The 144179-nt window shown below is 34.5% G+C and overlaps 12 protein-coding genes, 1 non-coding gene and 3 pseudogenes across 16 annotated transcripts; 10 read left to right on the plus strand and 6 right to left on the minus strand.

Moving 5' to 3' along the window:
• Window positions 1-6390: 6390 nt before the first annotated feature.
• On the minus strand, window positions 6391-8680 carry LOC143564466 (protein CLMP1 pseudogene; annotated as a pseudogene).
• A 3473-nt stretch (window positions 8681-12153) lies between these two features.
• Window positions 12154-12280, plus strand: LOC143564480 (small nucleolar RNA snoR111). The gene has a single exon (XR_013140878.1). It is a non-coding gene; the product is annotated as a small nucleolar RNA snoR111 (small nucleolar RNA).
• Window positions 12281-26497: 14217 nt separating this feature from the next.
• LOC143564446 (uncharacterized) lies at window positions 26498-29766 on the plus strand. Its single transcript, XM_077051719.1, has 4 exons — window positions 26498-26619; window positions 28196-28645; window positions 28772-29078; window positions 29478-29766. The coding sequence occupies exons 2-4, from the start codon at window positions 28202-28204 to the stop codon at window positions 29612-29614; spliced, it is 888 nt and encodes a 295-aa protein (XP_076907834.1). The 5' UTR covers window positions 26498-26619; window positions 28196-28201; the 3' UTR covers window positions 29615-29766.
• A 6813-nt stretch (window positions 29767-36579) lies between these two features.
• On the plus strand, window positions 36580-38098 carry LOC143564447 (limonoid 7-O-acetyltransferse-like). The gene is made up of 2 exons (XM_077051720.1): window positions 36580-36957; window positions 37143-38098. The coding sequence occupies exons 1-2, from the start codon at window positions 36634-36636 to the stop codon at window positions 38052-38054; spliced, it is 1236 nt and encodes a 411-aa protein (XP_076907835.1). The 5' UTR covers window positions 36580-36633; the 3' UTR covers window positions 38055-38098.
• A 594-nt stretch (window positions 38099-38692) lies between these two features.
• LOC143564473 (carboxylesterase SOBER1-like) lies at window positions 38693-48295 on the minus strand (annotated as a pseudogene). Its single transcript, XR_013140877.1, has 12 exons — window positions 48056-48295; window positions 46082-46134; window positions 45779-45902; window positions 45535-45662; window positions 44819-44927; window positions 44651-44738; window positions 41768-41845; window positions 41057-41109; window positions 40746-40869; window positions 40527-40651; window positions 39611-39718; window positions 38693-38896 (listed from the first exon to the last, which is right to left on the minus strand). The product of XR_013140877.1 is annotated as a carboxylesterase SOBER1-like (transcript).
• Window positions 48296-51595: 3300 nt separating this feature from the next.
• Window positions 51596-54452, plus strand: LOC143564448 (mitochondrial pyruvate carrier 4-like). Its single transcript, XM_077051721.1, has 5 exons — window positions 51596-51712; window positions 53568-53666; window positions 53744-53796; window positions 53940-54013; window positions 54392-54452. Exons 1-5 carry the CDS (start codon window positions 51658-51660, stop codon window positions 54435-54437), a joined length of 327 nt encoding a protein of 108 aa, XP_076907836.1. The 5' UTR covers window positions 51596-51657; the 3' UTR covers window positions 54438-54452.
• Window positions 54453-56670: 2218 nt separating this feature from the next.
• On the plus strand, window positions 56671-59748 carry LOC143564449 (alkaline ceramidase-like). 3 transcript variants are annotated; one of them, XM_077051724.1, is made up of 3 exons: window positions 56671-56749; window positions 57784-58137; window positions 59235-59748. In XM_077051724.1, exons 2-3 carry the CDS (start codon window positions 57884-57886, stop codon window positions 59746-59748), a joined length of 768 nt encoding a protein of 255 aa, XP_076907839.1. In that variant the 5' UTR covers window positions 56671-56749; window positions 57784-57883. The 3 variants fall into 3 exon arrangements, with proteins under 3 accessions (XP_076907839.1, XP_076907838.1, XP_076907837.1); XM_077051723.1 differs by lacking the exon at window positions 56671-56749 and adding an exon at window positions 56754-56799; XM_077051722.1 differs by lacking the exon at window positions 56671-56749 and adding an exon at window positions 57240-57258.
• A 2886-nt stretch (window positions 59749-62634) lies between these two features.
• Window positions 62635-66180, plus strand: LOC143564474 (uncharacterized). The gene is made up of 6 exons (XM_077051743.1): window positions 62635-63083; window positions 64017-64128; window positions 64209-64380; window positions 64462-64643; window positions 65625-65769; window positions 65998-66180. Exons 1-5 carry the CDS (start codon window positions 62635-62637, stop codon window positions 65745-65747), a joined length of 1038 nt encoding a protein of 345 aa, XP_076907858.1. The 3' UTR covers window positions 65748-65769; window positions 65998-66180.
• Window positions 66181-74279: 8099 nt separating this feature from the next.
• On the plus strand, window positions 74280-77127 carry LOC143564450 (uncharacterized). The gene is made up of 8 exons (XM_077051725.1): window positions 74280-74431; window positions 74516-74609; window positions 75437-75556; window positions 75645-75693; window positions 75775-75874; window positions 75953-76014; window positions 76117-76175; window positions 76885-77127. Exons 1-8 carry the CDS (start codon window positions 74280-74282, stop codon window positions 76990-76992), a joined length of 744 nt encoding a protein of 247 aa, XP_076907840.1. The 3' UTR covers window positions 76993-77127.
• Window positions 77128-87959: 10832 nt separating this feature from the next.
• On the plus strand, window positions 87960-88823 carry LOC143564451 (uncharacterized). Its single transcript, XM_077051726.1, has 2 exons — window positions 87960-88069; window positions 88399-88823. Exons 1-2 carry the CDS (start codon window positions 88055-88057, stop codon window positions 88798-88800), a joined length of 417 nt encoding a protein of 138 aa, XP_076907841.1. The 5' UTR covers window positions 87960-88054; the 3' UTR covers window positions 88801-88823.
• Window positions 88824-90526: 1703 nt separating this feature from the next.
• LOC143564471 (uncharacterized) lies at window positions 90527-93246 on the minus strand. Its single transcript, XM_077051740.1, has 8 exons — window positions 92763-93246; window positions 92572-92673; window positions 92377-92458; window positions 92243-92262; window positions 92031-92091; window positions 91779-91849; window positions 91094-91198; window positions 90527-90729 (listed from the first exon to the last, which is right to left on the minus strand). The coding sequence occupies exons 1-8, from the start codon at window positions 93207-93209 to the stop codon at window positions 90664-90666; spliced, it is 954 nt and encodes a 317-aa protein (XP_076907855.1). The 5' UTR covers window positions 93210-93246; the 3' UTR covers window positions 90527-90663.
• Window positions 93247-107215: 13969 nt separating this feature from the next.
• On the minus strand, window positions 107216-112330 carry LOC143564453 (cytochrome b561 and DOMON domain-containing protein At5g47530-like). Its single transcript, XM_077051727.1, has 3 exons — window positions 111507-112330; window positions 111084-111338; window positions 107216-107605 (listed from the first exon to the last, which is right to left on the minus strand). Exons 1-3 carry the CDS (start codon window positions 112137-112139, stop codon window positions 107285-107287), a joined length of 1209 nt encoding a protein of 402 aa, XP_076907842.1. The 5' UTR covers window positions 112140-112330; the 3' UTR covers window positions 107216-107284.
• Window positions 112331-113770: 1440 nt separating this feature from the next.
• LOC143564475 (subtilisin-like protease SBT5.4) lies at window positions 113771-117038 on the plus strand (annotated as a pseudogene).
• A 1477-nt stretch (window positions 117039-118515) lies between these two features.
• LOC143564454 (inositol transporter 4-like) lies at window positions 118516-122682 on the minus strand. Its single transcript, XM_077051728.1, has 6 exons — window positions 122550-122682; window positions 122401-122471; window positions 120897-121232; window positions 120693-120800; window positions 119326-119937; window positions 118516-118989 (listed from the first exon to the last, which is right to left on the minus strand). Exons 1-6 carry the CDS (start codon window positions 122680-122682, stop codon window positions 118516-118518), a joined length of 1734 nt encoding a protein of 577 aa, XP_076907843.1.
• A 4651-nt stretch (window positions 122683-127333) lies between these two features.
• LOC143564455 (ras-related protein RABA5a-like) lies at window positions 127334-128830 on the plus strand. The gene is made up of 2 exons (XM_077051729.1): window positions 127334-127727; window positions 128396-128830. Exons 1-2 carry the CDS (start codon window positions 127391-127393, stop codon window positions 128737-128739), a joined length of 681 nt encoding a protein of 226 aa, XP_076907844.1. The 5' UTR covers window positions 127334-127390; the 3' UTR covers window positions 128740-128830.
• Window positions 128831-133272: 4442 nt separating this feature from the next.
• On the minus strand, window positions 133273-137294 carry LOC143564467 (heterogeneous nuclear ribonucleoprotein 1-like). The gene is made up of 5 exons (XM_077051738.1): window positions 137210-137294; window positions 137027-137130; window positions 136583-136805; window positions 134589-135795; window positions 133273-133530 (listed from the first exon to the last, which is right to left on the minus strand). Exons 3-5 carry the CDS (start codon window positions 136802-136804, stop codon window positions 133517-133519), a joined length of 1443 nt encoding a protein of 480 aa, XP_076907853.1. The 5' UTR covers window position 136805; window positions 137027-137130; window positions 137210-137294; the 3' UTR covers window positions 133273-133516.
• Between the last annotated feature and the right edge of the window lie 6885 nt (window positions 137295-144179).

Below are 144179 nucleotides of genomic sequence, written 5' to 3' on the forward strand. Positions count from 1 at the left end.
TCTGGTTTTGGTAAGACCTATACCCATGAATTTGGGTTAAATCACTATGATGCCTCCGTTTAAAAATCAAGCAATCTGATGGCTTTCATAAAAGAGGGGAGCGACCACATCACGACACGTAGGATTTTAGGGTTTTCTTTTATATATATTATAGATTATAGGAAAGTACGTCTTCATGTAATTTTCATTTTCTTCCTTTTTTGAGCTGTGCGTTTTGCTCTCCGGCTTGTGAAGTTGTGTTTGGGTGTTTGTTTGTGTGGTTGGTATTTGCTATTTATAAAAGTTCATGGTTTCAAAAAAAAAAAAAAAAAAAAAGAGTTTTAACTAGTCTAGGTAAGATTACTATGGTCGCAAATCAACTTTTTAAATAAAAGGTTAAAAACTCAAAATCTCCGACCACCTAGCCACCGGTTGAAAAAACTCCGACCGCCTAGCCCACCGGTTGCAAAATCTCCGACCGCCTAGCCATCGGTTGCAAAAACTCCGACCGCCTAGCCACCGGTTGCAAAAAATCCGACCGCCTAGCCATTGGTTGCAAAAATCTCCTACCGCGTAGCCACTGGTTGCAAAACTCCGATCGTCTAGCCATCGGTTGTAAAAACTCCGACCGCCTAGCCGTTGGTTGCAAAAAGTCCAACCGCGTAGCCACCGGTTGAAAAAACTCCGACTGCCTAGCCACCGAAAACAAAATGGTTGCAAAATTTTCGACCGCTTAGCCACTGTATCAAGTAATTGGCATTTTCGGTAGCAAATTTGCAAAGTCGGTCGCTAAATTTGCTACCATTTTTTTCGGTAGCAAATTTTGGTGGCAATTGCTCAATATTCTAGTAGTGATTGTTGTTACACGATTCTACTCTATAATCATGTTTTAATTATTTAATTAAACTTTGATTCCGCCTTAATGTTGTCATATCAATTCATCTTGTGAAGATTAGGGGTCCCACACGTGGTATCAGAGCTTGGAGCTCATTTGAGAGTGTTTAATCGGATTGATTTTAGAACTATTTTGATCATGGATAGATGCTTTAATGCTTGTAGATTGATGATCTCAGTATGTTTCAGTATTATTTGATTGTATGATTGAAATTCAAATTTTAAAAACTTCATCATCAATTCATTCAGAATTCAATGGATCGGTGGATGTTTGAGTTTGTAGATTGTTTCTAGTTTGATGTGGTTCAATTGTTCAGATTATTCATTATTTCTGGCCTATCGTCATCAAATTACATCACTCAGGGCCGTCTCCGAGGATTTAAATACCTCGGCCGAGCCGAAAAAAAAGGCCCATAGCCTTAACAAGTAACGAAATATATAAGCTAATTTTTTGAACGAGGTTTAATGTTATAACAATAAACATAGAAAAATATATTATTAAAATCAAATACCATAATAATTAATGATTAACCAATGATTCGTGAAACTCTTCTACGTCCTAGCATTGGAAAAAAAATAGTTTGGTCCATGGTGGCTAGCTTGGTCAACCGTGGAGGAGCCAGGTGGTTAACAACGAACCAACAGTGGTGGTCGGTTGGGTTGGTCGTTGTTCAGCATTCGCAAAGAATGAAGGAACCAAAGAGAAATTTCAATCGGCCACTATTTCTTTTATTTTGTATCGGGTTTTTATTTATTTTTTTTTAGTTTTTAGTTTTAGTTTGGACCCAATAATTTAAACTTAATTAAATGGATTATGGATAAAAAATAATTCCGGACCCAATAATTATAAGATGGTAAAGAGCAATTCATAAGTTTTATATTTTTAAATATATATACAAAAAATTTTAGCCCTTAAAAATTACGTGTCCCGGCCGACGGTCCAACCGGCGCCACCCTCCGGCCGGCCCTGACATCACTGTTGAAGAATTGGATCAGAATATGGATTATTGCGTGAGTTTTGGATTCATGTTTGCTGCACAGTGCGAAATTACATATGTTTGCGAAAACTGCCTTTGTTTTCGCTTTTATTAGTTGTCATTAGTATAGTTTTCACATTTCTAGTTGTAATCCTTAGTTTTTTGCATATTCTCTGTGCGAAAACTTATAATTGTTCGCATGTGTTTGTTTGGGAGACACGTGGCTCCAACAAAAGCATCATTATAAGCACCAAGAACATACTTTAAAAGCTTCATATACCTCTTCTATGTTGTGTATAGAATGTGCAATGAGATCAGATGAAAAATAGAAATATCTAAAGTAAAGATTCTATCTAGTTGCACAATCCTCTTGTGATTCTTAGCATGATTAGGGACTCAGGATCAAGCAAGAGTGAGAGTAACTTGGGAGCCACCTAAAAACAGCACATAATAATCTTGCTTTTATCCAAATCACCCCGACAAGTATCGATTATTGCGGTTAATTAATCCTTAATGGAGATAATATTATATATGTTGTGTTGATTAAAGTAGACTATTTTAATGATTATGTGCCCATAATTCAGTAGGTGAGAATGACAAAAGTAAAGAACCCTGCAAAGTTATGAACTTTCTATAAGGAGTGATGCTGCTTCTGCCATATCAGCAGCTAACCAAACATGTTGGCAATTCTCAAATACTAAAATGTATAAAAAACTGATCAAAAGTGGTTGTTTGGCAGGGTTGAGATGGAGAATAAGTTGTTGGTGTTAAGTTTTTAAGTGAAAAAGGACTCTAATCAATGATGAAGCCATGTGGTGTGTGGTAACTTATAGGTTTTCTCAAATGACAGGCAATAGTCATGTGCCATATGCACCTGGTTTTAATATATTATTAATTCTAGGATGTGAGGATTATGCATGATTTGATAGACCTAAACCTCTCCGAGGACATGGTTGAGGATAGGAATTCGTGGAGAAGTAGAATTAAAGTTAAGGATTTTTAGAGAGAATTGAATACCTTAGGGTTTAGACTTAACTTATTTAGGTCACATACCATAATGGTATTTCCCTTACATATATTATTATTATTATTATAATTATTATTAGCTTTTATATAACTGTTAAACTGTGATCTTATTATTAATATTATTATAATTAGTAGTAGTTTTTATATAACTGTTAAACTTTGATTTCCTTTATTTTGCTTCATACACATGTACTTAGAGCCGAGGGTCTCTCTGGAAGCCACCTCTTTATTCCTTTGGATAGAGGTACGGTGTGCCTACATTCCACCCTCCCCAGACCCTACTTATAGCTTTGCTGTCGATGGGATTTTACTGGGCATGATTGATATGATTGATTAATTCTAGGATGTAATTTTGACATAACATGAAACTTATGGAGTTATGGGTTTTAGCTTAGTCAATATAATGGTTAAAGGGTGACTAGTTTAATGCATGCTTGTGCTTCTTTATAGTAAAGGACTGAGTATTTTATGTCAAAATTTTATGATAGAAGAAAAACAGGCATTAAGTATTAGAACTTAACCACAATTGTTTATACATGTTTCTGCCTTTTATTGTAAATATAGAATTTTATAGAGTATTGATATACAATAGATAATATAAAATAAGATAAATTCAGGTTAAATGGGTTGATATCTGAGTACGGGTGTCATTATTTGGATTCTTGTGTCAGCCTTGATTTTTCGGATTCCTGTCGTGCTCAATCCATACTAGATCTGACCAACTGCCCATCCTACCTCCTCTACGTTCTTGACGTTCTTGACAGCCCGTCTTTGTCTCAGTAGAGTCTTTCAGTGGCATGTTTCGGTCCTCTTCCCCATTACTTAGAAAAAGTGAGCCACCGGTTCAGGTTCATGTATGCTTCGACCTGTCAACCCACAAACACGACTCATTTGAAAGTACATACAAACGCACATTTAAACATACATCCAAACACACTATTAATCACCTTGGCCGATCACACTACAACTTAAATGGAGATACAAGATTATCCATTGATTGGCTGATTCATTGTACTCTTAGTGACACAATCATGAAATCTCCTACTTGACCACCTTTTTCTTTTTGCTTTTAATCTCACTTGCCATAAATATATCTTTTTACACACTCACACCCTCAAATCAAAATGCAAACCTCTAGAGGTCTTCTCAAGAAGCAAAAACTTCCATATAAAGGATGCAAGACACTGTGTTGCAATTGCAGGCTTAGTGTTTCATCTTCTTCCGAAGAAGAAACCGACAGCAGGAAATCAGACAGATTTCCAACAGTCTCGAGCCTCGCACACGCGATGGTTCAAGAAAGATTAGACCAAATAATTAGAGAAAGGCAAGAAAGAAGATATGAAGAGAGGAGGAGAAGGGTGAGAGAAGAGAGTAATAGGTTGTTTGTGATGGTGGCAATGGAGAAATCTTCTTATAATCTTAGACAAGATTTTCGGGACTCCATTATGGAGATGATTACTACAAACCGGATTTCTGACCCAAAAGACCTTCGTAGGCTTTTGAATTGTTATATATCTATGAATTCTGAGGAGTTTCATAGTGTTATACTTGAGGTTTTTCATGAGGTTTGTTCAAATTTGTTCTTGTATTGTAGGTGTCGTTGAAGACCACCAACGCTCTTTGTTAATGATCGTAGATGTTAAGTTAAACGTTATTTACTTTTTTTTGGTTTCTCATATATGGTAAAATAAACACATTATGTACGTCGGGTAATATGTCAAAACGGGTTTAAGTCAAATAATTATATATATATTATAACATACACTAAACATAGTTTAAAATGTTGCAAGCATGTGAATACATTTGTAAACGACATTTGGACCGGTCAGTTAACTTCAAGTAATTTTCTAAAATAAGCACAACATGACCCCACCCTGATTCAAAGATACATACATGTCACTGCTGGTCCCAACTATTGCCTTTTGGTCACTGCTGGTCCCAACTAATGAATTGGCTATTGATGGTTCAAACTTTTAAAGTATTTGTTCCTTATGGTCCGCCATTAACAGAATCCTAACGCCGTTAGTTTCAGGTCGTCAGGAAAACGTTTTTGGCCTGAAAATTCAAATTTGTTGCCGGAAAACATCACCTGAACACCGCAACCACTGCTAATTGACTAACCGCTAACCAACTACCATCACTTGAGAACCATCAACCGATTCCGACGATGGTTCTAAGGTTTCCGGCGACCTCAATAATTGGGGCTTTTACTAGAAAAAGGTTCCTAAAGGTCCGATACGAAGTTACCAAGATGTTTGGGATGAAAATGTTGAGTTTTCAGGAAAAAAAAATTGAGTTTACCGGCCAAAACCGTTTTTCCGGCGACTTGAAACTAACGACGTTAGGATTCTGTTAGTCGCGGACCATTAGAAACAAATACTTTAAAAGTTGGGATCATTAGTAACCAATTCATTAATTGGGACCAGCAGTGACCAAAAGGCAATAGTTGGGGTAATTAAAAACCAATATATCAAAAAAAAAATTATTATAAGTTATTTCAAGAAGCTGTAATTACAATTTACAACCAAAGTATAACAACTTTTTTAACGGCCCAAGATATAGCAACTACTTGGCAAATAGGGCAGCAAAGCTTTAATTTGAAAACCCATTAATCAATTTTTTTATTTCTACTTTTTACTTTTTTATTGGTCAACTTAGTTTATAGGATTCAATTACATAGCGTAGGGGTGTGCAAGTGCGATGTTCAAATCAATTAAAACTGAAATTTTGGTTCTAGGAAACCTTTCAGTTTCGGATATTCGTTTTTTCCGTTTTACTTATAGGTTCAGTTCGGTTATGAGCCGGCTTTTGGTTTTACATTTATGCATGAAATGTGTTGGCCTAGAAAAATACAACCTGAAATAATAAGTTTGGGCCAAAAGCTTTTGACCAAAATTTACTTTAATGGATCTGGAACTAAAACTTTTGGTCTAAAAAGCATGGCATAAATCCGGTTACAAGCGCCGCTTATTCAATTGGAGCGGTTTGGTTTGGTTTGGTTTTGAACAATGTATAAACAAAGCCAAACAATAATTTCGGTTCAAAAAGTACCGCACCATCAGTTATAGTTTGGGTTATTTCTGTTCGGTTTTGAGGTTTTCATTAATCGTTTTCGCTCACTTCTTTACACAATACACGCAACTGAAATTTCAATCAGGTTTTAAAATACAAACAGATTCAATGGTCAATAACTCAATATAGCTAGACCAAATGTATACCTATTGAGTTAATTCGGGTCATAATACCAAGAACCCAATTACATGGGATGGGACATGACAGGCTTCTGCCCATAAAGTAACAATAATATAAAGAGAGAACAGGCAAATATTGTCTTGGAACAAAACTAGCAATCATAAGAAGTTAAGAAGACCAATCCAAACAACCAGCATCTTGACACTGACAAACATTGGCTTGAAAACTAGCACCAGATAAATAACAAAACTCATGATCCAAACAATGAAAAATTTTGGCCCCAAATTTAGTTCTTTAACAAACCCTTCCTCAAATCTAAAAAACACAAACACAATTTCCCAACACATAAAACTAAAAAAAAAACACAACTTTCATCAAATATTAAACTTACTCTTGTACCTTTTTCTCGCCACCTTCAACCGCCTCCGCATTAGAACAATGGTTCTTCAAAACCGTAGCTATATCAACCTCCGATGCACCCGCAAGCTTGAACCGCTCAACCGCAGTCTCCAAATTCTTCTGCCAACCGGCCAACCCCAACTTACACTCAACCTGAGACCTTTCAAACAGCATATTACCCCAAAACAGATGAATCTGAGACTTCATAACCGCCGCTTGTTCTGCTGCTTCATCACCCGACACCTCGTTGACCTTTGACTTTTTCTTCAACTGTTCTTCTTTCTTACTCACATTATTATCTTTTACTTCTTTGGCTTCTTTGGCTCTTTGTTCCTCAAGTTTTTCCCACATTTCGGTTGCGGATTTCATCTTTTGTTCCGCACTATCAAAAAGCTGAATTGTTTCAGTTGGATCCCACTTTGACAGGTCATCTTTTTTAGCAACCACAAACGACCAATACAGTTTCGCCATCTCAAACTGCTGTTGGCCTAACGCCAGTAACCCTTCGTAAAAGTCGGGCTTTATCGATAAGGCTTCTTCATACTTGTCTCTTGCTAATGTGCACTTCTCTTTAACCCAATCGTATGCTGCTTGAAGTCGACTAGCCACCATTTCTTGATCACCAGAGTCGTCAATTGGAATACGTTTACGTGCTGCACACATATGCACATTTCCCCAGTTGAAAAACGCCAAAGCCGCGACATCTTGAAACTTCGAAGCTGCTTTGTCGAATAATACTTGAGCTTCTTCGCTTGTAACGGTTTCCTCAAGCGCTTCCGAGCACATTTCCATCCCGAGCTCGTGTAAGTCAATATGCGCGTCGGGATCAATCCCGACATGAGTTCGAAACAGTTGAGCAAATTCAAACAACCAATCATCCATTTCAACTTCTTTTAACTCTGGGTCTTCGGTTGACGCCGGTTTTTGTGTTTCTTTTTCCGCCTTATTATTATTATTATCCGTCTCGGGGTTAGACTGGGGCACACTGTTGTCTACTTCAACCGGCTCAACAGACTCGATCGGTTCAATTTCAACGGGTTTCGGTTCTTCAATTTCTACTTCTTCCAGCAATGGCGGTTCTTGCTCGGGACTAACCTCGACTATATGTAGTTTTAACATCCCGAACAGATCGGTTTTTTCAATGTCTGGTTCTTTATCGGGTAGAACGGGCCCGTCTGCAATGGATTCGGCTAACCTGAGCTCGTGGGTACACGTTATGGTTACTAAATCCCCGTCATCGTCTTTGTATTTAATCAAAACCGAATTAGAAGACGGGAATCTTTTGCTAACAATCTCTCTTAACACCTTAAAGCTGCAGTTAACCGGCATTTGTGCTAAACGTATATCGTGATCATAAACGAGTTTCAAAGATCTCCATTGAATTGCAGTTTCAGTAGCAACCGGTTTTGATAATATCAACTTTTCAGCCTGCTTATTACTATTAGTATTATTTTCGCCATTAGCACTAGGTTTATTAGTGGATCCACTTGGAAGGCTTTAACACAAGCTTTGGCATTTGGGTTGTTTTGACCTCGGGGTCAACTTCAACAGGTGGGATCGGATACGTCTTATCCACCACCTTATTGTTCCCAGAAGATCCCGGCCCGGTCTTCTTTGGAACAGGCCGAGCCGGAAGACATGGCCCAAGCCCAGCAATGGGGGCTCCACGAATAGCAGAAGCTCCAAGAGCCGCCGGTGAAGGGCGGCTCTGGAGATCCTGCTGGGCCTCCTGGCGGGCCCCAATGATCGGAGCCCGTAGCCTTCTGGCAATCTCCAAAGCATCCCGGTGATTTGGGTCAGCCGATAAGAGAGTCTGCACATCCATCATCGCCATTTCATACTTCCCCACCGCTTCAAAAGCGCGGGCCCTACGAAGTAAGGCCCGCACGCACCCAGGCTGAACCTGAAGAGCCATAGAGCACTCAAACACCACCATTTTGTAATCAATGGGCTTCATTTGCATCAAGCAAGCCGCTCGATTACTATGGTAAATAGCCCGGTCCGGGTGGGTTTTCGGGGTGAGTTTAAGCGCATTCTCATATTGTTCAAGTGCACCAACAAAATCCCTAGCTTGAAACCTCTTGTTACCTTCTTCTTTAAGCTCATTAGCTCTTTTCAAGAAAATAGTTGAATCCAGTTTGACTAGGGTTTTGAGTTTGATTAACACTAGTAGCAGTACCAGACTTCTTCTTCCTACCACCAGATTTGCCCATGTTTGTTTTCTAAGTAAAAAGATAAACTTTAACCTAATTGGGGATGAAATTATTACCTGGGGTTGGATTAGAAGACTGAAGTGAAAGTGGGTTTGAAGCAATTGAGATGAAGATTGAAGATTTGGGGTTTTAGAGTGGTTGAATTGGAAACCCAAGATAACAGCAGTTGCAGTTGCAGTTGCAGTTGCAGAGGATATGAGTTTCAATATCAAGTGGAGTGAGGGGCCGACTTGTATTTGTATCATATAAATATAATTGGGGCTCCATAATTTCTATTATTTCATTTTACTATTTTAGATTTGATTAAATGTTTACACTCTACATGGGTCACGGAACAAGGGAATGAACCCTTGATTTCATATTCTATGCTCGAACCGTATTTTCACCCCGTCAAAGTTGGAATGAATTTTAGATTTTTATCTAATGTTTTTAGTTGCAAAAGTAGCTATAGATGCTATTGATAACAAAGTATTGATAGTAGAAAATAAGAATAGAAAAATAAGATGTTTTGTGAAATAAGTTTAAAAATAATTTTTTTTTGAACGACCAACTAAGTAACGTCGAGTACTCCGTACGTGGCCCCCAATGGCTAAAGGTAGCCTGAGCAGGCTACGAGTCCGGACGGATGACGATATTTTATAAACAAGTTTAATTATTTGCTAATTGATTTTCTTGATTTATTTGATTGATATTCGTAAATGACTTCCTTCCATCTGTATTGTAACTGCAATTATGTTATGGTTGTGAATTGTGATTCTTCAACAATTTGGTAGTGGAATTTCACAAATCTAATGATGTCATAGGTGGCATAGGTGGGCTCATTATAAAAAGATTAGCATTTGAACTCATCGACTCAACTCTGAATGCTCTAAGTTTTAAATGGTTAAACGTTTAAAGCTCACAACTTAACTCTAATTACTAGCAGACTTTTATAGACACTTAGATAGTGTTTGATATGAAATAATGATAGACGAAATAAAATGGATCATTCCAAATGAATAAAATAAAATAAGTTGGGCTGTCATTCATCAATTGAATGAATCTTTTTTAAATAATGCAATTCCTTCCGTATATAGCATTTTTATTCCTTAGTAAAACATGTTTTTTTTCATTCTTTCAATGAATGGAATGAATAATGATCAACAATTATTATTATTATTATTATTATAGTATAAAAAATATTAAATTATAATAATTATTATATTTTTATTATTATATCGTATTATGTTATTACCGTTCCATTAATTGATAAAAATATTATGTATGTATACTTTACTATTTAAGAAAAAAATAATAAAAAAATTATGATTCATTTCATTCCTACGTGATAACCAAACAAGACAATAAAATAATAATGATTCATGTCATTCATTTGTTCATTCCATTCCCTTGTCCATTATATTCTCCCGTTCATTCCATTACCCTATATCAGACAGAAACTTAGCTTTTCTTTGGTGCAAATTCTCAAAATAGGCTAAATTAGGAGAGAGAAACTCAAAATAGACCAATTTTTTTTTTTAAATAAAACATAATCCAACCAAAATCATCGGCGCCGATGCATTTAGTTTCCCGCCGATGGATTTCGGCCGCCACTAAAATACTGACACGTGTAAAGAGTCTGGCCACACCCGATAATTTTCTGATCAAATTCATCTCTTCCTTTATTTTTGGTGTGAAAATTGTCCCCACGAAAACCATCTCCTCCGTGATGTTTTGTCATGTTTTCATCTCCGCCGTGAGTTTTCCAAAAAAGTTGAAAACCGCGTTTTTTTGAAATTTATCTGACCAGACGAATTTCACGTGAATTTCGTCTTTTCACATAAAACCTTCCAAATCATCGTATTCGTTTTCATCTTCTTCACATAATCTACCAACAACCTCTTCTCTCTGCCGCCGCCGCTACCATCTCCTTACTTGACGAACTCCAAGACCTCATCCTTTTCCGGCGAGCAACCACCACTGCTATAAATTCATATGGATTCGAGTTATAACGACATAATGACAGAGAACTCAAAAGATTCAGCAGGACCATACGACTGGTGACTGCAAACGGTTGAACCACCACTTCATTTTTCCAACATCTTAACTTCAAGAATCGATATTTTATTCATCTAAGCTCCACTTTAGACACGATACATAGTCTACAGTCATTAAATTAAATGTATAATTATTTGTGTTCAAAGTCAGTAACAACCATATTTTCACTAATACTATGACAATATAAAAGGCTACTAAAAGAGTATATTTTATTATCCCCATTTGTGTTATAGTAATAGGATGCTTGGGTTTTCCATAGGGGTGCAAACGAGCTGAGCTGCTCGCCAGCTACTCGAGATCGGCTCGTTAAAAAGCTCGATGGAGCCAAGCTTAATCGAGCCTGAGCCCGAGCTCGAGCCTAAAAGTAAGCTCATTTAATAATCGAGCCTGAGCCCGAGCTTCACTTATCGAGCTCGAGCCGGCTCGCGAGTCTAAACGAGCCTGCCATTTATATAATTTTTTAAAATATATGTTTAATAATTATTAATTAATATATATAATGTTATGTTATGAAAAAATAAATAAAATTAACTAAATAATATATGTATTTTTATACATAAATTGTAGAATAAATATTATATAAAAATAATTATAATTATATAAAAAAATAATTGATAAATAGTAAACGAGCCGAGCCCGAGCCGAGCTCGAGCTTGAGAATCTACTCACGAGCCGAGCTCGAGCTTTGAAAATAGAGCTCGAAACAAGTCAAGCTCTATGTAAGTTAAACGAGCCGAGCTCGAGCCTAGTCGAGCTCAGACTCGGCTCGGCTCGGCTCGTTTGCACCCCTAGTTCTCCAGTAAAGACTCAAATTCGATCTCCACTTGTGGTACATTGAGTGAATATTGGCAATAAAGGATTTGAGTTATGCCTTGCGAGGTTGTCAGTTCGAATCTCTGAGCCCACCCGAGTTTTTGTCCTACCGTGTGTTATGCTTGAGAATTCTGCTCTTGTGGTGACACAACGATTGACAATTGGCGGCCGACAGTAAGGTTTCCCGGGAGAACGCCCAAGCCAAAATCTGAAGCCAGCGTAGGCCCGTTTAAGACAAAAATTTTTTTGACCAAAGTGAGATAACAGGGCAATCCAAATTAGAGAGTACGGTAACATAAAACACACCGTTTTCGAATTTTTCTTTTTAAAGGTATATTTTGTTTATTGGCAAACCTAGTAACAAGGGCAAGAAGGTAAATATCCAGCAACAAGGCAGCATCTAGGGTTTTCAGCAGGTCTCTCTCTATAAATACAAACACCTTCATCGTCTCCATTATTATTATTATCAGTCTCACTCGCCGCCTTCTTTTCCTCTTCTCTTTTAATTTAAAAGGGTTTGAGAATTTGATGATCTTAGTTTCCCTTACGTAATTTACCATTCTGATGTTTTTTTATTTCTTGTGCAACTTGAAATTAATTATATTCCTCTGTTTATATAATAATAATAATTTTGAGAGACAGTTATTGATTGTCTCATCAAATTGGAAACAGTAGGATAAAGTAAAGATGGCGAGATATCGTTTCAGTCGTCATTTATCTATTGACGGTCTGATTGTTGCTCGTCCACATTTTTTATTCATTTCGAGTCTGTTAAAATACTAACTAAATACTTGATTTCTTTGATTAAATTTCGTTATGAGTCCTAAATAAATTGCGGCTTGATTCCGGTTCTCGTATTGAATATTTCCTGTGACATTTGAATGTATCCAAGAGCTGATGAGCCAAAAATTAATAAGTGGCAACTTCATTTTATAATCAATTTGGTATAACACACAAGGTCCAAAGTTATAAACTGTAGACAAATTGTGTTTTTCCAAAGTAAAAACTGATATTTACCATGTTTTTTCTTTTGTTTCTTTGAAAGGCAAAATCTATGAACTTGAACCTAGGATTAGGAATTTTGGACGTTTAAGAGACATTTATACGGGAAAGAAATGTAGAGCTCAATAGATTTTGATAAGTTATTGTTTTTGAGTTCATTTATATGAAAAAAAACAAGGAAAAGATAGTTTTCTTTTCTTATCTTTTCTTTTTGCATCTTCTCCTTCTCTTCAAGTTATTTTCCGTCTAAATTGGGAAAGATACAAATTCTCATAATTTACTCATCATTTTCTCTTCTCTCCTCTTATTTGCTTTATTTTAATGAAACTTGGAAACACTCTTATTATATTTTCCTTCTTTTTTCTTTCTTAAATAAAACTTGAAAACATAGCATATTTTTTCCATCCCTTTTCTTTCTTTAAATGAAACTCTAAAATATAATAGCAGCAACAAAAATATAGAGTTGCCATTTTTTTTTAATTTTTTGATGAATGTCAAATAAACTTCGAGCAGAGGCCATTTTAATCACTGGATAAAAGGTTTCATAGTTATTGTCATTGTACTTTACCTTATAGATTGGCAATGCTATATAATCAATGTTACTTAAAAATTGTTGATTAGTAGGGCAAATCATTGATTGTACTATCTTTTTGAAAATGAAAGCGTTAGTGAGGGCCTAGGGATCATATAAGGAATAGTTAATATGCAAATGAGACAAGTAAAAAATGTGAGAATGATTTGTTGTAAATAAAATATTTAAAAATGATTTTTTTTTTCTAAAAACCAATAAATTGAGTTTTATTAGAAAAAAAAACGCTAGCAAGAAGCTAGACCCACCAATACACCTACAAAACAACAGATATCACCAACAAAAAGGAAAACGAAACAACATAAAGCCACTCCAAAAGTGGGCAGAATCCCCAGAACCTGTCAATCACAACCACTCGCCACATTCGAAACCAACACCAATCAATGTAAATAAAAAACAAAAAAATTTAAAGAAACTAAAATGTTGTCCCCATCATTCACGTTTCAAAATAATAATAATAAAAAATATAAAATAGCAAAAAATGTCCTTTATGTTTGATTGTTTTTTCATTGGACGTCATTTATCAAAGAATGGCAAAAAACATCCTTTACGTTTAAAAAACTTATCACATTATGTTCTTTGGCCCTAACTTAGTTATATTTTTTTGTTAAATCTGGCCATGTGCAAGACACATGAGGGCATATTTGTAACTTCACATTTTATTTAATAACTAAAAGAATTATATTAACAATTACACACTCTCTATCCCCGTCTTTTTCTCTCACCTCTATCTCTCCTATCCACCATCACCTCCTCCTGCCATCGTCACTAACACCACCATCATCAGGGCAGCCACGAAACTGGTATATAGTAACGTGGTTTAGGCATCACGAGGATGCTTGTTTGCGACGACAGCAGAGGGTATAACCCTTCTCGTTTTCTAGCGACTAGAAGGAGCCCCCTTTGCAGCTATTGCTGGTGATTGAAGGATTAGACGATGGTTAGAAGTCCTACCGGACTAGCGGCAAAATGAATAAAGGCATGGTTGTCACACCCCGACTTAGGGCCTGGGTGCAACGCCTGTTAGTTGGTATCCGGTTTTGAAAATATATCAGAGTTGCGAGTTATTAGCGGAAGTCTTTAAAATTTTATTTATAAAATGTCGGGCCAGAATACCCATTTGATATTTCAAATACTTGTCTTTTGAAAATATAATTTATTAATAATATTCTGAATAAAATACCTGAGCCATCAGATCACCTCTAATGACTATGTCTCCAATCTTCTATCTGTCTTGCCTGTCAGTTCTATCCTTTTTCAGTTTCCCTGAAATGTGGGGGAAAAATACGTCAGCACACAGCCGGTGAATGACGCTGACTCAATAATACCAGTGTGTAAACAATAACAATACCTTTGTGACAATACTCATTAGGCACCCAACTCAATTGGGTTACAATTACCCTAAGTACATGTGTAATTAATCATATACACAATATCATTTCTTTGATCAGTCCCGTAGACTACCAGAGGCGTGTTTGATGATATGCATGGCCTCGGGGAAATCCAAGTCACCATGTATGTATGGATCCAGACACATGTATACTCTTAATTTGAGTATGCCCGTTTCTCAATATTGTAACACAAAGTTTTAAGGATTCGTAAATCCCATGCAAACAGTTCAGACTCTAAAAGAGTTATAGAAGTTTAGGGCGTATTCACCTTATATGATTGTAATCAGTTTCTGACACTGATTCTTGTATATTGATCAGTTTCGGTTACTGACCCCTGTCTGTAAATCAGTTTCTGTTACTGATTCATGTTTCTGTTTTCAGCTTTCAGATTGATTGATTGGCTGTTATCTCGGACCTCGTACGGGTATTCAGAGTTAGTTATCTACAACTGATCGAGCGGTACTTCTACTCTATATCGCGTACTACACCATAAACCGTCAGAGCTTCGGAGCTTGGCACGCTTCACGAGATCTGGCACGATTCACGAGACTAAGTATGTGTGAAAATGTATGTGTTGGAGGTGTGGAATGAAATGCCGTGACCCCTTCCTTTTATAGCCGAATTTGGGATTCATCGCGTAGCGCGATGGCCCTTAGCTCAGGGCATCGCGTAGTGCGACGCCGAGATACTGCCACGTATTGACACGTGGTCGGTGATATTCAGAATCTTGTTCCCTCAGTATGCTATTAACCTAATAGGCTTTCATAAATATCTAGATGGTGTTTCTTGGTTAATCATTAGACTTTAAGTCTGTTTCAGTTTAGCAGATTCGTGTCAGCAGACTCGTGATCTGATCAGCAGATTTTTAAGCTTTACTTTATTTCAGCAGACTCTTAGTCTGATCAGCAAACTTTTATGTTTGATTTAATTCAGCAGACTCTTGGTCTGATCAGCAAACTTTTAAGTTTATTTTAGTTCAGCAGACTCCTGGTATGATCACCAGACTATTAGTCTGATTCGGTTCAGCAGACTCTTAGGTTTCACTTAACCTTAATAGAGTTTTATAGTCATTTTATATTTACATATGATGTTTGATATGTCATGTGTTGGCCTAATAAAGATAGTTCATCCAACTGGATGAATCTGTCAGATGATAAATTAAATCAGTTTCGTTATCGGTTTTAAATGTCAGTTTCCAATTTCGATTGAGCATTCTTGTGTATTGACAAGATTTGTATGCTGATATCTTATTTAGAACAGAGGGAATTAAATACCCTTTCTCAGTTTACAAAACTTGTCGTTTTCAGAACGAGTTACAACAAATGTACAGAAGTTAACTATTCTATCTAGACATTCCATATGTTTGATCTTTGACTTGATTGCTTTGTCAGATATTTCCGGTTTCTTCTGACATTAGTGTCAGTCTTGATTAGCTTTTCTTTTCGGGCAATTTGTTTTAAAGTGGCCCATTTCTCCACATATGAAACATACTCCTTGTTTCTTCCTGCATTCTTGCATCATGTGTCCTTCTCTATTGCAGTATGCACACTTATCTGTGCCTTCTCGTCGACATTTTCCAAAATGTTTTCTTCCACAAGTTTTACAAGTGGATTTTGAAGTATTTCCTTCTTTCTCTATCTTCTCGTAATCTTTCGGTTATTTGATTTCTTTTTCTTCTTTCTTTTCTTCCTCTTGATTTCTTATCATGCTATTAATCAAGTATCTGGCTACTTCCATGGCCGATTCAATTTTTTGCGGCATATTAGCTCTTACCAAGTCTCTTATCTCTCTTGGCAACCCATATATATAGCGTGTTATCTTATTATATTCCGGAGTAACTAGATGTGGGACTATTTGGCAATATTCAAGGAATTAAATATTGTATTCCCTGAGATTTGTTCCAACAACCTTGTTATTCCACAACTGAGTTTGAATTCGATCCATCTCATGAAGTGGACAATATTTCTTTATAACGAAATTTTTGAATTCTTCCCAGCTTAGATTGTACATTGTTTTTCTTCCTTTATTCCAGATCAGGGTATTCCACCATTCAAGAGCTTCTCCCTTGAACATTTGAGAAGAATATTGGATAGCTTCTTCACTTGTACACTTACTAATGTAAATGATTGCTTGTTGTTCCTCAAGCCATCTTAGAGCGATTATAGCATCTTGTCTCCATAAAATTCCTTAGGTTTATAAGCTTGGAAATTCTTAAAGTTGCATACTATTTGATGCTTCAACTTCTTTCGAGGTTTGTCCCTTGAGTTATTATCAGATGTAGAGCTATAATAAACTTCTTCCTTTCTTGAATGAACAAATTTACTTTTACTTTCCTCATCAGATTTTAGTTGACTTTGATTGATAGAATTATCTTTGATAGCTTCTTGTATTTTTTCTGAATTTCATCTTTATATTGGGCGGGAAGTTCCTTATTTTTATTATCAACATTTTCTCCGCTTCCAACTTTATTGGAAGGATTGTTCTGAGAGTTTGCACTTCCTTCTCTTGACATACTACAATAAAATTTTAAAGACAAGTTTAATATTCGGGGAATTAAAACATATCCTTTATTTATATTATTGTAGTTTACAAAAGTGCATAACATTATTTATAAATACACTTGTTATAATTACTACAGTTCTTATTTATCTATTTCTTCAAGCGGACAATCAATTTCTTGATCTTGCTGTCCTTTTTGGTATTTCCAATTGTTTCCTTTTCTTTTCCTTTTTCCTTCTCTTCTTCCATTTCTATATCGTTGAGCATTGATTCGGCTATTTTTGTAACATTGACTTCATAACATGTTGAGTCATCTCTGATGTACATTCCTTCATAATCTGTGCGCCGGCGTTCATTTTGAGGATGAGCAAAGTAAGGATCTTGGTTCATCGGATAATTGAAATATTCCTGCCCCTGAGGATTTTCTTCTTGTTCAGTCATTATCCCTTTCCCTTTGACTTTATTGATCTTTGGGACCCACTTGATCCACTTGATCTTGTTCCCTGCACATCTTGTCTTCGCATGCTATGGGCTAGTGGAATGTTGGAATTGAATGAATCTAAATTTTCCTCCATTGAGGTCTGATATGAGTCTTCACTACTAGATATAGGGATTGGAAGTAAAGTTGTCCCTATAGGCCCTTTTCCTTTACCTGACCGAGGTTGATATGATCCTTGGCTGGATTGACGATCAGACATCTGTACGATGTTAGATTGGAAATAGGATCACGTTCCTAGCTTATCTATAACAGTTTTATTATTTAGTGACTGTAATTTAGATACTTTTAGTTAAGTACCTATTTTGTTTGAATCAGTATCCGTGTAGGATTAAATCCTATCCGTATCATATTTAATCATTCAGTGATTATATCAGTTGGTATTGAATACCAATATTTTCAGCAATTTCCTTATTTCTAGTCAAAGCCTAGGTAATAAGTATACCTAATTCGCTAAGACCGATGGCTCTGATACCAACCTGTCACACCCCGACTTAGGGCCTGGGTGCGACGCCCGTTAGTTGGTATCCGGTTTTGAAAATATATCAGAGTTGCGAGTTATTAGCGGAAGTCTTTAAAATTTTATTTATAAAATGTCGGGCCAGAATACCCATTTGATATTTCAAATACTTGTCTTTTGAAAATATAATTTATTAATAATGTTCTGAATAAAATATCTGAGCCATCAGATCACCTATAATGACTATGTCTCCAACCTTCCATCTGTCTTGCATGTCAGTTCTATCCTTTTTCAGTTTCCCTGAAATGTGGGGGGGAAAATACGTCAGCACACAGCCGGTGAATGACGCTGACTCAATAATACCAGTGTGTAAACAATAACAATACCTTTGTGACAATACTCATTAGGCACCCAACTCAATTGGGTTACAATTACCCTAAGTACATGTATAATTAATCATATACACAATATCATTTCTTTGATCAGTCCCGTAGACTACCAGAGGCGTGTTTGATGATATGCATGGCCTCGGGGAAATCCAAGTCACCATGTATGTATGGATCCAGACACATGTATACTCTTAATTTGAGTATGCCCGTTTCTCAATATTGTAACACAAAGTTTTAAGGATTCGTAAATCCCATGCAAACAGTTCAGACTCTAAAAGAGTTATAGAAGTTTAGGGCGTATTCACCTTATATGATTGTAATCAGTTTCTGACACTGATTCCTGTATATTGATCAGTTTCGGTTACTGACCCCTGTCTGTAAATCAGTTTCTGTTACTGATTCCTGTTTCTGTTTTCAGCTTTCAGATTGATTGATTGGCTGTTATCTCGGACCTCGTACGGGTATTCGGAGTTAGTTATCTACAACTGATCGAGCGGTACTTCTACTCTATATCGCGTACTACACCATAAACCGTCAGAGCTTCGGAGCTTGGCACGCTTCACGAGATCTGGCACGATTCACGAGACTAAGTATGTGTGAAAATGTGTGTGTTGGAGGTGTGGAATGAAATGCCGTGACCCCTCCCTTTGATAGCCGAATTTGGGATTCATCGCGTAGCGCGATGGCCCTTAGCTAGGGGCATCACGTAGCGCGGCGCCGCAACGCCGAGATACTGCCACGTATTGACACGTGGTCGGACACGTGGCACCGGTTGCTTAATGGGGTCATCGCGTAGTGCGATGCCCCTTGAATCCTTGGTCATCGCGCAGAGTGACGCCCCCTTTTTTCTGATTTCTGGGGAAGAGCATCGCGTAGCGCGATGATGCTGTTCCTGGGCTCATCGCGTAGCGCGATGGGTCCTGGAATCAGATTTTTCACTTTTGGTCCTTCGTCTTTGATAACTTGCCACTTCTTGGTCATATATCCATCTTCCAAAAATACTAAAGCGGCCCTTGTGCAGCTCGCGGTGATGCGAGCGTGCGAAGTGCCAAGTGCGCCATCAAAAAGCCACATTACGCCCATCGCCCGAGTCCAAGTTCGTGCGCGTGCCCGTCGGGTGCTTCGCACCCTCCTCTAGGACTATGGAGAGTGGTTAGTCACATGAAAACATTTCTATGGAAACTTACTTCCTTATAAAGAGCTTCTATCTATTTGTTTGTTTCCATGTGGGATGAAAGTATCTTTTCCTTATTTATACCCATGTGGAATGCTTCCACTTTCTTCCATCTTTCCATGCGGGATGGATTTTTCTTATTTCCTTAAGATAAGAATGCTTTGTTTTTCTTTATCTCATTCTTCCCCTTACTTGCCTTTGAAATTATTTTTAATCCTTAAACTTTCAAAGTTGACATATTTGGTCCAAAATAAATATGGGTTTTTCCTAGATGTTACAATGGTAAGTGTACCAAAACCTTGATTAGGGTCCCAATTTTCAGATCTTAACGGCGTTGTGGTTGTTGTCTGCCGGAAACCCTAATTTCATACCTAATAAGCTATTCATAAACACTAATTTTAGATCTTAAGTGCGGTGGTGTTATTGTTGTTGTTTGGTGGTGGTGTGATGTGCAGGTGGTTGCTCCGATTATGTTGAATTGTTGTTGTAGGTTAATTAGGTTTTGTGGTTTGGTGGATTTGGGTTCTCGGGTTGAATTACAGATCCCACAATAGTGGTAGTGGTTACTTACGGTGGATGCAGTGGTGGTGGAGGGTGATGTTGACAGTGGTGGATGTGGATGATAGTGGTGGAGTGGGTGGCAAGTGAGGGCGATCATGGTGAAGGTGTAGTGGTGAGCAATAGCTTTGATAGTTGTTGCAAGTGGGTGGTTGCAGGTATATATAGTGGCCGGAGATGGTGGCAATGACTGCTGATGGTGTTGGCATGGTGTGTAAAGAGGGAGATGATGAAGATGCATGTTATAGAGAGAGATGAGAGATGGATTTACACAAATGGTCCTTCAAGAGTTTAATTTACACAAATGGTCCTTCAAGAGTAAAAGACGAATTTACCCTCCCTTGCACATGACCAAATTCAACGAGAAAATTTAACTAGGTTATGGCCAAAAGACATAATGTGATAGAGTTTTTAAACGTAAGGATGTTTTCTGCCATTTCTTTTGTTAAAGGGCGCCAATTGAAAAACGATCAAACATAAAGGACGTCTTTTGCTATTTTGTCTAAAAAAACCCACAAAACACAATGCTAAGAAAAAATGCAATGATGAAAATAAACAAAAAACACAATGATAAATAAAAAAAGAGTTAAGTGCCACTTTAGTACATGTGGTTTGTCCAATTACGCAACTTTAGTACCGATTTTGAATTTATTGCAAATGGTTACCTCACTTTTCTAAAACTTGCAATTTTAGTACTCTTTTCTATCCCCGTCTATTTTCTCCGTTAAGTCAGGGGAAAATTAGTAATTTCGATTATTCTGTTTATTTTCTCTTTTGAGCTAAGTGCTATTTTCATATATGTGGTTTGTTCAGTTATGCAACTTTAGTATCTTTTTTTGAATTTATTACAACTAAATACTTTTATTAGTTTTGGATATATAGAAGAATCAAAAAAGACATTACATATTACAATTAAAAGATCACCTCTAACTCTAAATGAACAGTTCAACTATCTCCCTGTGCTCATTGATCCTTCAGACCCTAACAATTGCTCGTATTCAAGTTCAATGAATTACGATATGGTATTTTGCCCATGTGATTCGTCACTGTCATTTATCTACAAGTTCAATTGATGTTATACTAAGATGTGCGAAATTGTGTGATTGTTATTTGTTTGATCCTCTGATGTGTTAAAGATCTACTGTTATCATACCCGAACTTTTGAAAAAAAATCAATGCATATAAAGAAAATGCAAGAAAAATGGCTAACATGAACTCGGATATTTAAATTGGCAATCAGAAACAAAATGCTAAAAAATATGTTATACATTATCTTTTATCATGTATTTTAGTTACCTTTTTAATTGTAATATGTAATGTATCTTTTGATTTGTCTATCTATCCAAAACTAATAGAAGTATCTAGTTGCAATAAATTTTTAAAAAAAGGTACTAAAGTTGCATAATTGAACAAACCACAGGTATGAAAATAACACTTAGCTCGAAAGAGAAAATAAATAAAATAATCAAAATTACTATTTTGCCCTTAACTTAATGGAGAAAATAAACGGGGTTAGAAAAAAGTACTAAAATTGCAAGTTTTAGAAAAGTAAGGTAGCCATTTGCAATAAATTCAAAACCGGTATTAAGGTTGCGTAATTGGACAAACCACAGGTACTAAAATGGCACGTAACTCATAAAAAAAATACAACACAATGTCGAATAAAATATAACACAATGTTGAGTAATATAACACAATATCAAGAAAAAAAGACACAATGTTAAGGAAAAAGATACAATCAATGACGAAAATAAACACAAAACACACTTATAAACAAAAGGACAAAAAATAATATTTTTACTCAACATTATTTTTTTAGAACGTGGAAGTTTGTGGAAACATTTTTGTGTTTCTACTTTTTTTCGTTTTTTTATTAAATTTTGAATTATGTTTTTTTAATTAATTTTTTATTATTTTTTAAAAGGCTATAAATCCTTCTCATTTTTGTCATCATTTGTAAAATAATCTAACCCTAGAGATAAAGTCATACAAATGTGAGAAACTGGCTTAAGAAGATGTTGTAGTAATTAGTATTTCCGGCACAACCAATAACCATTGAAATAGGAAGTCACAAAAATAGGACTCACCTATGAACACGTTGAAAAAGGCTTGTAGGAGGGGAGAATCTTTGCAAACCATGAAGAAGTAGCAGAAAGAAACATTCGATTTTTATCATCTAAACAGAAATGCAAATTTATTTTTGATAATATATAAGTTACTAGCTTTAGAACCCATGTATTACACGGAATTTATCAATGTGTAAATTAATACAATAAATTATTTGAAACAAATAAGAAAGACTAAATAGAATTTTTAGAAATAATACAAATTTTGTTATATTGAATAAATATTGGATTGATCAGCTATTAATTGTCATAAATCCTTAAATTCTTTTTTTTATGTAAATATGTTTTTTACATATGAAAAGATTTTTTTAAATTAGATAATATATTTGTATACATGTTTTTGTTGTTATGTTACAAAATATAGATATTTAAAAAAGTTAAGATATTAAGGAAAATTATTTATTTTTTAAATGTACACGTAATCTAAGAAATTGTATAAAATTATTATTAGTATATTTTTTTATATTATTATGCATGGCATTATTATATATTATAAATTAAAATTGGAGTTGGTTAAATATTTCAATTCTAATTTTAGGTTCATATTTTCACATGTAAATTGCATTAAAGCTATTTGTTTTATAAGGAATTGTCCAAGTTATTTGTTTTATAATAAATTGTTTAATTTTAAAATATATAATCTTTATTTATAATATAGAAAGTTTTTAGAATTTCAATAAATAGATATTAGGAATTTGAGCGGAAAAATTTAGCCAATAAAAAATATGAAGCTGCCACGTCATCATCATTATTTTCTTTTATTAGTATATAGGTATTCGTTCAACCAGTTAAATATATGGTAAGATAACAAAAAGATAATGATTTATATGAGAATTGAAGTTGACAAAAAAGATAGCATGCCATTTTAATTTAGGTTGTATAAATAAATATATAATCAACTTGCTTTCTTTCTTTTTTTTTCCTTTCAAACAAGCTACATCATTTTGCTTGTTAAATGTGTAACGCCCGTTGATTTCCGACTTCAGGAATTAAAGATTGTTGAGTATGTACAATTCTCGGGATTTATCCGACGTTTCTCGGAAGCCTTTACGTCACCCCGGTACGCCTAATCGCTAAACTTTTCTTTCAAGTTGCATTATTATTAAATTCCTGGGGCTAGAATGAAAATATTTCATATTATAACACTAATCAAAAAACCCTAGCCCCCATTCTTGCACCTGCAGCGATCGGCCAAGAGGCAGCCCCCCCTTCATTGCTTCGACTTTTTGATCGATTCCAAGTTCCTAGAGGTAGTTCAAGGTATGTACTACAATCCCCTACACTCTTTTTGCTCACCCCTAATCGTTTTGATGCTCAATTTTGCCGAAACTTTTCGTTGGGCAGATTTCGGCTAAAGTGCAATTGACCAACTTCCCTTGGATAAAAATTAGAGTTTCCGGTGTAGAAAGATCCCCAGGTATGGCATTACATCGTATTAAAATTTCGTGGTCATTGGAGGTGTTTAGGTCGGTCAATCGATTTTAATTCGAAAACAAGGGTTTATCGGGTGTAAAATTGCAAATTGTTGAGTTTGATGCGTTAGTTGATCGGGTAACCGACCGATTCTGTTCGTGCAGCCCTAGGGGGGGGGGGTTTAAGGGCTGTGGAAAAATTATTTTTTTGGTGCTCGGGGCTGTCGGGGTTAGTGCTTCGTCAATCGAGTCGGCGGTGCGCGAATTTTCGTTTAAATGTTAAAGTAAGTGTTGTAAAAAGGAACCGTCAAACCTATCAACTCGGGTGACATAATTATGATGAATGAAAAGATTTAAGATGGAATTTGGTCCATTCGGGGCTGATTCGGTTAACAAATGGTTTTAAGGATTATTTCACGCGCATTCGATCCGATTTAACTATCTTTGGGCCTTGGGCCAAGTTGTTGGGCCTTGGGCCAAAGTGTTGGGCTTGTACGGCCCATTAGGCTAGAGTGTTCCTACAGTCTAGTTTAGTAACGCGTTATGTATAATTTACAGGCCCTTGCTTGTGATTGTGCCCTTAGGAACTTCCTAGCTCGTTGCAAGTATTCGATCGATCTCAGGTGAGTTCATGATGCCCTTTTTACTCATTTTACTTTTGGGCTAGCATGCGCACCTAAATGTTTTCTTACTTGATGAAATGTTTTTAAAATGATTTTATATAGGCTTGCTAGTATATGGTAAGCCTTGGGATGTTATATATATATATATATATATATATATATATATATATATATATATGTGCATATACATTATTTCTTGGCCTCTATTTGGCGATGTTGTAGTCTTTTCGACTACTGATGTTGTGTATGCCTACTTTGTGTTTGCATGCACTGATGTTACGTGTTTGGGTTGTACGTTTGCTCGACCCTGATGTTATACGTGGATGTTATATACATATACTGTTATGTATATAGGGATGTTATTGAATGGATGTTTACATATACACTTGTGTATGTATGAGGATGTTTAAGTTCGGTAATGATGATTAGACGGATGTACCCTTTTACTTTTAAAAACCTTTGGTATGACTATCATGATTTTTACTACTGATATCTTTTACTTAAAACTTGAACTCACTCAGCTCAAGCTGACTTTGTGTGCATGTTAGTGTAAGTTTCAGGATTTGAAAGATGATGCCTTATTGCTTGGACGTGCACGGAGCTACTCGGATGGTGAAGGGCATACTGGAAGGAAGATTTGTTTATGAATATTTTATTTCAAGGAAACTTATAAGAGTTATACTTATTTTGGTTCTTGGGCAAAATTCCCGGGTTTCGGGAACTTATTTCATTTTTCATGTTTTCCGCAAAATTTATACTCTGATACGTTTGTTTTAATATAAGAAATGGTTTTTTAGTTTATTAAATTTTACGAGTGTTTGAATGATTACCAACTGTGGGGTTCCCGGGGTTTGGGGCCTTACAAAATGTGCCCTTAAATTAAATATAATTATTGAACCTGCTTTAATAATTTTAAAATATGATCAAGAAAAAGTCTCACAACAAACATATTTCCTCAAGTTTGTAGATTTATAAAATGAGTGTATTGATGTATTAAAACCTTGTCAACATCAATTTCATAATAATATTTCCTCAATATAAGCAAAATATTTTTTTAGTAATTTAATATCTCAAATATTGTAACAAGAATATGTTATCGATATTTCATTATGATATTTAGAAATTCAGTGATTTATTTTGAGAATTGTAAAATGAAAGAATACAAACTTTTTATACAAAAGAATAATATCTAGTATAACTAACTGAATAAGTAATAATATAAAAAGAAAATTATAAATTTGTGCAGCTGTTTATATGCACGGGAGCACAATACAAGTTTGATTCTTAAATTGATTGATATATGTCCTCGTGATTTTCCTACGCGCTTTTTTGTACCCTTTCGTCAGTTGACCGTGTATTGACTGTCAAATTTTTCATTCACCTCAAGGGATATATCACACTTTCACCTCTTAAGAACTCTGGCTGACACCACCATCTCCAACACCATGTTTTTCAGACACTTTTAATCACCAAAAACCATAAAGACGAGGTTAAAGTATTATCTGAAATTTTGATCCTAAGCCTACTTACACACGATAGGTGAAGCTCAAGTTCAAGTTTATTTAGACTTGAACATAATTCAATTTAAGCTATTAACAAACCGATCTCAAGTATTTTATAAGCAACTCGGCCTGTATACATCATGGCTTACTACTCATTAGTTCATAAATAATAGATGAAAGTGTTTAAGATGTTAGGGTGTATGGATAACTATGAAGAGACCGACAATTGAGGAGGTGTCATATCAAAAGCATAGAATTTTGTAACTATTTATAACCATGAACCCGACCCCCTGTTAAGGGTATGCTGCCGAGTGCCGAGAAGTACCTGCCCCCGAACACCCTTTAAAGTCATCTTGTATTATTATATAGCCAGTTAGCCAAACATAAGGGTCACTGGAGTAACCTTTCAAAAAGTGGTATATAATTGACGTCCACCCTTCACCTTCTTCCCTCAAATTAAGCACCCGATTCCATGGACTCTCACATACCAATCACCAAACAAAAGCCAAAGCCAAAGTCAAAGTCAACCTACTGGATCATCAACACACTCGAATCCACAGCCTTCTCGTGGATCTTCACTGACCAATCCAACCCATGGAAGTCTGCTCTCTCATGGCTTATATTCTTCATATTCTCAATCTGCGTGCCTATACTCGCACACATCGTCTACCAATGCAACACCTGCGATCACAGCCACCGACGACCCTTCGATCTAATCGTCCAGTTGTCGCTGTCCGTCTGCTCCACTCTTTCCTTCATCAGTTTGTCGTCGTTTGCTCGGAAGTATGGGCTCAGGAGGTTCTTGTTTCTCGACAAGTTGTCGGATGTTAGCGTTAAAGTTCGCGATGGGTATTCCGATCAGCTTCATGTAAGTTGCTTTCTAATGTTAATCACAATCGACTTCAGTTTAAAGTTTTAGTAGTTAGGATTATATTCTTTGTTTTGTGTGATTTTGAAGGTGAAAATACAAACCGGATCGAGTAATTTTCGCTTAATCTTATAATTATATTTATACTTCTCATAATGATTCTGGTCAAATTTTGATACTCTTTGAATTGTTTACTTGGTGTGATTTTGAAGGTTAACTTATGAATTGCATTGAATGTGTTTGAGAAGTTAGATAATATTATTAGCCGAAATTGATAACTTGTGCGTTTTACGGATCAAAATCAACAAATAGTTCGTTTGAGCAAAATCTTTCAAAATGGTCCTTGCTAAAACTAATCGATCCGTTGAGTTTTAATCATTAACTTGATAAGATTTTTAGCCAACTAGACTTTTGCCACTTGTTGTAATCTCGTCGTCCCGCAAGAAGATCTTGTAAGGCTCTTGTAAAGCTAATGATTAAAATTTGTCAAGTCGCCAGGAATTGACATGAACATTTTGAAAGTTGATTGGTGTATATTGTGTGGACGTTGACTAATAAAATGGACATTTTGACCATTTTGGGCAAGTAAGTTTTACTAACCTCTTTCGCTTCGAAATTTGGGGATTCTTATAGCTGTTTTAAAACGGAATATACATACGTGTATTACAATCATGAATTCGTGATTATGAAAGTAGGCTCTGATTTGATTGATTTACATTTTGGTCCGTAATTTCAATGAATTGCGTGATGAATTGGAATTGGTTTTGGGACACCAAGGTATCGTTTTCGTGGGGTCTAGAAGTAGACGACCCTGCTTTTTGTGTATTAAATTAAATGCAGTTGGAACCTATTTTTCAGATTTGTACTCTAGCAATTTTAAATCAAATTTCAATGCAACTTACCAATTTTAAATCAAATTTTTTGGGCATATAGATGGAACAGTAAGATAAGAGTCATTAAGGGTTTAAATGAGTTGTGTTAGCGGGTAGGAGGACAATAGGCTAACCCGACATAAACCCAGAGATTGTGTGAGACATGTGAACCCGAACATAACACAAATATTCATGGGTTGACACGAATGGACACGTTTTACCCGAAAAATGCAAATTTTTATACAAAAACTTCTATTAGGTCAATTAATATTTTAACTTTTAAACTTCCATACAAAATACTATCAATTTAATTTATTTTTATAAAACAATTAAAGAAAATAAGCAGATCAACCCGCAAACGCTACGGTTGACCCAAAACCGACCTAAACCAGTTTATACTAAACCCAGAACCCTGAATTTCGTGTTAGGTTCACGTCGCATCAGAATTTCACACTCTAGATTCATTGATGACAAAATGGATTGCAACTTTTTCATCAAACATGTGAAAGTGGGTCAAGTTAAATTTGACCCGTGATGTAAAAGCAAAAGAAATTTCACTAAAACTTTATTTGATAAAAATTACAACTTTAGATATAAACTTTATTTAATAAAACTATCAATTTATATAGAGATAAACCCATGATTACTGTTTTGACATTGGTCAAACTAACATGCTGACCACATGTTTTGTTACACACATGCAGAGTTCAATGAAGCTACTGTGTTCATTCATCATCCCATGTTTCCTTGCTGACAGTGCATACAAAATATGGTGGTTCACTTCTGGTGCAAACCAAATTCCATACATTTCCAATATCTACATAAGCCACACATTGGCTTGTGCTCTACTCTTATCTTCATGGTTATACAGAACATCACTCTTCTACCTTGTTTGTGTCTTGTTCAAGCTCACATGTTCTTTGCAAATACTAAGGCTAGAGGATTTTGCTAAAGTGTTTGAGAAACAAGCGGATGTCGGTGTCATATTAATGGAACATCTTGCTATTAGAAGAACTCTGAGGATTATAAGCCACAGGTTTCGTGCGTTTATCTTGTCTACTTTGATCCTCGTCACGGTCAGTCAGTTTGCTTCTCTACTTGTTACAACTGAGACGGGCTCGCTTGTGAATATTTCTACTGCTGGAGAACTTGCGGTAATTTTACTTTGTAATACGGTTTCTTCAAAAACACATATAATCATTATATTTTCATACTTTGAAATACAAGTACTAGTTCTTAAATTTGTGACAGAAGTGCAATACTTTATTCTTGTAATGCAGCTGTGTTCTGTGACACTTGTGAGCGGCTTATCCATATGCCTGCGTAGCGCTGCAAAGATCACACATAAAGCTCAGTCTGTGACAAGTTTAGCAGCCAAATGGCACACGTGTGCCACCATCAACTCGTTTGATGATGTGGGTCCCACTGAAGACACTCCGGTTGGTAACATATCCGATCGCGCTAATTACCACTTCAGCGCACATATGGATTCAGATATGGATGAAGGAGAAGAAGATGAGTTGGATAATACTAAAATGGTTCCAATTTATAGGGATACAATCTCATACCAAAAAAGACAAGCCTTAGGTGAGTTGCAAATTGCAATAATAAGTTTAAATTATAGTTGGAAATTTTAACTGTTTACTTATATACCGGTAGCCCAGAAAACGAGCCGAACATTCAGTGAACAGTTTGCAAACCATTGGTTGGAAGTTCGTTTATTTAATAAACGACTGAGCATGGACAAAAAAAATTGTTCATTTAGTTAAATGAACGAACGTGAATATATTTCTCATTCATTCATTTATCTGTTCATGGACAAGTTATGTGTTCATGTTTTTTCGCTTAAATAAATAAAGAAATTTATTCAAGTTCGTTCGGTTTAATAAATAAACGAACATACATTAACTTTTTGCTGCGTTCGGTTTGTTTAGTTGATGCCAGGATCATTATCAAGAATTGTGTTTTTTTTTTTTTTTTTTGCAGTGAGTTATTTTGAGAACAACCGAGCCGGGATCACTGTCTTTGGATTCATGTTGGATAGAACATCGTTGCACACCATCTTCGCAATCGAAATGTCACTCACACTTTGGCTGCTTAACAAAACAATCGGGTTCTCGTGATCATGATCTGTTTCGGTCCAAAACCGAGTTAGTTTGTTGATCAAGATTTAGCTTGAGAAATATGATGGATATCATATGGTGTGTTTCTCAAATGTGTATTAGCTTGACAGAGATCATCTTGTTACCGCATTGTCGTAGCGCCACTTGGCACCCGGTAATTGGTCCAAGTTTGGTGCTCATTCGCATGCTACTATTGCCACGTGGCTTTTCATGATTGTGGTACACTATTGTGACATGTCATTTAGGAATGAAGATTTGTGGTACACTATTGTGACTTGTGAGGAGTTGTATTTTATTAATTGTTTTATGCATATATTTGATTTCTTACTACCTTTTAAAAGAATGCATATTACTTGATGATCAAATGTTATACTAAAATGATGATTTGTGTTTTTAATTAGGAGAGTGTTTTTACAAATTAAGACGTGTTCAAATAAAGTTAAGATTAAAAGTTGCTACAACAAATATGGACAAAGGATGGTTTAGACGACTCTGGATCTTGATACCTTGAACGGTTTCTGCTAAGATGAACAACCGGTAGCTTACAGCAGGAGGGAGTGTTTTGCAATCAATCTCCGACGTTAGAATAAGTTAATATGTTTTTTGAACGTGATAAATGAGAGAGAAGAGTATGAGTGTACGTATGAGACTATGTTTTTGACGGTGTTAAGGTTTTAGACAATTTTTCTTAATACATAATCAAAGCATTAGATTTACAAGTTTTAGTAAGTGATGCTTATAGAAAGAAGAAACACTTTACCTTGGATAATGGACACTATACGTAAACGAAAGAAAACAATAACAAAATTAAAAATCCAAAATCCGTTAAATTTATAATCAATACCTATAATATCAAAACAAATATTTACGCCATATAGTTAGATTATTATATGTGAATTTATTTTCATTTAAGCTACGCGCACCTAGCGGTATCAATGCCCGTTCTTTAGTATTTGCTCTGGACCGGGCTCAGCATTTGGGTTGAGGCCCGGATTTAACAATTTCTGAGCTTAAGATGGTTTTATAGGAGAGGATATGGGTCAGGTTAGGCCCGATTGGTCGGATCTCATTTGGGCCTAGGCCCAATTGTCTAGATCTCAACTGGGCCTAGGTCAAATTGATCATGACCATATCTCATCTGGGCCTTGGCCTGATTATCCTAATCTCATATGGCCTTTTCCAGTTGATTAGATCTTATTTAGGTCTAGGCCTGATTTATCTTGGGTCTCATCTTGGCTTAGGCCCTGTTGGCTGGATGCCAACTGGGCGTAGACCCAATTCACCCGGGAGTAGGCCCTTTTGATCTGAGCTGCTCAAGGCCTAAGCATGCTAACTTCATCATTTATAACAAAGTCACAATCTCTTTGTGGTATTTGTTTAGGCTCTTGCAACTGAGTTGGCCCCAAGTGCGCGTGTTAAGGTCTAGCCCTGGCTTTGGACCTTCACACTTTGCTTCATAAATCACCAGCAATGAAACCAAGGTAAGTATCTTCTGCTACTTCAATAGTGCATATATATGTTGGACCTTTGACAAAATGTCTAAAATACTCTTCAGAGAAAGGCGTTGGAAGAAAAGAAGTTACTCAAAAGACTTGGGACGACAGAACGCATGGCTGCAGCCACTGCTTTCTTGGCTTTTGATGACGCTTCGTATATAATGGGTGAGACTGTTGTGGTTTCTGGAGGAACTCATTTCTTGGGTTACAGTCTCCGGTTCACTTAATCTATTTAATAATTGTTGGCTTTCCTTTTAATAATATGGTTATGCTACATTTTTTTTTACAAAATAAAAACTGTCCAATCTCCAAACCATGTAACCAACAATAAAACTATTTCAAATCTTCAAGAAATACTTAGACAATGCATACGACTCAGAAATTATGAAGACAGAAATAGTACAAAATTGCATTGTATTGGACGAATCAATCTATCGCAGAGAGTTCAAAGACAATCACCGATTATATAACACAATAAAGCACGAAAAATAATGAGATGATGTAAAAAATGACCTCAGTTAATAGAATTCGCAATGATTATAAGTTACAACAACTTGGGATATCTTGTAAACATAATAATAATATAAACATTATACTGATAATCTATTAATCGTCAATCTATCAGCCCCAATCGTTAGACGCTGCTCGGACCACTATAGTCAATCTATTTAATCGTCATTTATAGTTTATTTAATCGTCAATCTATCAGCCCCAATCGTCAATCTAGTTAGAATCGTCGATCTATCAGCCCCAATCTATTTAATCGTCATTTATAGTTTTATTTCTTACATTTATAGTTTATTTAATCGTCAATCTATCAGCCCCAATCGTCAATCTAGTTAGAATCGGACCACTATCGTCAATCTATCAGCCCCAATCGGCAGCCACTGCTTGGACCACCGTCGCCGTCGATCTATTAGCCCCAATCGGACCACTGCCGTCAATCTATCAGCCCCAATCGTTAGACGCTGCTCGGACCACTGCTCGTCAGCCCCCAATCGGACCACTGATCAGACCACTGCATGCTCGTCGATCTATCGGCAAACCCTAACTACTCGTCAGCCCCCTTTGCCACTTCAAACACACCGCTACAGCAAATCTGAGTTTCTCCGACTCGATTACAAGGGCCAATTAATTGATCTATATCAGTTGGTTACCTGCCCGGTCTCTTTGCAATAACTGATCTCCGCCTCTGTGGTGGTGTCTCCGACTGGAATCAGTGGGCTACAAGTCTGGTGATTTATCTTCCGCTGCGTCTCTCCTGTCTTTAGTAATCAAACATTCCTTTTTGTTGCTGCCAGAAACTGAGTTGTAGGGTTCTTATCAGAAACCCTAATTTTTCTTCGGGTCAAAGAAGATTGGGGCTTGTTGTGTTGTGTTGCTGTTATTCAGAGGTGGTAATATTATGAGATTGAAGAAATAACCCTAAAGGAAGGTTATTTGCTATTTTTTCTTCTTAATCACCCTAACTGAAGCTGATCAATATTGGTGACTTGCTAAAATCCCGGTGAGATCATTTCATATCTTTTATTTTTTTGTTGGCAATAGGCCTTGATGCTGCTAGAGTAGTCAGTCCAATTTATCTGTTACTGTGTGCCGTGTGTCTATTATTATTAGTTTTTGTTACTATTATTATTATTATTATTGATTTGGTGTTCTATTGCTTGTGTTTGTGTGATTAGTTGCAACCATAGAGCGTAGGAACCATGACTATTACTTGAGACCATGTCCTGAAACGAGGGGTGTAGGAAAGAGTAAAGATAGGGAGCGTATATTGCGTTTGGCTTCTTGGAATGTAGGAACATTAAATGGTAAGTTGCTAGAATTGGTAGATGTGCTTAAAAGACGTAGGGTTCAGATAGCATGCCTCCAGGAGACTAAGTGGAAAGGACATAGAGGGGCTGAGTGTAATGGGTATAAGTTGTGGTACTCGGGGTCTGATGGAGCTAGGAATGGAGTGGGGTTTCTAGTGGCTAAGGAAATACACACTAGTGTGGTGGAGGTGATAAGACATAATGACAGGATTATGGTGTTGAAATTAGTACTAGGAGAGGAAGTAGTGGCAGTAGTCTCCGCCTACGCGCCTCATGTAGGCCTAGGGGATCAGGAAAAGAGAGAATTTTGGGATTGCCTAGACGCAGTGGTAGGGGGCATACCTAGGGGGGAGAGGATTTGCATAGGAGGTGATTTTAATGGACACATTGGTAAGGCTAACGATGGTTTTGAAGCCGTACATGGGGGTTTCGGTTTTGGTGATAGGAATGAGACCGGAACAGATCTTCTAGAGTTTGCGGTGGCACATGACCTAGGTATTATAAATTCTTATTTTAGGAAACAAGATTCTCATTTAATCACTTTTAGCAGTGGCGGACGCGACACGCAAATTGACTACCTTTTGATGAGGCAAGGAGACCGACGTTGGTGGAAGGACTGCAAAGTCATACCTGGGGAGGCAGTTGTGACTCAATATCGACTACTAGTGACTGATATAGCCTTCAGAAATAAGCTGTCTGTTCGAGAGAAGAAAGGTACACCGAGAATTCGATAGGAAAATTTGAAGGATGAAAATCTCCTACTGTTTAAGGATAAACTCATACTGCATACGCGGGCTCGACTAAATGGGGACTCAACTCATATATGGGAAGCTATGGAGACAAAGATCATCCAAGTAGCAAAGGAGACTCTCGGGGTCACAACAGAAAAGACAAGTGGGCATAAGGAGTCTTGGTGGTGGAATGACGCAGTGCAAGACAAGATAAGGGACAAACAAGGATGTTTTAGGGAGCTAATGAGGTGCACGAATGAGGAGGAGCGAGTGGAATTGAGGGACAACTACAAAACGGCCAAGATAGAGGCGAAGAAGGCAGTGGCGGAAGCAAAGAAGGCGGCCTTTAAACGGATGTATGAAAGTCTAGAAACAAAAGAGGGGGAACATGCTATGTTTAAGATTGCCAAAGCCAGGGAGCGTAGAAGGCAAGATCTAGGACCGGTGAAGTTCATAAAGGATACAGATGGGCATGTACTGGTCAAGGAGCAGGACATCAAGCTAAGATGGCAAACCTACTTCCACAATCTTTTTAACAATGGGAGAGCTTACCAAGAAGAACATGACAACACAAACTTTCAACGACAACAATCGAATAACTGCTACTGCCGACGGATCACACGAGAAGAGGTGAAGGACGCACTTAGGAGGATGGGAAGGTCTAAGGCGGTTGGCCCAGACAACATACCCATCGAGGTGTGGAAGTGTCTGGGGGAGGAAGGAGTCATGTGGTTAACTACTCTGTTCAATAGTATTCTCAAATCAGGTAAGATGCCAGACCAGTGGAGGAGCAGCGTTGTAGTTCCTATCTATAAGAACAAAGGAGACGCCCAATGTTGTGGTAACTACCGAGGAATCAAACTACTAAGTCATACTATGAAGCTATGGGAAAGAGTGATTGAGGTTAGACTTAGACGAGAAACTCAGGTTACGGTCAACCAATTTGGCTTCATGCCGGGGAGTTCCACCACAGAGGGAATACACCTTATAAGAAGATTAATAGAAAAGTATAGGGAGAAGAAGCGTGATCTACATATGGTGTTTATTGACCTAGAAAAGGCCTACGACAGTGTGCCACGACAGGTGCTCTGGGAGTGCTTGGAGGGTAGAAGAGTGCCCAGGAAATACATAGAGATAATTATGGATATGTATACCAGGAGTGAAACAAGTGTCCGTGCGCCAGTGGGGGATACTGATTTCTTTCCTGTAGAGGTAGGTCTTCACCAGGGGTCAGCGTTGAGCCCGTTTCTTTTTGCAGTAGTCTTGGATGAGTTGTCAAAGTCGATTCAGGGGACTCTCCCGTGGTGCATGATGTTCGCAGACGATATTGTGTTACTTGCTGAGAAAAAACAAGATCTAAACATGAGGCTTGAGGAGTGGCGAACAACCTTAGAGACAAAAGGTTTAAAGATTAGCCGATCTAAGACGGAGTACCTACACTGTGATTTTGGTGGGATAAACGACAATGAAGACGCACACATCACAATTGAAGGGCAGGTGGTCCCGCAGGTAACGAAGTTCAAGTATTTAGGATCATTTGTACAGAGCGATGGGGAATTAGACAGTGATGTGACCCACCGAGTTCAGGTAGGATGGTGTAGATGGAAAGCAGCCACAGGTATATTGTGCGACAAGAGTTTCCCGACTAATCTAAAGGGAAAATTCTATAGGGTGGCAGTTAGACCTGCAATGCTATATGGAACAGATTGTTGGGCCATCAAGAAGGCACAAGTGCGGAAGATGGAGGTAGCAGAAATGAGAATGCTACGTTGGATGTGTGGGCACACAAGGCTAGACCGAATAAGAAACGTTGTGTTTCGCGAGAGATTAGGGGTGGCGAACATAGCAGACAAGATAAGAGAGTGGAGATTGAGATGGTTTGGACATGTAAAGAGAAGACAGACGACGAATCCTGTTAGATCCGTAGAAAACATTACTATAGAGGGGAGGAGGGGTAAAGGACGACCGAAATTGACTTGAGATGAGAGGATTAGGCATGATTTGATAGACCTAAACCTCTCCGAGGACATGGTTGAGGATAGGAATTCGTGGAGAAGTAGAATTAAAGTTAAGGATTTTTAGAGAGAATTGAATACCTTAGGGATTAGACTTAACTTATTTAGGTCACATACTATAATGGTATTTCCCTTACATATATTATTATTATTATTATTATTATTATTATTAGCTTTTATATTGCTGTTAAACTGTGACCTTATTATTAATATTATTATAATTAATAGTAGTTTTTATATAACTGTTAAATTTTGATTTCCTTTATTTTGCTTCATACACATGTACTTAGAGCCGAGGGTCTCTCTGGAAGCCACCTCTTTATTCCTTTGGATAGAGGTACGGTGTGCCTACATCCCACCCTCCCCAGACCCTACCTATAGCTTTGCTGTCGGTGGGATTTTACTGGGTATGATTGATTGATATACTGATAATCTATTATACATGCCATGCAGGTGACACATGCTTAATTATGATATACTGATAATCTATTATACATGCCATGCGGGTGACACATGCTTAATTCTATTTCTATTAATCATGGACAACATAATATATGTATATGATAAAAGTCAAGTTACAACAACTTGGAATATCTTTAAAATGAAAGAGTGTGTTGTGAAACCGATCATCATCAATGGACAGACAAATAAAGTCATTGTTCTCAGCTTATAAAGCAACTCAATGTTTCCTAAATTCTCAACAATATCTTCAAACGCGGTCTTCATCCTTATATTATGGTCACTTTTATAGCTCCTCATCGAACAGGTTAGAAATGACAACTTCGATCATTTTTGGTCTAACATGTATCTCAATTATAGGTTGTGGTTTGTTACCATTATTGCAGGTTGCCCGATAGTAATACGAAGGTTGATCTTGAAATAATTTCAAGGGAAACCATCAAGCCATCTTCTCCAACTCCCCGACATCTGAGAAACTTCAAGTTATCAATTTTAGACCAGTTTATGGTTGATGTCTACGTCCCCTTAGCCTTTTTTATTCCTAATACCAACAAGGATAGTGTCGCAGATGTCATGAACAAAAGATCAAAACATCTTAAAGAGACTTTATCTGAGATTCTAACAAGATTCTATCCTTTTGCTGGAAAGGTGAAGGACAACTTGCAAATTGAATGTAACGATCAAGGAATTTATTATACGGAGGCTCGAGTCAACCAGACACTCCAAGATTTTCTAAGGCATCCAGATGACGAAAAAGTGAGAGGGTTGTTGCCTGAAACCCCAAACACTGCAAACTCTTCAATAGGAAATTATATCATACGTATTCAGGTAATTTCTTGCATAATATCATAGAAAGAGGTACACGGATGGTGCCTATGGTATGCCCATATTTGGGTTTTGATCCCTAAGTACGGAAAAGTACACCACGGGTCCTAGTTTACTAATAATCTACCATACTGTTATTGTTACGATACAATTTGGTTATCAAAAGGGCTAATTTGATGTGTTGCCAGGTCAATATTTTTAATTGTGGCGGGATTGGGCTTTTGACTAGTACGTCTCACAAGATCATTGACGGACACACAAATTTAATGCTTATGAAAGCATGGGCCGTAGCTGCTAGAGGTTCACCAGAAACTATTTCACCAAGTTTTGTTGGTGCTGAGATCTTTCCTAACAATCCGTGTTTAGAATACTCGTTGCCTTCCAAGATATTGGCTACCAAAATGCTTAGCACTAAAAGATTTGTGTTCGATTCCAATGCTTTGGCTTTGCTCAAGGCACAACCGGTTGCTAGTGCCAGCTCAGCACGTCCACCAAGTCGCATGGAAGCCACAACATCAATTATTTGGAAGGCTGCAGCCCAAGCAGCAACAAAAGTAAGACAATTTGGTCCACAGTCGCCTCATGTTTTATTGTCAATGGTGGATCTCCGAAAAAGGGCATCGCCACCTTTGCCTGAAGAATCCATTGGAAACCTTGTTATAGCAGCGGGTACAATCTGCTTTCCCGGTTGCCAATTGGATTTGCCAACCCTGATGGGTCAACAAAGAGAATCAATAGCAAAGGTAAACGACGTTCACATTGAATCAATGAAAGGGGAGAAAGGGCATGAGACATTCAATGAGATTTTAAGGGCATCAAACCAACTGATGAACGTGACAGCCGAAGGAGACTGCTTAGTGGCTACAAGCTTGTTGAACACTGGAGCATATGAGTTGGATTTCGGTTGGGGAAAACCAATATGGGTTTATTTTATGAATCATGGAATTGTAAGACGTGTGGCGTTGAATGAAACGTTAAAGGGTAGTGGTGTTGAAGCTATAGTCACATTGAGTCCGGATGAAATGGAGATATTCGAGTGTAATCCTGAGCTTCTATCCTATGCCACTGTCGACCCTAGTCCTCTCCGATTTGTTCATTGAATGGCATGGATTTCATTTCCTGTTTCAGTTTAGTTACATGTGTTAAATGCATTTGTAAATATGCTTTTCCTATGATGAAAAAAGGTATAAATATCGTGCAACCCATTATTGACCCTTTTGTAACTATCAACCAACCCGTTACGGCCTGCTTAGTATGTTCACCTTTAATTACTAACCAACAGTTGAGAAACCAACATAGATATGTGCAGGTTTAGCATTCTATAACAAATTCATAAGAATATATGAAATACAGAAATAAGAAGTTAACAAGAAGCCAATGTCTATTCTTTTATTGTATATTGAAAATTTAGAATATCAGTATCAGAGAAAAACACAAGTGAAACGAATTCTTTGAATTCAATGATATATATGTTATGAAAAATAATATTATAGTAAAAGAATATTGAGAAAAATATTAAAAAAAGTTTTGAACGGCGAATTTCATTTAAACCTTGTTATATGTGGGACTTGAATCCTTGGCGTCTGAGTTGCGTATGGGGATAGATTAAAACTGAAATTAGCTAAAAGAAAATTTAACTCGATACAAAAACAAAATTGAACTGAAAAGATAAGAATTATATCACGATTTCAACATCAACGAATTATTAAGTTGTAAAATTATTAGAGTGTTCATCAAATTCAAGAATTTATATATTTGCTGATATTCAAAAGAAATCAGCTTGACCTCATATATCTTACCAAAATTCAATAATGTTGGCATACATGTAAAAAGGTCAACTAAAGTCAAACCTTCATGATGAACTTTGTAAACGTGATTTGATCCATGATTCCAGGTGTTGGAGCTCCTGACTGTTTAGAGAATGAGCAAGACCCGGATATGCCTGTCATTTTGAGCCGTGTGTAGTTAATAAAAATGCAGTGATTCATAGCCGAACAAGACCACTCAGACTGGGAACCGGGTTAAACCAGGCCTAATGGTTGAACTAGATTTCAAAATGATCTTTACTCCTTCAAAGCCTCATTTACCGATTATTTTACAGCATCAGACTTGATATGGGTAACTTACAACTTCTGTCCTTGAACATAAGTAAATAAACGACCCTGAAATTCGTACATTGTCACATTTTCGCCCTTTCACCAACTATAGTTGAAAATTTTGTGAACTTTTTACAAAATGACTGTCTTAGAAAAAATAATCATTCTGTAAAGTTAATGGAATTTTTAACACCATTTAGAGAAAATGATAGAAAAGTGTAACACCGTATGAATTTTAGGGACTCTTTCTTTTACTTAGTGAAGATAAAGGACAAAAGTTGCAAGTTACCCCTTAATGAGAAACGAAAACTGTAATTTACCATCATATTTTATTTTAAAGCATTCAGTTTTAAATTATTTATGACATGATACGGTTTTCGAAGTGGGTCAGTAGAACACTAAGGTAGCCAGTTCATTGACTAGCTAGGTTACGAAAACAATGAGAAAATGTTCTAACAATAGAATACCTAAAATGCCCTTCAACTTATTGTCTTGGTTAAAATTAAAAATAGAACAAAAATTTAAAGCTTTCAAATTCATGAGTCAAGAGTGAGCAGTACCTTAAATTCACAGTTCATGCCTACGTGTTGAAGGAATGGTGGGCCCGCTTGCCCGGCTTCAAACAAAACTGTTCCATCAGCTATACCATGTGACCATAATACCGGGGTCTAAACAACAAAACGCTAATCAGTAAATAATAAAATATGTGCCTAAAAAAACATTGAAGCTTTCACAGATGTGTGTAAGTAGGGTTGGGTAACGGGTCATTTTAAGTAAGTATCAAAACGGGCTGGGTCAAAACGGGTTGAACAACGAACACTTTTTTGTCCATTTTTAGAACCTATTTATAAATAGTGAATTTGTTAAAAGACTACATGATTATTACTAAGTCAAACTATAATTCTATATCTTTTATGTAGGATGTTATACTGTATATAGGGGTGTAAAAAGCCAAGCAGCTCACAGGGTACTCGATGTTGGCTCACTATAAGCTTGAATCGAGTTGAGCGTAAATGAGCTCAAGCCTCAAAATAAGCTTGTATGATAAACGAGCTAGAGCTGGCTGGCGAGCCTAAACAAGTCTATTACTTATAAAGCTTTTATTTAATATCTTAGATGTAAAATTTTAATATAATAATTTTTATATATAAAACTTGGATAAAATAACTAAATAATATATACCTATATTGTATATATAAAAGTTATAAGTAATACATATAAATAGAGAGAGAAAGCAACTATAACTGTAAATGAATTAACTAATAAATAATAATAGCAAATGAGCCAGGTTCAATCTTAGAAATAGAGCTCGAAATCTCTCGTAGCCTCGCAGGTTAAATGAGCTGAGATCGAGCACAGACAAACCCGGGCTTGGCTCAACTCGTTTACATCCCCAATTGTATGCTATAAAAATTAAACACTGGGAAACTTTCAACCTGTTTGACCCATTTAACTTGTAAGCAGGTCGAAACATACCCTTTTGGCCTCAGGTGTGATTCGTTCGATTATAGAACTTGAATTAAAAGGAACCCATCCACTAAAGATCGCGCCCGCTCCAAGAGTTTTTGGATATAACAGAACACTAGCCAAGGCCAGTGCACCTGTAACAATTTAAAAGTTGTTTCTGTTGTTTTGTTTTCTCGCACAAACATGTATGAGTGTATGTTTGTATGTGTGAGAGAGAGAGAGAGAGACCTCCTTGACTAAATCCACAAAGAAAAACATTTTTAGGGTCAATTCCAGCAGCCAACTCCTTGTCAATCATCGAGTGCACATTTTGGACTGCTTTAAGCAACGAACTTTCATCCACGGGAGAATTCTGTGCGTTAAAAAATTTGTAAATCTGACTGATTTAGAGAGGCTTCATTCAGCATGTTTATAAATCTGATGACTTAGAGGCTCCATGAATAATAATTCAGAGATTTCCTATTAGTGTTAACCAAACGCACTTTGGTGCTGACCGATGTAGATGTATTTTGTTAATGGAATCATTGAATAAAACTTACAGCTGTAACCGGTATCTCATGAATGTCAAACCACGAAGGCATCACGGCACCATCTGCAAACGTATCACAAATTGTTACATACGATGCCCAGGTTGAATGGTATTAGGTTATACCCGAAATGGTTCATATTCGTAAACAATGGTGACTTGCTATTATGATAACTGAATTACACTATGATGATAAGAATTGGGACTTACAATTACAGGTAACCCGATTGGATGGGTTCATTGGCTGGACCGGAGTCACCTACCCATAAGATCAACCCATTCCCATTTTATCTTTACAAGTTTCTTTCTTTTTACTATTGTTTCCATACACTACAGCACCTGATCACCCCTTTGGAGGCTGTGGATGCTAACGTTAGGGCACACACGTAACAAATTTTTAAGGGATGAAGAATAAAAATTAAGGATGAGCGGGTTGTTTGGGATTTCTATATTTTTCTTAAATAAAATGTGGAAACGTTACTTTATAGGAACTTAGTAAATTATTTATTGCATATTAAGATTAATGTCGTGAGTGAATAGTAAGGGCAATATGTGTACTCTTTTAAGAACCAAATCCAACTAGTTTTATACCCCGTCCGGTGGACGGATAGTTTAATGCCATAATAGCAAAACTAATTTTCTATAAATTCTAAACGGAAACACCAATGCTATCTAATGGCTTCAATAAGACATGATTTGCCAGCTTCTCAATTTCTTGATTAACCTTGTCCAGCACTAGCATCAAACACTTTTCTGTTGACACGTCCATAAAAGGTCCCATCAAGATATTCTTCTAAGAAACCTTAAATTTTCATATAAAACAATAGGGGTGTTAATAAGAGGTAAAAAATAAAAATTAATTTGTTGATCAACTAAAAGATGCAGGAAGAAAAGAGATATAGATGATATTAACCCATACCTTAAATAGAGGACCAAGAAGCCCACCATTATGAATTTTTGCTATGTAGCTACTCATTCATCATCAAAAGGTTCAGATAACTGTAACATTTAACTCAGCTTTGGTATCCTGCAAATGCTCACAGACATGTAATGAAAAATAAACTACTAAACTATAAATTAACCTCAACAATAACTTATGGGACTATTGCCTGCTTAATGCACACAAAAGCTACAGATTCAATGCTGAAAGTTCAACATTAAGCTTGAGATCTATTGGTTCTTAGGATCATGAGACACTAATTCTTTCTTTGTTTTCGTTAAAATAAAAAAAAACGCCGTTTTTTCATCATAGTTAATTCATCAAATGTATACAAAAACCTATCAGAATTACACTTGCAGCTAGCTGCAGAAAAAAGACTCCAGTGAATATAAGAATTGGTGTGAATCAATCAGATAAGATACATATTGAATATAAATTTCTACTCAATTGATATAGCGGAATCCTTTGGTTATCAACACATTCTTTCATCTATATAATCTTAAGCTTTTTGATCATGCATAACTAACCTTATAATTACAAATTACCTCAGGGATGTTTTTCTCATCAAAAAAAGTTGGTGATATACTGATATACAAAATCAAAATGGGTTGAAATTGCCAAATAGTCTACGACTGGTTGATCAGATCAGGGACTTTATCATCGCAGAGCTGGTTTACATACATGGAATAATGCACCATGAACCAAAAAGTTATCCAAAACAGTTTCTTCAAAAACGTGTGGTTCTGCATTCTTCTGTAACTCAATAGAAAACAATATTGATATATAGGTCCATTAAAAGTAGAGAAACTTAAGACTTCCAAGTTTGACTAAAGATCATACCAACTATGACATCTCTCTTTTTCTCTTTACTCTATATCAGATATTCTTTTATATAAAGCCAATATCAATAAAAAATCAAAAGGACCATTACAAAAAGCAAAGACCCAAAAGTGTAACTTGCAAAACTAATAAAACATAAATTGAGATTAAACATGGTATTAAACGTTGTTGATAAGAGCCTCTTGTAAGTTTTTAGCCTGATCGAGATTGCACTTCACCTGATCAAATATTTTTAATATTAAAATTGATTATATCAGACAACAGATCAAAACTTGGCATAAATAAACGATTTTTAATAACTAAACACAGTATTCCAATTGAATGGATTGCTTGCTTGGAGAAGTTTTATCAAAGCTCTAGGAGGCAGTTTTTCGGATCCGCGATCTCTAATGATATATTAAAGCAATCGGAATTGAATATCCTGACCAAATAACTTTAAACTTCCTTTGGTCACAAGAATGAATTAGAACCACCTTGTATCAGAATGATGAATATAAAAAGTTCCAACTATTGAGAAACCAAACACATAAATCAAGGAAAATGATTAACTTTATTAATCATTTAACGACAAAGTAGAGTGAGGTGGTTACAGGTGACGTGGTGAGGAAAAAATGGGTCTTCAAAAACTGAAAATAACTTCTGCTTCTAGAAGGTATTTTTGGACTTCAAAGGGTCCAGATTGCATTTCAGAGTGATCTAACGGTTGTAATTGTTTCAAAAGTTGTTGGATACATGAGGAACAATATATTATATAATTCCAAATTTTAAATCGATCACGTCATATGTTAGTGACTATCACTCTTTTATGTTTTAACTCTAATTATTTAATTTGGTTTAATTATTAATATACTGATTTGATTATATAAACTTTTATAAATATTTACTAGTTTAAACTTATGTTATTATTAAAGGGTTTGAATCAAATACAAATTAAATTAGCATGCTAACTATGAGAATCAGATAGTGTAATTATATATATAATATATAGTAATTATAGTATAGTGTAATTACAAAATAGTGTAATCACAATACGATGCAAATACATAATTACACTAATTGATTATCACAGTTAGCACGTTAATTAAATTTGTACGTCAACTTTCCCCGTTATTAAATACATTATAGTTTTAACATTCACTGTTTATTCTTTTATTGCAAAATTTAATATTACTTACATTTGATTCTACGAATTCAAATTATACTTTTGTTGTGCAATTTAATCATTTAAGTTTCAGATTGTAATTAAATACAATCTTATTTAGAGTTAACTACGCAGACAGTCCTTGACGTTTAAGAAATACGTTTTACAACATTAATTCTCCCTTCCCGCGTACCTTTCTTATAGTCAGTAGAAAGAGCGTGAAATGGAGAGATGCTTGTTCTTGGTCAAGGATAGCTAAAAACAAATCCGTGGGTGAACAGTGCAGTTTTTGAACAGCTGCCGGCTGAACACATTTCCAACATCTCTTTTAAGATCATAAAAATTGTGATAGTATTCTATCATACTCTAATGAACATAACATGTATAATCAGACTCTCAAAGATAGTACAAATAGCAATATAATTTATGAACATAACATGTATAATCAAACCATGTTTTTTATACAGATGAACAAAGTACACGCGCCTTCATTTCAAATATGTCACTTTTCAAATAAATCATAAATTCAGTAATCTAACGTGGTATCAAATTATTGCATCTACATACATATCTTCCAAAACTCAAAATAACTCATCCCCAAAGCGATCTTACTGGGCTCATAGATCAAGAAAATAAGTTCAGTATCCCAGCCTTATGAATAAAAAGTCAACTATAGTCAAACCTTCAAGATGAACTTTGTAGACGTGAGGTGATCCATGATTCCGCATGTTTAAGCTCCTGATTGTTTATTGAATGACCAAGACCCGGATACGCCTGTCATTTGAACCCACCCAAAGTCAGAAAACCAAATATAAATTACCTAAAATGCTCAACAAGGTCAAAGGAGTCAGTACCTTAAATTCACAGTTTACACCTAATCGTTGTAGCAATGGTGGGCCCCGCTTGCCCCGCTTCAAATAACACTGTCCCATCAGCTGTACCATGCGACCATAATATTGGAGTCTGCATACAACCAAACGCTCAGTGAACCGTTTTTGAACCATTCAACAAGAAGTTCGTTTATGTTCGCTTATTTATCAAACAAACAAACATGAACAAAAATTTGTGTTCATTTAGTTAAACAAATGAACACATGTCTCGTTCATTCTTTTATGCTTGTGAACATCCGTTTATATTTGTTCATTTACGCATGCTTATGTTCATTTATGTCGCCCGTTTGTTTATACTTTATATATTCAGTTAAATTATTTAAACCCGTGACAGTTTGGTCTGGTTTTATTAAGTTTTTAAACCTGACAGATTGATGTTCATGTTTACTTTTCGCTTGGTCATTTATGTTCATCTACGTTAAGTTGTGTTCACTCGTTTATGTTTGTGAGCCGTTCGTTTATACTATTAAAAAACAAACACAAACACACTCATTTTATTTACAAACATGAACAAGAAATCCCCGCTCGTTAAATTGTGCGTGCTGGATCACTTGTTCGGTTAAAGTTAAACGAACAAACACAAGCATGTCCGTTTGTGTTTATGTTTGTATAATGTATACAACAGCTTATATATGCAATATTACATGTCTAGATCACTAGTTATTATTGTTGAAACGTACCAGTTTTGCTTCTGCAGTGATTTGTTCTAATATAGGGCCAGTTGAGTTAAAAGGTACCCATCCACTAAATATTGCACCCCCACCAAGAGTTTTTGGGTATAACAGAGTACTGGCCAAGGTCAATGCACCTACAACATTTAAAAGGTTGTTACTGTTATTATATATTCACACACAAGCATGTATATATGCTTTTGTCTCTGTGTGTGTGTGTGTGTGTGAGAGAGAGAGAGAGAGAGAGAGAGACCTCCTTGACTAAACCCACAAAGAAACACATTTTTGGGGTCAATTCCAGAAGCCAACTCCTTGTCAATCATTGAATGCACATTTTTAACTGCTTTAAGCAACGAACTTTCATCCACTGGAGAATTCTATATATTTAAAAAGTTGTACAAAATTTTAATATTTCCGTGTCACAGAAATAACAACATATCCATTTTGGGTTGAATTACTTAATCGCCCGACATCATCTTTACAAGTACATGTACGAGATTGTTTTGGTCCACATAAACTACGAGACGAAGATCAATACAAAAAGAAAATAACTTACAGCCGTTACAGGGATCTCAGGAATGTCAAACCATGAAGGCATCACAGCACCACCTGCAACAGTTGGTGGTTCAGATATCATAAAATTATACAAAGTCCAAAACATTAAAGTTAACAAATCACTAGACGAGTAAAAAACAGTAAACAACACACTTATTCTGCAATCATAAACATCAAAAAATAATATTAGATGCTTGCACTACACAATGTCAATGCTTAAAGTTGCTTATAGCATACAACTTCCCTGAAATTTATAAATTTGTGTCATCATACCAATCTAAGTTTACAGCCCATAAGCACTATCCCTTATCCCTCAATTGAGAATAGTGCTTATGGGCTGTAAACTAAGCTTGCATATCTTAATCTTACTTTTAAAAGACGCGAGATGCTCAGATGCGTTTGGCGAGCGTGCTCGTTATTAAAAAAGTACTAAAAAATTATTTGCAGAACTATTTAACTTGTAAATAGCAAACACTAAAATATAAGAAATTCTGAAAATCTTGATCAGATTTGTTCATGGTTGTAAAAATCGCACCTAGGCTGACTAATCACTGATTAATAGCTACCGACTAGTTGCTTATTAATCGCTATTTGGTCAAAATAGGTCAAATATGCATATTTAAAAAACTACAGATAAATTACAATCCGATTAATCGCTACCTACCCCACCACCTGACTAGCGCCTAGCGAGTTCAACAACACTGGATTTGTTCAAATAACGGTCTAATTTGTTCAAATACTCGGACTTGTTCAATCAACGGTCTAATTTTTTTTGAAATGGTGTGAATTAGGAAAAAAATTAGGTTAACGGGGAAGTCAACAAAAAAAAAGGATTTTGGTGTATCCGCTATTGAGAATAGCGGATTAGGAGTTAGAAATTTGTAGGAGCCGCCATTACCAATGACGGATTACGAAAAGATTCTGTTCACACTTAATCCGCTATTGACAATAGCGGATTACATTATACACGTTCCTAACCCAGTTAACAAACTAACTAACCCCGCTAACCAAACTAACCCCACTAACCAAACTAACCTACCTAACCTAACTTTGGATACTAACCTAACCACAATCCTCTCTTTCTCTCTCTTAAATGCAAGTTATTAAATTCTTTCTCTCTCTTAAATGCATTAGTTGCAGTGAGAGAAACCCATCATCGATTCCCACTGTCATACAGGACTGTCCATTTTTTTTATCTATTTGACGGAGGTACCGCCATGCTTCTTTGTTTGTTGCCTTAAGGTCATCCATCAGGCGATCAAACTTTCTTTGTTGTGTTGTGCTTCCGATCTCCCAACACATCCTTTTGAGGCTCACACTCTTGAACTTCGCCATGAAATTGCTTCTTACATGCCTTAGACAAAATCGATGGTAGGCATGGGGTTTCTCTCACTACAACTAATGCATTTAAGAGAGAGAAAGAATTTAATAACTTGCATTTAAGAGAGAGAAAGAGAGGATTGTGGTTAGGTTAGTATCCAAAGTTAGGTTAGTTTGGTTGTTTATAGTTAGGTTAGTTTGGTTATCGGGGTTAGTTAGTTTGTTAACTGGGTTAGGAACGTGTATAATGTAATCCGCTATTGTCAATAGCGGATTAAGTGTGAACATAATCTTTTCGTAATCCGTCATTGGTAATGGCGGCTCCTACAAATTTCTAACTCCTAATCCGCTATCTCAATAGCGGATACACCAAAATCCTTTTTTTTTTGTTGACTTCCCCGTTAACCTAATTTTTTTCCTAATTCACACCATTTCAAAAAAAAAATCCATTGCTCGATCGATAGTCTTAACTTTTTCAATCATATAAACTCACATCTCAATTTGCAATACAATTCCACATGTCAAGCTTTTGTTAGCTTCACCAATTTGAATTTCACAATGAGATCAACAAAACCCTAAATCCAGCAAATACACATTACGATCACATACACCGAACACCACAAATCAAACAATGAGTTGGTTAATTGGGACTTACGATTGCATAAAACCGGTTGAGATGAAGCCGAAGGGAAAGACCAGCGGGTGTTGGCTAACTGGCGGGAACTGAAGACGGTTTTGATGGGTTCGTTGGCTGGACCGGAGTCGCCTAGACCGTGTAGCCACAAGATGAAGCTTCGAGACGCCATTGCAACAGTTGACTCAGAAGAAGAAGGAGAAGATATAAATATTGTGTAGATGGTGATGGAGAGAGTGAAGAAGAATAGTGCCACTGCTTTTAAACCCTTCATTTTCATTTTAACGCTTCATGTTGTTGGTCTCTTGCTTGGAGAAACAATTTACATATGGAAATTTTATTAACACGCAAATTAGGTCGTTATCGGTTATGTTTCAATTGTAACTCGGGTTTGAGTATCGAAACATCGGAAAAATAAGTGTGTTGTGTTACTCGAAACTAGTGTATAAATATAACAAAATGTAGGAATACTTATGTGGTTCTATATTTTACTAGTTCATAAATTTGTTTCATCAGTAATAATAGTAATAGTAATAATAATAATAATAAATAAATAAATAATATAAAAAGCTTTTGTTATATTTAGAACTTGGAAGCATATCAATGAAAAGCTCTGCGCCGTTTAAAGTATCTTGTCTATGCTCATAACTCATGTGAGTGTATGTGTAAATTATTGTTTAATGTTGTAGATAACGCTTGCAAAACTGTGTTCTAATTTAAATACGGTTTCTCTTTAATAAATAATAATAATAAAAGAAGAAGGGTGTTTTTGCTTATTTTACCCTACTTAGAGCATGCGTAGTGGCGTGGTAAGAAAACATATGAAATCCTTTTCCCTGGCTAGCACCGGAGGAACCCCCCCCCCCCCCATCTCTCCTGGCTTATACCGTCCCAATTTCATCGAATTCTAGGGACACGCTCCCAAGTTTTTGTAAAAAAACTAGTATTTAGACCCCCGCAAAGTATTGGGGAAGAGAATGTGTAAAATCGTTTATTTACAAATCCACTTCATTAAAAACATGGAATCGTCACCGTCACCACCTTTCGTGAACCATTAAGGAAAACAAATGAAAAACAAATGTAAAAACGTCGAACCATGCATGATGGTTCATGTTGATAAAAGGCATCAACAAAACAATAAGTACGATACAACATTCTTTACAGATAACAGAATAAAATAGAAAATTCAAAAATAACATAAATGAAAACAAAATAATAATTTTTTTTTAATTTATAGACTTTGGTTTAACTCTTGTAAAGTTCAGGAACAACATAAATTTGATTAAAACTAACGTATGCTTATTTGAAAAATTATGTTATAAATTTAAAAAGAGTGATATAATTTAACAATTACCCACTACAAGAGTCGAACCTCGATGATTTATTTAATAAATCTAACAACCTTACCACTTCACCAACTAAATTCTTTAGCTAACAACTTCAGTGTGTATATAAATATTGAATAATTAGTAGATGACATGTGGTTTGATTGTTTAAACTTCTGAACTTCTAAAGGTACAAACTTGATGAAGGTTGTACAACCCTCAAAACCAAGCATCTTTCAAAATTGTAAATTTATATACTATATATTATACATAAGTTATGGGCAAATTAAGACATCTATTTTTTAAGTAATTTACAACTTATAATGCATAATGCACACACTATATAGCATGTAAGATAAGGGCAAACTTATCCATTAAAAAACATGCTTATAAATAGTTAGAACATTACCCCCTCAACTTTACTTAGCTTTTATAAATTTAAGAAATAGTTACAACTTTGGACCTTCATCTTTACCAATGTATTTCTTTTGAATTTAATTGTTAACCAACTTCCCACCAACGATTTTTCAGCGCCCGTAACTTTTTCATATGTTAATATTCTTTTAAGAAAATTACACCATAAAAATGAGCATTTTATTGTCTTTAATTTGGGTATGGTATTGCTATAGTTTATTCCAATTAAAATTAGAATGTTACATATGGGTGTTCACAGTTCGGTTTTAACAGCGTCTAAGTTAAGCAATAAGTCAAACCGTCGGTTCATATTTTTTCATTGAAAACCGAAACTGAATCGTTGAAAATTCAAACTAAATCGTTACTAATGGTTTGGTTTCACACATTGAGCTTCAATAATAAATTTACCGACCGGCCTGGTTTTATATGGCCAATTTTCAGTATAAAGCATAAACCAAACCGTTTGCTATGGTTTGAACATTCTGAAACCAACTGACCAAAAGTGATGATCGGTTTAAACGTTTTTAAGGTTTCAAACGAACCTTGAACATCCGTAATTTTTACATGATTACTAGAATTTTCGTTCCCCACCGCATCGCACGACCATCCGTATATACTATATATAATGTAGCACTCATGGGCAAATTAAGACACTAGGTTTTTAAGTAATTTACAATATTCAAAGCTTTATGCACACTCTATAAAGTATGCAGCATAGAGGCAAAGTTGTCCACTACAAAATATGTTTTACGTAAATTCAATTTGTTAGAAAATAGTTACAAAACTGGCCCTTAAACTTTACTAACCTTTTATAAATTTAAGAAATTATTACAACTTTTACCCTCATCTTTACTCATATATTTGGCAAGTTTATATATTTTCTTATTTTTCTTCTATATCTTTAAATATATTACGTTTAAGGAAAAAACAGAGCTTACCGATGCATCGTACTTATTTTTGTCGACATTTCCATATAAAATTTATTCTGTAATGAGGTATGGTTTATAATGTACAAGTCACTAAAGCATTATTGTACAATTCAAATAGGTAACTATAAATCAATAAAATATTTAAACACATAAATATGCATTAAAGTATAACCCATGTTATGTTTTAGTTTATAAATTATGAAATTATAAATTTCGTCCTCTATTTATGCAACTCACTTTATAAAACAAAGCAATAAAATCAACTCAAATTAATGTTGTACGAATTTGCAACGGCTTCACAAAAAGTATGAAGGCCAAACTTAACCGTGGGCATAACCGTTAGCAACGGATTTTCGTCGAAAACCAAAAACGACTGGCTAGAAGTTAATGGAAAAAATTAACCGTGAAATCAAGCCATTGACCAACTTAAACGTTTTCCCGGTTTTAAATCAAACAATGAACACCCATAAACTTGTAACATGATTATCAAGATATGTGTTTACCGCTGCATCGCGCGGGCACCCGCCTAATGTATAATAAATTAGGAAAAGACGAGAAGAAAAGTTAATAGATCTGAGAGGATGAATTACTTTTTTGAGTTTGAAATAAGAAATCCCAAACACCCTAATTTGGCACTCAAATTTCAAAAGGGTCGTTAGACGTCGCTAACAACTTAACTGATACCAACCAAATCCTGCCTCGTGATGAATTTGTTACAGGTGTTATAAAATTGTTATAGAAAAACATAGGTGTCACAGTCAACTACTCATCATCTTTGCTATGATAACTCTTACCTTACATATTCTTTTAATAGTAAATATTAAATATTAAATATCATTATTAATTATTAACATCAGCAGCTATTATAAGAAAAACCTCACCAACCATTGGTTCTCACCAAACACTCTTCGTGTTATTTTAAAGACGTTTTTAGAGTTAAAAACCAAAGCTTTCAATGGCCACAGCGAAGCTACAGGCTCTTTGGAATCACCCTGCTGGCCCTAAAACCAGTCAGTCCTTTCTTTTCTTTTTAAATTATTATTATTATTATTATTTTTATATAAGATGTTTTAATCGTGATAATTTCATGAAATTGGGCATTTTAGACTTGATTGATGATCTGATTTATATCAATTTTTTAACCTAGTTTCATAGATGTGCTACAGTTTGACTTTTGAAGTCAAAGGTTAAACTTTTCAATTCCAAAAAGGATATATATTTTGGTACCAATTTTCGCCAAATTTTTTTTAACCTAGTTTGATTTTTGATGAATTGTTCTGGGTATCAATCTTTTTGTGGAGATATTGAGAACCCATAAAGAAATTTAGAGTTGACTTCTAGCATGTTTGATTGTCAAAGTCAAAGGATAACATTTGAGAGAGAGAGAGAGAGAGAGAGAGAGAGAGCAATGAGAGTTTGTTCCTAATAAGGTTTAAGAAATTATGATTATGCATGTAAGGACTAGAATTAGTTATGTTTAAAGTTTTGTAAAAGATGTTGAAGATTTACGGTAGAAATTCATAGAAAAGGAAATGACATTTAAAAAAAAAAAAATTTAAAGTCGGTTCTGCGACTAGCGATATCAAGTTAACATTTTTAACCTAATTAACATTGATAAAGTTAGTGTTTATGGGGAATAAACGGACTGTGTTGTTATTCATTTTTACTTTATATATCATGTGGCATTACATTAGAAAAATGATTAAACTAACAAAAGATAATTAACCATGTGATCGAACATTAAACTTTATGAGTATATATTTGATTATATGCTTTTTATATACTTGTATATGTGATCTTGAAATTCAATGATCAATCAAACTGTTAATTATCTTTTGTTACTTGAATCAATTTTTCTAATGTAACGCCACATGAAAAGCAAATAATGATATAATTATTTTATTTCCCATCATCGGTATAATCAGGTCAGAAACTTGGTTCTTACAACCTTAAAATAGATTAACTAATTTATGTGCCAATATAAAGCCATGCTCATTACAAGCTCTTGTTGCAGACGCCTAAAAACCTGAACCTACAAACCAATCATACCCTTATTCATCTTGGCATCTATAGAATAGAAAACATGTAAACTGCGCATATATTTTACTAACCTGCAGGGTGTTAATTTTTAATAATTAATATGGGATAAAACATGTTCTAGTACATTGAGTTATTAAGCACCATTCAGTTATGCTTGTTTTCTACAGTTTTATGTAACTTTTTTTTAATCCAATATTTGATCTTTTCATTAACAAGAATATTTGTATACTAAGAATTTAATTTAGTTTACTCAAGGAGTCTCAGTCTAGGGCTGTTCACGAGCCAAACAGAGCCGAGGCAGGGTCAGCTCGGCTCGACTCTTATTTGCATAACTGAGCTGAAAATTGAGCTTGAACTTGACTCCGTCTCAGCTTGCTCGATTTTAAACATATTAGAAGTTCTTAATACACAATCAGGCTCGATTTTATTTGATTCAAAAAGCTTTCAAGAAGTTAAATTTGGGAAATTTTGTATCTTTTGGGTCAAAATGTAAATTTTAACCCTGGTCAAGATGTTTTTGTCAGCTTAAAAGTCAAACCATTTGTTTGATTTCCGGCTTAAACTTAGCACAATGCTTCACCAACCTTTGAGAACTCGGTAACTCATGGTGTTGCTATAATATGATTAATCATTATATTCTGTATGTTATTTAAGTTTTTGAAAAATTAATTTTTTATGTTTTCACTTATTTGAAAATCCATATCATAAATATCTTTGTTTCACTTATTTGAAAACCCATATCCATATCATATATATATATATATATATGTACACACAATACAGTAGCATCCTGCCACATATTAATTGAGTAATATGTCTTTGTAGTTCATTTTTGGGCTCCAACTTTTAAATGGGGAATCAGCATAGCTAATATTGCAGATTTTGCCAAGCCACCAGAGAAACTTTCATACCCTCAACAATTTGGTATTTTATTTTTCCTTTTTGCTGCAAATATTTTATTTCTTAAAAAAGCTCCGTGTTTGACTTACATTTAATAACAGCTGTCACCGCCACTGGAATAATCTGGTCTCGGTACAGCATGGTAATCACCCCGGTAAGTCAAATTCTTATACTTTATTGACCTATATCTGTTCCATCTAAAGTTTCAGTATATACATTTACCATTTTTTAGTTTTTCAAGCTTGTGTTTTTTCTTTATTTTGACTTGTTGGTCATGTTTGATACTCTCTATTACAGAAAAATTGGAACCTTTTTAGTGTAAATGTCGCTATGGCTGGAACAGGGTTGTATCAACTCTCCCGAAAAATCCGGTAAGTCAAAAACAACTATTGGATCAAAATTGACTTTTTAGTCAATACATATAATTTGTTATCTTTCAGTTTCCACGTGTTATTTTAATTGGAATTCTGTGAGAAAGGAATGAAAAAAGATGAATAAATTAATAACATTGGTAAGAAAAATGGCCATAAGGTTTGACCTGGCAAGCAAAAAAGTGTTGACTTTTTGTCAGATGTTATATGGGAATGTTGTTGACCAAAATCTACAGTTCTGGTCTTTTGCAATCGGTAAACTATAAGCTAACTTTGCCAAAGAAGAGATGAGTTTTGACTTTTGTGGTCAAATTTTTTAGTTTTGAAATCTATGTTGACATGAAACTTGTTACAAATTTATACAATATCGACTTGCAGGCACAATTATTTTAACGAAGAGGAGACTGCTGCTATAAAGGAATGACGATAAAAAAATCGATGCAAGAAATTCAAGATCCTGTTATAAAACAATTTGTTTTTATGAATTTATACGCTGTTTTTTGTATTTTCTGGATAGTGTTGGAGTTTGATGTTTGTTCTAAAATAATGTCAGTTTTTTTTTCATTTTCTTTTTCTTGCGCATTTTAACATTCCCAAAAAATATATATATAAAATAACAACTAAAATAAAAGACCTGATTTATTGATGAAATCATAAAAATCTCAGATTTTGTTTGACCTGAAAAGTCAAGGCATACCTTAAAATTTACATCACCGATACAAACTGAAACAATATTTCCCAATCTTTCATTTGTTCAATAACAATTCAATTAGTCACCATTCTTTCACTTTCTATCTCATATTAAAAGAAAAATTAATACAAAAAGCATGATTTTCGTTCTTGATCTTCGGTTTCTCCATCATGCGTATTCAAATCCAATCTGCTTCCATTCAAATCTTGTCTTCCTGCATTCATCTCGTGTCTTCAGAAACCCGAAAACAAAAGATGTTTAGAAACTGTTGTTGACTATTAGAAATCAAGTTGACCAGAGTAAAATATCACTAATGTTGGCATGCTGACTGGACCATTCATTCTGCCACGGAGGCTAAACGAACTGAACGTGTGGTGAACATTTCATGTACCATTCAGCGGGAAGTTTGTTCATTTAAAAAAATGAGTGAAAGTCGAAAAAAATTTGAACACGTCACGTTCGTTCATCTGAGTGCGTGAACAGTTCATGTACCATTCAGAGGGAAGTTCGTTCATTTAAAAAATGAGTGAAAGTGAACAAAAAAATTTGAACACATCATGTTCGTTCATCTATGTGCGTGAACATTCGTTCAAGTTCGTTAGTTAAGGTTGTTCATTTATTTAATAAATGAATAAATGAAAGAACATGAACAGAAAAAAAATTGGAAGTTCATTTATGTTTATGAAAGTCCGTTTACGTTCGTTCATTTAAACTCTTTTATGCTAGTTAGTTTATGGTGTTCGCCTATTTAATAAATGAACGGAAAAAAAATGTTCATTTATTTAAACGAGCACACATCTTGTTCATTCATTTATGTTCGTGAATGTTCATTCATTTAAGCTCGTTTATATTCGTTAGTTTACATTCATTAATATAGTTGTTTATTATTCTTTGACCAGATACAACTTAGTTTGGCTTTACTAACTTTTTAGGACCCAATAAATTGTTCTTTATCCTACTTTTGAGTGGCTTTAGCTCAACTATGTTCATTTATACTGTTAACAAATGAACATAAACGAAACATGAGCATGTTCAATTTCTTAACGAACAAACACAAACATGAAAACTCTGTTTATTCAATTGTTCATGCTCGATCGTTTGTTCAGTTAAGTTAAACGCTTTAAAAACCGGTTTAGACCGACTGGTTATACCGATTGCCACTCATTAGCCCGGTAAACGGGTGAACAGTTTAAGCCCAACGTAAATTATGGGATTAGACTTTACCATACCTCCTCAACTCATTGCACATAACAATCTTCTTTTCTTCTCTCCCTTAGTGCAATTTTAACAATTTGTTTCCATGGGCCTGACAACGAGACATTTACCCGAATATACGACCATGACCTCGACCCAACGATATTCCTCCATAATCCATTCTTGAACCTTCACCACCACTTTGCAAGCATCGCAATATTTGTTTTGTGAAACGACCTGAGCTCAAGTCCTCCTTTGTTTATCGATGCGATAACCTTTTCCCAAGCTACCCAATTAGCTTTTGCCTCCTCTGATCCGCCCCAGAAAATACTCTAAATGATTACTTATTCGTCATCTTTGTTTCTACATCTCTCGGGTCTAGTATTTAGTTTATAGTTTTCTTAATTAGTAATTAAAACTTTATTAATTTTTTAGAGTTAAAACTCGTTAGGTATATGATAAATAATGTAGTATCATCAGCCAACTTACCCGCACTATATATACGCATGATAGGTACCCTTATCTGTAAACTAACCAGTTTAATATTTTTTTTAGGTCTTTTACCTTTTAAAAGTATTCTACATATACATCTATTTTATACTACCTGTTCGAGCACTTGAACAAGATCATAAGTTTAATTATAATTCCAATTAAAACAAAACAGGCATTGAAACGTGCAATGTGACTAATTTATTAATGTTTTATTGATGGCATCATTTAAGTGAAAATATGCTTATAGAATAAACACTTTTAAAACAAAGACAAAAAACAAATCGGTGACATTATTTCATACCGACTGGGCAGGCAGGCACACTCACGTTGAATTGAATCCCTGAAAACCACCTGTCGCCGTTATCATTCCGATCGAGCATATTCGCACACCGATCTAATGCTGTTACAGGTCCTTTTAATACGTCTCTCTTTAACCTAGGCTTCATATTCGCTTCGGTATCCTTCATTTTCATCTCATTTACGCTCTATTCTATTCACTGTGATGTTAGGTTTCATTCATTCCGTGATTATACTTTTAGTTTTATCATTAGATCTGGCCTAATTATGACGTTACGATACGCCTTAATGCTTTTGTTCGAATCACGTTGATTTGCGCTCTAATTGCTTCATATGAACAGTGTTAATCGTTCGATTTGAGTTTTGTTCCGTAAATCAATCATAGCAGGTCTTACATATGCTCATAAGAATCATAATATGTGTTGACTGACTTAAATTGTTAGTTCAGGTTAACAATTGCTTCATTTCTAGGGTTTGAATGCTGCAATATTAGACAGTTAGTTTATCTGTAGGTATAACAGTTGTACATTTCAAAAGTGATGATATAAGTGCAAAGCAATATATTGATTTGGTTAGGACATATACATATACGTTTGTATGATTATTAGATCTGAAGGAATTTGAAATTACTAAATGGTTTAATACTTTTTTTGGAATCATGTTGTAATATGTAGTAATTGCATAATATGTGAACAGTTTTAATTGTTTGATTTGAGTTTTTGTTTGAATACTGACAAGATCAATGAAATGTGGATCAAATTGATTTTGATATTTGGTTTGGCATTGTTCATAAGAATCATAATTCATCTTGATTGACTTTAAAGAGCTCAGTTTGAAAATCGCTTGATTTCTAGGGTTTCAAAGCTGCAATATCAAATAGTTTGTTTATTTGCAGATATAAGTATATATCAGTTGATGCTTTTAAAGTGACAGAAACATTTCAAAATTGATTGATTGATTTCTAGGGTTTGAATGCTGCAATATCAAATAGTTTGTTTATCTGCAGATATAGTGAAACCAACATTTTAAAAGTGATTGATTGATTGATTTCTAGGGTTTGAACGCTGTAATATTATATAGTTTGTTTATCTTGCAGGTATAACAGTTGATGATTCTAATACTGAAAGAAACATATTAAAAGTGATGATATAAGTACAACATATTGATTTGGTGAGAACATATACATATACAGTTACATGGCAGATGATATATCAAGCTTTTGGGGGCCAGTCACATCCTCCCATGAATGGTGTGAGAAGAATTATCTGTATTCTTCTTATGTTGCTGAGTTTTATAATACAATATCAAATGTACCGTGCATTCTTTTGGCACTCATTGGTCTTCTAAGCTCGTTAATACAACGTTTCGAGAAGAGATTTAGTGTTCTACACTTATCAAATATGGCACTCGCGATCGGAAGCATGATGTATCATGCTACTCTACAACATGTGTAAGTAAACATTTTTCCATATCTAAAATTTTTTTATGTTGTTTTTTTGGTAGTTGTGAGTTGTGACAACGGGCCCTACCAACAAGGCTACTTTATAAGTCTGTAAACGAACCGAACCGAACCTCAGTGAATTGTGAACCATTTGGTGGGAAGTTCGTGTATTAAATAAACGAACGAACATGAACGAATTGCTTGTTCATTTTAGTTAAAGAAACGGACATGAGAACATGTCTCGTTTGTTTATTATGTTCATGAACGAACGCTGTTCATGTAAATTCGTTTATGTTCGTTTGTTTACGTATGTTCGTATACATTTGTTTAAGTTCGTCCTTTTATAATTTTCATTTAAGGTTTTAACGCCCATTACAATTCTGCTAGTTAACAATTTTTAGGCCCAAAACATTGTTAACATTTACTATTTTCACTTAGTTATGTTCGTTATCTGTGTTCAGTCATGTTTGTTGTGTGCTTATGTTCATGAACATTCATTTATACATTTTACTGACAAATGAACATAAACGAACATGACTACGCATATTTTCTTATTCCACAACCACGCTCAAGGAAGCTCCGTTCGTTTAATTGTTCGTTTTCTATCGATTGCTCAGTAAAAGTGAAAACTCTATTCGTTTAATTATTTGGTTTCGATCGTTTGTTTGGTCAAGTGAAAACTCCATTCTTTTAATTGTTCATTCGTAAAAGTTTGAACGAACGGTCCACATACGTAAACAAACGAGCATAAGTGAACATAGATAAACGTAACGAAGCTAAAACCAATTAAAAGTAAATGTGACTTATTTAAAATAGACTAAATTGTAATGGGAATCAGTAAAGTGAAAACTCTATTTGTTTAATTATTTGTGTTCAATCATTTGTTCGAAAACGATTATATTTGGTTTTAGTTTTATACAGTTTTTCTTTTTTAAGGGTAATTCGTTTCTCCAACAAGTTTATGATAGTTACTAGTAAAATCTTTCATGTTTTAATAAGTTTATGCATGATTTTAGTTTTAAATCTTTAATATCTGTTAAAAAGATTGTTTAACAGAAACATAGTGAACTAATTAAAGCTGACCATGAGAATAATGTTATTTGCAGGCAACAACAAAGTGATGAAACACCAATGGTATGGGAAATACTCCTCTACATCTACATCCTATATTCCCCCGATTGGCACTACCGCAGCACCATGCCCACATTCCTCTTCCTATACGGCATCTCATTCGCTGTTATCCACTCGATTATCCGTTTCGATATCGGTTTCAAATTCCATTATGTCATGCTATGCATATTATGCATCCCTCGCGTTTACAAATACTACATTTACACACAAGACATACCCGCCAAACGCCTTGCAAAGTTTTATATCGCCACCCTTTTGCTCGGTAGTTTATGTTGGCTAGTTGACCGCCTCGGTTGCAGTCAAATATCCACCTGGCGGGTCAACCCACAAGGTCACGCCATGTGGCATGTTTTCATGGGCTTGAACTCTTACTTTGCAAACACGTTCTTGATGTTTTGTAGAGCTCAGCAACGCGGGTGGAGCCCGAAAGTGGTCAAGTTTATGGGAGTTCTTCCTTACGTGAGGATCGAGAAACCGAAGACGGATTAAGACTTGGGATGGTGGTAGATACGGGATCTGTGGGCCTACAAAGATAGAAGGTGACGTGTTATTTTATTTTTATGGACTGATTTGATATTGTTTTGAAGTTGTAGTTTGTGAAAGTAGGATGCTTGCTGGTTGTTATTGTTTAGATTTTATGATATGATTCTTAAGGGTTGTAGTTTTGTTCTAAAAAATTTTGTAGCTTTGTTTTGTTACTTTCATTTAAAAATATTGTATTTTTAAAACTAATCAGTATCTTTTCCTTTTGACATTAAAGCATGGGTGGTATTTCAAACTGATAGCATTGGGCTATTTTCTGTTAATTCAGTTATGAAACACTCCTTAACCTTTTTAAATGGTTAACTGAAGGTTTGATTTGGTTTTGTCTATTAACTCAGTTCGGTTTGGTTTGGCTCAATCGGTTAATTCTGGTACAGTTCGGCTATTGGAGAATATTTAGCCCACCTGGTAAGAGCACCACTTGATGTTTCGGTTTGTTCATTGGATTTTAAAATCATCATAGTTCCCAGATTTTAAAATCATCATAGTTCTCAAACATCTTGTATAAAAACTTGAATAGTTGAATGAATGATTGATCTTTTGAGAATTTACGTAACTTTTGAAGTGGTATTAGAGAGGAAGGGACATTCATGGGTATTACTCATGCACTGACCAATCATACATCGTTATTTCATTTCTATCCTCAAATACACATAAATCAAAAAATAACTGAAAACACCTACTCATAAGTATCATATTTTTTTTTGTTTTTTGTTAAAATTTTAAAATAAATAAAACAATTAAATGTAATTAAAATTAAAATTTCGTTGAGTGAGAAATATTGGAGATGTCTGGAGAGCATTGATGTCGTTGAGTGAGTCGGGCGAACCACAATACGCATGCCAAAACCATAAATCTTGTGGCGCAACCGCTTCAATTGTGAAGGTTGGGTATTTATGATCACCTTTCTTATATTGGCCTCGTAACACTTTGGGACACATCATCCAATCAAGAGATATACAATCGATGCTACCTAACATCCCAGGAATATGATGTTTTTCTTCATGTCGTTTGGTACAAGTTCGCTACATCGTGGCTTGTTGGCCTACGCAATAACTCGTCGTACATGTTAGTCACGGAGTTGGAAAAAAATTGTAGGCATTCTCGCTAAGTCCTTTCGAGCATACATAAATACTTGTCGCCCTCGTCAGGAGTATTACCTGTCACAAGTTGTTTCACGACGCACGTGACGCTTTGTATTGCCGTAAAACTTTTTTTCCTCTTCCCGTCATATCCCACTTGAAACCATGGATATTTGCTTCCACATCACTACCAATTTTTAAGAACAACCGTTTCGACATACGAAAACGGTAACGGAAAACATCGTCATTGTAATTTGGTTCCTCTACAAAATAATCATTCATAAGAACTTCGTTACCTTTTCCGCGATCACGTCGAATGATTTTTTTAGAAATGCGTGATGAAGTTGCAGTGTCTTCCTCTTCTGCTTGCTCGATGAGATATTTGAAAAAGCATGTGCTACTATCATTTGAAAAAAAATATCGTTATCAGGATCATTTGGCGGTATTAATATCCCGAGATCATCGTTTGAGAAATTAGCCATTAGGGGTTTGAACGAATAGAAATGGTGAAGGTTGAGTGAATAAAAATGATGAAATATTTGAGTGAATAAAATGGTGAAAAGTTAGTGATATTTAATTATTTATATGTAATAAATTGATTATTAATTGATGTTTTAATTTCTTCATAGGTCTTCAATAGTCATATAAACACACGGTAAACCTTTGCCATAATTTGTAATTTGGCAAACTATCCACATAGTTAGGGGTGGGTTTGCCATATGATAAACAACCCATAAACCTTACCTACACTAGTGTCCTGGCCCCTCTTAGATTCAAATGATCTTACATGATTATATCATTAAGAGTTATTACACGGATCTGGGAAGGTTTTGAGGGTGGTCAATGTGGGCGTCCGGGCGGGAGCATGCTTTTTTCGGGTCCACAAAAATTTCAAAAAATCCAAATAATTATCCTAATTACCTAAACCCTTATAAGCCCATTATTTTTGTTATTCCCAAACACTTTATAGGTCCATTTTTTTAAAATTACCCAAAGACTTATAGGTCTAAAAAAATATAGTAATGATTAAGACCGATTGTTTTTAGTTAGTTAATAAAAGTTAAATAATATTAAAAAATAAAAGAAAAGAAAAAGAAGAAGTGGGATAACATACAAGCTACAATGCCTTTATATCGATTAGCCCTTTTCAACATCTAATCCCTTCAATCAATCCTCTAACGGCTATTTTGTTAATTGTTATGTTTATTGCTAAAACTTTAATCATCGTTTAAAAAAATAGTTTACATTATTTAGCTCGTTAAGACTAAAGGACATATTTTGTTTGAGCTTGGGCGGGACATGCCAATTTTTAGGGATTGACACGGATGTTTATCTAGTTAGATTAAATTATGGTTAAACCATCTAGAAATTTTATTATGTATTTTTTTTCTAAATTAACATATTGTTTATTATGATAAGTGTTATATAATAGTCATATTCTTTAAGCCGACCGACCTGAAAAATTTAACGTTTGGTCGTGTAAAAAACACGAAATTAGAAAACAAATAAACTAGAAGAAAATAAAATGAGAAATAAAGATAAGGAGAGGACAACATCTAGAGAGAGAAAGAAGCAAACATCCATATAGAGAGAGAAACATAAATACACTACAGAGAGAGAGAGAGAGAGAGAGGGAGGTTATCAGTTTTCATTTTCACAGAGAGAGTAAAATTGAGCATAATATTATTATTACTATTATTATAATTTAATATTTAATAATAATAATACATGTAGAAAGAAGGCAATAGTCATGGTGTCGGACCAAGAAATAGCCAAAGGAGTGGAGATCCTTCTGAGTCAGTCTCACCCCAAATCTTTCACTTCCTTAAGCGACGTCGTTCAACAACTGGGTGAAAAGCTAGGGTTTGATTTATCCCACAAAGCCCTCTTTATTCGAGACCAAATTAATCTCCATATCTTCCGATCTCAATCACAATCTCAATCTCAATACCACCAACCACCACCACCGCCGTTGTCAAAAGACCCTTTTGCCCTTCTACATCAAAACTACCGGTTTTCCTCTCCGCCTCAGTTTCATAATAATACCCACTTCGCTATTCAACAGCAGCCGCAGCAGCGGCAACGGCACCCGGTGGAGGTTGATTTTGGTAAATCTGCACCGCCGCCGGAGGTGAAGGCTGACGGAGGAGTTGTGGGTCAGGGTTCCGCTGGGAAGTCGACTGAGAAGATTAAAAAAGGGTAATTTTGTCGTTTTGTGACTTCATTTTTGAATCAATTTGTTTTAGGGTTTTGAATTGGGGCAAAATTTGGTTAATTGATATTGTTGTTGGCTGGAAAAAGGGTAATTTTGTCATTTTATCAACTGATTTTGTGAATTTGTTATGGGTTTTTCAAAATTAGGGTTTTTGATTTGGGGAAAAATTTGCTTGATTTTTGATATTTTGAATGATTTTTTTTGGTTTTTTGAAAATTAGGGTTTATAATTGGGTATTTGATATTTTGAATGATTCATGTTAACTAACCAATGAATGTGCTTGATTGATAGTACATGACTGTTTCTTCAACAGTGCTTCTGTGTAGATATTTATGACACTTTGTACTTCAAAAATAAAATGAAATTGTAAATATAATTTAAGGGGCTTCTTTTGTTCATTCCTATCTTTGCAATGAATATATTGTAATACAGTTAAATGACTAGTTTTCTTTAAGTTAAGTATATGCAAGAAAGATTATGGTTTTTGATGGTCTTAATTGTTTAAGACGTAAAGTTTAGACCTTTCACACACACGCACAAAATGTATATATTCTTCAAGGGTAGGGTTAACGTTAATGTAAAAACAAATTTATCATACAGAACATACAAAGTGAACTAGAAAATTGCATGGGGGCTTTTCGTTTACCTTTTTTTAGAGCAATTATGCTACAAGAAAAATACAGTATAGTAATAATAACTAGGCTACACTTCACAAGTAGTGTAATTATTATCACTCTGGTTCATTTTGTTGTAGTGTAATTACAGAGTAATTACGAAAATACCACCGTGTTTCTTTTCTTTCTTTGATTTGTATGCTTAACACGGAAAAGTTGGTTTGTATTTGAACCAAAATGTAAGCATTCAAGTATTTGTTGTGTCAACACATTTAACATTCTCTTGTTTTCATGTCATCTCAGGGGTCATACAGGAACCAAAAGAAGAGGCGGGCCTGGTGGGCTAAACAAACTATGTGGCATTACACCCGAGCTTCAAGTTATTGTTGGCGAGTCAGCACTATCAAGAACCGATGTATGATTCACAGTTTGAGTAACATGTGCTTTTTACGGTCATATATTATTATGAACTAATGGTATTACATATGATGTTAGATTGTGAAGCAGTTATGGGCATACATTAAGAAAAACAACCTCCAAGATCCCGGGAACAAAAGAAAGATTATTTGTGATGATGCATTGCGTGTTGTATTTGAAACCGATTGCACTGACATGTTCAAGATGAATAAGTTGCTTGCTAAACATATCATCCGACTCGAGCCCACAAGTATGTAAAACGAGGACATTAATTAATCATCATATATTTTATAATTTGTGGGATTTACAAAATAAAATTTGATAGTTGCAGAAGAATCGTCTCAGAAAAGGTCAAAAGTCAACGACCCTGAAGCTGAAAGTCAAGAAAATGTTCCTCGTCAAGTTATAATATCGGATGCGCTTGCAAACTGTTTGGATATTGGTGAAAAAGAGATGTCCCAGTCAGAAGCTCTGAGACTTGTTTGGGAGTATATAAAAGTCAACAATCTTGAGGTTTGACCTTTATGTTTTATCTGTAACATGTCAAATTAGTATAATAATAAGAGAAAATTGCACAAATGGTCCCTGTGGTTTGGCCATATTGCAAGTTTGGTCCCCAAGTTTTAATATTTTAACATGCTCAAACCATAGGGACCATTTGTGCAATATTCTTTAAAGAGAATGTAGCTTGAAAGGAACAAGTCAAATGGGTTGAAAGTCAACCAAAGGTAATAAACTTTTGTAATCATAGGATTATAATAAATTATTTTTTAACATAAAGTGTTATACAAAAGCTATACCTGGTTTGACCAAAACACAAAATAATTTTAGATTTAAAGATTGTTAAATAAGGAATTGTTGCTATCAAAGTTTGGTGGGCTTTTAGCAAAAGAAGGGACGTTTGGTGGGTGTTTAATTATTTGTAGTTAATATACACGATTATATCGTTTTCCTTTTTTTTTTGTTTTTGTATATAGGCGTGTAAATAGACAGCACAGACACAAACGAGGTTTGTTTGTGGTCGTTCTTTTAACTTTAAACGAACAAGGATACACTTAAACCAACTGATTTGTTTCGTTCATGTTTGTTCGTTAAGAAAATGAACGTGCATGTGCTAGTTTACTTTCGTTTGTTGACATTATAAACAACCAATTTACAAACATAAACAAACTGAAGTAAAAATAAACACAAGCTGACACCAATTAAAAGTAAAAGTGAGCACCCAAATTGAAGTTTAGAAAGTACAATAATTATTCTTACATCCAAATTATTGTTTCTAAAATGTGTTTTAATGGTTTCAAAATATGAAATCTCTTTGATATGAAATTAGTAACAGTCATAAAGAATTTACATGAACATTTAAACAAACGATCATAACAAATGGTTCGCTTAACGTTGAGTTTGTTTAAATGCCTGTGTGTATATAAGTAATGCAAATAAGCAGCCTTATATAGTTTGCATTTGTATTTTTAATCTGGTTGTGTTTAATAATAGGATCCTCAAAATTCGGTGATGATTCTATGTGATGAAAAACTAAGAGAACTATTTGGATGTGAAAGTATCTCTGCAATGGGAATACCCGAGTTGGTGATTCGACATCATTTAACCAAGCAGTAATTTAATCAACTTACATCAACTGGTGCGTATTTCAGCTCTTTAAACTATTGCTTAATGAAATCACATATGAATGTCTTTACATGATTAACGATTATGGGGGTGTTTGGTGTAATGTCAAGGTACTGGTTGCCTAAAATTGTTATAACCAGGTTTTATTGATTTTACACATCCAAACACCCCCTCTATGTGATGCATGTGAAGCCAAACAATATTTGTATTAATCTTTTTATGTTTATTATTTTTTTTTCAGATATGCAGTCTAATATAGTTTTATGGTGTGTCTGACTGTGAAGGAAGTGGTAGGGTGTTTTTTCCTAATGTTGTTAGTGTTTTATGGTTGTGCTGATTGCTGACGTGGTTAGTCGGTAATAGATGTAATTGGAGTTGCAACTTGATTTTATATAAAATATGTCCATGGTTTCGGTTTTCCTATGTTATGTTTAGGTGTGCCCCGTTTGTAAATGCCTAACCTTGGACAGAATGTAGTTTGACTAGTTTTTAATGGAAAGGTTATTAGAATCTTGTGTGATTGCTTTAGTTTGGTTTTAATTTTTTTTCTTTTGCTAGAAAGCCATATGTATGATACAATGATGGATGATGATAATTCTGATCGTTCATGATGTAGATGCTACTGCTCTTATTATAAGAATGTGTGGGATAATTGTTCTTCCTTTTCAAGTTGTGGTCTTGTTGGAAATTAGCATATTAAGTAAGCAATGATAAGTTGAAAGAGACTTATGCATCACATCCTTGCTTTTAGAAAAACTCACAACCAAAGAGTGGTTAGAGGTCAACTTAAATGGCCTGAAGCAACTTGACAAGAGCCAAACCTGTTTTTCCTTTTTGTTTTCTTCGGCTACGCATAAAGTTTTTCGCTAGATAAGAAATAGGACACTTCATGTTTTATGTTTATAACAAGTTCATGAGGAGCATTTTGTTTCTGCTGCTACTAAACCCCGCATAGCTAGACTTGAATCCTGAAGACAAAGCTAGAAAAGACTGTTTGCTTGGATTGTTTTTGGTGATCATATGAAGTTATTCATCTCCCGAACCTGGCATTGAATTGGCTACACGAGTATGAACCGTGGGGTGTGATGATAAAGCCTCCAAACCATCCTACAATGTTCAAGGAGTAAGGATCAAATCAGATCTTACACGTAAATTCTGATTATCGTAATACCGGTTCTGATAATATTTATACTGGTACCGATGTTGTTCGGTCGACATCGGTTCGGCTCGTCACGTTAGTGTTAAACCCAAAACATAAAGTTGTGATATGCCCAAAAGGACATCTACATGTGCTTTATATCAATTGAAAGCCTTAACAACGAATACCCATACCAATTTTGATAATGCATATAACTATTGGTGTTTGGTTGAAGTCAATTTTGATAATGCATATAACTATTGGTGTTTGGTTGAAGTCAGTTTGGTTTGTGATGGTATCTGCACTTTGTAACATCCCGAAATTTCTAAAAATAATATTTAATATATTATTTATTATGGAAAAGTTTACTTGACTTAGTAGAGAATTAATAAAATAATAAGGATGAAAGGATAAGTAGGCTAATTAGATGGAGTTAATTATGGACCAAAAAGGAAAGATGGGCCTTAGGTCCATGGGCTTAAGGGAGTATAAATACCCCTTAAAACCCTAATCCTTTCCATTTTCATACATCTCTACACCATAGCCTCCACCATCAAAACACACACTTAACCCAATTCCCGTTTTTGAGAAAACCACCCAAAATGACACAAAGATTCCCGGAGATCAAGCCGTCGGATCGGTCCCAAATTTTAACTGAGTGTTCACGGTATATAAATGAAGATTCCCACCGATTAGATCTTCGATCAGAGGTCGGGAAGTACGGTTTTTATCAGAAAACCCGTAGCAGTTCAAAATGAGGATTTCCGGCCACTGTTTCACTATTCCGGCGACTGTAGCGGCGGTTTCCGGCGAAGTTGAGCTGATGGGTTTGTATATCGGGACGAGACGGTTCCGTGGCCGCTTATCGGAGTTTGTTTGATATGGTTTTGAGCATCTCGAGTGATTTCAAACAAAAACCGCAAAGGTACGTTTTTGTTAAAAAGGTTTACTTTTCATGAACGGATTTACATGAAAATTGGTAGGATGATAGATCGGGTCTAGACAAATCGTAAAGTTGCAAACTTGATGATTAAAATGGACTTAACGAACTCATGACTATGTACGGCTCGCTTAAAATAAACCTTAGATCTAGTATTGAACGTTTTTAGCTTAAAGGTCCCAACTTTATACTTTTCCGAGCCGAGTTTTACCCGGAATCGATCATGGGAATGTTAACGGGGTTGGTTAAAATCATATCAAGGGGTTACACGTTAAAATGAAGATGATCACGGGGGTTAAGGACGAACAGTAGCCGATGCTGGGCAACTTCGCCTGCGGCTAAGTTCGCCTGCAGCCAAGTTCGCCAAGATAACTTTGCCTTAACCCAATTTAAGTTCGCTTGCAGCCAAGTTCGCCTAGGTAACTTCGCCTGCAGCTGAGTTTGTCCGCAGATAAGTTCGCCATGCTAAGTTCGCTTAAGATATAAGTTCGCTTAATATAATAAGTTCGCTTATGTCCAAGTTCGCTTATACCCGGATACATGGCGACTTGTATATGTAGACTTATATGTGTACACACGTGATGGTATGCATTGTAAGGACTAAGAGAGATGAAACACATTAAAGTTAAGATAAAGAGGAAAACCATAAAAACGATAAGTAAAAGTAAGCTAATACTAGGCCACCAGATTAGATCAGGCGAGTATTGATACGTGTAACTTATACAGTCAGCCGAGCTCAGTTAAATAAGGGATTTACAACTATCGGAGGAGGAAGCAAAGTTCAGGTGAGTTTCTAGCCCCATTCCTTGTTATGTTTTCGGGGCTGTGTGCATACTCGATGTGTTGTTAATACATTTATCCTAAGTGATAAGTGTATGCCATATGTGATATATGTGATGGATATGAATGATTGCTTGTCGGTACGTGAACGATCTTCGGATATTGCACGTATCGACAAGGGGTATGGTTGTTAAATGAATGATGTAAAGAACGCCTAGAGTGTTCTTATGCTATAATGTAATTATTGTATATGTGAAGTATGTGTATACAGGTACACGAATGGTATGTGAGTTCTACGTTCGACATGGTAAGTTAGGATGGCAAATCCCTCTAGCTTTTGTCGGACATAGACTCGGCTGGTGATGGCGTAGTTAAGGACTGCGGGCCTTATACGTAATGTAGATGATAGATGTAAACGTAGATAGGGACGGTGGGCCTTATACGTGTTACAGATAATAGACGACAACGTAGTTAAGGACCGCGGGCCTTATACGTAAAGTAGACGATAGATGTAAACGTAGATAGGGACGGTGGGCCTTATACGTGTTACAGATAATAGACGACAACGTAGTTAAGGACTGCGGACCTTATACGTATTATAGATAGGCATCATCATAGGAAAGGACTGTGGACCTTATACGTGCTGTATTTGTATTGTGGTAGCATAGGGGAGGACTGCGGACCTCGTACGTGCTATGGTTTAGGTTGCAACATAGGGAAGGACCGTGGACCTTGTACGTGTTGTGGATGTAGGATGGTATAGGGAATGACTGCGGACCTTGCACGTACCATAAATGGTGAACATAGGTAAGGACTGCGGACCTTTTACGTGTTCACGACCTTGAGTACAGGTATAGACGGCGGACTATGAACGTACTCTCGGTAGACTGAGGTTAGTGATTGTAGATATGTATGAATGTATGGTAGTAAGTATGTATGTAGAACAAAAGGGTAACTAGTTAAGTATGGATATGTATCTACGGATATGTATGTATGTGTATGTATTGTATGGCGTCCGATTAACTAGAACTCACTCAGCGTAGCTGACTTTTAGTATGCACGCAGGTGAGTAGAATGAGACAGCTAGCTTGAGCGGGCACATGGTGGGCGAATAGGAGACTGGCATCTGAAGACTCAAGATGTTTTAATGTAATTGACGTTTATTTTGAAAGACAAGAATGTTTAATTAAGGCAAGTTTTGGATTGCTGTAACGTTTCATGAAAGTTTTTATATTCCGCGAAAGTTTTAATGAACTCTGATTTGTAAGAACTGTGTTTATGAGTAAATCCGACGCTAAAGTAGGGCTACCGGGTTCGGGGCCTTACAAGTTGGTATCAGAGCATAAGTTCGAGAGATTTAAGCATCCTACATGCTTAGACTCGAACAGAGAATGGGATTTAAAATGAGAAAGAAAGAAGATGCCAGTTCAAGATAGCCATGTGTCACTCAAGCAAGCTCAGTAAAGGTAAAATGTATGGTAAATGGTGTATGTTAATGTTTGCTTATTTGCTAAATGAAGAATGAGTGCAGGTTAGGGATAGATTAATTGATCTTAACTGATTAACTGTTTAAGAGTATAAACAAGCACAAGTGAAATCATGAAGGGAAGTATGTAGAACCTGAGGAGTAACGCAAATAGTTAATTACACTTGATCAACGTCATTAACTACTTACCTTACGAATCACGTGCTAAATAATTTCTAGAGTGATAACATTTGTGTTTCCTTAGAGATAAGATAGATGACTGTTACAAAAGAGGCGGACACGAGAAGAATATGAGGCAGAGCGATATACGAAAACAACATGACTCCAACTGCAAAAAGTAATGAAGAAGTCACGCTTGGAGCTTGTAGTCAGATATGCTAAGAGAGTTGCCAAATTGTCACAAAAGCATCAAAGGAAGCCCTTGGAAAGACGAGACGAGACTTGAGACATCGAGAGCCTCATGGACAAGCTACCTTAATAACTAGAACACATGATCACCACCCGATGACTGCAAGTCAGGAGTAAGGAGAATGACCCAGGAAGCAAAGACGATTCAATAAAGTGCGTGAATATAAGAAGTGTTCCTTTTACAAGGAATAAGTTAGGTTTCGGGGACGAAACCTCTTTAAGGAGGGAAGACTTTTAACATCCCGAAATTTCTAAAAATAATATTTAATATATTATTTATGATGGAAAAGTTTACTTGACTTAGTAGAGAATTAATAAAATAATAAGGATGAAAGGATAAGTAGGCTAATTAGATGGAGTTAATTATGGACCAAAAAGGAAAGATGGGCCTTAGGTCCATGGGCTTAAGGGAGTATAAATACCCCTTAAAACCCTAATCCTTTCCATTTTCATACATCTCTAGTATGCACGCAGGTGAGTAGAATGAGACAGCTAGCTTGAGCGGGCACATGGTGGGCGAATAGGAGACTGGCATCTGAAGACTCAAGATGTTTTAATGTAATTGACGTTTATTTTGAAAGACAAGAATGTTTAATTAAGGCAAGTTTTGGATTGCTGTAATGTTTCATGAAAGTTTTTATATTCCGCGAAAGTTTTAATGAACTCTGATTTGTAAGAACTGTGTTTATGAGTAAATCCGACGCTAAAGTAGGGCTACCGGGTTCGGGGCCTTACACACTTATATGATCCACGATACCAAAAAAAATACTCTATTTTGAATACAACTAGTTTTCAACAAAATTTACAGCGAATGTCGAAAAAAAGTAAACACAAGTGCGCACTCAACTATTTTTTTAAGTTAACAAACACAAGTTATTACAAAATAATTAATTGAATAATAAAGAATTGTGTTAATGTCGTATATTAAAATGGTGAAAATAAATTTTAAATATATATATATATTGGAGTGAAGTTGTAAATTGTAGTATAACAAGTTGAAGAACTTGAACTTGGTTCGTGAATAAACCCATATGTCGACGCCGGTTCTCGTAGGAAACCCTTAAAACCGCTCATTGAGGCGAGGATGTGGCGGGAACTCAGGTAATATCGGTTTTCGGTTCGTAACAACAAAAGTCTAAAAGTTATGTGACTAAAGTTGAAAGTTTAAAAGTTTTGATGTGTAAAAGTTTGTAGCCAATGTTAAAAGTCTAAAAGTTTTGTGATCAAAGTTGAAAGATGAAAAATCTTGATGTATAAAAAATATAAAACTCTGGTGACCAAGGTTAAAATAATAAAACTTTACATGCTAATAGTCTTGATGTATAAAACTATAAAACTTCGGTGGCCAAATTTATAAGATTAATGGCCTAATTACTAATGGGAATGAAATGTGGTTAATCATGATTTTTAGCTAGAGCTGCAAATCGTAATCAGTTAATTGAAACCAAATCGTAAGTGAACCGGCTAATAACCTATATAGGGGAAAATAAAAAGCAGCTACTTACCGATGATTTGAAACCAATTATAGATTTTCACAGGTTAATACAATCAGTTTTAATAAGGTTACTTATAAATAGTTAAGGTTAATTTCAACAGCTTATTATCCGTTAATTAGTTAGTAGCCGAACCAAACTGGTTACATAGGCTAGTGCTTTTTCACTTAAAAATCGGTTAGAAACCGTAAACGGTTATTGACAATAACTAGTTCTGACTGTTTGATCAATAACTAGTTACCGTTAGTAACCAATATTCTAAAAACCAATTAACTAGTATTTGCGCTCTACTTGTAGTTACCATGCAGTTGGATAATCATCGGCAGGTACGAGTCTAATAAATCTATCAAAGATTGAGGGTATCTTCACCTGTTTTAACTCAAAACTTTCACTCCCAACATTTTGGAAAATTGTACGTGAATAATCTAAACTATTAGATATTGGTCAATATTAATCCCAACTAACAATGTGATGCTAGCAATCCCATCTTTAAATTTTATTACCATTAACAATTCCTGTCTAAAAAATTGTTAACCCCGTTAACTTTTGATGACGTTACGTATGTGACTTTGGATTTTTTTCAATTTATAATTTATATAATTAATTACACGAAAGGTCCATATAGTTTATACAAATTATACGTTCGGTACACTGTTTTTTCGTTTATTACACTTTAAGCGCTACATGTTTAAGCAAGTAGTATAAGTGTATAACTAGTCCGAGCTTACATTTTTAAGTTTATGACATTAATGGCTAATATATTTGGAAATGACAAACATCACTAACGAAATGGGAGAATTAACCAAATATCACTAAACAAACTGAAATTTGAGAATTTGCCCAACCACCCTTCACTTTCTTCATCTGACCAGCACCACCGTCAGCCTCCCGTCTCCGGTGACCACCGTCACTTGCCGGAAAATCTCTATCTTGGTTTTTGGTTTGCTTTACCAGCACCATGCAAAATTTTTCGGCCAGAACCTGCAACCGTCACACACCGTCGGCGTCCACTACCACGACCTCCTAAACTCATTTCAGATCTGTTCTTTAATAAACGAGTTTCAGATATGCAAAAATCGATTTGCATCCATCGGAACTCACACCACAGTCGCCACCAGGGTTCACCGCAAAGGTACGACGGTGTTTATGGCCGAAATAATGATCTAGGGTTTTCGATGGGAGATTGGAAGGTCGGTGAGGGTAGTTTACCTGGAAAATCGAACAGCGAGAGAGAAAGATAACAGTGGTAGTTTGATGACAACACGACATGGCGGCGGCGGGGTCACGACGACAGTAGTGGCGGTGGTTGCCGGCGGTAGAGGAGGTGGTTTCCTGGTGGTATTCAAGAGAGAGAGAGAAAGAAAGAGGTGGGGGGTTAAGGGTATTTTTGTCATTTTCCCAAAAATAGCATAAAATTTAACCAAAGTGTGCGCTCGGACTAAATATGTTACTTGCTTAAAAATATCGTGTTTAAAGCGTAATAAAACCAAAACTATGTATCAAACTTATAATTTGTGTAAAACACAGGGATCATTCGTGTAGTTATATTTCTATAAATTATAGACTAAAAAATCCTAGTCCATGTCATACGCCATATCATCAGAAGTTAACTGAGTTAACAATTTGTTAGACTAGGATTGTTGATGGTAACAAAATTTAAAGATGGGACTACTAGCATTCACATTGTTAGTTAGGATTAATATTGGTCAATATCTAATAGTTTAGATTATTCATGTCCAATTTTCCCAACATTTTTAACACACAACATACAACAACGTTACCAAAAACAATCCTAATTATAAAATCACTAATTTTTTTATGCCAATAATTTCACCTATAAAGTCTGCCCTCTTTTTACACTACTTATTTAATTTTTAGTTACCTCACATCGAATTAACTAAAGGATTAGTTAGTTAATGACTTTATGCTTATACGACGTTAACATAATCATGGTTATAAAAATCCCGACTAGACGGTAGGCGTCTATTAATCCTAGTCGCTACCCGCCGATTAGTGTTGCCGACTAATCGCTATTTGGTCAAATCATTCTGAACGGAAATTTTATATACAAAATATGGTGTGTATGTGTGTATATATACGTGTATTTGAATAATTACAGGTAAATTCTAACCTCAGTGTCTAGCGGGTTTTAGTTAACGCTCTAAGTTAAAGGTAATTGTTAGGGCTTAACGAAAGACCGGCGTGAGTCTCAATTAATATAACGGCCGCATAGATAACCACACAAATATCAACAAACAGATCATCGTCGTAAAGACCAATGGCGGAGGAACTGGTATTGGACACAGCAATCAGAGACTGGGTGCTAATACCCTTATCAGTAGTCATGGTTCTCATCGGCATCCTCCGATACTTCGTCTCCAAGCTCATGCGTACTTCCCAATTGCCCGATTCCAAAATCGTCAAAGAAGGGTGGGCTACTTTTTTAATTACTTCAATTTTCCAATTCAATCACCTATATCCAGTTACTGAATCCGATTTTATTATTGATTTTAGGCAGCTTATCATTAGGGCTCGAAATCTACGTGCAACTGCTAATTTCATTCCTCTTAAGGCCTTTCGTGCCCGGAAAGTCTATTATACCAATGAGGTTTCTGTCTTTTCATTTCAATTGCAATTGTTATGCTTTTAGTCAACCCCAACCACATGACCCGAAAAAGTTGCACAAAAATTGAGGGATTTAGGGTTTTTGGTTGCAAATTGTTTTTATTTTTAGTAAAGTTAGGTTATTTGTGGTTTGGAATTTACTTATTTGTGTTTGAAAAGTTCCTATGCATGATTGGCGTGTTACGCTACAAGTTTTTATAAAATTATAATGTTTTTATGGATTTCGCTGCCCGAGTTCCTTTTGATATCATAAGAATGCTGAAATATTTCAAGTATAAGTCTAGGGTTGTAGATGAGCAAGCTGAGCCCAATCTTGGCTTGCTTACCTTAGGAGACATTGAGCTCGTTTACTGTTTATTAGTTAATCTATGTACATTTATAATTATTATATATATATATATATATAATTTAATTATTTTTATCGTAATTTTGTTTTATGTATAATAAAATAATTGTAAAAGTATGTATATACGATAATAAAAAAAAGTTATATAAATAATAGGGGCTTGCTTGTTAAACAAGCTTATATTTATGCTTGAGCTAATTTAAGCTCGGTTCGATTCTAGCTTTTAGCGGATCTCGATTAGATCACAAGCAGCTTGGCTTGTTTACACCCGTAAGTATAACTACTGTTTTACATGTTTGCAATATAAAGAAAAGGTTCCAAACATTTGAGTGTTTGGCCTACAGCAACCCATATATTTAGTTTGGACCAATTAATATGCAGAAATAAATCTCCTTCTATCATGAATTTGTTAAAATACAAAGTAATGCATGGAAATTCATATGACATTGATTCTATATTTGCAGGAAAACGGTTTACTTCATGTTCCCAAGGGTCAAGCTCAGAATCCACAGGCACAAATGTTCTCTGATCCAAACATGGCTATGGATATGATGAAGAAGAATCTTTCGATGATCATACCACAGGCATGTTCTTTTACATCGTTAAATCAATATCTTTCACGGTTTTCGTGTATATAAAACCTAATTCACTCCCACCCTCCTACTTGAACAGACTCTCACTTTTGCATGGGTTAACTTCTTCTTTTCTGGGTTTGTAGCAGGTAAGCTTCGTTTTTGTTTCTGTATTACGTTTAACATGCAATTACAACCGATTGTGATTTACGTGTTTGTTTGTTATCCAGCAAAGATACCTTTTCCACTAACTCAGAGGTTTAGATCCATGTTACAGAACGGCATTGATTTGAGTACTGTTGACATCAGCTACGTTAGCAGTCGATCTTGGTATGCCATTACATATTAATAAAGTTTGCTTTTTTGTTGAAAATAACATGCCCCATTTTTAAATGTTGTGTTTATCAGGTACTTTCTTAATCTGTTTGGATTGAGAGGCTTGTTTAGTCTCATTCTTGGAGAGGAAAACGGTTAGTATGTTCTTCGTATTCCTAATTTCTTATTAGTTAATACGGTGTTGGACTCTTTTCAGTTATTATTTACCCTTTTTTTGCAATTATTTAACAATGCAGCCACAGATGATACGCAGCGGATGATGCAAATGAGTGGATTTGGTTTTGATCCATCAAAGGTATACATACATATATGAATGTTTCTGTATACAAATATAGTAATGAGCCTCGATGGGGTTGTGGGTTAAGTTTGATCTCTAACATGGGTAAAACAAAAAACTTTAGCTAAAATTGGTACGGGTCATATAAGCTACTGATATTAAAACAGGTCAAATAAGTGAAACTGGTCGAAAAATGTTGAAAATGTATTTTTAAGTCAAAACAACCTGCTTAAACGTTTTATTCAAAAACTTGCATTATTACCGTAATAACTTATACTTCCTAATCATATTAAACACAAACCGAAATAACCAAACACAAATGGTTTTGTCTTAATTTGCATGTAATAAAACCAAAGAAGCCGAACTGGACCGAATTTTTGAATTTTCATGTTTAATTTGAGTGTTAAGAATTTAATAAATAGCGGAACCTATATAATTTGTGGCCCATATGGTAAAACCCAAACCGAAACCCCCAAAAACGAAATGAACGATTTTCAAAAAACTCAAAAACCAAATTTTTGGTTTGACCCTAAGACCCAAACCGGCACATGCACACCCATCATATAGGTTTTATTTTATCATGACGGTTTTTTTTTTAATGTCAAATTAGATTTAGTTTTAGTTCCATGAATACAAGTTTAGTTTTATAGGCAGAAACCCATTGCATTATTAATTTATTATGTATAACAAATGAATGAAATTTAATGTTGATTTATTATTTTGACAGAGTTTAGGCGCCGAAAAAGACGGTTTAGATATAGTTCAGCATGATTGGGTCCTACCAACATTTGAGAAGCGAGCCGAAGCTGTTCTCAGAAAACGCCTTAGCAGCTAACTTACCCATGCTGTAATAGTGGTAAGTTATAATTATAGATCTTTTGCTTTTGTATTTGGGACTTTTTATAAGAAACTTATTTGTATTATTAAAATTACTTGATGCTGATCTTAATGCTCACTTTTGGATCAATTCAAATAAGGGACTTCATTTAGACATACTGGTTAGCCCTGCTTGTGGTGCGCACATATGATGTATATATGTGTGAACCCTAGGGTGGGCAAAAGTGAAATTGCACTAATTTTGACGTTATTTTACTAATCTCGTGAAAATAACGTTAAAAGTGACGGACGGTTAATCAGGTATCATGTAGTGGCGTTGATAGCCGAAAGACAAGGGTACATGCACCGATCAGCCGGTGTCCCGATGATTGAGTGCTATGTGCCTTATGTCCAAGGCTTGATGCAAAACTACTATCGAGCCGGGGGTCTCACCGAAAGCAGCCTCTCTATCCTTATAGGGTAGAGGTAAGGCTGTCTACATCTTACCCTCCTCAGACCCTACCATAGCTTTGCTATTGGTGGGATATACTGAGTACGATGATGATGATGATGATGATTTAGACATACTGGTCTTGTTTCAAACTCTTGTAGTTTTGTTGATCTTAAGTTTATGTAATGGCCGTTTTACCCGTAGCGAACACAATTACGATAATTTGTTGAATTCCATTACTGTTAGGATTAGACTGAAAATGTGCACATGCTATGTAGACCATTCATGTAATTAAGTCTATAAACAATCATACATGTTATAAGTTTATATCTACACATTATCAAAACAATAATCCTATATTGTAATCCAAATTTAGAAAAAAACCCATGTAATTAAACTGTATGAACCAAATCCCTTATGCAAAAACACAATTTTTAAACCAAACATGTTTCAAAGCAAGTTCATTGACATGTTAGAATTAAGATCACTTACGCCGCCAGCATGGCGTACCTCTCTCCAAAGTAAACACCTTAGTAAGGCTATCATTAATCAAAACAGACGATGTAGCTGAATTTAGACATCCTCGAACCCAAGAACACCAATCCCATGAAATTCATCACAGTAAACAAGTAATCCCAGCTTAAGAAATTGCAGGCTTTGAAAAGTCGATTTTATAGAGCAAAAGTTTTTTTATGCATCTTTTTTAAATTGGCTAACAAGCTCGTTAACAATCAACGGGCAATCTAAGGGGGGTGCTTGGGATTGCTTATTTTCACCAACTTATTAACTTTTTAAAAAGTAATAAGGTGTTTGGGATTACTTATATTGTGAGAGGAAAAGTTTCATAAGTTACAGTGTTGTAACTTATTAACTTAATGAAAAATTATAAGGAGGTAAAATAAGGAATCCCAAACACCCCCTAAAATATGTCGGTCGCTTATAAAAGTTGATTGCTCACCATTAACAGAATCAACACTAGCTAGCCGATTTAACCAATTTTTTTTGCAATAAGTTTATAACGCACACCAATAAAGCTAATAGGTCTAAAATCCGTAAGGTTAAATAATCAAAATCATGTTGCTGGCTTACACTCAGTCGGTTAATAAAGCTAATAGGTCTAAAATCCACAAAATTTGATTATCATTCTTCACTCTAAGCATCACAATCAATCCCTTTTCCTGTCCGTTCCATAATTAAATTCATGTTGCTTGCTTACACTCACTCGTTTATATAATTCCCTACTTTGTCCGTTCCATCAAAATTTGTCGAAAGCTAATCTTATAACACATCTTGATTCTCAAATATAAAAAATTTTGGCCATCCAACTACTACGCTAATCATAAGAAATGTATCTAAACTTGTTTTGAGGGGGTATAAACTATAATTTAAAATTAGACATACTTTTATCAAAGTGTAGGGTAAGAATGCGTAAATAAGATAAAGAAGCAATCCGGCCCCTCCTTGGAGCCCGCACAAATGCGGAGCTAGGTTAAGCACGGATACAACATCTTTTTTGCAATCAATGGTTAATATCTCTATTATATTTTTTTGTTTACTCCAAAAATTATAATCATACCTTCCTCTTTTTGTTCTTTAATCAAAATCATGCTTGCTTGTACTCAATATACTACGTATAAAATTTGATGGGAACCGATATTTGTTTGACACACAGATTTAATCCATTTAATTGATGGGCCATTTATGTTCCATGTATGGATGATTTGAGACTACATACAATATTCCATCCATTTTCAAACAAATTTAAAGCTAAATTTTCAACCACTTCATTTGGACACATGCAAATTGGAATTGAATGTCTTGTAAGCAAGCAAAATTTTCATGCAACGTATCAACAAAACATTTTATTATCAAGAACCAATTATTAATATAACTCATGTATGAAATAGTTATTCATATTTTAAACTTAAATGTCTTTATTTTCAGTTAAATTTACGGTTTTTAAGTGTCGTGTCTCTTCGGAATATAAAAAAATAACGTAACGTAACATCTTACAAGAATTAGTTATATATGTCATATATAAAAAGTTGTTAGTTAAAAATTTTATTTTATGAATTATTACAGCAATGCATTATGTCACTAGAAAGCAACATGGATGAAAAGACCATCATGCCTGAAAGGCTAAAAAGTACAAACTTTTTACTAGAAGTATAAATCATAGTGGGTTCCCCACGGGTTAATATTGTTGGGTTGTATTTTAACTACGAAGAAGGTGATGTTGGTGTTAAAGCTTACCAAAATCAAAATTTTGAACTTTTAGTTTTGGGAAACCAATCGATTTTGGTTTCTAATATTTAATATGAGTTCGATTCGGTTATGATTCGGCTTATAGTTTTTACAGTTGGGCTGGGAAACTTTGGCCCCTAAAAATGAAAATAATGAACTAAGGAGTATTTAATCAAGTTTAGTTCTGTTCGGTTAGATTTTGAACTTTGGTTAGGCTCAGTTTTCGAGTGATAACACAAATCTAACTATAGTTTTCGGTTTACAAAAAAAAGAAAGAAAAAGCGAAACAAATGATTATTATTCTGGGTTGATTATTTTGATTTGATTTTGTCTATTTTGCTTTTATGAGTGACTGAGAGTGAAGATTCGAGAACACATTCATGAAAATTTATAGATACTGAAAACTAACAAATATGATAGCAATAACCGTACCCAGAATGGAGCTTCACGGGTTTTCAATAACCCCACATTTTATTTCATGCAAGTTATTTTATTTCTTTGCTATTTTTATTTATTTAATTTAGTTGGTAGTTTTATTTTCCATGCCCTAAATGTTAGCAAGCGTGGGTTGTAGTTTTATTTTCTCTTTATATGTATTTTTCAAGATGAATGAGAAAGTCAGTATGCGTATTTTGATAAATTGAGATTTTCTCTGGTTAGTTTACTCATTGGATTATGAGTTGATTAATTGTTTCCATGCTAGTTCAAACTTGGCATGTTTGGATGGTGTTCTTGGAGTCTAAATCTGAATTAAGTGGTGCATCTGTATCTTAATTCTTGTTTAATTTTGCCCTAGTGGTATTTTTGTGTCTCAAATTACTGTTGTCTATCCGTTTTCTACTTGATTACAATTTTCATACCCGTTACCGATGATATTGGTATCAAAATATATGCTTTAAGAAGGATATTTTATCAAATTAATATCTTAATTTTTTACTTTCTTTTTATAAATATGCCTCATCATTAAAGCAAATTAGCACATGAAATTCCACATTATTGTGTTAAAGTCGGGTCATTGCCTTGTTGCAATTTGTAAAATGAAATAGAAAGTGATTTTTATTGATGCTGACATAACATACAAAGTGAATATAATAAGGTATTTTGTGAAAGTCACATTTATTTATTTTGTTAAGACATTCAAAAACATAAAAGGAAAAATTGAATAAAGTGAATATAATAAAGGATAATCATTATTATGTTCACTAAGTTAACAACATATTGAAATGGTTGTTGAGTTGCAACCCAACAATCATCGAAAATTAAATAATTTTTGGTTTACTATAACCGTAGAAAAGATAATCATTAGATCCAAAGATATAGAATATGTTAAGAATGAGAGAAACTAAAACATTTCACATACATATATAGCGAATCGAAATTGAAAACCTGCTTACAATATTAAGTTGATCAATTCTCTAACTGAGAATAAAATTGTACTAATATAAGCTTTATAACTTTTTATGAAGCTTATATCACACATTGTAGATTTTTTTTAATGAAAAAAGGTGTTATGCATTTTTCATTAAACTCAAAACAATTACGATAAAGTGGCAAACAAATGGGCAACAAGTTGCGCTGCAACCCCCTTTGAATAACAAAGTCAATTCTACAAAAAGCGAAGCTCTGGGACTTAGGAGCCGAAAAAGTACCATACACGACACGCTGAACCCTGCTAAAAAAATTCGCAGCCTCTAGGGCCAGAAAACTAAATGTATCAAAAGCAAATGGGATAAATACATGTTGATTCTCTAAACTAGCTTTCTCATGTTTAACAACTTTTCTTGATTCAACCTTCAACGCAGCCTGACCTACAACAAACCCACGATCCCTGAGCCCAACAAGTGAAGACACTCATGTAAGACACTTCCTGTTGTAGATTTTTAACAACAAACTTTTATTATGTTACATCGGTACTTGACACTATTGGATACTTTATGTAGTCTCATTAAATATATTACTAAGAATTGCGAGACAAAACTTAGTTAAAAAAGGCATTCATTAGATCTAAGTATATATAACCTCTAATAAATAATTTGTATTAAAATGAGAGGAACGAAAACATTTTACACGTATTATATAGTAATAATGTAATATGAAAGTGAAACCGATCACACTACAACAAATATATTCTTTAATTCTCTCCCAGTCAGGGTATAACATTTCTACTACTTATAACTATATAAGCTTTATAAAACCCTCTTCAAACATACACAGCTAATTTTACACTTTTAACAATAAATTTCATGATATATTGGTATGGCAGATTACCTCATACTTTTACCCCTTGTATTCAAGTTATATAAGCTGATAACCATTATTGGTATAAGATACCTAACCAATTTGATTTAAAAAATATTGACTCGATTGTATGACGTTCATCAAGATTGCTTGAGAACAATATAAAGGTCTCTTGAGTCTTTCGGGGGTACCAATTTAATTGCTTTAGACATTTTTAACTTTTTAGGGCGCGTTTGTTTCACATAATAGAATGGAATTAGAATTGGAATTGCAATTGCAATTTGCATAGGATTTGAAATTTAAAGGAACTGGATTTGGAATCTGAACATTCCAACTGGGATTGGAATTTGAAGGAATTGAAATCCGATTCCATTCTTGATGTGTTAGTTTGACAAATGAATTGGAATCAAGATTTTTTTAATGAGGATAACGGCGGGAACATTTTAATTTTTTTAGATTTTGTTTTTATTTATATTTTGCGTTATGATTTTCTTTAATTAATTTTTTGAATCTTTTAGGGGTTTTCTATTAAGATCAAAAACCCCTCAAAAACATATTCAAAATTAATAATAAAAAATTCATAACTTAAAATATAAATTGAAAACAAAAAACTAAAAAAACAAAAATATTTTGTTCGTTGTTCTCGTAAAAAATAAAAATAAAAATAAAAAAAAATCTCGAGAAAAGATTCCAACGAATTCACTTGAAATCCTCCATATTTTGGAAGGATTTACAATCCCATTATTTAAAGGAATTTGAAGGAATTGAATTCCAATTCCTTAACAACCGAACACACCAAAATGGAATTAATATTCCAATTCCAACGAAACGAACACGCCATGTCATGGGATTTTAATTCCAATTCCTTTGAAATCCCACGAATTATGTGAAACCAACACGCCAACGTCACTTTCAAGCGTCCAATAAAAGCATATTGTTTTGACATCCATAAGTTCAATCTGATTTTCCTGTGAGAATGCGAGTGAGAATTTGTTGCAGAGTGATTTTATAAACCGTTTCAAATGACTTGGCATGGAATATGCCAAACCTTGTAATAGATTAAAACGTTATTCGAATCAGAGAAGTCCAAAGGTTAGAGATTATGATGAACGTATGGTAGCTCTTGGACATTCTAAACCTTGTAGTAGATTGTAAAGGTGTCAAAATATGTTTTTGACGTATAAAAGGATTTTAAAACCTTAAAGCAGCTGAATTGAACATTTACTACAATTTTTAAAGCATGGATTTGTGAGGCAAAAACACTTGATGCGTATGATAGCTTTACGATACATAATTCAAGCAATAAAAGCATTAAAGAATCCACTCAATACACGTGTTACCAATGATAACAGAGCTAGCAGTGTCAGTTGTAGGCATATGTAAAACTACGGGTTGTCTGAACAAATTAATGTGTACCATAGTGGGATACGTGGGAAGTAGGCCTACTGAATGTTGACTTACTAGACTTAGGTCAAGTATAACAGTTTAGATAACTGAGTAATCGTACCTAGTTTAAACAAACCTCGGCTATTAGCTAAATTCACCAAAGAAAATCAGAACACGAGAGTGTTACATGAGGTGACCTAACTTGCAAAGTTTTTATGAAAGGCCATTGAGAATATGAAATAAACCTATGTAGGAAATAGTTTTGAAAGATTATTTTTCAAACGTATACCATTTCGCAAACTTTAAAGCTAGAACTCATTAGCGTGTGCTAACTTCATTTCGCATGTATTTCAAACAAGATCAGACCTTTAGAAAAGAACTAGGAGTTAGGGTTTAAAGGCACCAGGCGATCAATTGACAAAGGCCAAAACTATCATTATTGTAGACTTATATTTAAGAACAACCAAATGTCCATTTATGATTTAGCGGTTGCCTTGATATCGCATAAACAAGTTAAGTTAAAGTTGTTGGTTTTTTTTTCAAACAAGAGAAACTGATAGATTTTTATTTAGAGCAATAAAAAATTTAAATATCAAGAAGCAATTAAACAAGACTCCTTTTAATTTGCCATGTCTAAAAACGAAATTGAGACATGATAAAATATAGAAGTAACATAAAATTAAAATGAATTAAGGAGACATGGATAGGGAATATGAGTGTAGTCACACATGGCAAGTGAGGGTGGTACTATGGGCCCCAAACTCACAAGCTATGCCTATAGTACATATAAAAGCCATTGAGATCAACTGTTACACTATTTGTTTCCCAAAGGTTAAAAGTAATATGATGGGTCCCACCAGACACATCATTCATATTCATGGTCATGGTCCTTGATTGAAAGCTTTCACAATATTATAAATTTGATTGGGTTTGTGGGCCATGTTGGCACCGGCCTACTAAAGCATCATGTTCATGTTCAACCTTCTCTTCATATCATGGCCAAACTTATCTCTCTTTTTCATGCTACATTCTAAAAACATTTAGAAGATCACCTAAAATTGGGTATCATTATTGAAATACTACAAATATAATGTTGTTACCAGACACGTCTCATATAATTTATTAAAGTTGAAAGAACCAAGCAACCGAATAGCCATGATCAGCCGATGAATCGATCATATCTTGGCGTCGGAGATCCTATTGGTTTATATTTAGTCGATATACTGCTAATAGATCCTTGAATTCCGGCTTTGAGGGGAGGCGGGAGGGCGACCGCTCCCGACCCAATCACCCCGTAGGTCTGAATTATATATATATATTCTTTTAAAAAAATATGTGATTTTATTGTTTAAACTTCATTTAAGCTCATTTATATATAAAACAATTGCACAACCCAAATTATAACCCAATAAATCATTTAAAACTTTAATTGTTTAAATTTAATAAAAAATTCTTTATACTTAAGGTCCAAACTTTTTTCTTTCATTCAACCCAAAAAATTTTAACGATTCTTGAAACGGTTCTATATACAACCCACAATTTAATATACAACCCACAATTTAGTGATAAGTGATGTCTGGCTAAATTAAGTATCATTAAAAGAACACGATTTTAAAGCTTTTGAACACAAGTTTTAGTGTTTTAGGTTGAAGATAGACTTCGTTTATATATATATATATATATATATATATATATATATATATAGGATTAGGTTCATTTCAGAAGTGTTTTTAGTGGGAGAAGTGCGAGAAGTAATTACAACCAATCATAATTTTTCGTTTATTTATGATTTATTTTAATAGAAGGGGCATCTTTTTTTCATACATGACAAGTAACTTATGTGTAGGATAAGTTACATATTTTTTGTTTTTAATTTAAATACTTTTATAATATAACTAGTTTCATTTACCATAAAATAATCGATCTTCATAATTTCATTTTATCAACAAATATAACTAAGTTATAAATTATTTTGTTCTTTAAAATTGTTTGTTTTTTTTTTGTATTTTTAATTTATGATTAATTCGTTTCTTTTAATTTTTCGAACTTAACCAAATTTAGGAAGATTTTCAACTTTATACTGAATTCATAAAATCACATACACGGTACATAAATGATTAAACACACAATAAAATTTACACATATAATTCGAAATGCCACCTCCACAGTGTATATATGAACCTACACACGATAAAATTACACATATATAATTAGAAATACCACATACACAGTACATATATGAATTTACATAACTACCTACGATAAAATTTACATATACGCAATTCGAATTACCAGGTACATGGTACATATATGGACCTACAGACAATAAAATATACACATACACAATTCGAAATACCATATACACAGTACATAAATGAACCTACATAAGATATAATTTATACATACACAATTCAAAATATCACATACACAGTACATATATTAACCTACACACTACAATATATATATATATATATATATATATATATATATATATATATATATATATATTTACATTAAACTACATATAAAAAATAACATATCATGCTAATAACCTACATTTGTAAAATTTTCAAATACACATTCGTGATATCACCTACACAGTACATATATGAACTTACACAATATTATTTGTATAAAATAGTTTGTAAAATAATTTCATGAATCACATTATTTATTATTTGAAACAAATGAAAAAATAAAAGAAAAAACAAGTTGAAGTTATATCGTGATGTATTTCAATATTTGCCTATTTGAAACAAAAGAAAAAAAAATGTAGTCAAACCTTGGTATTAAATTCGGATACGAATATTATGTTAATATTAATCATTAAATGAATTATTAGCAAATGTTTAGGGAATTTATTGATTGTAAACGTTGGTTATGGTAGAATAAAACCAAAGTACCCATTTTCTAATAAAAGCCTCATAAATGAATCCATATTTATTACAAGAATGCCATTATGATTATGAACCATAAATCAAAATATCAATGGCCCAGATTTATTTCTCACACTTCTCGCTATAATATCACTTCTCGCAAGATCCATCCCCTATATATATATATATATAGAAAAACTTTATTTAGTTACACGAACATAGCAAAAAATTAAAAACTATTCAGAGAGAAAAAAAAGAAAGAAAATATCATCTATAAAAATATCTAACAGTTTAACTTTTTTTTTTATCAAAAAGTGTTTATTTAGTTTCATTTACTAAATCTAACCCGGCTTTTGATCCTTTTATATTTGTTTTACTTCAAAATTTTAAAACTTTCTTCGTCACCAAACATATATTTGTTTGGAACTAGTATAAAAACCAGATAACTTATAATATAGTTTTAATAATTCGAGAAATCAATAAAAAAAGTTTGAGAATAAATTATTAGAAGTATGAAAATGAAATAAAAAAATTATTAGAAGTATGAAAATGAAATAAAAAAAGCATGAACATGAAAACATGATTGTCCTGATTCCTACAACATGGATTCCACTCAAATAAAAAAGATGAAATCAAAGCCCATAATTCACTACCCCTTTTACCATGTGAACTTCCCCAATACCCATCCTACGTCTATGCTTTACAACCTACAATCACATCTAAATAATATTTTTAGAACATCAATACATATCCTTTTATAAATGTCCATATTATTATAGCAATCACAATGAAGATTAAATCCATAACAATCATACCCAATTATAAATATGTGTCCCAAATCTGTCGGGTATCCATTACTAATTAATCAGGTTCACAGTGTACCTGTATGGATATTAAGTGACTTAACAGTTTTAAGTGACTAACACAAAAACTGATCTCAAACGGACGTGAAATATCTTATACTCAATCACACTTATAATAATTTAATAATTTTACTAATTTCAAGTGGTAACAGTTTCAACATACTATTTATTATATTTTTAAAACTATATAATATATTATTAAAATATTAAGTCATTTAGTTAGTTCTCTGGTTATAACAATCCAGAAATACATACAATCGTATTTACATAGACAGTTCTTCATTTCATTGAAAAAAAAGTGACTCACAACTACAAAATCGGCCAAGTGGCTTTCTTTTAATCTTACTACGTCAACTTTAGAGTACATACGCTCTTATCGTTTAAAACGCATGATGTCACTTAAATACCAAACATACGCAACACAAACAAATTCATGAATGCTATGTAACCATGGTAGTCACCATGTAGATCCGCTCGTAGGCATCTTTCAAGTTATCTTTTAAGCTTTCGTTTAATGGTTGAGTCGGGTTAGTTGCTAGGCGGACTAGTTATATTTTCATTCTATTATTTTTAACTTAAAAGATTGGGTTTTGCGATTCAAAAAGGGGTAGCGGCGCAGCTTGTTGCCTGCTTGCCTTCTGTTTCGATGTAATCCAATAAGCTTTTATAAACATTTATGTAACTGATTAAACCGTTTAAACCGAACTGACACCGAATCAACGTAACCGAATATACGTACAAGATAAAATTATAATTTTTTTAAAATATATATATATATCTAAAACTACTCGTTTGATTTGTTATCATTAACAATACTTTTAAGATTATGATTCATGTGACTAGAATACATCATGATTCTTACTTGTATTAAATTTTAGTATTTATTACCTAATATTTTATTTTATAAAAAATTGTATTGAACACCATGAAGTACTATAAATAGGTCTCATATGCCTCTTATTCCTCTCACCCCACACTCTTTGTTCTATTTTCTCATCATTCATATCCTCTCAAGGAATCCCAATGGCAAGTGTTGAGGTAATGTCTTCACTAGTTCAATTCTTTCTTCCATTTATCATTTATAACACTCAAAACTTATAACATCTCTCAAAAAATAAATTCAAGGTTGCCGGTAGCGAATATAAATTTTTTACCCGTGTCTCTCATTGACAAAGCAGTTTTAGAGTCAGATACGTATATAACACATAAGAAAACGACATGTAACACAACATTTTTTATCCGTGATATGTCACGTGACACATAGATCCACCACTAGTGGTTGGGCATGTTGGTTTTCCATAGAACTAACAACTTTCTATTATGTAAAGTCTTTACACATTGTTCTTAATGTTTTATGGATATTCTAGGTTGAATCTCTTGCAAACACCTTGCCCGAAAAGGTCGAAACCACCCAAGAAGCACCAAAAGAGGTGGAGCCAGTAGTTGATGCACCACCAGCACCCGAGCCAGAGGTGGAGGAGCCAGCAGTAGAGCCAGTGACCGTGGATGTTCCACCACCAGTCGAACCCGTTGAGACCGATACTAAAGAGGTGGAGGGGCCTAAAACCGAGGTGGAAGAAGTTAAGGCTGAGACAACTGAAGAAGATGTGAAAGAAACTGTGGAAGCCACTGAAGAAACTGCGGCCACCGTAGAGGCGGTCCCCGAAGAAACTCCGGTGGCGGTTGCCAAGGAGGCCGAAAAAGCGGTGGAGAAAGATGAAACACCAGCAGAGGTTGTTACCACCACTGAAGTTGCAACTGAGGAATAGAGTGTGTGTGATCTACTATGTTTGGGTGTCAAGTTATGTTATTTTCTATTTTTATTATTGTTTGGTTTCTATTGTGTAATGTTCAAAATCCAAGTGGCAAGAGTTGATTAGATCAATATATGGGGGTGCCACCTTGGATTTTTGAGTTTTAATATTAAGTTTTATTATTATATTTTAATGGGATTTTTACATATTTCTTCTTCCTAAACCATTGAAATTACATATTTCTCTAAAATATAAGTTTTTAATGCAAGATGTACAATGCTTTTTAAGCATTGTTTGGAGAAATATGTAGTTTCAAAATTTAGGAAGGAGAAATATGTAAATGATTTTTTTACCTCTTTTAATATATGTTTTGAATTTTTACCTCTTTTAACACGTTAAACATAAATAAATAAATATATAAATAAAAAATTGAAGATTAAATGAAGCGATTACAAATAGTCATCATAACTATAGTTTTATTGTATAAAACCATCTAAATCCTTTTAACTTGTGTTTCAAAATATACTTTTTTAATGATTTTTTTTTGCCATAATAATAGTTTATAAAAAATGTAAAGTTTGCATAAATATTTGGCCCAAACCCAAAGATCCAGCTTAGAGGTGGGCAAAGAACCTGGTTCCGGACCTGATCTGGTGTACTTGACCCAGACCCTGTCCTATCTAACTCGCGGATACAAACCAGGTTTCAATTCCTCCAAAAAATCGTACCTGGACCAGTTAGATTCGGTTCTACCTCTACCCGGTCAAAACCCGGACGGCAAACCTAATCAAAAGCCCGAATATACCTTGAACCAGTTCCTACCCAACTCGGTTATTGACTTTTGTTTACATGCCTGGTTTCAATTCCTGAAAATACCCGATTTGTGCACCAATAATGATACCAGCTTGTTTTAGGACTTGTCAAAACCACCTATTTCAGATTTTTAATCCGTTTGATGAAGAAATTGACGGGCCAATTCAGATGATGAATTTATTGGGCCAATTGAGGAAATGGATCCGGCCCAGCCAGATTGGCCAGTTAATTTTTCATTTTTTTAGTACTTGATAATTTTATATATTAATTGCAAATTTTAAAATTCTATTTCTCACAAAATAAATTTTTTTTTCTAAAACATCTTACATACAGTCTAACCTACTCATAAATCTACGCTAACAACTAACATGAAATAAGAACACTCAAAACAATTAAAAACGAACGCCTTTACTATATACATCTTGTTATCATGGCACCACAAGCGACTTGATTCACACTAATAAATACATTTATAGCACCAAACGGATTAAGCAATCCTTGCTTAGAAGACTCATGCCTTCCAAGTTCTTGGCCACCAAAATGGTTAGTACAAAAACATTTGTGTTCAATTCTAAGGCTTTGGCTTTGCTCAAGGCACAGCCAATGTCAGGCATCAGCTCAACACATACACATGGAGACGACAAATACTGTAATTTGGAAGGCTGCAGCCTTAGCAGCATCAAAAGTAAGACTATTATTTTGGTCCACGGTCACCTCGTGTTTTAAGTTTAAACTTTAAGCCATAATAGAACATAGTGACGGTTTGGTTCTGGTTTACAACAACTGAAAACTATTACCGACGATTTGATCTATAAAAACTTTTCCAAACTGAACAATAAGCATCCAGTAAGTCTTAAGAGTGGAGAATAGTAAATAAAATAAGACACTAGAACTCAATACAAGATCAACAAAATCAAAAAATGTCAACAGATAATCATGGCAAAATTTTGGTCAAATGCTCATATACTCACAAATACAATTTGCATAAATATTTCAACCCTAAACCAAACGGCCTTTTGGCTCAAAATATGAATTAGAGCATTTTTAGCATAAGCATATGGCCAACTAATCATCATCTTCAGATGAACTATCTTCTTGTCTTCCAAAATCGTCTGCAGCTTCAGGTTCATCCTACACATATCGATCACAATTCACATTTAGTAAATACTCAAATAATCACTGCATGTGCCATTTACGAGCCATTTACTTATAAATTGCCAAATATTAAGTAAAAAGGAAAATGACCAAAATGTATTAACTATGATTAAAAGCTCCTAAATCACTTTTGATTAAAAGATTACATTACTAATGAAGAAAATATATCATATTTTGAATATATTTAGCACGCTAATTATATATATAAAAAAACAAACTCTGAGAACAAAGAGTTTTGGGTCAATCCAGCCTGACGTGCATTGACGCATACAAAATTAAAGTTGTGATTTTCATAGAAGATTAATACAAAAGAAACAAAAACTAAGAGGGTGGTGCTTACAGCTGCTTTATCCCAATCCTTTAGTTTAGAATTCGTCAACATATAGTTATCACGTAAAGGAGCCCAAGCGGGACCTTCATCACCTGCACTTCCACTTGTACCAGCCTGTCTCACAAATTAAAGGTGAGAATAAGCGACTATGTAAATACATGCGTGTGCGTAACATACGTCAATAATTACACAACCTATATTTGCAACATGTTTAATAAGTATGAAACCAATGTTTACAACTACGTGACCTATATTTATAATTACGCATTGTATAATTGCACGCACGCTATCACACAACACATCAACATCTTATTAGGAAATTCAGATTTTTATAAAATTTTATATAGAACTACTTTACTCAAATTAAAATGTAACTAAATTTTCAATTTTATAGTATATATTTTATTAAAAAATAATAAAGTATATAAAACTGATTAGAGTACAAAATTCAATAATCGTAGGATATTACCCATATTGCCCTTCACAGCCATTTAAATTGTTTGTGTATATGTGGCACATCTATAGCATCTCAACCATTATTAGCATTGACCAATGGCACATATCACTTCTTACACTTTGTATATTAATACCACTTTGAATTTGATATATCTACACACACACACAAAAATAAATGTGTGTGTTATATGTGTATGTATATGTGTGTGTGTGTGTTAAAGAGAGAGGGAGAGAGAACCTTAGCATCTGATCCAGATGGAGTTTTGCCCAGCTCAGAAAAGAATGTTTCTTTCCTCCGCTTTTGAATAACTACAAAGTCAAATAAAAAAGTCAAACCATCTTTCAAGTGTTAAATCCTATTTAAACCACAAAAACCTAACGTTAAGCAAAGCTCATACAAAACAAGCGATGGCTAAAGTACATGCAAGTCTATAAAAGTTAATAGCAATAAACAAACCAAGTCAGCCCAAAACAATTCTCCATTGCATACCTTTAGCGTCTTTAGACCTTGATGGATTTAAACCTTTTTGTGAACTTTGAGCCTTGTTAACCTATAAACAGCCACCAACATGATATCATAATATATAGCTCACAACTACTGGTAGCAAAACGGGTTGGGCCAAAATGGGCCCAATTTGCCACCTCTAGGCATACATGAGACGAAAACAAAAATAAAATCATATTCTTGAATTAGTGACTTACAGCATTAAATAACTTCACCACTAAAAGTTCCACCAACACATGAAAAAATGTAAATCAATTAGTTTAATCTAATCATGCAGAGGTTTATGTTTCAAACATAATTAAACAAACTAAGAAAATAATATAAAGTGTACCTCCTTTTGTAGCAACTCCTATGAGCATTTTTTCATGTGAGACTGAAAAAGCATCAGGCTTTACATGACCTTTCTCTCTTAACTATGTATTCAAATAGAATTCAATACAAATGATTACTAAAAGAACTAAATACATACATATACATATATTAAAAGTATGTATATATAAATTAAAACCATGTCAAAATTAATTACCAGAATTTTCTCCTTTTTTGCATCCCCCTTAGCTTTCTTTTCAGAAGCTTCTGCAGCAAGCTTTTTTACTACAAGATTCTTGTAAGCAGACAGCACAGGACCCTGAGAAAATATCAAAATTCATAAACAAATTATCCAAATTAAATAAATGCATCGAAAATTGATGTTAATTAATATAATGATGTACTTACAAGTACTTCATCTGATCCACTTTTCACTATTTTCTTAAACGCCTTTTTAAAAGACGTGTTTCCTTCAGAAAACTTCATAATCCCGTGTTCGGCTATCTCATTTTCATCATCCGACACATCATTGTCCACATCATCATCATCATCACCGGCCATTTCTTCATCTGAAGATTTTTCATCATTTTCCTTATTAATAATATTTGACGGTTTCTTTTCAAACTTCACCTGCTTTTCATTTATGTCATCTATATCTTCATTATCATCACTATCATCTGAATTATAATCTCTTGCTTTTTTTCGGAAAAGTTTTTTCGTTTTTTCGTCCATTTTGACCTTTTGACCGCTGCCTTGAAACACTTTCATTTTCTTCTTGCCTTTACCCTTTTTGTGTCCTAACTTTCTCTTCCTCGGACCTTGTCCCGCTTCTTGCATTTGAACTTCTTCTGCCATTATACTAATCTTTTTGCCTAGCTTAAAACCTAAAAATATAAATACCAAAGTATTCCTAATTAGCCAAGTTTGTATACATAAATTAAGTTATCTGTATCACTGGTTAAGAATCATAATTGAAGATTCTACAAAATTTGCATCAAACTTATAGATGAATAAGAAAATCATGAAACAGAGTTTAGAAGTTAGTGCATAGCTCAATTTATCTCAAAAGTATTAACACTAACAAACAATAATCATTTGTATTATTAACTATTGATCATAAACCCAAATCCACTAGAAATCATACTCAACAGTGACAACTAAACTAATTAATGGGTTATTATTCATTAACATCGATGTTTTCTCATATACTTCAAAGATTATATTTTGACAACTGAAAGCTTATGCTGCGAAAAGGGAAAGCCAGGTGATGGTTTGAAACATGTTATTTTCTATTACAACTCAAAACGGGCCGGGCCGAGTCGGGTCAGTCAGCCCGCGAACCAAATGATTTGTGCCCATTTTAAACTCTTTTATTATAATTACTGTGTTCGATACAATCACAAAAAGCAATATGAAAATAAGAACCTAAATATTTCAATAATCTTTCTATATCTTTTCAAGCCAAATAACTTTACACTTGCCGGAAACTAGCAACCAACAAAAAAAAATTTCAAATTTCAAAATGTTCTATGTGCATGTACAATATCATCAACTCTATTAACTCAAACAATTAATTAAATTAAATATAAACTAACTTCTGCAAACCCTAACTGCTGCCAATGCCTGAAGGGTGTTCATTATTTGGTTCGGGTTATTCGCAGAGTGTAGGGGTTGGCCGCCCACTGTGAAATTTTTATTTAGAGGTATATATATGTTAAAATCCCGACCGATCCGTATGAAATTTTAAAACCGACCCTCTGTTTGAAATTTATTCGGTGGTAGGCGAAAACCCAATAAAAAGCTAATTTGGTTTCCGGGTTTTAATCGAATAAACAGAATTCAAACCCACAAACTTTCAACTCTGCTTAGCAATCTATTGGCATACCTCAAAACTAAATACAAGAATAATCTATTTGATTGTGTGAAAAACATCTTACAGCTACACAAAGTATAATAAAGCTAATACCTTTGAGTCAGGAATCAACCAACAGCTATGTCGGGAATCAGCCGGAGTGTCAATTTAGGGCCGGATTTGTGGTTAGGGTTTAGGGTTCAGCCAAGAAGACATATACAGGAAAATGATTATGAGCAATTCTGCAATGATTTGTTATTTTGTTGGGCTAATGAAATTGGGCTCACGGGCTTAAAATTGCGCTAATTAATCTGGGTAAAATTAAAACACGGGTCGGGTTTTTTTCTATGTATTAATCACAATACGGGTCGGGTTATTTAAGTTCTTGTTTAATGTTCTTTTGTATGTTGAGAAAACCTTAGATGATGTTGAGCTTAGATGAGGTTGAGCTCGGCTCAGGCTCGTGTGTAGTATCTTAAAAAAGTCAAAGCTTGGATCAAGCTCGATTATACAGTGTGAAATTAATATATAGAAAAAAAATGGTTAAAAGTGCACAAGCCTCGTTAAAGCTCGACAAGCCTAAACGATCTTCCTATTTAAGGCTCGAACCAGGGTTGGTCAAACGTTTTTAGAGGCCCTAAGCGAATAAAAAGCCGTGGGCTCTTTAAATAACTTTTTGTTGTAAACCCTTCTGCTTTACCCGAGCTTAGGATTGACAACAATAACAAGAAATAGCAATGATAAATTAGTTTAATGTAGAAGCCTAATAACAAGCATAATGTTTTCTCTATTATCATTATCAATCAAGTGAATAGCAAACATAACAATGATAATAGCAAATAAATTACCTAATTTGTATTGTATGATACTAAGAGAAATGATAAATGGAAAGCGAAATGAACTAAATACCTAATGTTCAAACAATGATATGTAGCAATTTAGCAACGTATGAAGGTGGGTCGTGAGCATTATTTATTGTTTTAGCTTCATTTGTTTTTTGGTTTTTACACATTTTAGATGAAGATTATTTCTTCGGTCCAAAACCAATACACATATATAACTTTGGTTTAAAAAATTAGGGGCCCTATTCTTATGGTGGCTCTAAGCCCTTGCCTAGCCTTCTAAGCCTATAGGTCCGCCCCGGGCTTGAACTCAGGAAACTCACGTGCATCTCGGCTTATTTGCACCACTAGTACTAATTGTCCCGATAGGAATGTACTTTTAAGTTTTAAGATAACTTGTTTTTTTACCCGGCGCAACGCGTTGGGTAGGTCGAATATGTTTATGTCACGTTACAAATGTGCATTACTGTGGGTCCGGTTGATTAAAATATGAAAAATTAAAATATAAAAAAACGACATTAGTTTAGTCGGTAAAACCTAAGCATTGTCGATATCGGGCGCCGCAACAATGAGTCGGTAAAACTTCGGTGTTGGTAAAACCTAAGTGTTCTCGGGCATTGTGACGGTGAGTTGACGCAAATTCAGTCAGTTTCGATTACGTTTGTTACGATACCGGAAGTAAACAAAAAGGTAGGTAAAACCCGGGTGTCAGTAAAAACCTAAAGTTGTCCATCATGGGCGTTTCATCAGTGAGTTGAATAGAATAGCCGTTTAATTATTAAACGAGCTATTTAAATGTTTTATGTGCGGCGATTGTGTCGAAGATTAATAGCCCACACGCGGCAACACGCGGGTTAAAGTCCTTGTTAAAATTTAAAAGTAAAAACAGGACATTAGCCATATGACCTTATCATATGATGAGCTGTGTCATACATATAATTGGTGTTTGACCAGGCACATTGCGCCGGGGCAGTTGGGATCCGCTTATGTACCCGTTTTGTTACGGTGGTTGTCACACCCCGACCAAAGGCGGCGGAACATGCCGAGGTGTAACGATTGTCCATAAGCACATGACACTAATTAAAGTAACAGTATTTAATAAACTCATTTCATTTCACAACATCGAAAATGTCACATAACAATTATCCATAAAATAACCATAAACAAGATATCACAAAATATGGCAAATTGATATTGTTCATTTTTACTAATATCCTAAGGTCTTTGATGTCGTTTTCTTCACAATCATAAATCAACCAAGATGCAAACCTGCAACATTTCATAAAATAAAGTTTGTCAACACAAAGGTCGGTGAGCAATTCATAAGTTTGATCATATTAGTATATAATAAAGATAGCCACAAAACTTGCATACGAAACGATAAATAAAAGTGGTAATTTGGATAAATAGATATCGCTAAACACATTAGCGACACCTAGCTATAAGGGGATGCCAAATAGTCTAGGATTTTATAGTTATCGTTAATTGCATTACGTTAACGACACCTTGCTATAAGGGGATGCCAAATAGTCTAGGATTTTATAGTTCCACCAACCAAAAGCGATAAACACATAGGCATATAAGCATAGAACACCAAATCGAGCAATTATTTAGGTAAAGTATACAACTACGTTTGTGGTTTAAGATTCAATATAAAGCATTTTGTTGAATAAGTATGAAATGTCACCCCCAAAATAAAAGATGGAAAATGGGGTATGTAGTACTCACCTTCAAGTGGTAAACTTGAAAGATGATAATTTGGAGATTTGTCGGAACGACGAGTTTAACGCACAATGCCTAAAAGAAAAGAAGTCTTGAATTTAGAAAGGTTGTCTTGAAGGTCTTTAAACAAAATAAATGTTGAGAAATGTAAATAATTAAAGTTCAAGGTTTAAAATGTGACTATTTAAGAATTTATAATAATAACCCTTTAAAAATATAAGTTTGCTCGAAACCGGGTTAAAGTATCTAACCTTAATATTTACTCAACCTATGTTAAGTAATAAGGTGGGTAAATGCAAGAATGCAAATCCCTTTGGAATAAAGATACTAAAACGGGTTTTTTTTTATCGAGTGTTCGGGTTGTCGGTTCGGGTCTTGATAATTGGTCAAACCCAAAGTCAACTTTCCAAAATATTGAATGTTATGAGATAACTCAATAAAATTTAATAAGACTTAACCAAGTATGTAGTTCCATTGTTTTAGAACTAACAACGCACGTTAAGCGAGTGTTCGGTTTTGTTGGTCCAAACTTTTTTATGAGATCAAGTTGGATCCAACATTTCCAAGTACTTAAGAAAATATTTAAAAATCAATTTGTAACTATTTTTAAAGAAATATACAAGTCTTGATGGCTAAAAAAAAACACACTTGTGTGTCTTAAGCGAGCAAGAATCGGTTTGGTTCGGTTTCCATCTCACAACAAGTTCATAGATGGTTTCCACATGTCCAAACACTAAAGAACTTGTATAATAATGTACAAATAAAAAAATACCAAAAGTTAACAATAAAGTCTTTAAACAAAAGTTCGGTTTTCGGTTCGGATCGTGTTTCGGGTTAAGACCGAGGTAATATTCTACAAACCCATAACCATAGAATTTGTAAAAATGATTTTAGAAACTTAGATCTAACACAAAGTATGTTTAAACAAACAAAACTAGTAACAAAGTTCGGTTTACGGTTTAGAGCTATTTACGGTTAAACCGAAGCATAGACTTTTAAAAACCCATAACCATGGAACTTGTAAACATGACCAACAAACTAAAATAAGCAAGATTAATATGTATGATCAAGTTATATAGATGTATATATATCAAGGACACGAAGTCCTCCATGAAGCCTTGCCTTATGGGGTCCGAAACCTCACCGACCGGAATCGGAGAAGTAACTACCAAAGGTAAACAAGGGGTGTATATTATATATATGTTGCACAACCATAAACAAGTATTAATAAGGCTACATAAACTAATTAAGATGAAAGACCAAAATCCTTCAAGAACACTTAAGAAGATAACCTTGAATCTTTGATGTTTGAGAGAGTTTTTTTTTTTTTTTTTTTTTGGAGTTGTAGCAAGGGAAAATGAAGAGGAAAGGTGGTGTATATATAGGGTAATGTTGGTGGTCAAATATGGGTGTGAGACACAAGAGTTTTCATGCAAAATGGATCAAGACAAAAACACAAAACAACAAAAAATAAATAAATAAATAAATAATAAATAAATAAAAATAAAAATAAAAATAAAAATAAAAATAGGATGTTTTCAAGACCCAACAAGTGTGAAACAATATTGTAACATAAATCCATCATTTTGATTATAACATAAGCTTCGGTTTACAAATCGGGTCGGTTTACATAATAAACAAATACAAAAACGAATACAAACAAGACCCGAAATTGACGAATGTCACAGTATCCCCTACTTTAGGAAATTTCGTCCCGAAATTAAGAAGAAGACAATGCTGCGAACAAATGTGGATACTTCTCTTTCATTTTGTCTTCTCGCTCCCAAGTGAATTCCGCACCGCGCCGTGATTCCCATCGAACTTTGACTAACCGAATACGGCTACGCTTGGTTCTCTTCTCGTTGCGATCCATGATCTCAACGGGTCGTTCAACCAAGACCCATCGACTCATCGACATGTACTTCATCGAGAGGTATATGAAGATTACCCTCGGCTAAGCACTTCTTGCTTCGAACCCCAATTAAATTGTTTTCCTTTATGAGTGAGGGTGGTAAGAGGCAAAGAGATCTTGGAAAAGTTTCGAATGAAACGTCGATAATATCCGGCTAAACCGAGGAAGGATCGAATTTCCGTGGGAGTCGTTGGAGTTTTCCAATCCTTAACGGCCTCAATTTTAGCGGGATCAATATGAATACCTTTGTTGTTTACGATATGTCCCAAAAATTGAACTTGCTCCAGCCAAAATTCGCATTTGGAGAACTTGGCATAAAGTCGTTCGTTTCTAAGAAGTTCGAGAATGGAACGCAAATGATGCTCATGTTCGGCTTTGGATTTGGAAAAGATGAGAATGTCATCAATAAAGACAATAACGAATTTATCGAGGAATGGTTTGCAAACGCGGTTCATGAGGTCCATAAACACCGCAGGTGCATTTGTTAACCCGAAGGGCATAACCAAAAATTCGAAATGTCCATATCGAGTACGGAAAGCGGTTTTTGGAATGTCTTCTTCGTGAACACGCAATTGATGATAACCTGATCGAAGATCGGTTTTGGAGAAGCAAGTTGCGCCTTGAAGTTGGTCGAATAGGTCGTCGATTCGTGGCAAGGGATAACGATTTTTAATGGTGAGTTTGTTAAGTTCCCGATAATCGATGCACATACGAAACGAACCATCCTTCTTATTCACGAAGAGAACATGAGTGCCCCAAGGAGAAAAGCTAGGACGAATGAAACCTTTATTGGAAAGTTCTTCGAGTTGGTTCGATAATTCTTGCATTTCTGACGGGGCTAAACGGTAAGGAGCCTTGGCCACAGGCATCGCGCCGGGCACAAGATCGATTCGAAATTCAATCGGACGAACGGGTGGAAGGCCGGTGACATCGTCGGGAAAGACATCGAGGAAATCAAGAACAATAAAAATATCTTGGATTTTCCTTTCCTTTTTGTCTTTTGTCGCCAAGAGAGCCAGGAGCGGAGCATACTTTTGGCGTAAGTATTTTTTCGATTGAGAGCACGACATGAGATTAAGCCTTCTCGAAGTAGCTTTTCCGAAAACCTTAAGGATTTTACCGTTAACAAGCGGAATGCGAATGAATTTATCGAAGCAAACATCCAAGCTTACTATGACATCGAAACTTCCCATTTGCATCGGGATGATATCGATGGAGAATTTATGGTTAGCAAGAACGAGAGTACAATCGCAGACGACGGAATTTATGGTGATGGAGTTCCCATTGGTGACTTCAACAGAAAACGACCGGGAAAGCTTGGTTCGAGACACAGCAATTTTCGACTCAAATTTCAAAGAAATGAAACTTCTATCGGCACCCGTATCAAATAAAATGGAAGCTAAATGTTGGTTCACTAAAAACATACCGTTCACAACATCGTTTGCCGCTTGAGCTTGATTAACATTCATCATGAAAGCTCGTCCTTGATTGCCTTGGTTGACTTGAGGTGCTTGCAGTGGTGGAGGAGGTGGTGCTTGTATGGCTTGGATGGGTTGGATGAGTGGTGCATTGTGTTGGGAAAGTTGAGGTTGGTAGGTTTGAACTTGGTAAGCTTGAGTTTGGTAGTAAGGTGCGGTCATGGTTTGGTTAGTAAGGATGAGGCGAGGACAATTGTTGCGGAAATGGTTAGGGTCACCGCAATTGTAGCAAGCTCGGGGTTGTTGAGGTTGGTTTGGTGGGTAAGGTGCATATCGGTGTTGAGTATTTTGGGGAAAAGTTCTTGGTTGGTTTGGTTGGTTAGGTTGGGTTCGTTGTGCGGATCGACATGTGGTGTTGAGATGACCAAGTCGGTTACAAATGGTACAATGGCGACAAGGCATGTTTGGTGGGTGATGGAGTTGGCAAATGTTGCATAGTGGGGCGGTACCGGTATAGGGTTTTCGGGTTTGGGGTGGAATTTGGGTTTGTTGTTGAGGTTGGGGTTGGGTAACGGCATAGTTTCGGTAGTTGGTTTTGGGTTTGTTGTTGTTGTTGTTATTGTTGTGACGGGAAGAGTTGGAGTAGTTAATGGCTTGTGGTGCGGGTTCAACCTTGGCTTGTGGTGCGGGCTCGGGTTTGGCTTTTTCGTTTGGTTTCTTGAGGGTTAGGGTACCCGCTTTCACATGATTCTCCGATAGCGCACCGGCTAGAGTAATGGCATCCTCAAGATTCACGGGTTTGCTACTCATGACTGAGTCCCGGATTTGCATAGGTAAACCCCCAATGTATTTGTCAAGCTCACGCTCAGCCGGGGTAACCAAATGAGGGACGAGAATGCTCAACTAGTGGAAACGGAGTGAGTAAGCGGCGTTATCACCACTATCTTTCTTGAGGTTCCAAAATTCCTCCTCAAGCTTTTGAAGTTCGTGTTTGGGACAAAACTTCTTCATCATGAGTGCCTTTAGGTCGGACCATGGAAGAGCCATAGCCGCTTCCGACCCTTGGAGATGCATGACACTACCCCACCATGTTAGAGCGGTTTTTCTAAACATGCTTGAAGCGAAATTTGTCTTTTTCGCTTCGGGGCACTCGCTATATCTAAACACATTCTCCATAGACTCGAACCATTGCAACAAGGTAGTCGCACAGTTCGTACCCCAGAATTCGGTTGGGTTGGCACTAGTAAATTGCTTATATGGGTAGGATACGGGGTTTGGGTTCAATGGGTGCAACAACGGGTGGAGGAGATTGGGTAGCTTGGATTTGAGTTACAAGTTCGGGAATCACAGCGGCCATTTGCTTGATGATAAAAGCAGCCATACGTCGGTTGGTGCTCTTGCGCGGTCTTAGTGGAGGCATGCTAAAAGATTATAAAGAAATGAAATAAGTTTTAGGTAAAAAGAAATGGATATGAGAGTGTATAAAATAAGAATAAGGTGAAGTTAAATTTTCTTTTTGATTGTGAATCCTAGAGTTAGTGAGGAGTAGATGTTAGTGTTAGATAAAATATAAATCTTTGTATATAAACAACAAACTGGAAACAATCGTAAATGATTTTGAGATTTTGAGGGGTTAAAGCTTAAAAATTTGAGATTTTGAGGTTTATAGAGTCGGAAAATCGTACATGAACCACCATGATTTGATATTCCAACTCAAAAAAAAAATTTTTAAAACACAACGTTGGAGTCTAAAAATGTGCACGAATCACCGCAATTTTTTTTTCATGTTTTCGACTCAAATAACGATAATAACACCATAAATCGGGATACAACATCATGTCAAAGCACTAGTCCACGAATCACCGTAGTTCTATTGTTTTGACACCGAAAAATTAGGATGGTGACCGAAACGCTCGCATTCGACTACTTAAAGTATTGACATGTATAACATGGTTTGTGGCCTAGAAAACGAGCACTATAATCCCACCATTCCAGGTAAGTAAATCACCTTCGATTCTTGGAATCTTTTTGTCAAATGGTCGTTTTATAATGTCTCGCTTCCTATGAGGGCTACGAACCCGATATAAATGCAACCTTTAAGGGATTATAAACAACTGGATCCAAGTTAATCTTGTAATCCATAAAACACAATGAAAATCTACTTTTTGCGTTTTAAGATAAGGATACCTTGGAAATACTATGAAAGTGTGTGTATGTGAACATTTGGGATATGGGTGAATTTTAAACAAGTTTATAAAGAATATGCGATATGAACAATCAAAAGAGAGTAAACACATATGAGCACACGTATAGGACCCTAAGCATAACAATACTAGGTCGTTAAGTCTAACCACCTATCCTATTGTCATGGCTCTGATACCAATCTGTCACACCCCGACCAAAGGCGGCGGAACATGCCGAGGTGTAACGATTGTCCATAAGCACATGACACTAATTAAAGTGACAGTATTTAATAAACTCATTTCATTTCACAACATCGAAAATGTCACATAACAATTATCCATAAAATAACCATAAACAAGATATCACAAAATATGGCAAATTGATATTGTTCATTTTTACTAATATCCTAAGGTCTTTGATGTCGTTTTCTTCACAATCATAAATCAACCAAGATGCCAACCTGCAACATTTCATAAAATAAAGTCTGTCAACACAAAGGTCGGTGAGTAATTCATAAGTTTGATCATATTAGTGTATAATAAAGATAGCCACAAAACTTGCATACGAAACGATAAATAAAAGTGGTAATTTGGATAAATAGATATCGCTAAACACATTAGCGACACCTAGCTATAAGGGGATGCCAAATAGTCTAGGATTTTATAGTTATCGTTAATTGCATTACGTTAACGACACCTTGCTATAAGGGGATGCCAAATAGTCTAGGATTTTATAGTTCCACAAACCAAAAGCGATAAACACATAGGCATATAAGCATAGAACACCAAATCGAGCAATTATTTAGGTAAAGTATACAACTACGTTTGTGGTTTAAGATTCAAATATAAAGCATTTTGTTGAATAAGTATGAAATGTCACCCCCAAAATAAAAGATGGAAAATGGGGTATGTAGTACTCACCTTCAAGTGGTAAACTTGAAAGATGATAATTTGGAGATTTGTCGGAACGACGAGTTTAACGCAGAATGCCTAAAAAGAAAAGAAGTCTTGAATTTAGAAAGGTTGTCTTGAAGGTCTTTAAACAAAATAAATGTTGAGAAATGTAAATAATTAAAGTTCAAGGTTTAAAATGTGACTATTTAAGAATTTATAATAACAACCCTTTAAAAATGTAAGTTTGCTCGAAACCGGGTTAAAGTATCTAACCTTAATATTTACTCAACCTATGTTAAGTAATAAGGTGGGTAAAATGCAAGAATGCAAATCCCTTTGGAATAAAGATACTAAAACAGGTTTTTTTTATCGAGTGTTCGGGTTGTCGGTTCGGGTCTTGATAATTGGTCAAACCCAAAGTCAACTTTCCAAAATATTGAATGTTATGAGATAACTCAATAAAATTTAATAAGACTTAACCAAGTATGTAGTTCCATTGTTTTAGAACTAACAACGCACGTTAAGCGAGTGTTCGGTTTTGTCGGTCCAAACTTTGTTATGAGATCAAGTTGGATCCAACATTTCCAAGTACTTAAGAAAATATTTAAAAATCAATTTGTAACTATTTTTAAAGAAATATACAAGTCTTGATGGCTAAAAAAAAACACACTTGTGTGTCTTAAGCGAGCAATAATCGGTTTGGTTCGGTTTCCATCTCACAACAAGTTCATAGATGGTTTCCACATGTCCAAACACTAAAGAACTTGTATAATAATGTACAAATAAAAAAATACCAAAAGTTAACAATAAAGTCTTTAAACAAAAGTTCGGTTTTCGGTTCGGATCGTGTTTCGGGTTAAGACCGAGGTAAGATTCTACAAACCCATAACCTTAGAATTTGTAAAAATGATTTTAGAAACTTAGATCTAACACTAAGTATGTTTAAACAAACAAAACTAGTAACAAAGTTCGGTTTACGGTTTAGAGCTATTTACGGTTAAACCGAAGCATAGACTTTTAAAAACCCATAACCATGGAACTTGTAAACATGACCAACAAACTAAAATAAGCAAGATTAATATGTATGATCAAGTTATATAGATGTATATATATCAAGGACACGAAGTCCTCCATGAAGCCTTGCCTTATGGGGTCCGAAACCTCACCGACCGGAATCGGAGAAGTAACTACCAAAGGTAAACAAGGGGTGTATATTATATATATGTTGCACAACCATAAACAAGTATTAATAAGGCTACATAAACTAATTAAGATGAAAGACCAAAATCCTTCAAGAACACTTAAGAAGATAACCTTGAATCTTTGATGTTTGAGAGAGTTTTTTTTTTTTTTGAGTTGTAGCAAGGGAAAATGAAGAGGAAAGGTGGTGTATATATAGGGTAATGTTGGTGGTCAAATATGGGTGTGAGACACAAGAGTTTTCATGCAAAATGGATCAAGACAAAAACACAAAACAACAAAAAAGTAAATAAATAAATAAATAATAAATAAATAAAAATAAAAATAAAAATAGGATGTTTTCAAGACCCAACAAGTGTGAAACAATATTGTAACATAAATCCATCATTTTGATTATAACATAAGCTTCGATTTACAAATCGGGTCGGTTTACATAATAAACAAATACAAAAACGAATACAAACAAGACCCGAAATTGACGAATGTCACAGTGGTGCACTGATGTCGATTCGATTGATATAAGTTAAGTTTGTTAAGATACCAACACTAAATTAAAAAAAAAAAAAAAACTAATCTGTGCCACAGAAAACAGTAGCAGCGGTAGGTAAAGCCCGGATGTTGGTAAAATCCGAGCGTTGCAGTGGCGAGACGACGCGTATTCGCTCATAACAAATTTAAAACAATGTTTATTCGGTAGGTAAAGCCCGAATGTTGGTAAAACCTATACGTTGCAGAGACGAGTAGACTCGTATTCGCTCGGGATCGGACTTAGTTCGTGACGATACTAGAATTAAACACCAAAAAATAAAGTCATAAAATTAACGTATAGAAAAATTAATATATTAAGACGAAGATTATTCGGTCGGCAAATGCCGGACGTTGAAACCCGAGCGTTACGACGGCGAGTCGAGCCGAATTTCGTCAACCTCGGTTACGTTCGTTACCGTATAAACAATGTTGGTAAAATCCAAGCATCAAAACTTTAAAAAAATAAGTTTGTCAAGTTAACATATAAAAAGATTAAAATATTTAAGATGGCGGTTATTCGACTGATAATACCTAGGCGTTGGTAAAACCTGAACGTTGTCGGTCCCGAATGTTGAAACGGTGAGTCAATGCGAATTCAGTCGATTTCGATTACATTCATTACGATACCAAAATTAAAACCGAAATAAGAAAAACTTGAAGATGGGGTGATTCAATGATGTGGCGCTACTTGGTCCAATAGGAGCTCAAGTGTCACCAAACTTCTTATTTATTTTATAAAAACCCTAGCCTTTTGAAATTATCCCAAAGCTAAACACCTCACCTATTAATATTGGAAGACAAAAATACAAAGAAACAGACAATAGGCACAATTCAAATAATCAGACGACATAAAACCTAAAACAAGTCAAATATACAGGTCAAATTTAAACTTACCGGATGAAGGCTACAATATATGTTCGAGCATATGTAATAGGAAAATTAAGCAACATATAGAACTTAAAAAAGGTAGATGACAGTTGGCATACACATATCAGGAAAACTTTGACAAGAAAACCTTTTAGAATACACTGACCCACCAATATCTACTTAAAAAAAAACCATACTAAAAAAGAATCAAATTTCAAAGCTGGACTCGATAGAAAGCAAGCCAAAGCATTCAAAAGCTTCAAGAAACCACCAGACCAACCTTCCAAACATAACAATTGCCTAGAATTATTTCTTTAAAGCAATCTGAAAAGGCAATTTGTGGCACCGCCATTTGCTTTTTATCTTATGTATATAATAATAGCAATAATGATGTTAATAATAACAATAATAATATTAATAATAAAAAAAATTAGACTACATGTAGTTTTTTTTCTTTATATTATGAGACTTATGGACAAAATCTTTTAAAAAAATGACTTTTATCGGATGCCCTTTACATTAAAATTATTATATATTAATAATAAGGGAATGAAATAGCTCTCACATTCTGTCACAAAAAGCAATTAACTGATAAATTGAATGGAAGTTATTCTAAAAGGGAGAAAAATAAAGTTGACAACTTTCATATACAGAACAATTAGTGAAAGTCAATTCGTTAAATGACCCATTCAATAACTTGCATTGCTATTAGAACAAAAATTGTAACTTAGTCTAAAAGTTATTTAACTGATAATAATAAAAATTATAAAGTTGGAGAAATATGTTAACAAAATAACAAGTAACTAATGTTCTATGACAAACTGTCATTCTTTTAAATTAGTCTTGAGTTTTATACAAAGAGAAATAATATCAACTTGAGTGTGATTGGTATTTTTGATAGCAACTTTTTTTTGAAAGGCTTTTGATAGCAACTTCAAACTCACCAATAATGTTAAGATCTTCGCGTGGGGCAAAGAAAGCACTATTCTAACAAACAGTTTCCATTCGTCTAGTGATATTAATTAATGCGAACGAAATTGAAGAATTCTTACACCAAACACCACTCGTGTATAACAGAGAGAGTATACATATGAATTAAAACTAAGTCTAAACTCAACACATCATTACAGATATACATGTACCTCTGATCAGTACAATACGAATATACCATTCAATGAATCCTAAAAGACATCGAAAGAATATACTAGAAAAAAAGTGATCTAATTACTTAGCATGACAAACTGGATTTTAATAATCTAAACGATAAACATAGGCCGATAATAATCCATACTTACAATGTGAACAATAATACTCAAAACAATTTACTGATTTTTGCCGCAATCAGAATGATGCAAATTGTTTTTGAAATGACATAAATGAAAGTTAGAAGTGTCATCGATCACATTATAAGCATAGATTATTATCGCCCACTGATTAATAGCTCTAATTACTAAAATCCAATTGCTATATAAAAGTTCGATCAAAATCATAAGTAATCGAAAGGTGATCGAGTCAATCTCGAACATTAGTCGCCATGCCATATCCATTTTGGCCATTGCTACCGTTAGTCATCTTTTCCGATTTTGTAGCTTTCTTCCTCCTTAAAACCACAAACCATGTGTAAGCTTCTAATACCATTGCAATAATGGCTAACATTATGATAATGCCACTATAAGATCTCTTCCATTTCTTTTGGGGCTGTAAAATATCAAAGCCTTTGAATATGTTGATGATTCCTAAAATGATGATACCATAGCCAAGTGAATGGTGGTAGATGTTCCAATAAATTCGATAGTTGTGATCCTTCCTTGGCCTTACAAGCAACGCGATTACCTACACACGTACAACCCATCAAACCTTGAATTTGAACCCTTTTTTAAGTATGGGCGGGTTAAGTTCTGATCCAAGAGTTAGCCAACTGATCTTTTGGATCAGGCAGAGAGGGGAAAACGGGGAAAAAGAAGCTCGACATAAAACGAGTATAATTTTAGTTCATCATTAAATATTTCTCCTCAACTTTTGCAATTTCCAATCTTTCGATTCTAGTGTAAAAACGAGTAAATCGTTTACTTTCTAGTTTACGCGTTTATTAACGTTTTTAATTTAGATATTAAATTACAAGTTGTCAATTTCAAATATTTGACATAAGTTAGATTAAATATTTGTCATGCAATGTTTTATTAACTTAAAATTTTATGTTCTTTTGCCCACGGGTCTAGTTGACCAAAGAATTTTCAAAACGTGACTCTTAGTTATTTATACTTTTTAGTAACCATAAGCTGAAGTTTGGTGACCAAGATCGATAAACATAAAAACGAATTTAGATCATAAGCTCGATCTCTATAATTTTTATTAGCTCAAAAATTACAATACATAAACTATTCTACTTAATGATATAACCCACAAGCTCGGGTATATATACTAATAACCATTAAAAAACAACCAAACGATTTACAATGAAGTGACAGGTAAGCGGGCAACAAGTTGCGCCGCAACCCCCTTTTGGATAGCAAATCCAATTATACAAAAAACAAAGTTTTGGCTCTTATGGGCCGACAAATTACTTTGCTCGACTTTCTGAACTCTGTTCACAAGGTCCACAGCATACGGAGCTAGAAACCCAACTAGACTAGAATACAAAAATCATAATCATACTTAAATACTAATTGGTAAAAAATAATCTAAATAATAATTAATAATAAATTCCTTGTTGTCCAAGTAATTTGCTCGACTTGTTCACCAAGTAATTTATTCCATGTAAACCAAGTCACGTGCTCAACTTGATAAACAAGACACCAACTCATCATAGGCTCGATGAGTCAGCCCAACGGAAATTACGTCTAACAATCACCCCCTTAATTTTCGAACTGGAATAAGTAGACCTTTAACCTCGAACACGTCTCTTTTGTTCCTTTTGATTTGACCCACGATCTTGACCTTCTCGGCTTTCACAACCATATTGGTCCTCATCATCTTGGTCTTCACCCCTTGGAACTTCTCTTGATCCATGACTTTGTTCTTTCGGCTCTCCCAAACTCGACAACTTCCATGACCATGTCCTTGACCATTCCCTCGGCCGCATGAGCTCGCATAACCACTCCTTTGGTTGCGATTCTTGTCATCTAATCGAGCGAACAACAGTTTTCCTTGATCATCTTTTGTTCCCGAATCGTTTAACTTTTTCTGAATCGGCGTGGATTTCTTAACATAACCCGGAACTCCCACTGTTAATTTAATCGTGTATAACCGGTTTCTCGTTCGAAACGCCTTCATCATAAGCTTACCCTCATCATCATAGAAGAGCAAATAATTCTCCTTCATACGAACATCACACCCGTTCTCCGTTGCTTGATCGAGACTTGTTATATTATCTTTCAAACTTGGTATAAAATAAACATCGAATAAAACCCGATCATCTTCGGTTTTCGATTTTAATAAAATCTTCCTTTTACCGCATATATCAATACACGACCCGTCTCCGAATTTTACCTTACCCGTTATATTTTTGTTAAGTTAGGAAAAATACGACTGGTTATCTGTCATGTGGTTCGATGCTCCGTTGTCGAGATACCAAGTGCCTTCTTCCACTTTCTCGGCTTTAAGCCTTTTCGAGTTAACTCTTTCTTCGTTTAAGTAAACCGTCACGTGAAGATTTAAATAACCAACCGGATCACTATCGGCTTGTTCTTTCGTTTCAACCAGATTTGCTTCCTGGTTTGCTCGTCTTCGTTCCGGACACGAGGACGCGAAGTGTCCCATCTCATCACACCGAAAACACTTAATCTGGGAGTGATCTTTCCTTTCTCTTACCCGTCCTTCGGTTTGGTACGATCATTGTCCTCCGGTTTCCCGACCTCTTCCATGTTCCCATGAACTCGGCCCACCTCTACCTTGGCTACCAGACTGATCATACGATTTACCTTTGTAACTACCTTCTGATCGATTGAAAAGTAACTGACTTTGAGACTCAGAAGCGAGCTCTCGCCCTCGTAAACGTTCCTCAAACGCCTTAAGTCTTCCAACAACATCTTCAAACCTCATACTATCGAGATCAACAGTTTGCTTGATTGAGGCAACCAAATTGAAGTATTTGTCTAGAACCGCGTCGAGTAACTTCTTCACCAAAACATGTTTCTCGAATACGTAACCAAGACCCGTTGCCTTTGAAACCATACCGGTTATATTTCCTGCAAACTGATCAACAGTCTTGTTTTCCGCCATCTTGAGTTTCTCAAATTCACTTTCGGCGTTAGAAATCGAGTCTTTTGGACTCGCTCAGCCCCAACATATTGTGCCTTCAAAAATATTCTACCTTCTCTTTCGTAGCCAACACTTTGCAAAACAATTCCTTTTGAGAGCTTTGACTTTTGTGTTTCCAGTGTTCAATTAATACGCTACAATCTTGTCCACAAAACTCCAAATACTTGACTTTTGTGACACTTACCCCACTTCAATTGAAAACCACAAATAAAGAACTTTTAATCTCGCGCCGGACGGATGATCCTTAGCCTGCCGTAAAGCCGAAACCTAACAACCCTTGGTTCAATTTGGATAATTCCTTGCAACACCCCGATCGTAAACCAACTTGTTTCGAGTTGTCGCCGCACAAACAACCTACTCCTGTCTGCCGCACTTACGCCGCTGCTCCGACGTATCAGTTCTTGTTCGACCAGAAACCGCTCACGTTCTTGAACAACAAATCCCGCACCTGCCGTACTTGAACAGGAGCCCGCAAAACCTGCTGGAACTACACAGACCCGAACAAATCCCTTCTGTTCGATCTTCAACCCTCGTCTCGCCGCTCGAATACAAACCCGGTTGTTCTTGGTCTGCTCCTCCAGCGATCTTAGGGTTATTCGATCCTTGCTCTGATACCAATTAAAGTTTGGTGGCCAGGATCGATAAACACAAAAATGAATTTAGATCATAAGCTCGATCACTATAATTTTCATTAGCTCGAAAATTACAATACATACACTTTTCTACTTAATGATATAACCCACAAGCACGGGTATATATACTAATTTAGATTAGAAAACCCAACTAGATTAGAATACAAAAATCATAATCATACTCAAATACTAATTGGTAAAAACAAATCTAAATAATAATTGATAATAAATTCCTTGTTGTCCAAGTCATTTGCTCGACTTGTTCACCAAGTAATTTATTCCATGTAAACCACTTCACGTGCTCAACTTGATAAACAAGACACCAACTCATCATAGGCTCGATGAGTCAGCCCAATGGAAATTACGTCTAACATAAGCTTCGTGGGTTAGCAATGTACATGTATATCTAGAGGTGGTACCTGAAGAGTGGCCACACAAAAGAGGATGATGCCGATGATTCTATGAGAGGTAAACTGGATGCCCGAAGACTGACCTCCTAGCCGGATTCCGGTAGCCCAACCAGCCATTCCAATGATGTATGCAGAAGTTTGGCAAGTCACATGCAGGTAGAACCATGCAGGGTCTAGGGATTCAAAGACCCTGATATATCTCGCCGTCATAGCGCCGAGAGGCATCATGATCCCCCAGCTTATTGCATTTAGGATACCGTGAATCTGCATCAGTTACAAATCAAGTTAATCATCATCATCATAACAACATGAGCATTTGAATATTTGTTGTATCTCATGGTTTAACATATGTAAAGAGATGTTTATAATATGTGTGTATTTGTATAAACATATATATCCAGAAGAAAAACTTAAAAAACTTTTTGAACTCACATTTCTTTTCATGGTTTTTATGCTTCCTGCTCCTGCTGCGCTCCCATATTGGCCTGAAATGACATTTAGTGTACCCATGGACTTAATATTATCACCAGAGGTAGCATGAGGCATAGGGACATTATTTGTAACATGACCATCTTGCCAAACTTGATTCATTTTAGTGCTCATAGTTTGTATCTCCAAAGTGGCAAAAATAATTATCTCATTATTCGAATATGTAGCCGATAAGTCAGAAACCGGGAAACTCAGCTCACCTTGTTGCAACTTTGTGGTAGTACCTGTAACGGGTGAAGTGCAAACCTTCATCTTACCATTAGACTGCTGGAATGCCACAAGGGCTTGTGAGCCAGCCATGCCTTGAGAAGTTGGATTGATGGCCCATGCGACACACCGAGAAGAACCCACATTCCTGTGCCGGTACGCGATTTTGAGGGTTTTGGAAGACTGATTGTATGTGTAATGGAGAAAAGAGTTTAAAACTGGAAGGTCATTGCAAGCACTGAATATTTTGTTACTTGCAAATGCATAGTTTGAGCATGTTTGAGAAAATGATGATGTAAACAAAGTTATAATTATAGTAAATGACAAAATTACCCTTCTTAATCCAAATCTCATGGGAAATTGATTCATTTTTTTGATCAAAACATATACACCCACACCCAAAACAGAAACCTTGGTTATGAGGAAAGTATATATGATGGAGAAAGAGTTGTAGTAATGTAATTATAGGCAAGTGAGTTGAAGTTGGTGAGGTAATGTGTTAGGTTAGTTTGGTAAGGAAGGTTCTATTTATGTGACATTTGTTAATTTGGTGAGAGTTTGATAGTCTGATTGATGAGTAGAAAAGGTGTTTGTTTGCTTGTATTTGAAACACAATCACAACAACCGTATATGTATATCCAATGCCAACCTCTAGGTATTCATGTTTATCATTAGACTAGTTTCGCCTATGGAGTTAATGAATTGAGTTGTTTGTGAGGTACTCGATATTGACTTGCTAAAAACTTGAATCGACTTGAGTTTAAAATTAAACTAGGGTTGTTTAATAAATATGTTTGACCCGAGCCCAAAAATCAAATTTATATGGATCTAGAATAAAACTAATTGAATGGTTTGGCTGGTGTGCCTGTTAGTTCTTGATATTGGTGTCTGTATCTCATTTGCTCCCCTCCTTTTTATTTATTTAATTATTTTCTTTTTTGTTTTTTACAACTTTACCCATTTGGTAACTTTAGTCCCTGAGTTTAACAGTTTTTAAAGTTTAAATAGAACTTAACCAATACCAATCGAATTCCATGACGTCTTTGCTGCATCGTGCGGTTTAACAGATACCGATAGAGTTCCCTTCACGTCCCCGTCGTAACGCGTGAGTTAAACCAATACCGATCGAATTCCCGCCGCAACGCTCGAGTTAAAAGCAACTAGTTATTATAAAACCGAATTAAGGTGATGTGCTACTTATATTAGAAATATCAGAGGAATAACACATTATTAAAGAAATGTAAATGAAGTGTTATATCACACAACATAAAAATTGTAATGAGTGTTTACGCATACTTTTTTATTATTACTGGACTGACTTTAAAACTCGTGTAATAAACATATTTTTTAAGAAAGTGTATTGATAAATATTTTAAGGGTTTTTTTGCTTTTCAGTTTATTTAATTTGTGTTAAAAATTGAAAAAACCCTCCAGAAAATAAACATGTATTATTTATTTTAAAATTGTACGTTATAAATATACAAAGACTGTGTATTAACAATGTTTGATAGGTTTTTATATTTTGTATATCGATTATTATTAAATAATGTATTTTAATGAATTACCAGTGTAATACACGGATCTCAAACAAGTTAAACATAATTAAAACCTCTAATATAAAAAATACATGACTAAATAAAAAAAAAACGAAGTTCTACTTCTACATAACAAATATATCCTAAAAACTCAATAACATTATATTAATCTAATTAGCTCCTCCTCACTTAATTATCCACTTAATTAAATAATTAGCATGTTGTAATTTATTCAAAATTTATAATTTATACGTATGGCAGTACGTATTAACTATTATTTATCTTCAAAATTGAAATTCGAACGCACATATGATTCCAATCCCATTTGGATTAACGTGATAATTAACTATTATTTATAATATCTTCAATAACTGGATAAAGCTCTTAATCACGAGTCCTACTTCTACTAATATTCCAAAGACTATAAATATATACATTAACCTTAATCAAAACTTCATTGCCAACATGAAGTTGCTTAGAGTTCTTATTGCCATCTTCATCACTGCATGTGTATTGCAGTCATCTTCTTTGGCAATCAAAAGCAAAAAGGTTAACTTTTCACAACTTAAAGCAGCATTCATGCATGCATATTTTTCTTTTCTTTTTCTGTAAATAATTTTTTTATATAATTTTTCGGATTTTCTCAGTCTTATATAGTCTACTTTGGAGCATTAGATCATGAATTTGAAGCATCTAAGGTTGAAGATGCTCACTTCGAGTTTCTTGGTTCGATATTAGGGAGGTAATTAGTGATCTGTATACAAAAACAAAACATAATAAGTTTACTTTGTACTTATCTTTTCTTAATTATGTTTTGAAACAGCAAAGAGAGGGTTGATGAGGCCATGATTTACTCATACAATAAGCAGTTTAACGGCTTTGCTGCGCTTTTGGACGAAGAAGATGCTGCGAAAATTGCAGGTTTGTTATTATCTTTTAACAATCTGGCTATAATATCAATATGTAGCATGGAAATCTTTAATTTAGAATTCTATACTTTTATCACATTTATGTCATTTAGAGCATCCGGACGTGGTGACCGTGATCCAGACTAAAGGGCGAAACTTACACACTACCCGGTCTTGGGATTTCATGAATCTTGAAAACAATGGTTTCATCGGTTCGTCTTCTTTATGGAGGAAAGCAAGATTTGGTGAAAATATCATCATTGCCAATCTTGACACTGGTAACATGTTTTGTGCTCTACTAATGAACAGTTTTGAGTGTTATATTTCAATTTTCTAATTTAATTTTACTTTATAACTTTGTCATATTTAAGGTGTTTGGCCCGAATCGAAAAGCTTCAATGACAGTGGTTATGGACCCATTCCATCTAGGTGGAAGGGTGAATGTGAGAATGGAACCTTAGTTCCTTGCAACAAGTAAGCATATTACTTCTTTGTTCTTGTCTGTTTAATTAATATATACCAATAGTAATACAATTTTTGTTTATTTATTGATGATGTTGGCAGTAAACTAATTGGTGTCAAATACTAGTATACTACAACAAAGGTTATCAAGCCTCATATGGAAATTTGGATCCTTCAATGAGCAATGCCCTTGATCATGAAGGGCATGGTAGCCATACATTATCTACTGCAGGTGGTAACTTTGTTCCAGGAGTCAGTATTAACGGAATCGGAAATGGAATCGCTAAGGCGGTTCACCACGAGCGCAAGTGGCAGCTTACAAAGTCTGCTGGCCACCCTCCTTTTTTGGAGCTGAATGCGATGATGCAGATATAGTCAAAGGGTTTGAATCAGCCATTCATGACGGCGTTGATGTGATTTCGGTATCTCTTGGTGGCACCCCTACTGATTACATGAATGATGGTCTAGCCATTGCTTCATTCCATGCTGTCAAGAAAGGTATCACTGTTGTGTTTTCTGCAGGGAATAATGGGTCCACACCTGGATCAGTCACCAATGTGGCCCCTTGGGTTGTAACCGTTGGGGCTAGCACGATTGACCGCGAGTTTCAATCCTTTGTTCATCTTGCTAGTGGGCTTAAGTTTAAGGTTCAAACATCCACACTCTTATTAATTAGTTTATCAATTAGCTTGTTTCCCATTTGAGCTATTAACTGGCATCTACTTTTTCTCTGTTGTGTATTTACAATAATAATAGGGATTAAGTGTGTCCAAACCCTTGCCACATTCTGGATTTTATCCTCTAATTAATGCTGCAAATGCTATAGCCGAAAACGCAACAATGCTGGACGCGTAAGTATTTTTATTTTATTGAAATATTTTATTTGGTTTGTCTTGGTTTCGTATATTATTATATATTGATTGTGTGAATATGTGTATGTGTAGAATGTTTTGCGCTCCAGGTGCGCTTGACCCAAAGAAGGTTCGAGGGAAAATCGTGGTGTGCTTAGCCGGAAGCAATGATAAGGGTAAAGAAGCCGCACTTGCTGGTGCTGCAGGCATGATTATCTGCAATGATGTAGACAATGGCGATGCGATACTAACTAATCCTTATGTGCTTCCAGCAACTCGCATCACATATACAGACGCGATTCGTCTCTATGCCTATCTCAACTCCACCTAGTAACTACAATCAACCCAACCTTATGATATGTTGTATTAATTAAAACATAATAATTTTAATTATTCATTATATTGCTGACATGATATGTTATATTGATGTAGTGAACCATTGGGCTACATAACCCCTACTAAAGTTGTCATGGGCATAAAGCCTGCTCCATCTTTGGCTTGGTTCTCTTCCAGGGGCCCAAATTCAATCACACCAGAGATTCTTAAGGTTTTTGTTTTTCCAATTAATATTTTGGTTTGCATGTTATTAACTTAAAAATAATAACTTTAATTTTATGAAATCTATAGCCCGATATTACCGCGCCTGGAGTGGATATCATTGCAGCATTCTCCGATGATCCCGAACCAGTATTTCCATATAGCATACTATCAGGCACTTCAATGTCTTGCCCACATGTTGCTGGAGTTGTTGGTCTCCTCAAAAGTATTCACCCTGACTGGAGCCCTGCTGCCATCAAATCCGCCATCATGACCACTGGTAAACTTAACAATATTATTAATAAACTATATATATAGATGGAATGAGTCTATAAATATTTTCTAAACATAGCAATAATATAATAATAAGCATAGCAACAAATGCCTATTATGCTAGTTCAACAACTGATTAATATCTCGTGCTATCTTTGCACAGCATATACAAAAGACAACACAGGGAAACCAATGTTGGATGAAACCAATAATGAGGCAAGCCCGTTTAGTCGTGGTGCTGGACATATTGATCCTAATCGTGCAATGGATCCTGGTCTCGTTTATAACTTAACTGCAAATGATTATCTTGACTTCTTGTGCACTAGAGGATACAACAGCGCCATGATTCGGAAGTTTTCTGATCAGCCTTACCAATGTCCTAAAAAGAGCAGCATCTTAGACTTCAACTACCCTTCCATAACTGTCCATCAACTTAACGGTACTGCCACCGTCACAAGAAGATTGACGAATGTGGGCCCACCTGGAAAATATACAGTTAGTGTTAAGAGCCCTGCTGGGATATCAGTGGAGGTGAAGCCAAGGACTCTTGCATTTGGGCAGAAGGGTGAAGAACAGAAATTTGAGTTGACAATGAAAGCTGATGACACAAGTGAAATTAGTGATCATGTTTTTGGGGAGCTAACATGGTCTAATGGTAAGCAATACCATGTGAAGAGCCCCATTGTGGTTTCTGTAGCCTAAACCATATGTTAGTAGTTGATAATTAATAAGCATAAGTAATTCATTGCTACTTATTCACTAGTTTTTTAGTTTTGAATTTGGTTTACAACTACTTAATTGGAAAATTATGAATTTTGTGGGGAACATTATTAATTATGTTACTTTTATGGAATGTGATTTAGTGTTTATTTTTTTAAAAACCATTGCCTTTTGTTTTCACTTATGTGAGATGATAATCTATTGATTTATTTGAAGAAACTGAAAATATAAAAATTTATCCATTTATGATCAAACAGAGCATGGAAGATTGAAGAACAATTTCATGCAATCTCACAATATGTTGAGTTAGTCTTCAACTCTTTCTAATTTACTTTTGACATCTTATATGGTGTTCCATTTCATTGAAATTCTAATTCATTTAACATATTTCCAAATTATATTGACATCTCATGTATACTAACCTAAGAGAGAGTTTATTTATTTATTTTAAAGGAGGGTTCAAAGGTGCACCTATAATTTCATGCAATATTTAAGCGTTAAAAATTGTATCCTGATACAGAGTTAAAAATTGTATCTTGATACAGAGAGTGTGGATCAGTATCCGTTTATGTGGGGAGTGTAAAATAAATTTTAATTTTTACATGTGAGGGATTGCTGAAAAATATATGAAAATAAAAATACAATTTATTACTTCTTTTTAGTTTTTGAAGCATGCTCCATCTTTGTGATAACAGTCTTGAAAGTATGTTTAAGTTTGGTTCCTCACAAATACTAAGGGTTCCTTAGTATCTAAACACACAAAACAACGTACACTTGCAAAACACAAAGCATTCACCAACATTCTTCTTCTTGCTTTTGATTCAAGGTTCAATTTTGGGTGCTAGAGTCCTCCGGGACATACCCTGGGAGCTAGACACACAAGTTCTCTGAGTGGAGACTAGAAATCCGTTTTAAAAGACATGTGTTGAACACGAATGACTCCCTCACAACCATCAACATATAGTTTGTTATTGTTATAGTTAAAAACAAAGTTGAAGGCTCATCATATTGAAAACTCGTATCAAGAATACTACATGAATGCTTTCTTAAAATTTTCGTACAACATAATAGTTCGGATCATCACGTTCATATAAAATTTTAACTCTTTCTAGTATTGTTCATTTTTGTATGCGGTTTTGTACTAATCTACTTCCCACTAATAACAAGAATATCATTATTATTATTTATAAAAATTTTATTATTTATTTTAATAAAAGATTGACCTACTTACTACAGTTATGAACTTTTTTGAATATTGATTATGACAAATTATAATTTAACAATGATTTCTCTTATAAGATACCTTAAAGGCTTAAACTGAATGTGTACAAGTTACAACCTTGGGTCATAACGTGCCTGTTTCAGAAAAGACTAATTATAGGGGAAAAAAAACAACTAAAATACAACTTAATTAGTTAAAACATATTAGATCTTTATGGAAACATAACCATAAATCTAGCTAAGAAGCAGACTTCATGTCTTTGTCTTCAGTGCACCAAAACCTCGGTCGATATCCTTTCTCAAGCATCTTCTCAACCTCCTCAAGCTGCAGCCCTTTCGTCTCCGGGACGAGAAGAAAGATAGCCACAAGTCCCACGGCCGAGAACCCTGCAAAAAGCAGAAACGTACCAGAAGACCCTAACGTCTCAGTTAACGTTAGAAACGTTTCACTTATAACTAAATTTGAAACCCAGTTTGAAACAGCGGCAATCCCCCCACCAGTGCCCCGGTATCTTAACGGGTATATCTCTGAATTCACTATCCAAGGCACTGTCCCGATCCCAGGAGCGTAGCATAAGATGTATAGCCCGAGGAGTAGAACTGTGAAAATCCCGAACTTGCTTGGGCAACCGTAGGTGTACCATGTACGATGTTGTGCTCGACAAGCGGCTCGTGTGATGGTGTCCACAGCCAAACATGCCCCAGGATTATACTGTACGTTTGGTATATTAATTAGATAATCAGCACCGTATAAACTAACAAAATTGTAAATAAAGTATAAACATGGACACTTTTATCTATCATCTCTAGAGGAAGCTAGACAAAGCATAGATTATTGTAGTTGAGTGTTTTTTATTACATAACATTTAATTAAAACATATACGAACAAATTAGTTTGAATCACAATAAAAATATTATTTATTAAAAAATCATATGACTTAACTTTGTTCTTTTGGCTTTTTTTCTTAATAATTTAGCGTTATGTAACGATTATCATCTATACATGCTAAAGGGTATGAAATAAAATATCCAAAGGATTATAACTTACGATATTTTCGTTACTGGCACAAAAAGCACAACTGGAGGTTGCTCTTAAGCAAGTCAAGCAGTTCCATGATGATGGATTTGTTGATGTTTTAAAATCGGAACATGTATAGTTAACCCCAAAATGATTCGACTCCATAATATCGACACGAGGTGCATGAACAGAAGCTTGAAAGAACATAATTGATAAAGCCACTAGGCAAGTAATAATCCCAAGCATTGAGATAATAATCAGCTTCCGCCTTCCAAACCTGTCAACAAACAACATACTTAACATGGTACCAAACGAGTTGAGGCCCGAGGTCACAAGTGATAGTGCTAATGCTGTCCGGTTAGAGGCAAATCCTGCAAGTTGCACAATGGTGGGACTGTAGTACATGACGGTATTGATTCCAACAAATTGTTGTGCAACTTGAACAGTGACACCGGCATATAGTCCTCTTCTAACAACCTTATTAGCCCATGCGCTTCTTATCTTTGAAAATATACCGTCTCCTAAGGATCCTTCAGTTTCCTTTTCGGTTTGGATAGATGATTGCAAAGCTTTCATTTCTTCCTCCACTTCGTTTGTTGGATAAATTTTTTTGAGTATATTGCGTGCCTCGGTTATCTTATTCTGATCAAAGGCATGTCATATTGACACATAAACATAGATCAGGAAACTAATCAAGCTGGAAGGTTTCAATAGAGGTGACAATTTAGACTCCAGTTTATCTATAAATATAACTTGTGGAATTTTGATACGGAGAACTCAAAAGCTAGCAAACTCATATTTGGTTCGACTATACAAATCAAACGAGCTAGTATAGGGTACACAACTTTAAAACAATATAACTTGTGCTACATTTGGGAATGCAGACCATAATGGATGGAAACGTCTCAACAGGCTGGATCATGTGACAAACCATCATGGATAGCTTGTCCCAAGCCTCCGACCCAAACATATCATATGAAGCCCCGCTTTTTAAATATTGTTTTCCACCGGTTTTAGCAATTTAATCTAGTTATTTTAAATTGCAAAAAACATATGATTCTTTGATTTTATTAATTATGTGTTTATTTAGTCAGCTGTTTGATTACTTAGGTCAATTTCAGTTTTCCAAATTTGACTCCAACCACAAATTTGATTTGTCCTATGAAAGGGGCTTCATATAATAGTTTTTGCGTTCAATATCATCTCAAATTTATTTCAAAAGGTTTCTCTTTTATAGTTGCATTGAGCCAAATTAACAAAGAGTGTTGGTATGAACAAGCATTGCTAACTCCTTTATGACCCAAACCCATTAATTTACTCAAAACGCTCGTTCAATTGTGTCACAAGTCATGTCGTGTCATGTTGTGTTGTGTTATGTAATAAATTATGAGCTCTACCTGGCGATACAACCATCTTGGTGACTCAGGTAGAAAGCACATCAAGATAAACTGCACCATCGGTGGAACTCCCGCAATCCCAAGCATCCAACGCCAATTTCCCTGTGTCTGTATCAAACTCATTATAAAAAAAATTACCAATCCAACAACAAAACAAAAACAAACAAGTTCTCTTGATAAACATCATGACTGAGTTTAATTTACCTTAGAAAATGCTAGATTAATGAGGTAGGATAAGAACTGTCCTCCCGTAAGAAGTAAACCATTGGTGCTAACAAGTGCTCCTCTTATTCGAGCAGGAGAAGCTTCAGATATGTACAATGGTGATGTGATGGAGACGAGCCCAACGCCCAAACCAACTAAAAGTCTACCAAGAATGATGACCCATGGGTTTGGAGCTAGAGCCATGGTAATTGAACCAAGACCGAACAAAAGGTCAGCACATAATATAGTCTTTTTCCTACCGTATCTATCATTCATCCATCCACCGATTGCGGCACCAACAATAGCTCCAGCTACAGCCGTGCTAACTATGGTTTCCTTCAAGTTCAAATTAAATGCATGGCTTTAACATGAAGAATGACTTATTAACTTGGTTTTTCTATCATAATGTGTGATAGACATTATAAGATGTAGCATAACACTTCTTATATATCATATTAGTAAAAGGTTAAGTGTATATATGATGCATAGGATGTCAAAGCAGATTTGGCTTCTCCAATGAAGATTTAAATCGCCACCAGAAAAGGAGGAAAATGTGTCGCCAATGCATTTCGGACACAATAGCTGCACATGAACCCCTAATTTAACGACAATATACCGACAAAAGCACAAAACCTTGGTAATGCGTTGAAAATTTCTCATCATTTTCCAATAAATATAAATAATACCAAACTTTTTATATACAACATCAATTTTCTATTAGAAAAAACCTTTGCTAGCAAGAGCAAACAGAAGCTGGCCAAACAACAGAACAACAATTAAACGCAGCATCAAACTTCCACTTTGACCAATCTATATCCTATATCTAGACATTTTTTATCGACAAATAACTTAAGACTTTAACATCATCAAGAATGTTTTCAACCTTATAGGCTTGTTGGAAAATATGAAAACAAGTTCTAAATTAACTTCTTATATTTTGTTTGGGTTTTTATTACTATTATTAACTTTGTTAATTTTATAATTACTAGCTTTAATATCATTAACATTTATCGATATTATTAATATTGTATTTATTTTTTTCTTTATTATTGTGAGCTTTCATTGAAATCAAACATGGCCGTTTAACCTTTATTATTTGTATTTCATTTTTCGTATTTGGAATATGTATTAAGCATATCTATCATAATGTGTTATAATCATGTACCATCTTTTATCATTTTAAAATTTTAAAATGAATTAACAGTTTTGAAATAAAATATAAACAAATTCCAACCATCTAACCAACAAAACCGGACCCTTAACCCGTCAAACTGGTAAACCCCACTCAATTCGGCCGGGCTGGGTTATCATTTATTAGAACGTACTAAACATTGGTTACTGATTTTTGACAAAACCGAACCAGATCAGCTGGATTTGACCATGATCACCCCTAACTCATATAAACATTTTGTAAAGTCCTTTGGAACACTTTTATTTTAAGATCAATACCCTTTAAAGAAAACAATTGCTTCACATACGAGCCTGAATACAATGATCTAGCTACCTGCAACCACGTATGCCTTTCGACATCTTGAAAATCGTCTCGAATATATAGAGAGGCGCCCGAAATAACTCCTGAATAAGATTCAACCATAAATAAAAATATTCAACCATTAAACAAATTAGAACCCAACTAACAAAAATCAACTTTACCTGTATCATAACCAAATAATAGCCCTCCAATTCCTGCTGTAAGAGCAAGCAACATTATATAAGGTGTATGCCAAATGGTCTTAAAACACTCCAAAAACACGGTCTTATCCGGGTTGACAACCCCTCCTTCCATATTCCAGTTTCTTCTACAAACAATATTCTGTAATGATACAAAAGCAAACCATATGATCAACAAATCAATATCAAGATTTGCTAGTACTACTGATGCATGCATGCAAGATGAACAAAGAACATAATCTATAAATCTTCAATGTATGAATTGAAAGATCAAATACCTATTTGTTGTTTTTGATCTTGTTTTGCTTCTCCTCTGGTGACTATAGGACAGTGATTTAATTATGGCTCATTCATGAATGCTGGTGAGTCATCAGAATTTATAGCATGGAAATTAGTTGAATAATAGGAGTTGGATAACACTTGCATTGAATATGTTTGCTATAAATTTCAGCATGAATTTATTGTTACTATGATGACGAACTTCAATGTAAAGTTCTAGTTCACATCCTTTGACTTCTACTTCTTGTTTGGTTCTAACCTTAATTAATGCAATTTACCTCCCGCCTATGCATTCTCGGTTAGTGACTTGTTAACTTGGGTCATCGCATAAATAAGGTTATATAAGGGATCATTTTTCGGCATGTCGGTGCATTTGAAAATAAGGAAAAATGTCGTTTTTAAAAACAAATCGGCTCGCTTATCCAAAACATTGGCAAATGTCAAATCGTTAAGTTTTTATTGGATCAGAAACGGATCTCCCCTCAAAATATTATATGTGAAAAGATTGGTGTAGTTTCACTTTGTAATTGAATTTGCTGTCTTGCTTGGTTCTAGCACCTTACGGGCTTGAATTTAATGAAATTTGGGGTTCCAGTAAAATAAAAATAAATAAAAGCTCCCCCTTATTCAATGTTTACAACTAATCATTTATTCATTTGCCCATCGCTCATTTGTGGCTTAGTGGTAGGAAGGTTTGGGTTTTCAGTAGAGACACAAGCTCGATCGCCACTTGTGTCACTTTGGGTGGATATTGATAATGAAGGATTTGAGCTAGGCCTTGTGAGGTTGTCAGTTCGGATCCCGAGCTCACCCGAGTTTCATCCCACAGTGTGTTACGCTAGAGAATTCTATTTTTGTGGTAGCCGGCGGTATGATTTCCTGGAGGAACTACCATGCCAAACTCTGAAGCCAGTGTTGGTCTGGTTAAGACAACATAGTCTGACCAGAGTGGGCAACGAGGCTCTTCCAATTGAGGAGTGAGGTGGCCTAAACAAAAAAAAAATAAAAATAAAAAAAAATTATTCATTTGCCCTAAGCGCCAATATATTGAACATAACTTATTATATTGAGACATTTACATATTTCCTCTTTCTAAGATCGCTTATCACGTATTAAGCCTAAAACTTAATTACATGTTTTCCTTTTTAAAACATAAATGTTACCTATTTATCCATTTTATTAAAATGAACGTTATAAATGAATGCGTTACCCTTATTCTATTAAATAAATTTCTTTTTAAGTTATTGGAGGCTGAACATTTGACTTTCATATGGATTTGTTTATAAGGGTGTTAATGAGATGTGCATAAGTAATCAGTCTCATATCAAATCATAAAACGTGTCTTATACACGACCTCTTACTTGTTAAGTGCCCGATTATTATAACAACTATAATATATTCAAAATATGATAAATCACACATGCTATTACCCAAGTACAAGGAAAGCCAAAAGTAAAAAAGAAAAACTTTCGCGTAAGTTTCAAGTAATCAACAATATCCTCAATGCAATCATGCTGGATATCGCCTAATAATACACCCGATCCGAATCCACAACTTTTTTTTCCTATTAGTCCCACATAGAGATGTTAAGGAAACAAGTTCCAACATGGTAAACCGATTTCTAAACCACCCCGATAACAACCGTAAACTAATTTGGGCCAAATCTATTTCCAAACCGACCCAGCTCATAGGTTTGTTTGGACTTTGAAGATGCAAACCAATTTCCAAACCAACCCGGTACTGATTTGGGTCAAATCAAATTCCAAACCAACCCAGCTCGTAGGTTCGTATAGCCGCTCGGGCTTTTAAGATGCAAACTAGTTCCAAACCGACCCGATATTGCCCCAAACCGGTTTATAACCCGGACCAAATCAGTTTGATGTGCTTGAGCATTTTCTTTCTATACCGGTTTATAACCCGACCCAGTTTGACCCCATCGAATAAAAGCCCAATTGAAGGCCCAAATTTACACCAAATGTGTTGTATGTATGTCTTCCATTACTCTGAATCTGGTTCGTCTCGTCACTCCCCTTGGATTCATCTACGAACCCTAGTCTTTATTCTTCTCATTCTCACTCCCTCTAATTAATCAACCACATTTTGACTGCTCAATTTGATCTCGTTGCTAATTTCACAGCACAAGATGAAAAGGGTATGTTTCAAATGCCCAAATAAGTCAAAGGTACGTTCAATAATTTCGTTCTTGAAAAAAATCTTTAATTTTTGATAAAGATTGTTAATTTTTCCAATTTAATGTTTTTAATTTATGGGTTTCTTTAGAAAACATTATTATTCTGTTGCTAATGTACTTGCTTTGTTCTTGGTAGAGTTATTAATCTCTTATATTTGTGTTTGTTAAGAGGATCTGTCTTGGATTCAAAAGGGTTAATTGATTTGACTTTGTGTTCAGTGTTATTAAGAATCGTTGACTTTTTTGTTGGTCAAATTTGGTTTAACTTGCCTGTTGGATATGTAAACAACATACAGAAAGGAGTATCAGATACTATGCAATGCATAATAAGTTGTTGTTTATATGCGGGCCCACCTTTGATCAAAAGTGATCTTTATTTTTCATGATTTGTAAATTGAAAGCTGTTGGCTTTAGAATTTTATTTTAGTTGGGTCACTGTTTGGTGAATTGGTGTCATTCGACCGTCATGTTGGATGTGCAAATGACACATGAAAATGAGGATTTTGTATGACATGCCTTTGATCAAAAGGGAGCTTTATTTTTATGATAGTAATGACTTTAAAAGTGTAAAATAAATATTAGTTTTCAGTCATTTCTCTACCAGTTTTTGTTCCAAAAGATTTGAAGGATGGTGCGTGCCAATCATAATATGTCATCTAAATTCTTAGTTAATTGAGTTCTCATACCTGTAAGTATATATAAAGACCATGATGCTAGCATAGTTATTAGAAGCCCTCGCTTTCCACGTGAGGCCCAATATGCGCTTTTAGTTCCTAGGCCCTGCTTCTTGAATTTGTCGACGCCTCTATTGGTATTGATGGCGGATCAAAAACAATGATCATTTGAACCTGTACTGTTTATTACCTGTTTATTTTTGGTTTTCATGTTTTGAGCATTTTGGTATTTGAACTTTTGATACTTTACTTTGAACAATTTGTTATTCATGTTTTGGAATTACATTTGATTCTTGACTCTTTTAGAACTTTTGGTACTAATTAGATGTTATTAAATGTTATATAATAGCTTTTGTTTATTTTATATGCAAAATAGTATTATTTTCTAATACATAAAATATTTTTATTTAAGTGTACCTTTTTTTTCCCTAAGGCCCTCACTTTTTTTGGGCCTTGCGCCTAGGCCCCAGGTGAGGCCTAGGCGCATTTGATAACTATGGATGCTAGTTTCCACTTATGCACTTTGACATTGATTAAGGGGCTCTTTGGAAGGCAAAATATTTTAAATGGTAAGTTGACCGACATGTAACACAGCAAAAGATTTATAGGGTGACAGGAAGTAAAAATAAAAGATATTATCTTAGTGCGTCTATTTTAACCTTTTTATGGTTGTGGTAGTGCATACAAATATCTTTCATTTGTGCATAAATATCCTTAAGATTATTCTCTGTTTCTTTTCAGGTTTGATATCTGAGGCCTGCAATGAATTACAGTTGGGCAGGAACTCAACAACCGCAAAAATAATTAGGTGAGGGTTGTTATGTAGCCATATAAGTGGTAACATAGATGGGTCGGGTAAAGGGTCAATAGGTGTTTGGGTCAAAGTCGATAACCTTTTAGTGCCGGTTAAACGATCGTACTACATTAGTCTAATCCTGTAAATATCATTACAAAAGTTATATTATCACAATAATAATTTGATCTTTTTTAATAATTTGGTTTAGAAATTTATCGTATCTTTCTTGCTGTATTTTCTTCCATCTGTCACATGAAATTACTTATTTGCCCTTTGTAAAACATTTCATGATTTACTGTTAATTATCTTTGATGAAAATTTTAGCACCAATCAAAAATGTAATAATTTTGACCCCATAACACATAGTTTCCAACCACAAATCATTACCTTTTTACTCTTAGTTATCTTTGATGAAAATACTAGCACAAATCACATATTAAATGATTTCCAACTCCAAAAATCATAATTTTCAACCACAAATCATAGTTATTAAATTATAAGTATTAGCATAAATCATATATTAAATAAGTGTCAACCTGAAAATCATAATTTTCAACCACAAATCATAATCTTTTACCCTTATTTATCTTTGATGAAAAATGTTAGCACTAACATATAATAGATAATTTTCAAACCCCAAACATCATAATTTTGAATAACTTTTTACCCTTAGTTATCTTTGATGAAAGTCTTTGCTCAATGCGTAAATTAAATAATTTTCAACCCCAAAAATCATATACTCGTTATCATAAATCTTATATTATAACTTATTTGCATTTCATACAGATTAGTAGTTTTTTGCTTGTGCAGATTAACAATGATGGGACCACCATTTGTAAGAAGCTACGCGCTGCTGATTATGTTTTTGTAAATTATAAAAAAGATGGCGTTATCAGAAGACGGTTCACACGATGATTACCTTTTTAAAATCGTCTTACTTGGTGACTCGGGTGTCGGAAAGTCAAACTTGCTTGCTAGATTTGCAAGAAATGAGTTTTACTCAAATTCAAAGTCAACCATTGGAGTTGAATTTCAAACCCAAAAAATGGAAGTCAACGGGAGGGAAATTAAGGCACAAATATGGGATACGGCTGGTCAAGAACGCTTTAGAGCGGTGACTTCAGCATATTATCGAGGGGCTGTTGGAGCTCTTGTGGTTTATGACGTCAGCAGACGCCAAACGTTTGATAGTGTTGGCAGATGGCTTAACGAACTTCACAGTGAGTATTAGCATTTTGAATATTTTGGTTTAAGAATTGTGCATTTTGACTTTTTTTGGTCAAACAAGTCAAGTTTATAGTGTATACCAAATAGTTTACACTAATGTTGCAAATCAGGAAATCAAGTTTAGGAATCAGTATCCAAAAATATCGTCTTTTTTGGTATTTTAAGATGATAAGGTTTTCTAGCTTTGGCATTTGACTTTTTTTAATTAAACAAGTCAAGTTTCTTTTAGTTTATATTATAGAATTGGCATTAATGTTTCAAAATTAAGAAATCAAGTTTAGTAATTAGTAACTGTATATATTGTTTTTTGATATTTAAAGAAAATAAGGTCTTTAAAATTTGGCATTCGCCTTTGACTTGTTTGACTTTCGAAGTCGAAGTTTTATTTCTCATACTTTTTGGGAAAGAAGAGCATCTTATTGTATTTTATATTCTACTGAAGTCAAAAATTATCTATTTGACTTTGGTCTTTCATTGTGTGTTTAGGGTAACAATCTTTTTTCCAATAGCCTTAAACTTTAATGTTATTGGTAAAAACTATCAAACTGTTAGTTTTTTTAATTCAATTAAAACAGACAAGTTGCAAGATAAAAAATGATGGCATGGCAGATGTTTTTTTTGTGTTATTAACCAAGTTGACCTTTTTTGATTTCTTGACCAGCTCACTGTGACATGAATGTAATCACAATACTCGTGGGAAACAAGTCAGATCTTAAAGATGCACGAGAAGTTTCAACAGCAGAAGGGAAGTCATTAGCAGAAACCCGAAGCCTGTTTTTCATGGAAACTTCAGCACTCGATTCTTCAAACGTAAACGCTGCATTCCTAACAATCGTCACAGAAATTTACAGCATTTTGAGCAAGAAGGTAATGCAATCTCAAGAATTGAAAAAAGACCCTTCGATTGGAAGCAAAAAGACAGTTGTTTTAGATCCAAAACAAGATGCTAACAATGAAGAGAAAAAAGAAGAGGCACCTAAAAAAAGTTGGTGTTGTTCATCTTAGGTTAAAATGTTATCTTGTGGTTGTTGGATATAGGTGAAATTATATTAGATAATGTAAATGACATGAGGATTTGAAAATGGGAAAAGAATTTGGGGATTTTTGGTTTGTGTTTGTTTTATATGCTGTTTATTTGTTTTCCATTCACGAGAAGCGCAAAGATGTTAGACATGGCGTTGACTAAGTGGCTGGCTATACGAGTCGCATAGGACCTTTTAGGCGGTCTTCAATCTGTGGAGCCTGGAGTGATTTGACAGCCTCCTCAATCACCGACACGACAATGCATCACATCAGCAACCTGAGCAGCAGCATCACCCAGAGCCTCCTTAGCATAAGCATGTAGTTTTTAAACATTCTAGCCGCTAATTCTCTTGCTGAACTTTTTAAGTTATACGTTGCTTTACCCGACCCGTATTGACTGCCTGTTTTGTTTCGACCCGTATTGACTCTGCCTGTTTTGTTTCGACCCGTTTTTTTGTGTCCCTGCTAACATTTTAAGACTCGCTTCTTACTCTGTTTATCCTAACGGTTGTGTTATTTCTATAGTTCTTTTTATGATAAACTCCACACATTCAATTTACATAGAGGCCAAGCACCTTACAAACACCAAAATATATACTAGCAAAAATATAACGGGACCCTGAGTGAACAAATTATAGATATAGAGTTCATTACATAAACATCTATATGGTTAGACAAAAATAGTAAGTTATGGCCTTACTTTGAAAAGTGGTATTAGGAGCGGCAGTTTCTTACGCAGCGTGAAACACGACCCAAACCCAACACGAAAAAATATAGGTTATGGGTGCCTGGACCTGACCTGTTAAAAAGGAGGTCAACCTGAACATGATTTGTTAAAGAGTGGGTTAATTTGTTTAGAAATTTTAGAGAAATTATATTTTGATTTTAGAGATAAAAAGTGATAAATTTCTAAGTTAAATACTTAGATTTTTTACTTTTCATATTTCTTTTAGTTTTTAAAAGTAAAACTAATTTTTTTTAAACTTCTTTTATTTACTTTTCACTTCCAACAATTTTATTTTATTAGTTCTAATTGTCTATTTTATGATTATTTTCATTCGTTTGTTCTTATCATGAGCTAAATATATAAACCCAAGTTTTATATTATTAGTTCTAACTTTCTATTTTATGATTATTTTCATTCGTTTGTTCTTATTATAAGCTAAATATATAAACCCAAGTTTGCTACTTAGGAATGAGAGATAAATAGTTAAATACATTAAAACAATTAGATTTATCGCACATTACTAAAATGTTTCATATTAATAAGAATAGTTAATTGTTGAAATTGTTACTAAGTTACTAGGTATTTCTCATATCCGTAAATGAACGTAAAATGGGTTAACCCGAAACATGACACGAATTTAAATGGGTCGACACAACACGAATAAATATATAGATTGGGTTAGGATTGAAGAATCTCAACACACCAACCCAAAACCCATCAACCCAACATAATTGACACCCTACTTTGGTACATGTGATTCTCGATGTGTAACATTTTGGGTTAAGCACCAACTTCAGTCAAAACTTTTGTTAAATTTTACATAATAGTTTTCCCCTTTAGTTAATTATATATTTTTTTAAAGACCAATAATTTAAAACCAAAAGAGTAACCACTTACAATAGGCGAGCAATCCAACAAAAACAAAAATAAAGAACATACTCAAAATATACAACCACTTATAATGGAAAATTCATGAAATTGAACCTGCACCACTTCTCCCAATCAGACTCATTCGTTTGCTTCTTTGTTTCACCCATAAGGATGCTGATTTGATGTCATTCACTAATTTAGACATCACAAAAACAAAAGGAACGTTACATTATAGTATTCACTGTTACAACTCAACCCAACTCAATCTTTTATTAAAAAACTAAACACAACCCAATCCAATTGAATATTTCACTCTTCGTCACAATTTAATCTAAACTTATATTTTATTAAATAATAATAACAATAATGCTTTAAATAACATAAAAGAATAATATACAAAAGTACAAGTTATATATTAAAATATTATATTTTATTAAATAATAATATACTGATTGCAAACTTGGATCGGTGGAGTAAATCGATCGCTGACCACAAATAAATTTTGAAGTTTTTACTAGAAAAAGCTTTTTGTCTTTTGTGCCACCTAGCAACTGATTGTTGTTTATTGTAGCGGACAGTATTATTAAAATTTGATCATTCCTACTTAAACATATCATTCAACATGTCATCACCGATATAGATTGAACCGCATGACACGTTTCTTTCCATGTAATATATTTACTTGGGTACGCTAGAAAATCTTCCACTGTCTCGAAACTGGCCGCCTAGGAATTTTGGACCCAATCGTGTATTATCTTTTGTAATGTATTTGGGGTCTTAATACTACTTAAAAACAACTTTTTAGTTTAAATTAATTTATTTTTATTTGAACTTATTTTTATTTAGGTTCTAAGATATGCCCTCAATATCGAACTGGATATCACAAAGATCTCAGTCTTTCTTCATTGAGCCATCCATATCCACCCAAAGTGTTGTAAGTGGGAATTAAACTTAGGTCTCTATTGAGAAACCCGAGCTCTCTATCACTACACCACATTGAAAAGTATAGAGTTACAATATACATATCTTTGAACCTAAATAAGTTCCAAAAAGTAAACAAAGCTACTATTTATTTACTAGTAAACGTATTTAGTAACTTCTCAATGACAACAAAACTATTGTTAATGTATGAGAAAGATGAGAAGATAAGAGACGTTTACTACTCTTTATCCGAATGAATAAAAAGGTTGTTTCCACTTATTCCCAGCCCTAAACCTTCTTTTTTTTTCGTATAACTGCCACGTAATTAATTACTAGCTAGGTGTCCGCGTGATGCAGCGGAGTATGTACACAAATATGACCTCGAACGCCTAACCTGTGTCACACCCAACCTAATGCGGAAATGTCGGGGCGTGATCTGATTGCTCACAGCTCAAAGATACTATCATATATAAAATGTGACAATATCTAATTAATTATTTTATTCAAATAATACACACATTATCCAATTATAACAAACAATTTACAAATATTAATATAAGCTCAAATAGTGTTTATCTTGATTATATCCTAAGGTCTTGTCTACGTGTCCAAACTTCAATCTTTAATACAAGCAACCTGCATATGTGTATACAATGGAGTTTGGTCAACATAAAGTTGAGTGAAAATATCACCATTTTTGACACAACAATATAAATAAGCATGACGCGATAAGTGCGGTAAATATAATCAAACCATAAACAAGTATGTAGACCGTTGCCAAGCGAATCGGGCGTTGGTCACCAGCAGGAACACCCGCTATATGATTGATTGAATAGATTAAATTAAATTAAATTAAATTTTGCTAAAAGACAAAATTGTTAAAAGACAAAAGTGCCCATAAAATGTCTTAATCCTATGCATTATGGTTTGTACGTGAAGCAACAAGTTTGATACATTTTCAAATTTAAAAGGTCCCTCCTTACTTATGTTTTATATATAGTATAGAAGTATAGAAAAAGGGTTGAGGGTTACTTTGTAACTTTGAACATCATTTTTAACATAAATCGGTGTTAGAGCCTACAAAGTTTCTAACTTGCAACTACAATACCTAACTTGTTACTTTCAATGTTAGCCTATAAACCTGTCATTTATCAAATTATACAAATGTAAATAACTCTAAAATTTAATAGTCTAACAGTTAAATTAAGTTGTCAACTTCCATGACCCAAAGTGCAATTTGACAAGCTAAGGAATACATAAATATAAAAAATAAAAAAATAAAAAAAAGTTCAAAGAAAATATATATCCACCAATTCGAAATCGGTTGGACCAAGTAGTCAAACCAAACATCCATATTATTGTCCCTTGTTATGAAATTATTTCATACTTTTGTTAACTTTACTTGAAATTTGTGATGTGTCACACAGCCCACCATTGATATGAATAAATTTTCTAACAAAAGCAAATTAAAATTAAAAAAAGATTAAATAACCAATTTCAAATTCTATACCATCAGCCTGACCATTAAAACATCAAAACCAAACAATATAAATCTTAAACCAACTAACCCGCTACGATTTAGACTGTTTGATCAGTTTCAACGCTTTACGAAACTCTTTAAATTATATGAAGGCAAAGTTTATGAAACTCTTTAGATTATATGAAAGCAAAGGGATATGAACAAGCACATGATAAGCAAATATACTATAACTTATAGGAATTTCATTGTAAATGGGATCCCAATTTAGCATCCAACAAGAGTGTTTCACACCAATCATTTCATATAATCTAAACAACACAACCCCAACATGGGTATTGGAAGAAAAGACCACATGCCTTGCAAAAGCTACAACTATATCAAAGTTTGAAAAACAACAAATATCAATTAAAAAAAAAAATAATAATAATAATAATAATAAAAAGTTTCAAATTTTCTTTTTCTTCTTTTCCTTATATGTTGTATCTTGATGTCACCATCAGTAATGAGTAATGACACCAACTATATCTGCAATCCAAGTTTCACATCTCATATGAACTCACATTTTAAAAAAAGCCTATTTTGAAAACCAAATCTTGTAATATGTTCTATAGAACGGGTGACGATTCTGAGTAGGGCTAACGAAATGTACGGGTTTCTAAAACTGATGTACCTTTTTCAACGCGTGCGTATTAAACGAATTCACAAAACCATTCAATCTTAATTAATGTTCATAACTTTTCATATCTTCAGATAACAATCTTCTATGCAGCGATTCCTGAAACAAGATACCAAAAGATAATGAGATATCGAACATTTTTAGAATAAAACGCCAATGTATATAAATTTACATTTTGGGATATTAATTGATAATTATATATATGCAAATCTAACTTCAAGAGGTTTTTTTTTATAAATAAGTATAACATTAAAAGATGGTTTTACAAAAAATAATTAAATATGGTTTCAAAAATAATAATCTTTTATATAAAAAGTTGATTTTGTAAAAACACAACATACTTCTCATTTTACACAAAAAACCACTCAGCCCAATTTTGGCATATAAAGTCTATGAACTCGTTTAAAATACACATACTTAAGAAAATTAAAGAAAAACCGGTGTCCTCTTAAATGGGCCACCAGCATACCTGATATTCAAAAATGTTGACGGGGATACTTATTTTATTGTATAAGATGATATGCATAAATTGATGAAGTGATGTTCCACGCCGCCAAAACAGATTGCGCGTCATTCAAATCAACAAAAAGTTGTTGACATAATCTCGTCATAGCTACTTATTGTGTTACTAACTAATGTAATAAAAGATTTCACAAGTGCATGCATTTTAAAAGTTAAACAAGTTGGCTGAGGAGTTCTTGACTTCTTGATGCAAAATGAGAGTATGCTATTTTTATGGTAGTAGGCTAGTAGCACGTATAAAAGTGTTAAATATATGCATAACAATATATGATAATAAATGTAAAATAAAATAACTATTTTATAAAGTTTTGATGAATGATGAGCCCACCGATACACAAAACCGATCTTAATGACTCGGTGAGAAAAAAATTATATCTATGTAAAAGTCCAAATAAAGAAATATTCTGACTACAAATCAATACATTCTTTAATTTGTATAAATAAGAAACTTAATAAACATATGAGAAAATACATGTTTATTTTTCATGTATAAATTATGAGATAAATTCTTTCATTTATTGGTCTAGATACGCATGGCTTTCTAGAGTAAATGGTGAACATAAAAATAACAATTTATCAGTGTTCATATATTCATGTAATATCTAACATTAAAAAAAAGTTAACAAAAAACATACCTGTATTAGATGTATTTGCGACACTATAACCAACATAACCAACTGAACTTTTAGGCATACTATCAGAACCTCCACTGCCAATATTATACCCAAACAAATCAGACACTTCCAGATCTGGAGACGATGCCTGCCAAGTTGAATCCCCATAAAACGAACCACTACCACCGCCAGCGCGTACACTGCCAAACACGTCATCACCACTATCAACCACACCGTATGAGTATCCAGAATCAACACCATTTCCATTATTAGTATTATTAATAATATTATTGTTATTGTTATTCCTCCTATACCCAATAACATTCTCTTCACCACCATAACTAACATTCCCGCCAATAAAACCACCACTACAACCACCGGAATTCCTCCAAAGTGCTCCAATCCCGTCACCATTTCCAGCACCCAACAAGTTATTCAAATTCGAAGAATTAGTAATCATATTTTGGCTGAAATTTTGGCTCGCATTTCCCCACATATTATGGCTACCGGAGTTCAAAACAGACGCATTACTGCCTCCACCGCCGCCACCGATGCCATATCCAACTGGATCAGCAAACCGGTTCGAATTCACACCATACATAGGGCTAACTGCACGCGCATATCCAACATTATAGCCAAAATTTCCATTTCCATTTCCATTTCCAGAATAATTTAAACCGAAAATCGAATCGGAATTTAATCCCAAATTATAATTAGGGCTAAACGGTGGATAACCAGTTCTACCAACCGAAACCGGGCTAAACCTACCATCCAATCGCGTCCCATAATTCGGACTATTATACCCCTGACCTAAACCATAGTTAAGAATACTATTAACCCTAGTTAACCCATAGTTAAATCCACTCATCTGACCCCTGTTCGGACCCGGAGCCGATTCTTTTGGAACTGCGCGTTTAACTTCCACCATTTTACCGTTAAGTTCATGAAATGTTTTGAGCAATGCTTTATCAACAGACTCTTCTGAATCATATGTGATGAAACCAAAACCTCTGGGCCGTTGTGTGTTGTGATCATACATGACTACGACATCGGTTATTGTTCCGAATTGGTCAAAGTAGGTTTTGAAATCAGTTTCGGTTACTGAGGATGCTAATCCTCTGACGAAGATCTTTTTTGTGCGGGTGGGGCCCGGTGAGCCTTGAATGCTACCAATGCTCCTGTTGAGGTTTTGCTGATCGTCTCTTGGAACCGCCTTCTTTGCTTCAACCTGAAAGTCAATACTCGGTCATTTTTTGTCAAAGGCGCTCGCTGGAAATTTAAAATTAAGAAAATGAAACAAAAAACGGCCCTGAAGCACACCTAGGCACAGCGCAATCTAAGGCACAAAGGCTTGCGCTTCAGACTATGAAAGGCGAGGGTGTATAGAAAGCTTTTGTGCATCACAGGATGTTGTGCATATAGTTTTCTATATTGTGCATATATGTTAATTATATATTAAGCCACATATAGAGATTGCTTATAACTAAATTTGGCATGGTTCTAGAAACCTACGAGAAATATAAAAGAAAAAATTATGCAAGCATAAATGTCGGATACATATAGCCTTCCATAGAGGGGAAATAAATATGGATTTTAGGTTGTACATATAGGTTATGTATGTATTAGACCATATATAGTGCTTGATGTCTAAATTTTGGGTATCCGACGCTAGAAACCTATGAGAACTAAGTAAAAATTCATATAAGTGTGCCTCGCATACAAAAAGCTGTGCGCCTTTGTGCTTTATGCCTCGTTTTAGACCCCCCTCGCATCAGTGCACCTCAAGCTTTCTGAAACCAAGTGCTTGCCCATGCACAATAACACCTTGCGTCCATGAAGGCGCACAGACGCAAATTCAACAGGTCTGAAACAGCTAAAACTGGTCTAAACAACTACTTTGATTGAGAATTACATAAGCAGCTGTCTAATGCAGTAGTTTTAGTAGATTAACAATCAATATACTTTATAAGACAAGATTATAAAAATAAAGCATGATTAAACACATAACAACTTACAGTTCTACCATCTATCATATGCTTTTCCTTCACAACTCTTTCAGCAACAGCAGGATCAGAAAACACCACAAAACCAAACCCACGCGCACGACCCGTGGCCCGATCCTTCATAATAACAGCTTCAATCACTTCACCAAATGTCTGAAAATACTCCTTCAACCGTTCTTCATTCGTGTCCCACGAAATCCCACCGATAAACAGCTTCCCACTCTCCATCTCCATTCTACACAAATTACACAACCAAATTCAGCATCAAATCCCATATATTCGTCAATTAATGATTCATCAACTAAATTAAACAAAATTTAAACAGAAACCCATGACACAGATCTCATCAAAACTCATGAAAACAATATAAATTATGCCAGGAGTTTTATCAAACACATGGCGTGCATAAACAAAAGAAAAGACCAAAATTAAGTAAAAATAATAAAGAAAAAGTACCCAATTGAGGGACTGATTGTTACTGAAGAAGTAAGTAACAAATGGGTATTGTTGGATTCAATCAGAGAGCATCGGATCGGAGATAGACAGATCGATAGTTGATCCTACAAGAAGAAATTAAAGATTTTGATTTCAAGATTGAAACTTTATAAATTATGATTGTGAGGAGAGTGGTAATTGTACCAAAGAGATTGAGAATTAAAGATCTGATTGGAGAATTATGTGATGCAACAATGGCGATTGGAGAAGAATAAGAGGAAGAAGAAGATCTTATTGAAGGGGTGACTGCAATGTTTTAAATTACTCTTAAACACAATTTTCTAACAATTTCTACATGATGTTAAAATTGGAATGTTTTTTTTTTAATTTTATTTTGTCATGGTATAATAAATAAATAATATGTATTTCAACTTTAAGTTGGATTTGATTATAAAGAAAATTCAAATTTGTCATATCATAATTTTGATACAATTTTTAAAATAAGTTAAATAATTCGGAAGAACTTAATGATTCAGTACAAGATTATTAAACGGTTCTAAAAATGGTTTCTCCAATTTTTTTATAGAAGAAATTTATAAATATGTAAGGTAGCTATTTAAGACCTTGCATAGTTTATATACTACGGAACCTATATATAGAAAAAATTCAAAGAAAATAAGGTTCAAGAATTTATACAATTTATAAATATATCAACTTGCTAAAATTTTAAAATATCAATTCATATAAATGTAAATAAGTTGTAATAAAAAAATAATAGTGTATAAATATATTAATTTGTTAAACTTTTAACATATTTCATTTATGTAATTATTTAAGGTTATTAAATTTAATTTTACATATTGAAACTATATAGTTTGGTATGATAGATAACTTGGTAATAAAAAGTAAATATAAAAGTTAAAGATAATATGAAAATATAAAGATATTTGTAAAAGTTGATGAAGAAATTAGTGTTTTTAAAAGATTGATGTTATGTTGTTTTGAGAAGTTACTAGACAAGTTTGGGTTTATTTGTAATAATTTAACCCGATTGAATTGCGAGTTAATATGCCATAGCATGCATACGTGGTTTAACGTGCATACATGCCGGAACACACTTGATCTTTTGTTAAGCTTTTGAATATTATCAACGTTAATGCTATCACACGTGAGTTTATATAGAAGATTTTATTTATTTATTATTTTACATAAATTAAATTTTCCCGTAGTTTAACGCATGAAATTTGTATTTGTTTTTAACTGCTCCATTAAAACGTGCGGATCATAAATACCAGCTGATATTATTTAGATGCCAAAAACTTTATTTTTTAAATGTTTTAGAGAAAAAAGTAGGACTGTTTTTCTAAACAATTGTCACGAGATTTCAATTTCCATTGTAAGTTTTATATATAGAAATTTCTTTAAGTTATATGTGTAACCTGATTCTTTATTTTCCATGCCTATATTCTTTTCCTGATTACTATGAATAGACTAGATACATATATGGCAGTTTGAGTATACTGTTTAATAATTTTAGAAAGTACTTAAACACGCCTTTAAGTTAATAAACTTTTGGTAGTTTTGAGCATATGACATTTTTTATTCTACTAAATTTATTATATTAATTAATGCGTTTAAAGAAAATTGACACACTTTTTATTCTCTACTTGAAGGTTTTTTCTTTTTTTCCGAACAACAAACAAGATTTATTAGCTGATGTATTATTATGTGTCACGGAATAGCATATCGATAAAATTGCTCAATTTGTATATTTTATGTTTTGAAAAGGCCTAATGTTGTATGTAGTGGATTCATTCTTGAGCGCCAATAGATCTCCGCATCAACCAAGTCAATATGGCATTAAAGCCACTACGCAGTCGCCAAGGAGGGACACCAAACCCTCCTTCGTTAAGGCCTTGATTAAATCAATATATTTATTTAGTATATTGGTTTCATAAATTTATAAATAAATAATTTATAGTATATAAACTAGTATCAATATTATTATTTCCATAGTATATTGTGAATAGTAACTTAAAGTCTGTAATTTAATGTCATAAAAAGTTTTACGCATTATGGCAAAACTTAAAGTGGCTTTGCATATTATAAATCGTTGTTTGGATCAAGGGCTTCACCAGATATCAGTTGACTAGCAATCTGAAAGCCTTTGTGACCGAGTCTTCTTCGACATTCGTTAAAGTTCTAATTCAACTTTTTAATTTTTAAAAAGATCATTTCTCACTATCATAAACACACTAATCCCTTCAATCAGATTAATATCACATCATTTAATAATGTGTACTTTCTAATAAATAGTTTAACTTTTAAAAAGTTAAATGCTAATAGATATTTATAAAAAAATTAAAAATGCAATCATTTAACATTTGGTTTTGTGGTGTGTGCATAAGGAAAATCTTTTGATTGATATATTTAATTTTTTATTGTTATTATACAAATGGACAGTTGAGCTTTATTAATTAAATTACTATAGTTTGCATTAAAAGATTATTGAATTTAAGGGAATATTAAAACTAAGAAAGAAGTTGAAATGGAGGGGGTGATGTGTGAAGGACAGAAGGGATTGCTAGGGTGTATATTACTTGTTCCTCATTCTTAGTTGGAAAGTTGCAATACAACTTTGTTATTATCACCAACTCTTTTTTTTTTTTTTTTTTTCTATTTACATATTTTTTTTCCTAAATTGTAATTTCAACAATAATTATGCCTTTGATATGTTTGAGAAATTCTTTTTCATAATATCAGACTGGGTCACCAAATTAACCATTACCAAATTTTAAGAATAACGTTCGTTTTAAGGCCTAGAAATACAAAAAAATAATCACATAAACAATGTATCGATCCCACTATTGATAAAAGACTAAGATAACTTTAAAAGCCTCGATTCTCATTCTTTTGAGCTTTTCTTGTAATTGTAATCTTCTGAACTTTTCATGTAATTGTCTATAAAAAACGGTAACATTCTAATTTCATAACATGCATGTAAAACTATTTTTTCTATTGACACAACACTCAACATCTAGATCTACACAATTTCGAGTAAATGTAAGAAACTAATTAGACCAAATATTCATAGCTAGTTAGCTACACAACTAATTTTCTTAGTTGCTTGTTAGTCTGTTTTCCTTAAAATACAACAAAATATTAAATATATAATTAAAAAGTTATATTAGACAACTAAATACTTGCTAACTAGTTTGCTAAAAATCAATTATTGTAATTCATATGCATTAGGCACTTGTCCCCTTACCCTCTCACACACAACTGCACAAGGACACCTATGGTGATTTCCCTAAATACTTGCTTGGGCCACATGCTCTCCAATTAACTACATAATCAATGACCTAATCCCCTCATCAATCAACATGTAATTCAGAAAGTCGTCTAGACCGACTGAATCAATGACTTGAATATACTCATGATGATTCTGAGTTTTGAGCCATTCAACATGTAATCAGAAATTGGTCTAGACCGACTAAACCAATGGCTCGAAAATACTTATGACGGTCCTGAGTTTTGAGTCAATCAACAAACTATGAAAATGAAAATATATTAATTCGACTTTTGTTCGCAATTCCATAATATAACAAAATATGTGTTTAGAATAACGATAGTTAAATAATTTAACTACAATAGAAACACTTTTAGTTACAAAAATAAGTTATTTAGAATTTATGTTATTTAATGTAATGGAAAGCTAATCACCCTTTTTCGTGACATGTTAACCTCAATAATTAAGACATAATAATATAGATATTAAATTTCCGATGTGTAATAATTTAAGGCACAAGGGATTGTCCCCTTAAATAAAAATAGAATAGTGGATTTACAAAATATATTTATTAATATTTACAAAATATATACTAAATCAACATTCAACAGTGACTTACAATATATTCCTTTATTTTGGTTATTTAAAATTAGCATATATATTATTTAAAAGCAAATTGTACTGTTATTAAATAATAAAATGAAATGGTTGATAAACGTATAGTGTATATATAAAATTATAATAGAGAGAATACGAACAAGTCTTGGGTGGTTTGGTATAATTCGTGGTCGGCCACTTTGACTAAAGTTAACCCTCTAACAACAAAAACAAATTGGTCTTAGATTTATCATTTTGTTAGCATTTTAGAAGAGTAAATGGTAACGGGTTAAAATTAATGATATTAATTTGTATTAGGACATGTTTAGAATCATTTACCCGAACACGACCCATGAATTATTTTAGGGTCAAACGATTTTATGGGACGTTGTAATCAAATTGTATACGGGGTTAAATCAACTGGTTGGCAGGTGCATTTTTAATCAAGTTGTAAGTGGGTTGAAGAGTTGAACTTATATGTTTTCATCTATACATTCTAAATTTAAATGGGTTGACGGGTCAACTCTTCTAGTTTTAGATTAAGCTAACCGATACATGTTTATTAAACGAGTTATGCCACCTCAAAACGAGACTTGTTAAAAGATTAGATTGAACAACCCAGACCTTGATTGTTTTGGTTTGTTGTGTTATTTGTGTCATGGATTAACACCCTAATTTATGTATTTCATCTTAAAATCGTAAATGAAGGATTCAGAAACAGTTTTGAGTTGATCATGTATCGATAAAGTGTGGAAAAAAAACCACTAAGGGTTATCATTATATTCATATAATAGCAGTTATTGTTAGGTCAAAAACTAATTTAGGTTAAATTGCTAAGAGTAAACCTTATCTATAATCAACTTCATGATCAAGTCACCAAAAGACAGCTTATCAATAACTTGGATAGCAAGTTTACTATTAGAGAATTTGTCTACTACCTACTTTGGTCCAAAAGAGTTTGGATAAAACAATACCGGATACTGTAACTTAATATGTGTAAAACATCCAAGGTAACATGTATCAAAAACATGAATAAGTAAATACAAATAATCAAAGATATAACATAATTATATTTATGTGTGCTATATTATTAACAAAATATAAAGTTAATCGTTTAGATAACCTCTTGAAATTTAAGAGTGGGACGTTCTTTGACACTCAAGCCGGTCCTAAAGAAAAGAAATATCGTCAAGACACAACATGCTTTAGGTGTACGTGTTGATGTTGTCCTAGTTAGAATCCAAATAAATGGCGATTATTGTTAAAAGAAAAGAAGGTTGATCAGAAGAGAGTACATGTAATTGGTAAACCAAACAAATGACAAAATTAGGAGTATTGTAGAACCTAACTAATCAAGAGTACAACATATGCAATGAAAAGAGGATGTTAGGCCGCGCTTCGTGGCAAGACTGTTTATTCTTGCGGCTGGGTGCTAAAATTTTAAGGCTTGGTTTCGACGACTTGTACACCGGGCATCAATCCAAGAAAAAAAAAACACTTATATCGAAATGTAGTTAACCACCCCCCCCCCCCCAAAGAAAAATAAAGTTTGAAGCGTGTATACGTGTGTCTTCAATGAGCTGTACATTATTACGCAAAGTCTGTTTAAAAAAAACAAACAAACATATAATTGAACGTAGATAAAAATCAGTGCGTCGCAACGTGATGTGTTCGAATTAACACGTGATTTTTATACATAATTAGTCCACATTTGATATTGTTAAGTGATTTGCATGTTTTGATGGAAAAGGACTTCTGCACGTTGCGGACATCAATAATCAGAAGATCAGGAAAAATTAAACAACGAAATCACTTGAAAATCATACAGATGACTTCAATAAACTCATATTTGATCTTGAGAATATTGAGGTTGAATTGGATGAAAAAGATGGAGCAATCATCTTCTTGACATCATTACCTTGAATATTTTGTTGTATGGAAGAGAGAGTCTATCCATGGAAGAAGTCTTGGCTTCAATGTACTCTAAAGAGTTAAAAGAAAAGGGCAGATACAAGAGATGAAGGTGGAGTTGTTTGTTAGAGGTAGATTTGAACAGAGGTCTTCCAAATCAAAGGTCTTCCAAACCGCACACTGTGGTGGGAGGACCAGTCCTGAATGTTTTTATTTCACCATCGGCACCCACTTATTATAATCTCTAGTTTTGTATGGTGGAAATGATCTTTACAAAACATTATCAAAAATGATTCTGGTCATAGGATTGTATAATAAGCACCCAGTTGTTGGATCTATCATCAACGGAGTTTGTTAAGCATAGGATCGTAAAATCTATTACACGATATAACTATCAAATCAAGCTTACTTGCTCAACTTTTGTATAATTACTCTTCTCATATAACTATCAAATCGAGCTTTACATCTCATATAACTGATATATGTTTTCGAACCTATTCAAACTTTGAATTGTCATAATCCTTACTGAATACTGATACATTCTTTTTAACATTTCCTTGGTTTCACGGTTTCCAAATTGTCGGTTTGGTTTCCGGTCGAGTCTGGACACCGAATAATCCCACCAAATATTAACCTTCCATAACAGTCGTTGGTCCAACAAGTTCGGTGTGTTTGCCTACACCATCATTAGCAGAAGCTGAACAAAAAAACATGCAGCTTCATGAAGTGGTTTAAAAAGCAAAAAAATGGATGTTAGATTGAGACTATCAAGGAGGTTATATGCTCAAGGCGCATGACCCAACTCGCAACTTGGAACGGGCAAGCCAGCTAACGCATTGACAGGACCAACCAGCCTGAGACTGTTCATCGGCCAACCATTTTAATACCCTCACTTGAGTTATAGGTAAGCGTTACCAAGCTTAGTGGCAGCAAGCACCAGAGCGTGTCTTATAAAGTGAATGTAATTTTTTTAAGCTTCCAATGTGGGACAAATAATGAGAGAAAACGCTGATAAGTGATAAATAATCACCTTTGTAGCTATCGATTTGTGCTTCAGATTTTTTTTTATTTTTCTCATTTAATCGGTGAGTTTAGCTTCTTGTATATTATCTAAACCGATTACTGTTTTGGTGCATAAAGTAGACGGACAATCATCTATAGCTTTATATTAATGCCCGTTTGGTATTTTAATGAGTGCAATTGTTAGCTCGTGATGACAATATATATTGTATGCTATCAACTCACTAAATTAAAAAATTAGAGTTCTACTTCTAAGTCACATTATATGACATGATGGCACTCACTAATTAAAGCATGATTGTAAGCTGTAACATTATATGTATGGTAACTAGATAACATACACGACGTATTGTGCAG

This window comes from Bidens hawaiensis, unplaced genomic scaffold (assembly GCF_021521415.1).
Source record: "Bidens hawaiensis isolate Kalapana, Puna unplaced genomic scaffold, B.hawaiensis_p1.1 tig00022006_1, whole genome shotgun sequence".
NCBI classification, from domain to species: domain Eukaryota; kingdom Viridiplantae; phylum Streptophyta; class Magnoliopsida; order Asterales; family Asteraceae; genus Bidens; species Bidens hawaiensis.

What these genes read in the sequence shown, in the direction of transcription:
- LOC143564446 (XM_077051719.1), top strand. Translation starts at nt 28,202, where the DNA reads ATGAAGCTACTGTGTTCATTCATCATCCCATGTTTCCTTGCTGACAGT. An exon ending in CTACTGCTGGAGAACTTGCG is followed by an intron (nt 28,646 to 28,771) that starts GTAATTTTACTT and finishes CTTGTAATGCAG; the next exon opens with CTGTGTTCTGTGACACTTGT. An exon ending in CCAAAAAAGACAAGCCTTAG is followed by an intron (nt 29,079 to 29,477) that starts GTGAGTTGCAAA and finishes TTTTTTTTGCAG; the next exon opens with TGAGTTATTTTGAGAACAAC.
- LOC143564447 (XM_077051720.1), top strand. Translation starts at nt 36,634, where the DNA reads ATGGTTGATGTCTACGTCCCCTTAGCCTTTTTTATTCCTAATACCAAC. An exon ending in ATTATATCATACGTATTCAG is followed by an intron (nt 36,958 to 37,142) that starts GTAATTTCTTGC and finishes ATGTGTTGCCAG; the next exon opens with GTCAATATTTTTAATTGTGG.
- LOC143564448 (XM_077051721.1), top strand. Translation starts at nt 51,658, where the DNA reads ATGGCCACAGCGAAGCTACAGGCTCTTTGGAATCACCCTGCTGGCCCT. An exon ending in TTCATACCCTCAACAATTTG is followed by an intron (nt 53,667 to 53,743) that starts GTATTTTATTTT and finishes ATTTAATAACAG; the next exon opens with CTGTCACCGCCACTGGAATA. An exon ending in CAACTCTCCCGAAAAATCCG is followed by an intron (nt 54,014 to 54,391) that starts GTAAGTCAAAAA and finishes ATCGACTTGCAG; the next exon opens with GCACAATTATTTTAACGAAG.
- LOC143564449 (XM_077051724.1), top strand. Translation starts at nt 57,884, where the DNA reads ATGGCAGATGATATATCAAGCTTTTGGGGGCCAGTCACATCCTCCCAT. An exon ending in CATGCTACTCTACAACATGT is followed by an intron (nt 58,138 to 59,234) that starts GTAAGTAAACAT and finishes TGTTATTTGCAG; the next exon opens with GCAACAACAAAGTGATGAAA.
- LOC143564474 (XM_077051743.1), top strand. Translation starts at nt 62,635, where the DNA reads ATGGTGTCGGACCAAGAAATAGCCAAAGGAGTGGAGATCCTTCTGAGT. An exon ending in ACTGAGAAGATTAAAAAAGG is followed by an intron (nt 63,084 to 64,016) that starts GTAATTTTGTCG and finishes ATGTCATCTCAG; the next exon opens with GGGTCATACAGGAACCAAAA. An exon ending in CAGCACTATCAAGAACCGAT is followed by an intron (nt 64,129 to 64,208) that starts GTATGATTCACA and finishes ATATGATGTTAG; the next exon opens with ATTGTGAAGCAGTTATGGGC.
- LOC143564450 (XM_077051725.1), top strand. Translation starts at nt 74,280, where the DNA reads ATGGCGGAGGAACTGGTATTGGACACAGCAATCAGAGACTGGGTGCTA. An exon ending in TACGTTAGCAGTCGATCTTG is followed by an intron (nt 75,875 to 75,952) that starts GTATGCCATTAC and finishes TGTGTTTATCAG; the next exon opens with GTACTTTCTTAATCTGTTTG. An exon ending in CATTCTTGGAGAGGAAAACG is followed by an intron (nt 76,015 to 76,116) that starts GTTAGTATGTTC and finishes TTAACAATGCAG; the next exon opens with CCACAGATGATACGCAGCGG.
- LOC143564471 (XM_077051740.1), bottom strand. Translation starts at nt 93,209, where the DNA reads ATGGCAGAAGAAGTTCAAATGCAAGAAGCGGGACAAGGTCCGAGGAAG. An exon ending in GTGGATCAGATGAAGTACTT is followed by an intron (nt 92,674 to 92,762) that starts GTAAGTACATCA and finishes ATATTTTCTCAG; the next exon opens with GGTCCTGTGCTGTCTGCTTA. An exon ending in AGGAGTTGCTACAAAAGGAG is followed by an intron (nt 92,263 to 92,376) that starts GTACACTTTATA and finishes TGGAACTTTTAG; the next exon opens with TGGTGAAGTTATTTAATGCT.
- LOC143564453 (XM_077051727.1), bottom strand. Translation starts at nt 112,139, where the DNA reads ATGAATCAATTTCCCATGAGATTTGGATTAAGAAGGGTAATTTTGTCA. An exon ending in TAAAAACCATGAAAAGAAAT is followed by an intron (nt 111,339 to 111,506) that starts GTGAGTTCAAAA and finishes TAACTGATGCAG; the next exon opens with ATTCACGGTATCCTAAATGC. An exon ending in TTTGTGTGGCCACTCTTCAG is followed by an intron (nt 107,606 to 111,083) that starts GTACCACCTCTA and finishes GTACGTGTGTAG; the next exon opens with GTAATCGCGTTGCTTGTAAG.
- LOC143564454 (XM_077051728.1), bottom strand. Translation starts at nt 122,682, where the DNA reads ATGGAAGGAGGGGTTGTCAACCCGGATAAGACCGTGTTTTTGGAGTGT. An exon ending in TTAATCTAGCATTTTCTAAG is followed by an intron (nt 120,801 to 120,896) that starts GTAAATTAAACT and finishes AGTTTGATACAG; the next exon opens with ACACAGGGAAATTGGCGTTG. An exon ending in GTGCCAGTAACGAAAATATC is followed by an intron (nt 118,990 to 119,325) that starts GTAAGTTATAAT and finishes CCAAACGTACAG; the next exon opens with TATAATCCTGGGGCATGTTT.
- LOC143564455 (XM_077051729.1), top strand. Translation starts at nt 127,391, where the DNA reads ATGGCGTTATCAGAAGACGGTTCACACGATGATTACCTTTTTAAAATC. An exon ending in ATGGCTTAACGAACTTCACA is followed by an intron (nt 127,728 to 128,395) that starts GTGAGTATTAGC and finishes TTTCTTGACCAG; the next exon opens with CTCACTGTGACATGAATGTA.
- LOC143564467 (XM_077051738.1), bottom strand. Translation starts at nt 136,804, where the DNA reads ATGGAGATGGAGAGTGGGAAGCTGTTTATCGGTGGGATTTCGTGGGAC. An exon ending in ATATGATAGATGGTAGAACT is followed by an intron (nt 135,796 to 136,582) that starts GTAAGTTGTTAT and finishes ATTGACTTTCAG; the next exon opens with GTTGAAGCAAAGAAGGCGGT.